This window comes from Desmodus rotundus, chromosome 5, assembly GCF_022682495.2.
Source record: "Desmodus rotundus isolate HL8 chromosome 5, HLdesRot8A.1, whole genome shotgun sequence".
Classification (NCBI taxonomy): Eukaryota; Metazoa; Chordata; class Mammalia; order Chiroptera; family Phyllostomidae; genus Desmodus; species Desmodus rotundus.
The window spans coordinates 157,200,444-157,324,219 of record NC_071391.1 but is presented as its reverse complement, the minus strand read 5'-3'; the positions used below and the strand labels follow the sequence as shown (position 1 = coordinate 157,324,219).

At 38.8% G+C, this 123,776-nt stretch overlaps 1 protein-coding gene, 1 non-coding gene and 1 pseudogene across 7 annotated transcripts; 2 read left to right on the top strand and 1 right to left on the bottom strand.

Moving 5' to 3' along the window:
* Window positions 1-11,607: 11,607 nt before the first annotated feature.
* Window positions 11,608-100,663, bottom strand: PUM2 (pumilio RNA binding family member 2). 6 transcript variants are annotated; one of them, XM_045189617.3, is made up of 22 exons: window positions 100,418-100,551; window positions 77,854-77,922; window positions 76,840-76,964; window positions 71,506-71,614; window positions 66,626-66,813; window positions 65,890-66,059; window positions 62,749-63,019; window positions 62,403-62,496; window positions 58,282-58,407; window positions 55,232-55,374; window positions 53,264-53,393; window positions 43,116-43,259; window positions 42,709-43,002; window positions 37,968-38,204; window positions 24,059-24,326; window positions 22,534-22,663; window positions 20,403-20,537; window positions 17,176-17,313; window positions 16,450-16,575; window positions 16,143-16,264; window positions 15,195-15,387; window positions 11,608-14,611 (listed from the first exon to the last, which is right to left on the bottom strand). In XM_045189617.3, exons 5-22 carry the CDS (start codon window positions 66,803-66,805, stop codon window positions 14,480-14,482), a joined length of 3,033 nt encoding a protein of 1,010 aa, XP_045045552.1. In that variant the 5' UTR covers window positions 66,806-66,813; window positions 71,506-71,614; window positions 76,840-76,964; window positions 77,854-77,922; window positions 100,418-100,551; the 3' UTR covers window positions 11,608-14,479. The 6 variants fall into 6 exon arrangements, with proteins under 6 accessions (XP_045045552.1, XP_071077679.1, XP_024408260.1 ...); XM_071221578.1 differs by lacking the exon at window positions 37,968-38,204 and having other exon boundaries at window positions 20,409-20,537; window positions 100,418-100,663; XM_024552492.3 differs by lacking the exon at window positions 76,840-76,964 and having other exon boundaries at window positions 20,409-20,537; window positions 100,418-100,663.
* On the top strand, window positions 45,194-48,778 carry LOC128781133 (charged multivesicular body protein 2b pseudogene; annotated as a pseudogene).
* Window positions 70,515-70,646, top strand: LOC112298183 (small nucleolar RNA SNORA51). Its single transcript, XR_002974104.1, has one exon. It is a non-coding gene; the product is annotated as a small nucleolar RNA SNORA51 (small nucleolar RNA).
* Window positions 100,664-123,776: the final 23,113 nt, after the last annotated feature.

The following is a 123,776-nucleotide window of genomic DNA, read 5'->3' as shown; positions in this document are numbered from 1 at the left end:
TTGGCTTTAGGCAGCTCTCCCTTTCTGCATCTCCGTTCCCCCTCTGTGTCCATAGTGGATACTAGATCCTCACCGGGGTTCTTGAGGCCTGAGGGAAGTCCCTGCCTGTCTCTGTTTCTCGAATCATCCACGGCAGGGCAGCAGCAGGCAGGGCCCCTCTGGAGCTCAGGGAGTCCTGCTGGGTTATACCGTTCTATCCTCAGAAAGCCATGGGTGTGTCTCCGAGGGCTGGCTGCACTGTCTTAAGTTAGCTCTCTGGTCTTTTTAACCCAATATGGAGGAAAAATAGGTCAGTTTGGAATCATCTTTCTCTACTGCACAAAATAAAGAACACTGGCGTCAGGGAGGGTTTGATGGAGTGTTTTCATATTATAAAAGATTACCAGTTCTTTCCAACAGAATACCCTATATTTGCCCCAGATCAATGTGTGTTTCTTTGGGCAGATTAGGAAGAGGTGGGGCCCCAAGGATGACACTGTACAGAGAAGGGAAGTAGAGGGTCAGGGCTTGCCGTGACCGAGCTGACCCCTGGGCTGCTTCCTTCTCCTCCCAACCCAAATTCTGCAAGAAAAGCTCTTCCTTCTATAAGCAGTTTTCTCAGGGGCTCACCCCTCAGGTCTCTAGAGCCCTTTGGAATGCCATGGTGACACAGCCCATATGCACTGGCAAGGCCAGTCCTTTCTGTGCCCATCAGCCCTTTCCTGGGGAACCCCTGACCTTTGTAAGTCTAACTAAAGGGTTGGTGTCTGGCCGAGCAGGTGCCTTCCAGCCACCCATCAGGGCACTAAGGCGGGTCCTCCATCCTGATTTGTATTCCTAACACAGGTAATTAAATATCTTCAGTATTATCCCCAGTGAATTACTAACTGCCTTGAATGTTGCTGTCTTTTCCTGGAAGGAAAGAGGAAGGCAGGGCCAGCATCGCATCATTTCTCTCATTCTTCCCATGGATGCACAGGGCTTCATTCTGGGAGAAAGCCATGACTTTGCCCCTGGGGTGGTGCTGGAGGGAAGCAGCTGTGTCCTGCGGGGGGCGGGGGGGGGGGGCCTGGGTGCAGGTCACCCTTTGATGCATTAGGCACCTAAACCTCACGGACAAGCTCTGGGCAAGTCGCCACCTATCAAAACTTAAAGTGCACTTACGCTTTAGCTCAGGGATTCTGCTGCTGTAAACTTACTCTCCAGAAGTATTTTCACGAGTGTCCAAAGAGGCATGTTTAAACGTCCATCCGTAAAGGAAAGGTGCAGTCGACATGAGTATGCCCACACTGTGGAATGCTATACGGTGTTTTAAATGAAGTAGATGTTTAAGTCCTGACAAGAAACGTTTTTCGAATCCTATTTTTCGGTAAAAAAGAGTAAGTTAAAGAGTGATCTATATATAGTATGGCCAAAATTTTCTTTAAAACATGTGGGATGTACATAGACTGACTATATGTACGTACTAGGAAAAGGTCTGGAGGGGAAAAATGGGATGGGGATGATGAGGGACAATGTTTAAGTTTACTATGTATTCTTAAGTGTTTATATTGAGAATACATAACTCATTTACCTTTCTTAATTGGAAGTTACTTTCTGAATCAGTGAAGATGCTTTCAACCTCCAGTAACAGCCTCCCTTCAAACTGCTGGAGAAATAGGATAATTAGTGCATGTACCTGGACCTGCACTACCCACAGCACAACCCAAACCTCCGCAACACCGGAACCGAAGACCCTCCCACTCTCAGCTCTGCCGCCCCGGTGCCGTTCCTCCTCAGGATGGTGGCCACATGGCACTGTGCCCAGCCATCACAGCTAACAGAGCAGTGTCCAGAAACAAGGCCACCTCCTCCTAGTGTCTTTCTTAGGGGTAAGGAAATAGTCCCCAAAGACCCCCTTACACACACACACACACACACACACACACTTCTTTTCTCATCTCGCTGCTCTGAAGTGGGCGCTGTGCCTGCATGAAGTCATCCCCCGTCAGCGATCTTGAGGCCCCGTGTGGGTGTAAATTACCCGTCTAGGAGCTTGCATGTGGAGGAGCCGAGGCCATGTCCACTAAATGTTTTGACTTCTTAAAAAGTGTAACATGCACATAAGGACGTTCTGTTCAAGATCATCCCAAACACACCTTTTTTCATCCAACTTCTTCCCATCGTAAGGCATTTTCAAAGACAGCTCATTGTTTTACCGTGAACCACTTCGCACGTACAATAAAGAATAACGTTCCTCAAAAAATTAAAAATAGAATTATCATATGCTCTAGCAATTCCACCTCTGGGTATATACCCCAAAGCAAGGAAAACAGGAACTTACACAGATATTTGCACACCATGTTCGAAGCAGCACTATGCACGACAGCCAGAACGTGGAAACGCCCCAAGCGTCCACTGGCGGCCGAGCGGATGAACGTGATGCGGCCTGTACCACGACGGGCATCCTTGAGTCCTGAAGGCAGGAAATCCTGTCCCATGCTGCAGCCCTGATGGACCTGGAAGACTTGGAGCTAAGTGAAATGAGCCAATCACGAAAGGACAAACGCCACCTGATTCCCCTTACATGAGATTTTTAGAGTAGTCAGACTCAGAGGCAGAAAGTAGAAAGGTGGTTGCTAGGGGCTGGGAGGAGAGGGGCACCCGGCGTTACTGTTCCGTGGAGATGGAGTTTTATGTTGGGAAGAGGAGAAAAGTTCTGGAAGTGATGGTGGTGGCTGTTGCACAGCCGTGTGAATGTACTTAATGTTATTGAGCTGTGTGCTTAAATGGTTAAAACGGTACATTCTATGTTATGTATACTTTTTAAAAAATGCAAAAAATCTTAATTGCTAAAAAAATGAAATAATGAACAACTGTGCAACTACTACCCAGTTTATCAAATCTTAACATGATGTCTCTTTTAAATTGTTTTATTTTATGTTATTTTATTTATTTTTAGAGAGAGGGGAAAAGGGAGAGAAAGGGAGAGAAATATCCATGTGTGGTTGCCTCTCTCATGCCCCCTTCTGGGAACCTGGCGGGCAACCCAAGCATGTGTCCTGACTGGGAATCAAACCGGCGACCCTTTGGTGCCACACCAGCCAGGGCTAAATTGTTTTTTTATGAAATGAACCATTACAGATTCAACTGAGTCTCTCAATTTATGTTTTGAGATGTATCCATGCTACTCACGTGGCTCTGGCCATTTATCTTAATTGCTGTATTATAACTCATTACATGCATATACCATGATGTATTCATCCCTGGACATTTGGCTGGTCCCAGTTTTTCAATATTACATACAGTGCTGAAGTCAATCCTGTACCTTTGTCCTTGCGTGCATGCGAGACTCCTCCAGAAGTGGCTAGAGCTCCTGGGTTTCAGGTACAAATACCTTCATCTGTCTTAGGCATTACTCTGAGCAAATTCTCTAAACACATCGCTCTCCAAAGGGCTTATAGCAATTTACGTTCCCAGCAAAAGCAGTGAGTGAGAGTTCCCATTTTCCTACACCCTCTGTATGACTTGGCATTTATCTGACCTTTCATATTTTGCCACTCTGACGCAGGTAAAGTGACATCTCATTGCCACTTGATTTTGAATGGCTGTCCCTTTATGAAGGGACATGTTGCTGAAGACTTTTGTTGCTGACTGCTTGGGCAGGCACTACTGGTTTCCTTCCCACACCTGTTTTCCTCCCCCTTTTCAATAAAAGAACCCCTAAATTTCAGCTGGGCCCATGACCACTCGAAGTAAAGACTACCTTCCGAGCTTTTCTTACAATCACGGGCAGCCAATCAAGGATCAGGGTTTTGTCAATGGCACGAGAGCGGAAGTGATGTATGTACCTTCGAGGAAGTGTCGAAGGAAGGAGCCCTGCCCCTCTCCTTCCCTCTTGTCTCTCCTCCTGGCTGGAATGCAGATATGATGGTCGCAGCTGGAGCAGTCATGTTTGGACCACGACGTGAACTTGGGAATAGAGGCCATGCACGCATGGCGGAGGAACAGGTTAGAAGGAGCGTGAGTCCTTGGCCCACGAAGCACCACACCAGCCCTGCCCACCCAGACATGTGCATGATGGAGACGTAGACTTCGGGTTCACTTCGGACACTGTCCCCCTGGATTTTCTGCCCCTTGCCAGCGAACCCAATCCTAGCAGTTCACTGTGAACTTGGTCTTCCACACGTGACTAACAAACAGATTTGCCTGGGGAGGAGGGCACAGGCCATCAATAAATGCCTGTGGGAGCTGACCTAGCCAGTTTCCTAGGCCTGGACTGGGTGTCACGTCTGGATTTGACTCAAGGTGCCTAATGACCTCTGTCCCCAAAAGACGTGTAGACCAGAAGGACCTCCTCTGAGAGAGGAGGTGTTTTCAGAGTCTGCAGCCCATGAGGGCCCTCTGTTCTTCTCCTGCTCCTCGACGCTCTGGTGTGCAGGCAGCATGGCCCCCACCCACCTCCGTGGGCTCTCTCTCCCATGCCTGCTGTGCTGCTGTGCTTGTATCCACTGTGAGACACGAAGAACTAAGGGCCGTGGGAAATTGTATTTTTTAAGAAACTGGTGTGTTTGTTCTTACAGATGGGTGTCGTTTCCATTTGCACGCCCAGGTAGCTCCGAAACCACAGACGGTGCAGTTACTGTGAGTGTCCTGAACTTCACGTCCTGCTTCTTGGTTCCCATCCTCGTACCCTCCCTGCCTCCTGCCCCTGCGTCTGTCCGCTTTTCGTGGAGAGTTTCCCGCCCCTTCTCAGTTGCCTCTGATGTTGCTAGAATGTCAGCAGAAGAGAAAGTATAAATACACCCCTTGTAAATATTGGCATTTACACATCCAAATCGGAGAATTTACCTCCCCAAAGTGGTCCCCCCAGGAGACGGATGCTGCCCATGTCATCACCCTAGGGTAGATTTATTTACACACAGTGGGAGATAGAACCCCATCAGCAGCAGTCCCAGTGCCTTCCAGGTTCGTCGTGATCCTCGGAATTGGTGCTCTAGGAATTCACCTCTGGCGGCACCCAGCCTGAATGGTGCCCCTGGAATGCGGCGAAGCAGCAGAGGGACAGCTGCTGCAGGATGTGCTGGGACCAGTCCCCAGCTGGATGCTGAAGATAGTGAGTGAAAACAAGATGCTCACATTGGAGGAGGCTACTCTCTTTGGAGAGGAGCAGATACAAACCATCATTGTAAAACAAAGAAGTGCCTGTCACACCAGTCTGGATACCAGCAGACAACTGATTTGCAATGCAAAGGTTCCAAAAGATTTCAGGGATGAGGGCAGGGCCCGAGGTGGGGAGAAGCCATTGGAACCTGTCCTTGGATGAGGAAAGATGATTTTGGCAGTGTGTTAGTTTCCCGTGGCTGCTGTGACAAATTACTTATTAAAAATGTGGTGGTTTAAAATGAGGACTAAAAGGGGCCACATGCCCTGGCAGTGTAGCTCAGTTGGTTGGAGCACTGTCCTGATACACCAAGGTTGCGGGTTCAATCACCGGTCAGGGCACATACAAGAATCAACCAATGAATGAATGCATCAATAAACGGAACAAGAAACCAATGTTTCCCTCTCTCCCTCCCTCCCTGTCTCCCCCTTCCTCTCTGTAGAATTAATACATAAAAAGAAGAAAAAGAACAGGGGCCACATACTAAAGCTGACAAGCTCAGGCCCCCTGTACGGTGGCCTTACAAACTCAGAGAACACAAGTAGCCAAATAGGATGGACTGAACATTAAAATTACTGTACTTAACTAAAGGCGAGTCACGGTCTAGGCCAGTAGCTCTATACTCTTTTTGCATCGAGGATAACAGACCTCAGTTATCTCCCTCTCCAGACCCCTCAGGGCACACCCACGGCACCAGAGCAGGGGACCACGAACCCTTCATTGTTATCTTGTTCCCCGAATACCATCTGCACACGCTGTAAATGGTAATGATTAACCATCCTGTGCCCGCCAGTGTGAAAGAAGTGTGTGCTTCCTCGTTTTAGCTTTTATCCAATCCCAGAGATTTCCCCACTTCGCTTTCTCCCACCCCCTTGACCTACTACCACCAATGGACGTAACTCCTCACGTCTCCTCCTTTGATGCTGACCTATAAGATAAGCTGCCAAACTTCCATTTCCCAGAGCATTTTCTCAGTTCCTTGAGATTTTGCTTCCTGGCAGTTGTCCGTTCGGTTCAAATAAACTTGTAAAAATTCTCTACAGGTTTGGACATTTCTTACATAACAAAAATAACACAAATTTATTCTCTTACTGTTCTGGAAGCCAGAATCCCAAATCAGTTTCACTGAGCCAAAATCAAGGCGGCCTCTACTCCCTCCAGAGGCTCTAAGGGAGGATCTGTTCCTTACCTCTTCCAGCTTCTGGTGGCTGCCAGCATTCCGTGGCTTGTGGCAGCATCACACCTACCTTCAGTGCAAACATCTTCAAATCTCTTTCTGCGTCATCTTCACAGTGCCTTCTCTTCTGTGTGATACAATGTCCCTCAGCCTCCCTTTTATAAATACAGGGGATTGCATTTATGATCCACCAGGATGATCCAGGAAAATCTCCTCATCTAAAATGCTTAACTAAATTACATCTGCGAATCTGCAAAGACTCCTGTCCCCCAATTTATTTTTTATTTTTATTAAAAAAAATTTTTTTGCCATGGAAGGAAACATCCACAAGTTCCAGTGACTGGGACCTGGCTAATTTGGAAACCATTATTTGGGCAACCACAGGCAGACAGAGTAGAGAGAGGCCATTCCAGGTGGGACACCCAGCAAAGGAGAGGCAAGGAAGCAAGAAAAAGGTTCAGAATTTCCGGAACCGGAGGGAGTCTGAGTGGCCTGGACAGGTCAGAGCACAGGCCCTTTGGCTAGAGGCAGGGTAGCTTTGGGTGCCACTGATGGGTGGGCCTAGGCAAGAGGGGTGACTGACCTTCCAGAGCAGAGGAGGGACTCATCAGTTCTGCCTGTTAGGAAGATCCTGTCACTGCAGGAAGACTGCAGGTGGGGACGTGGGGAAAGCCAGCAGAGAGAAGGACCAAGCCTGCCTTGAGGGGGTGGCAGGGAAGATGGGGGATGGGGGAGGGGCACGATTGAAAACTACAGAAGGGGTAGAATGCGGTAAGGCAGGGGGATGGATGAGGGAGGAAGTGTGAGATTTTGAAAATCAGTGGGTTATCTCCCCATCTGGTGTACGTTAATAGAGGCCAAAAGGATGGTGCAGTGGCTGCGGGGACTAGGGCAGGTCCGGCACGGAAGTCTCTGGGTGAAGTCCCCACTGTGGCCTGTGACTCAGTTCTGCGTTGTCTACCCAGCAGCCTTTGTTGGAGGCTTGGACTGGAGGCTCTCCTGCAGGCAGGTGTGCCAGTGCCAGCCACTCCCTCCCAGGTGTAATCAGGTGATTCACCCTGAGACACTTCCTAGGGTGGGGCTGCTTCCCCACCCTGGCTCCTTGCCTGGTGTTTGAGGACTCAGCCCCCTGGTGGAAGGGGGCCTGATTCACTGATTTGCTGCCCTTAGGGCAGGTTCACCCTCTCAGCTAACAACTGTGTGCAATTTTCTCTCGCAAATTCTTAGTGCTACTTTCGCTGTGTGACCTTGAGCCAGTAACTGCCTCTCTGCCCTTTACTGGGTCCCTCTGTGAATGGGAAACCCTCGTCCCCACCCAGAGAGTTGTCGTGAAGACTGAATGAGCCCTGTGATGGGCTGGCACAGCGCCTGGCACACAGGTGAGTGCTGCCTGCATGTCACTGAGGTTGGACATGTGACCCCAGGACCGAGAGAGGCAGGGACTTGGGCTTGAACCTCAGCTCCACAGCCCTCTCCCCCAGCGACCTGGGGCAAGTTCCTTAAGCGTTCTGAACTCAGACTGCGGAGATTCAGTGAAATAATGCAACAACATTTGGCACTTTACCTGGCATCTGACTAGGTGGATAGGACTAATCCTGAGAGAAGTCAGGCACTCTCAAGCCCCCCAGGGGAGACTCTGGAGTGGGCTCTGAAGGGATTCCTGAGCTCACAGCAGCCAGCAGGCACCTGTGTGTGGCATATGTGTGCACATGCACACACGCCCACACACACCCACACCCACACACACACACCTGTGAGCCTCACATCCAGCCCCAGGGTACGCCTGCAAATTGACTCCACAGCCAGAAGCTGACTCTGCATTCCATGACCTCGACTGGGTATACTAGGCAGAGTTGCAAAGCGATAGCCCCAAGGGTGCACTTGGCCTGTAGACATGGCCCTCACAGTGTTTAACAAAGGAGGTTTCCATAGGGCAGCTGTACGAAAGGATCCAGGTTTCTAATTTTCTAGCAGAATCACAGGCGCTAGTAACGCTGGACCCATATCCCTTCGTGGGAAGGACCCGCTGAAGCCACAAGTTGTCAAGTGTATGCATTTCCAGCTCATCCACCACCTCTTGGGCCCTGCGGGAGTCTGAGTCCCGGAGACTGCACAGCCTTAAGTGTTTGCTGAGAGCCCACCGTGAACCTGGCCCTGTGTAGAGAGCAGCTTTCTTTCCCTCGCTCCTTTTCTCCCTGATGCCTTTCCCCCTAATTAATATTTTTTTAGAGCACTTTGGGTTTACAGAAAAATTGAAGAGAAAGTGCCATCCATTTCCCTCTATGATTAATATCTTGCATTGGGATGGTATCTTGCATCCGTCCCAACTCATGAACCTTATTGAGACATTACCTGAAGTTCGGAATTTACATTCAGGTCCGTGTTTTGTGTTGTACAGTTCTATGGGTTTTGACGCATGTATGTCATGTAAGCACCCTCAGAGTACCGTACAGAATAGCTTCACTGCCCTAAAAATGGGGGTGTAACGCACAGCTTGGTGACTGTACTGTAATAACTGAAAGTTGAGAGTATATCTTCAAAGTACTTATCATAAAGAAATTTTTTGTAACTGCGATCATAGGTAAGTAGACATATTGCAGTGGTCATTTTGCAATCCAGGGATGGGCAAAAGTAGGTTTATAATCCGAGTATGCAAAAGTTTATTCTTGTAATACTATTTATTGCAAACGTACTTTTGCCCACCCCTGGACACATAGCAAATCATTTTTTATAGCTGAAATGTGTTAAATGTCAGTTATATCTTAATGAAAACATTTCTTCAAATCCCTGGTTCCACTTGTTACCATTGTTTCCATGGGCTCTCTGTAGTCATGACCTAGGTTCTGGACACACAGTCCAGACTTGCTCCGGAACTGGGAGAAAGCCTCCTACTCAACCCACTGCACGGGCACCAACAATGCCCCTAGAACGCCTCAAGCTGCCCTTCACTGGCTGGGAAGTAGGAGACGGCCACGCCCAGGAGCCACGGGGCACCGTTTTGTATCTTCTTCAGACTCTGTGGCATCTTGCAGTACAGGCAGGCAGATGCTGAGGACACGGTGCAGGCCAGCAGGCAGACTTCTCTCAACACTGTTCCTTGCTCTAAGCCAAACTGGCAGAAAGTACTGAAGAATGCTAACGGCAGCTCCCTTCACGTGAACCCCACACTGTGCATCAGTGGCTTTTGCCCACTTGGCTATCACTACGGCTCAACTCTCAAAGCAGACACTGGCCAACGATCCAAGGGGGCTCTTTAAACGAGCACTCGGCCAAACATTGGTCTGTTGGGGGGCCCCTCCTTTCACCAAAACATAACCACAGACAAAAGGGCTCTCCAGCTGCTCAGTAAAGATGAGGCAAGGGCTGGGTGTGAGGAAGGGCAGAAATCAACGATGGTCCTGAACCAGAGTCTGTCACAACACTTCAACAGCTTCCGAGTCTCACCGGCTATTCTAGGGCCGCGTGCGGGGGGCCGCACCACGCTGCCTTCCGTTTCCTCGCTGTCTCCTGGCGGCCACACACCTCAACGCCAAGCCCGTTACTTATTTAGTACCAAGAAAAAGTATTAACGTGTGGTAAAGTTAGTAATATCTTCAACAGCTTTCCTACTGATTCAGTGCCTTATCTGCAACTTGAATCAGGAGCTCATCTGCAGAAACATAAACGAGCTCTAAAATACGTTTTGGGGCTATGTAGGCAGGTTAAAAAAAATTTAGTTAACATACTATAGGAGTCACTGAGTACTCACTGTCCCCCCATGTCACATAAATTCTCATGTAATACTGTTTTAGGAGGTGGGTACCATTTCCCTCACCTACACCATGAGGAAACTAAAGCTTCACAGATAAAACTGTCTAACAACGTAAGAGCTGAAGACCTTGGAACCTGGGCAGCCTAATTCGAGAGAGCAAACCAATCCACTACACCGATGTCCAAGAAAATTTGAACTCATGTTAATCTACGCAATTTCTTAAACTAGTAGAATACAGGGCAACTTCATTTAGTTGAAGACCCTGGTAAAAAATCAGGAAGTTTTGTATGACTGGAACATCAAAGCGAGTTGTTTACAGAATTTGGAGGTGACAACATTCAACAAAAACCTTACGTTTGTGTACCTACGCTGTAGTTGTTAGGTGCATAGCGTCAAGCAGCTCTCAGACCCAACGTTCTGTGGGCAGCGAGGATGTTATTCCTACATTACAGGAAGGTAACTTTGAGGCCTAGAGGGTTCACTTTGCCCAGGATCGCATGCCCCACCTTCCTCAGAGCCCAACCTCCTCCCTTGCTGGGGCAGTGCTCAAGGCCCACTCAGCCTCTCAGAAGCGAGCCTGGCTTGCCACAGAACCCCCTTCCCTCTCGCCGGCCTTCTTAGATGAATTCACTGAGAGTCGCGGGCATGGGAACCCTGAGATGCTGTGGAAGTCCAGTCCTTTCAGTTAGGTAGGTCAGGCAGGCGGTGGAATGCTGCTCTGTCGAGGTTTCTCTGCATTCCCCCACCTGCTCTGCCTACACCTCCCTGAGAAACTAGTCGAGGGGTCACACAGAACACCCAGGTCACTTGGCCTTAGGATGCAAAGGGAGTGGAAGATGTCACATACACTCCCTTGGAGTCTTTTCACCACAAAGTTGGTGAGTCAACAATTCCAGTTGTTGATTTCAGCTCGCAATAGAAACCAACCAAAATAAAATTAAAATTGAAGGTGAACAATGTGCACAATGAAAATTCTTTTTCCTGTTTTTATATAATCTCCATTTTGGATGTTATCAAATTATGTGTGGCTTTTATTCTACATGGTTATAGAAGGGACAGGAAAATGTTAACAGTGTTAACAGTTGTGAATTAGGTTCTAGGTATCTTTACATATTCCCAGTTCTTAAAATTCTTAGCATCATTGAGGATTTAAAAATAGCATTACCCCATGGTAAAGCAGACAGCCCTTAACTTAGATCTCTTAACACACCCAAATTTACAAGGTTTGTAAATAAGGAGGTAAAACTAAACCCATGCCTCAACTACTTTTCTTTAAACCTGTCTCCTGAAGTGCAGGTGGAACTGAAGCAAACACCAACCAGCAAAGGGATTTGATTCAACACTCAAAAAACCCCTTGCAATCATGTTCTCAATAAGAAACAGCCCTAGCTTCATAGAAGTGTGTAATCACTCTATATAATTAGACAGAAATCCTTAATCAAAAGCTAGAATTAATACTGTCAGAGTAATCTATGGCCCCAGACTAGTGTCCATGTGAGAAAAATATTTGTTTTCCGGAAGTCAGAGTGAACTTGAATGGGCAACCTGAATTATAACTGAGGTACCAAGGGGTATTTGTCTAGAGAAAAACACAAGACCAGGTTTATTTCATACAATGTTATTCACACGGTTTTCATTGTCTAATTTATACATAATATACAAAGAAATGAATGTAACATTATTTCATATGAACTAATAAGAGCCAGGACTTAGACAAACTGGTCCAGAAACAATCCATGTCAAAAGGAGACACTCAGGAGCAGAGCCTAAGTGGTCCTGCCCAATCATGTTCCTTTCTTCTGAAATGCCATTTCCAGGTTGTTACCAAAACCCCACGCCAACTGGTTAAAAGGTGAAATCAGAGGTGGACACTGAAAGTGGCGGGCCATGGAAGTTCTACAGTAACACATCTTTTTCTACGATAGGCCCTGCAATACTGGGATGACTGGGTTGTCAACATCAGGGCACATGGGGGCATCAGGACCCCAGAAGAGGACTTATTTTCCCAATGTGCTATCCTCTTGGACTTGCAAACTTGCAGAGATTACTGCCGGTGCCAACAGAGGCTAAGAATTAAAGGAAAATCAGGAATTCAGCTGTGCAAATCCAGGGAAGTCCCCACCAATCTTACGCAAGGACAACTTTGATCCTGAAGCCAGGAGCTGACTGATGCTGGGAACAGAAGTTCCACACGGGGCAAAGACACTCTGAGGTTGGCAAAACAAGGCAGAGGAGGGTGGAAGTGAGAAGCTTGAGTTGGGGAAAGCACTGCTTCTGAGACTGGGATGTGCTGAGGAACCAGTGTGACTATGAGAAGTGACAGTGACAAGTGGCTGGATTTAATGGCCTCATCATGGAATGTTGGGTTAAAAAACAAGAGTAACTCAACATCAAATAGGAAGAAGTATGCCTGGCACCCCAAACTTTAGGCCATTAGTTTTAGGGTTGTGATATGAGCAGCTACGTGACAGAATCTTTATATTCAATATTGTGCTCAGAAGATCGCTTCTCTTCTGCAGATTTCTAACAAATCCCTTCCATGTTCAATCTAAAGAGATAACATGGTTCATTAGTTTTCAGCACTAAACGTAAGTGGGTCAACATAAATGTTTTATACAAAATACTGACTTCAACAAAATACAAAGCACTTTCTTTATCTTTCAGAAACTGAATATACAAAGCAAGATTTTTTCCAAAATATTTTCATAGGCAAAGGATTAAAAACGATTTTAATTATACATATATGGTCACAATTTTGCCTTAAAAAGATTGTTGGGAAATGTACATAAGGCCGCTTGTAAATGTACATCATGTTACTGTTATGTCTTATGTCCAGAGAAAAAAATGTTATCATACAGATTTGCTCTTACTTGGGAGTAGGCTATCCAAAAATACAGTACTCTTCTGTACAAAGAAAAAAGTCACATCACATTTAATAAGATGGAAAAAGCATTGGCCTCCATGGTAACCAAGTATCTCAGTCCAATACTTTCTATTATGCATAGTACCCTGACTTCTTGAGAGTGATCCAAACCCTAGCATGTCTGTATTAAGAGAGTCAATTACGTTATAAAACAAAATGTTTCTCACAATGAGAAGAAAGGTGGGTCATACTTCTGAAACCATATAAAGATAAAAAACTTTTAAAAAATCACTCTTGATTTGGAGAAATAAATTTACATTATACAACATATATGCCAGGTCAGAGAGGGCAGGGACATAAATGTACACTAAAATGCAAAGGTATCCCAAAGAGATAAAACAAATTCCATTTACAGCATGAAGGTTTACAAATGTACACCTGTACAACCAAGGAAAGCATCACTACTAAATCAGCAAGGTTTTTATAATAAACACTGAAACGAGATTTGCTTTCAAAGTGTAAACTTACCATCTATTACTACACACACAATGCATATATTTATAGGAAGCAAAAAAAGCTATCTGAATATGTAGTCATGCTTAAATGCTGAGCTATCAAATTCACTGTTCAGTGGCCCCTTTTCACCTCTATCTGGTTCCTACTTTCTGAATCTACTATGAAAAAGCAAAATAAAGCTCAACACTTCCTCATCATGTCCTTGTAATTCTATAAGCAAAACAATATACAAATCTCCACGTGCTCATCTCACGCCAGACAGAAAAGCTAAAGTGGGCGTTAACTTTCCGTCAGCGCCCTTCGCTGGATGAAGCGCCACCATGATTGTTCCCCACCTCTTTACGACGACGACACCTGTGAGTATATACAATGCTTCTGTACATGCCAGACACATTTCAGGGCAGTATTTGTATTAAAATCTCATCCACTGCAAATGATGTAAGTTCTTTTCATTGCAAATCATTTAATTCTTGTCTTACTTGCTCAGTTTTATTTGCATGATAGTTTGTGAATTACCAAAATACAACTTAACTTTCTTTTTAAAATATTAATAATATTTATGTAGTTGATTGTTAATCTGTTATAAAAAGCTCCACACAAAGGACAAAAAAAGACTCTATTCCTATATACATCTCTATAAACCTGGTGTGCTATGGGGTCTGTAGACCTACCAGACTGCAAGCCAGTTTATTAAAAGAATACTGTACTTTTTCCTTTAAAAACTATTTTTGTGACTTTACAAGGTAAAAATTTACAAAATATGTGACAGCTTTTTTCTCATACAGTTACATCATATACAGGCATTCTGTGCTTTGCCAGCAATCCAATCTGATAGGTCTCCACTCAGGGCGAAATATAATTTATAATTCACCACTCCCACCCCCCAAATATACACAAGAACCTTAAAAAATTTACAAATGGATGAGTAAAGTCAATAAATAGTTTTGCTTAAAAAAAATTTTTGAAGATTCATAGTTGAGTTGTGTTTTGATAATTCACAAAATAAACGTTCTTTTCACACGGTCACATTATCTTCTGTCCCTTTCTCCTTTACAGCATTCCATTTGGTGGTCCTCCAATGGGCCCTAGGTCTGGGCTATTTTTCAAATAATATTTTTCCAACTTGGCCAGTATATGCTTCCCGTAGGTGTACTTGCGCAAAGTAGTAATGTGAGGTCGAATCTGAAAAACAAATAATCTGTTTAGGAAATCTAAGTTATCTTGGTTTCTGATTTCTTAAAAAAGTGCCCCAAACCCGAGGAATTTAGAATAGTAATTGGAAATTTCAAATTCGAATCCAAAGAAAGCTGTTATGAAAGCAGCTCTGTTCCATGCAATCTGCCCAAACTTCTTCTCCCATAATTGCTCAGAGACCAAACGAACCACGATTCATGACCTGTTAACGGGCAAACAGCAGCAGAGGGGCTGTCAGCGCCGGAGGGAACTCTAACTAGCTTGTGCTTTAAAATCAACGTTAGACCCATGTGATATGGGAAATTGAGTATGCTACATATGGTGGAGAAGGGAAAAAAATGTTAAAGGTAGATAAACACATGAGAAATGAATGTGATTTTATTGAGCAGATTACCCTGAGAATTGAATAAAAGGGTACACCATACCTACATATGCCAAAGTTATCCATTCATTTCACATTTGTTCCCCAGTTTTAACATATATGAAAAAATTAAAGCCTAAGGAAATGAGATGTGTGGCCTAAAGTCACACAAATTGAATCAACTGTTTCAAGTGCTATAAAATGTATCACCTTGTGCATGATTATCTTCCTCTGAGCAGGTTCAGCCATATCAATCATTTTCTGAATCACATAATTGGCATACTGGTCCTTCATCATGGTGTATAAGGCACTGTGAGGACCATCATTCTGGCAGCAAACTTCATCAATCAGTAAAGCTCTCTCAGCACGGGAGGCATGAGTAACACACTTTTCTACTACATTGCTGAAAATTAAAGTACAAACACAAAAAACTATACTGTAACCTTTTTCTTTACAGCAAAATTTCTTTGGCTTTTGAAAGAACTTGCTCAACACAACAGAAGACAAAGGAATCAAGATGGGTCTCTCATAATTCTCTACAGTTACTTTTTGTTAAAAATTTTTATTTATTGATTTTGAAAAAAAGAGAGAGAGAGAGAAACACAGATTTGCTGTTCCACTTATCGATGCATTCACTGGCTGATTCTATGTGCCCCGACTGGGGATTGAACCCACAACCTTGACGCATTGGGACGTTGTTCTAACCAACTGAGCTACCCACATCCCCTGTCAGGGCTCATCTCTACAAGTTACTTTTAAAACAGAAACAAGTATCATAGGAAAACTCATACTGGACTTCCACAAGTTTAATTATAGGCCTCTTAAAATTATAATTAAACTGTAATAAAAACTGTAGTTTTTAAAAGCAGAAACTAGGTCATTAATAAGGTCTGAGACTTTCACAAACGTGCACTAAATTAAATTTGCATTTACTCACAGGTCTTGGGGACAAATAATTTTCTAACTACAGACTTCAAAAATAGAACATGTGGGCAAACCAATTTGTTATGTAGATTCTTTAAGAATAAAAGCAATGTTCTATATGTGTGTTTTGACTCTACTAAAGATTATATGCCAATGTTACATTCTTTACGCATAGTTTGCTTACTAATAAAAGCCAAAGAGTTTAGAGAATAGAATTAGAAAATACCGCGATACCTGGCAAATTTGTGTTGACTCAGGGCTAAGACCTTTCCTCTGATTTCAGAAACAATTTTGCTCTTGTCTTCAGGTCGACCATGCTCCAGTACATGTTGAATAACATAATTGCCATACTGATCCTAAGTACAGATATTTAAAAATTATTTTTCTTAAGTTGTTCCTTATGAGTAATGATTTTTCTTTAAAAAGATGCAGGGTTTTGTCTGTGTCTCTACAGTGTATTAATATTTTTAAATTTCCCAAGAAAATCAGAAACATTTCCCAAAAAACATATAAACATTTCACATTCGGAGGGAGTCTGTACCTGCACCAGCTGCTCTGTGTGTTGGTGGAGCTCCTCTAAGACCGGTAGGGTCTGTTCTGCAGTGCAGTGCTCTAGGATGCGCTGGATTACTCTGCAGCCGTAGGGATGAGTCGAAAGTACAAATACCTTAAAGCAAAGGGAAGAATCAAATTTCCATTCTCTACCATTTGGGGGAAGATCTGTGACACAGACAGGTTTCTGATGACATGCTGAATTAATCCGAGCTAGCGGGGTGGGAATTCACATCTAATATGGCCACCACCACAGGGTGCTCAGCTTAGGAGTTAACAGGTATTTTGATTAAAAGGAACCTAAGATGGAGGGCATGTAATAATCAGAAGAAACGTATTGTGGGGTGGAGATAGTGAATACTATAATTAGGAACTATTAATTACTATGTATTAGTGACTAATTAATATTTACCATGTCTTTTATACATGTCTTTTATTATACAGTTTTAAGTCTTCCTCCCTCTTCTTTCAAAAAATTTGGAAAATGCTGGGTTTATAATGCTAACAAAGGTTATCTTACTTCTTAAAGTAATATAATTAAATTCATGTATCTACTTCTCAGCTTCAAAAAAAATAAAGCTGTAGACTCACTCTAAAAAGAGGCAGAAATGAACGCACATTCACTATTTTGTCTCTTTTTGTATGAAAAATGTGTTAACACTCAAAATCTAAAATAATGCCTTGATAACTAGATAGAAGCCCCCCCAAATCTTACTTGTCCTTTGAAAGCATCAATGATGAATTGTAGGGACTGTGGCTGAACACATTCAATACATTTTTGTACGACATGGTTCCCATTCTGATCTTTCACACATTTGAGTACATGACCATCTAACTCCTTCACCATTTCACTCTGCAGAAGAGGAGATGACAGTTAAATAACTGCCTAATCAAACAATGTAACAGGATTAAAAATACTGCAGTGAGAACAACAATATATTCAAAATTTGCGATTTTTTTTTTACATACTGAAGTTTAAAATCCTGCCCCCAAAGTATAATCAGCGAAAAGCCAATGAAGGTGAAAATTACTAAAACATATTTCAAGATTATAATGTAAATTATACTTGCTGAACTCTACCTAGTGAGGAATTGGATATTTAAACTACTATCCTTCCTCACTGTGTACATCTTCCTTACCCTCATTTCTCTCAGCTTACATAACTGCTTCAGAACTTTTTCTGTACTTGGCACCACCCTCCCCCCAAATAATTTTTAACTTTCAAGATTTACTTTTGGAGAGAGGAGAAAGGAGGGAGGAGAGGGAAACAGCAATGTGTGAGAGAGATACACCAATTGGTATGCTGCCTCTCACACGCCCCCAACTAGGGTCCTAGCCCACAACGCGTGTACTGATTGCCCAGACTGGGAAGCAAACCAGCGACTTTTCGGTTAGCAGGTCAGCACTCAAGCCACTGAGCCACACCAGGCAGGACGCAAATAATTCTTCTAAATGACTGTGTGAGTCCAAATGCGTAGAAAAGGATAAAAAACTGAGCTCTTATGGGGTATGTGACTTTCACATATTATCTCAATTATAGAAAGAAATTGTTGGACTTTTTTATTCTTCCTACAATTTGCTTCAATATAGCTTTTATTTATTACATTTAATACCTTCTTCAGAAGCAGATTCTTGGGAGATTTATTTTTTATAATCTTGGGTTTTTTTTTAATCCCCACCCAAGGACATGTTTTCCCCACTGCTTTTAGAGAGAGGAAGGGAGAGAAACAATGATGCGAGATAGAAACATCAACTGGTTGGTTTCCTTCCTGTACACAAAGCAACCTAGGACTGTGCCCTGAACAGGAACTGAACCTGTGACCTTCAGGTTATGGACAGTGCTGCAACCAACTGAGCAGGTGTGGACCTGCCAGGGCAATTCTTGGGAGATTTTAGATTTTTACTAATTTAATGGACAAAAGTGGCCCCTTTCAACTGATTACTAATAAGATTAAACATATTTTCCGTAAGTTTATTTACTAACTCCATACTTTTTAAAGCTAACGCTCTTAATATTTTTTCTTATAAATTTATAAGACTTTGTTAAAGACACATCTTATTCCTTTGGGATAAATATAGGTAGCCACACAATAATCTATGTGCCTTATCAGTGCAATAGTGTAAAGAAATGGAGTACACAACAGTGTAAAGGTGTTCACATTTAAAATCTCTCTCACCTAAAGAATTCAACTACATTCTCACATAATTACATAGGAATCCTGTTGAGATACAGCAGATGTTTGCTTATACACTAAATTACAAAATAAAATGTACTTAAGGATCCAAACAGACAATATAATACCATCATTCATTAACTGGTTCATCTAACACTTACTCCTAAGTGCTTTATATTTTCAAATATTAAAGAAATTTAAGAGATCGTTAAATTATCTATACCAGTCTGAGACAGCAGAAAAGGTCTAAGCTTGACTACATAATCAAAATTCATTGATTTTTCTCTATTGTGATATAACTTCAATTACTCTAAAACTCAGGATTTCCTCCAGAGAATTATTATTTTCTCACAGATTTTCAATGCTGTGACTAATGCATACACACCCCCCATCTATATATTCTTACTGCTTTTTAAAAAGATTGTATTTATTTTAGAGAGAGGAGAAGAGCGAGAAAGAGAAGAGGAGGAACATCAATGTGAGAGCCATAACATGGATCAGATGCCTCTGTTGCCTCCCGCATGCCCGTAACTGGGGACCTGGCCTGTAACTCAGGCATGTGCCCCAGCTGGCATTTGAACCAGCAAGCTTTTGGTTCACAGGCCAGCACTCAATCCACTGAGCCACATCAGCCAGGACTATTTTTATTGTTTTTAACTCTGAAATATACTTCATTGTATGTATGTGGGTTAGGAGTCAAAGCTGTTCTCTTTCTAAACTTACTAATTAAGAATATACTTTAAAAAAAATTATTTACTTATTTTTTAGATAGATGGGAAGGGAGGGAGAAAGAGAGGGAAACATCTATTGATTGCCTCTCGCGTGCCCCCAACAGGGGACACCTGGCCTGCAACCCAGGCAAGTGCCCTGTCCGGGAATTGAACCGGTGGACCATCAAGTTCGTTGGCCGGTGCTCAATACACTAAGCCACACCAGCAGGGGCAAGAATATCTTTTAATAAAATACTTACTTTCTTATCCGTATTATGTTTCATTGTATTACTTAACCCAGACATATACAAAACAGTACCTGGGGTTATTAATATCATATTAATAATCTGTTCATCTCAAATGAGAACCACGTAATTAGTGATGCTTCAGTTAAAAAATTTAGCACATGAGCATTTATTCTCATCCTTCTCTCCTTTAATGTTCTTGTCTGTTTTAAAAACTTAAAACATTATTCTCATCAGTTAAAAGAAAAATTCCCAAATATGTGATTCACACTGCATTAATCCCTTAACTTAAAATATTTAAACTTTCCCAAGAACATAGTATATTTCCCATTGAATTATATGTATTTTCTTTTCTCTCAAAGAACTATAAATCTTGTTAGAAGAATTCTTAGGTTACTTTTCCTGTTGAGGGAAATTTTTAAAAACTTTATATATATAAATATGTAATTGATTTTCAAAATTTCATCCTTATAAAAGAAATGTAAGTATAATCCAAATAAACACTGAAAACAGTAAAATGTATTTCCAATATGATGGGAAGTTGAAAAAGCAAAGAGCAAAAACACCCATCATCTAGCATTCTGCTTGCCACATCGTACGAACTCAAATGCCTTCACTCAGAGATGAAGAGATGAAGAGAATGAATAGAAGACTGAACAAAGATCTGTTCTATAACTTCTAATTAATAATTTACTGTTTGAGAGACATTTAAAAAATCTTTTTGTCTAACTGTGGAAACATTTAATATTTCACTCCAAGATTATTGAGAGATAAGAAAGAATAGAGTAATACAAAAATTTTGTCTTAACTTACAATTACCTGCTGGTCAGATGAAATAGACTCCAATGCTTTCTGAATAACACGGCAGCCATACATCTGCAAGGCTAAGGGTAGAACATGACCACGAATACGAGTAGCCAGGGCTAATTTTTGATCCAAACTCCCAAACTGACAGAGGAGAAAATAATATTACTAAAAAGTGAGCATGTTACTTTGTTAAACTTGAATAACCCCCCGTTTGCAGCCTATTCAATCAAATTTTAAAATATCACATTTGGGAATTATGCAGGAAGGAGGCACTTAGGTAAAAGCTAATTAAGGCAAATCCACAGATGCTTAAAATGATCACTGTATTACTACCTTTTTGGGGTTCAGTCACACCATCAAAAACTTCCCTGTTACTAACACATCCTCACTTTTCATTTCGAACAAACAACCTCATCTTTATCATAATGAATCTGAACCATACATTCAGACTAGATAATTCTCAACCACATTTTGGCATAAACACAACACAGATGCTTACTTATAAATTATTAGGTCAATTGCAAAAAAAAAAAAAAAAAAAAAAAAAAAAAAAAAAAAAAAAAGGGGGACACCCACAAAATCCAAATAAAGACCATTGCTTCACCTAAGACTTACTCAATGCTGTATATATTTTCAGATATTAATCAGTATTAGTATTAACCTTCCCTTTTAACATATGCCCATGTTTTTAAAAGCATTTTTGTGATTCATAAGGTACATAAATGCTGAATCACTGGTGTGTTGTACATCTGAAACTAGTATTTAGCCAATACTTGCACGCCAATACTTCAATAAAAAACTTTCTGTGATAAAATGTAGGGTCTGGCAGAAATAATGCCACTGAGTATGGTTGGTACGGCATGTGAATGTGTCGCACGAGGTGGACAGCAATTTGAACATTTCACCTAAAATGTCACATGGTGTGCTTAAGTTTGATATTGTTGTTACAGAATTACATGCTTACGATTTTGTAACTTTTATATAATAAAAAAGGGACATTATTTGTGCTGGACCCTGTATATAACGTCATTTTAACCATTTCTAAGTGTGTAATTCAGTGGCATTAATTATATTCACACTGTCGTGCAACCACCAGCCACAATCTGCTTCTAAATGTTTTCACTGCTCCCAACAGAAATGCTGTATGCATTAAGCAGTGATGCTGTGCCCCACCCCCCACCCCAGGCAAACCCCGATCTACTCTGTCTCCATGAATTTGCCTACTCTAGATTATTCCATATAGGTGGAACCCTACAATGTCCTTATGTATCTGGCTTATTTCACTTAAGCTTCATGTATGTTGTAGCATGTATCAGAACCCCATTCCTTTTTATGGCTGAATAATATTCTATTGTATACATATACCATATGTTGTTTATTCACTTATCTGTTGGGACATCTGGGTTGTTTCTACCTTTTGGTTACCCTGCATAATGCTGAAATGAACACTTGGCATTTGAGTCCCTGCTTTTAATTCTTTTGGGTATATATAGGGTGGGACAAAAGTAGGCTTATAGTTGTTCATATGGAAAGTAATACCATAAAGAATAATATAAGAATAAACTGTGTTTTGTATACTCACAACAGTGAACCTACTTTGCCCTGTCCTGTCCATACCTAGGGGTGAAACTGCTACGATGTACAGTAATTTTGTGTTTAGTTTTTAAGGAACCGCCAAACTCTCTACAGCAGCCGACCCATTTTACGTTCCCCATCAGCAAAGTACGAAGGTTCCAACTTCTTCACATCTCCAATGCCATTTATTTCACATTTTATTTGTATTGCAGTCATCCTAACAGATGTAAAGTGAAATCTCACTGTGGTTTTGACTTGCATTTCCCTAATACCAATGGATGTTGAGCTTCTTTTCATGTGCTTATTGGCCATTTGTATATCTTTTATGGAAAAATATCTATTCAAGTCCTTTGTCCACCTTTTAACTGGGTTGTCTTTTTGAGTTTTGGTTGTTCTTTAAAAACTGTGGATATAATACCTTTATTTAATATGATTTCCAAAGATTTCCGCCAAAGCTCATATATTTTTATGTAAAAATGACTCTTACCCAAGTTCCAGAGCTTTTCTAAGATTAAGCATACACTTGGATAGATGGGGAATACAAACATGTATTGGTGCTTACCTCAAAAAACTTTTGTATAACATAGTTGCCAAAAACATCTGTCATTAACTGGTAAGCTGCTTGTAGAATTTCATTAAATACCATCTGTCGCTCAGCTGGAGTAGCTCTCTCTAGCTTTTGCTGTATGAACCTACGTGGGAAAAATTTTCAATTTTATGACAGCAACTGGAAACAGGCTTCTGCAAAATCTCTCTGACCTGAGTGTTGTACACCTCCAACCCACACAAATACAACTATTTCCAGAAAGAGCATTCGCACATTCTTTACTGTGGATGGCCAATGTAAAATAAAAAGAACGGAAGTTATGAAGCATTTCTTTTGTAATACCTTAACTTAAAAACTACTATTTAGAATGGCAAAAAATATGGATATAAAGATGTTTAATCTTTCTTAAGTTAGTTCCAACTGCATTATAATCAATGAAAAAGAAAATTACAAACATTTTTACTGGTTAGTCATATATTTTTCATAATATACATACAATATTACTATATCTTTTTACAACATAATTTAAAAAACCCTGAGAAATAAAGTTCATCAACACAACTGCATTCCTTGTAAGCTAGCCCTTTTTCTTTCTTTCTTTTTTTCATGCTTTTTAGACTAGCCCTTTTGAGTGATACAAGGTTCATTTGCTACTCTTAAGGAACTTTTAACTATAGGGAGATAAAATGTGTATGTGGCTATCAATCAATAACTATTAAAAAAAAATGTCAGGTTTACCTTAAAAATACAAAAAAAGAGAAAACATCTCAAATTTGATAAATGTTAGAACTCTATTTTTCTTCCTGTGCTGTATCTTGAAAACACTAATTCAAGCATTACAGTACATGTATTTAATGTACAAAGGCACCAAATATTTCTGTAGCAAATGTTAAGTCACACTGAATACAAATCTATAAAAGAACACAGAAGCATTCAACTGATTTTTAACATTTTTTTTTTTAGACAATGTATACATCAGGGATGCTTAAATCCACAAACGCAATTCAGAGTATTTTAAGACGTTAAATGTATTCAGAGTTAATGTAATAAAAATAATCCAATAAAAAGGCACTGTTATATTTTAATGATAAAAAATTATCACCAGGTCTGGCTGGTGTGGCTCAGTGGAATGAGAATGAACATGGGCCTGCAGACACAAAGGTTGCTGGTTCAAGTCCCAGTTAGGGCACATGCCTGGGTTGAGGGCCAGGTCCCTGGGTTGGGGGCATGTAAGACACAATAGATCGATGTTTCTCTCACACATCGATATTTTTCTCCCTCTCCCCTCTCTCTAAAAAAAAAAAAAAATTTAAATTCTCATTAGAGAAAACTGGGAAATGTTAATAAATTTAAGCCTGTATTTTTGTCATTTATCCTAATATAAAAGACAATATCTAATCCATAATAGGAATTTATTTTTTAAAAGCTTCCAACTTTTATGCAGATTAAATGATTCTAGTCAAGGAAATTTAGGTTTTTACAAGGTAGCAATTTTCAAAACAAAAACACAGTGGAAAGTATCAAAAAGCACTACACTTACCTAGAACCATGCTGGTCTTGAGAAAACTCAACTATGTGTCCAATCAAGTCTCTAAGTTGAAGGTTTGGGAAGCGGTTATTTCTGAAATCTTCCAATAATCTGCTTCGGCCGGAAGGCATAATATCAGACCTATTATACCGAAGCCGAGAAGGAGGAAAGAGCTGGCTGCTGGAGCTAAACAGACTGGAAGTGCCCGAAGCACTTCGATATTTTGCTTCTGCTCCAGGTGCTGCGGAGATATAGCGACCACTACCATTTGTCAGTCCTCCTACAACAAAGCATTTGTGGTCAGCAAATGGTTTTGACAAAGTCATTTCTCAAATCAAAGTTACTTAAACTAATAAAAATTCAGTCAGTAAAGAAATATCCACCCCACTAATTCTTATATATTGTAACAGGAAATTAAAATTGAAGGGGAAATCTCACATTCACTTAATGTGTGCGGCTATGATATTACGGGGGGGGGGGGGGGAGAGACTAGAACACATGAGAAAAGTCTGTTTGTTCTTGGCAGTTTAGTTTACAGCATACTTGTAACATCTGAAATCATACACAGAACCTGTACTTATTCTTGGAAGCTTGGTTTAAAACCTGATCATAACAACTAATGCCATACATACTAGTATCAATGCCAGAACACTGAAACCACCAACCAAACTTTAGTTACATTAACAAGCAAGTTACAAATAACTAGCCAACTCAGGTTTTAAGCCACTGAAATAGTTTGATGAAAATTTACTCGCAGTGTTAATGGAACACTGAAGGTTAATCTGTACTTTTTGAAATATATTTAAAAATGCATTAAGTTGTATATACTTGTATATTAAAAAAAATAATTTCTTAGTTAACACACTGATTAGTTTTTGAAGTGAACCGCCCCCATGATACTACACAGTAAGTTCAAATGACACACTATTTTAAAATATTTTATTTATTTAAAAATACTCTCCATAAAATACTACTTACAGGTAAGAAATCACAGTAATAAATAGAATTTATTATTCCTAGAGCTCTAATAGCAATCATTTAAGACAATGACTAAAAATCCTCTTTAACTTACATCCCATTCCAAAGAATAATAAAGGCCAGTCAATAGAAACAAAAATAAATATAAGCAGAAAACTGTTCTTATTACAAATAACCATTTAAAAGTACTTGACAGTGTCCTTTTAAAGAAGAAAATGTATAGAAAATTGCAAAATGCAGATTTAGTAGTTCAGATAAACAAAGCCTACTATCAGCTGTACGCTGTTGCATTCCATGTCTTTCCAGAACAGTGCTATACATACAATCCAGGCCACAGGGTTAAGATGATGCCAAGGACACATTGTCGGTGCAAATTTATAGAGAGGCGCTAAAGGCCAAAAAGAGTTAAAAGGACAAGGAGCAGTAAAACTGTTACAACCCTGGAGTGAACTCGGTTAGAACATCCCGCTTTCACTTTCAGTCCTCACTGCCCTAGCTTTATTCTTCTTCACTCAATTTCCCATTGTCCTTTATATATATATTCATATACATACATATTATTTACTTGATCCTCGGCCCTGTACAACGTAAGTGCCATAAAATTAGATTCACCTACATGCTAGAAACCTCGTCCCTAACACATGTCTGACAGACGGTTAGGTACACAACAAATATTCAAGAATGTTTTATGTAACATCAGCTGCCTAAGGGCCAGTTCTGTATCTTTCCTTAAAAGTGTATAATTTAACAAGTCATTTTATACACCAAAACCACAAACATCAAGTTCTCATGTTTATTCCAGTTCTACATGACTCACATATGAAACATCTAAAAAGTGAAAGAATTCAGTGTCTTAACGTTTGTCTCAATTTGCTCACTATTAACCCATCTAGTCCACTATTCTTATTTCTGTTTATATAGTTTCATTAACTGGTTGCAACAACTGATTACTAGCCCATTCCAGTCTCTAACAATTCTCTAACCTTTCAGCAGGAAAGGGTGCTATAATTACCCTTCCTATCTTTTTTATAATTATATTTTCCCTAAGGGCCACTTGATGTCACTTTACACTAAAAACCTACAGCATCCTGCTGGAGTACCTCCTCTACATTCTTCAGCTTAGTTTTCATGTCATTATCCCAAACCTGTTTCTTATACAACGTTCCTAGTGCTAGTACTACGTAGTACTACACACCTTAATTGTCTACTTCGCCCTCTCTTTTGATGATCTCTCCATTGTTGCTTATCATTACCTCAAACATAAAGCCTTATTTTCTCTTTATCCTTGACACACTAAAGATTTTTAGCACCAAACTCAAAATACATACCTCAGAAAATGATATTGTTAAGCTGCCTTGAGTTTCAAAAAAAAATCTCAAAATATCACTTCTAGAAGACTAAACTTTCACTTATAAAACTAAAAAAAAAAAAAAAAATCACTGAGGGCTGGATATCTTCCTGTGATTACAAAATAAGAAACACTTAAAACCCAATTTGTAATATACACTAGACAATTTTAAATTTGGTTTTCTAAACAATGAAAGCATGTCATTCAAAATCTCTTTGAAATTGAGGGACATTCTGCAAAATAAATGGTCTGTAATCTTCAACAATATTGAGGTCACTTGATAGTATTATATTATCGTTAATTTCCTCAGCGCCCTTTGATAATTGTGGCTATATTTGTAAAAACGTCCTTATTTTTAGGAATATACACTGATGTATTTATAAGGGATATTATGTCTGCAACTTCCTTTCATAAATATAAGGGGAGAGGGAGATACAGAGGGGAAGAGAGAAAAAATGATAAAGCAAATGTGATAAAATAACATTTGGAGTACATTGGTGGAGAATATGCTGAGGGTTTTTTGTATTATTGTTACAACTTTCCCGTAAATCTGAAATCAGTCCAAAGTTTGTTAAAAACACACAAACAGGTAGTCTATAGTCACACCACTGCTGCTGGTACTGTAAAAGACTTGCTCTGTACCAAATGTGTTAAAAGGATTAACACAATCCCTTCAATTGTCACGGACATTCCTGTCCCTTACCATTTCTTAATCACTATCTGAGAAGAGTGTACAGGACATAAAGATCTGTACTATACTTTCATGGATGAAGTCATTAGGGTCCAAAGTGATGTGATGTGACTTGTAGCTAGTTAGCCAGGACTGTAAGATAAAAAGATAAAATTTTTCAAAGGACAACACTGGACAGACCTTTGTCCTGAGTCCTCGGCATCTCCTTTTAAGACAGGGTTTATGTATTCAACATAACCAGTTAACAAAACCCATTTAATTAATATTTGATACTATATGCTAGACCCTGAGGATCCATGGCATGCATTATTTTGTTGAAAAACAAAAAGCAGTCCTAGCTGGTGTGGCTCAGTGGGTTGAACGCTGGCCTATGAGCTGAAAAGCCACTGGTTCGATTCCTGGTCAGGGCACATGCCTGGTTGTGGGCCAGGTCCCCTGATGGTGGAATGTGGGGAATGGCCAATCACTGTTTCCCTCCTCTTTCTCCTTCCCTTCTTCTCTCTCTAAAAATGAATAAATGAATCTTAAACAAAAACCAAAAGCAAACGACCTAATCTGTGAGCCTAATTCAACCTAAGTGTCTGCACACTAATATGGTCTTGTTATCCTCCTGCACACAGTTATTTTCTTAAAAGGCAGCTACACCATTTATCAAGCATTCTTTATTTGGCACAGAGTGGACTGCATGAAACGCTGTACCGTGCTGAAGTGTGTCCCCTTCAAAGTCTTTGTTTGAAGCCGCGTGGCTGTGGTAATTTGTCACAGCAGCCCTGGGAAACTAATACAGATTTGGTACTAAGAATGGAGTGCTACTGTAGAAGTATCTCTGGAATTGGGTAATGAGTAGAGATTAGAAGAATCCTGAAGCAAGTAACAGAAAAGGCCAGACTGCCTTTGGAAGAGATGTTTGGTAGAAATATGGGTAGTAAAGGCGATTCTGGTGAGGGCTCACACAGGTATGAGGAACACGATAAAGAAAGTTTCTATTGTCACAGAGAATATATACATCATCATAAACAATGTTGGTAGAAGCATGAATGAATGCTAAAAATTCTCCAAGTAAGATCTCAGAAGGAAACAAGAACATGTTAAAGAAAACAGGAGGAAAGGTGATCCTTGTTATAAAGTGGCAGAAATTTTGCTGAAATGTGTTATGCTGGGTTTATTAGCAGAACTTGTACAGGGTGAACTTGGACATTCAGCTGAGATTTCCAAGATTTTGGAAAAAGTGTTAAAAGTGTGGCCTGGTTTCTTTCTCCTAGTTACTTATGTTAAACTCAGAGAAAAGAATTTGAAGAAAGAATTGTTTACTGGGGGGTGAAAAACCCAGCACTTGAAAATGTGAGAAAGTCTTAGATTATTCAGAGAGAGCACTGAGGAAGTAGAGCCCATGAGTTTGACCAGAACCTCCCCCCCCAACATGAATGAAAGACCAACAGTATTTTTGAGAATTTCATAGCAGCAGCAGCAGCACTGCCATCCTGAACTGAAAGGGACAGAGAGGAGACAAAATAAAGAATGACTCTGAGGGCAGAGTTGCACATACAGAGGCCAGAGGATCTACCCACAGGTGATTGTTCTCAAGCCCTAAAACTAAATGGAATTTGCTCTGCTGGCTTTCAGACTTGCTAGGGGCTAGTGACCCCTTTATTGCTTCCATTGTCTCCCTTTTGGAATGGGAATGTCCATCCTATGCCTGTCCCACTACTCAATTTTGGAAGCAGATGACTAATTTTCTAGGCTTCATAGATCCACAGGTACAGAGGAATTTGGACCCATGCCAAACCACATACAGAGTCTCACCTGATTTAGAAGATGAGATTTGGGACTCCAAGTTGATGATAGAATAGGCTGATTCTTGGGGATGCTCAGATGAGGGGGTAAATGTATTTTGCATATGGGCCAGAATACAAATTTTGGGGGCCAGAGGGAAATGGTACTGAGCTGAACTGTGTCTCCACAAAAGATATGTGTATATCTTAACTCTTGGTACCTGTGAGTTTGGCTTTATTTGGAAACAGGGTCTTTGCAGATGTAATCAAGTTAAAGTGAGGTCATACTGGATTAGGCTGGGCTGTCACCCAAAGACTGGTGTCCTAGTAAGAGGAGGAAAATCGGGACAGCCACACACAGGAAGAACCTCACATACTAGTGGAGGCAGAGACTGGAGTGATGTTGTCTACAAGCCAAGGAATGCCAAGGATTGCCAGCAACCACCAGAAGCTGGGAAGAGGCAAGGGGGAACTGTCCTCCACAGCCTTCAAAGGGAAAAGGGCCCAGGCTTGGTAAGACTTCTAGCCCTCAGAACTGTGAGACAATAAATTTGTTATTTCAAACCACCTAGTTGTAATACTTCGTTAAATAAAGCAGCACTGGAAAACTAATACGTATGTCTATTCCCTTAATGACCCTATGTGACACAAAGAGCTCCATTTTACTCATGCCCCAATACACTTAGAGAAACTAAAATACTTTATTCAAGGACGCAGAGCTAACAATTAGGCTAAGGGCTTTTTCTTTTTACTATTATGTCTGAATAATTTGCTTAAAGCTTCCAGTTATACTCTATCACAAAGAACATTTTTAATGACATATGCTTTTTTAAAATCTGGGATATGGCCCTGGCAGGCTGCAAACCAAAGGGTCGGCAGTTCAATTTCCAGTCAGGGCACATGCCTGGGCTGTGGGGCCAGGTTCCCAGTACAGGGCGTGCAAGAGGCAACTGCACTTTGATGTTTCTCTCCCTCTCTTTCTCCTTCTCTTCCCCACTCTCTAAAAATGAATAAATAAAATCTTAAAAAAAAAAGTATGGGATATGCTTGAGCTTCCATGGGGAACAAACTACATTAAACAGTTCTAATTATAATTAACTACATACGTGCTATATAGAGACACAAAAACTTTATTGGGAAAAGAATGAGGCTCCAATGAGTTTAAAAATCAACGTGACTTTAGTTAAAATTATAATCTTCCAAATGATTTTAATGGAAGACTAATATAAAAAGCAAAAAGCATAAACATGTCAAATGTGCTACTTTGAATTTGTACATTTTACGACAATATGTAAGCAAACAACGTTAGATGCAAACTACAACCAAAGTTTCCACTTCTATTGCTTGTTAAGTAATCTTACCTTTTAGCTTCTAGTGCCTGAACTTTTAAAAAATATAAAGGGAAGGGGGAGACCATCTGCACAGAAGATATTTAATACTCTTCCCTCATTCATCAAAGAGCATTTCAACAGACTGAAGTTTTAACATATGAACTACAGTCTTCAGACTAGTACAGTATCATTTCTATGACCATACCAATTTCTATAATTCATCAAAAAAGGCTAGTTTTTGTATGGTTTAAAAAACCACCTGAATCCTTTATCTTTAGTGAAAATTAAGTACCTCTGCAACTGCTGAACATGAGGACAACTTTAAAAACTAACCCCCAAAAGAACAAGCAGTGGGCTGAACTTTACAGGCTATCCAGACACATGAACAAATGAGCAGAAGTACTTCCTTGCATATATCAAACCATCCTCTCGGATTTGACCTGAATTCCTTTCTTTGGTTAATGTTTTTGGTGACAGTGAATAAATAATGCTAACATGTGCTTTTCCTTTTTAATTTTCCTGTTGAGATTTCACAGCCAGTAGCCTTTCCTGATTGGGGTGAAGGAAAATTGCAGGGCTAGGATTTTCCTCTAAAATCACGATTACTAAGGCTTTGTGCAATCATAAGACTTGCTTAACAAATTATGAACATGGGGGAGAATAATTCTGGTCCTAGGCAAACATTATAGGCACATTCATTTTCTCTCTTGATGGGTTTGCTATGATAGTGGGAAGAGGGCTGAGGTGGGAAGGTAATGTGAAAGAAGCATTTACCCAGAAAAACATACTTCATTCCCAAATCCCAAAACAAACCACGCATATGCAAAACCAGAACTCCACAGGTGGTCGTCATAAAACTGTTCAAAGTGTAGTATTCTAAAGGGCATGACCATAACACAGTGGTCAAGAACATTATCATTGGGGACAGTCAAATAATGCTTTGATGTAGAAATCTATGTAGGGTGTCAAACAATTTTTTAAACAAGAATGTAGGCATCATCATCATAACCAAATCATCAAAAATACAAAGAAAAACACCACTTAAATTCATTTATATAAACACTTGTTGAGATTTGAATACTCTTAACAGCTGTGAAGAAAGTTCTGGGCTTCCATTGCTTTTTAGTCTCCCCCCCCCCCCAAACTCACTTTTTTTCACCGACACTTAATAGGCTAAATCTATTTTACCACAATTTTATTAAATATTCACAAAAACTCTAAATGCAGGGAACAGGAAAAGATTCTTTATATATCCAGACAACTGTTACATAAAAATAAAACATTCTTTGAGAAGTAAAGTTGGTATCAATGAATAGCCAGATAGACCCGACCTCAAAATGTTTACTCCTTACTAACTTCATGATTATAAAAGCAAGTTACTTAATTTCGTTGAGAATGAAAACTGTGTTTGTGTGTATGTATTATAAAAGAGGAGTCAAAAGTTCATTTCTCCCATTTGGATGTTCAATTGCTGCAAACTTGCTTTGTAGTAAGTTTTGATATCTGGCAAAGTTATTAATTTCTCTATGTTCTTCAAGAATGTCTTACTAGAATTATTGGGGGTGAGGGGTATTACTTTGTAAATTATGATTGCCTAATTGCTATCTTGTACACCTGAAACTAATGTTAATATTAAATGTCAATTGTAATTGAAAAATAAGATTGGCCTATTCTTGGCTATTTTCCCATTTACACTGTATAAATCAGGTTGTCAATTTCTTTAAAAAGCCTTAAAAAAAAACCTCTTAAGATTATGCTAAATCTATACATCAACTAGAAGAAAGTCGGTGTCTTTACAATAAAGTCTTTCAACCCACAAACATGGTATGTCCTTCCATTTTTGTCTCCTTTAAGTTGTCAGTGTTTTATAGTGTCAAGACCTTGCCCATTCTCCACTGGACTTATTCCTGGGTACATTCTCACATTATGTTGAAAATATTAACATATAAGCTACAAAGCAATTTTAATGTCACCCCATGAAACACATGCTGCTTTCATTTTTAAGGGTTATTTGGCTAAGGCTGCAGATATCGCATAAAGCACATCTGCTTATATTTTAAGAGCCACTGTTTAATTCTAATTCTACATTTACTTAATGTATATAGGGTATAAACAGTGCAATAATGTAAATTCTAGGTGAATCACTGGTAGATCAAGCATTTTCTAGTGATTAAGTGAATTAACTGGTGAAAACACTGTCATTAGAACAACAAAATCACAGATAATGTTATTAAAGGATACTGAGTAAAATGTAAGGATATGTAATGAAAATGAATCATTGTGACCCCAAATTGGAACTAAGATCAATAAATTTGTATACAGAAACAAAACATAAATATGTTCCTTTATACAAGTAATAATTTTAAAATTTCTTCACATAATGTGTCACTCATCAACAAATAAATTATTTTTAGACACCCCAAAGGACTGAAGCGGTGCTTAGGAGAACCTGTAAATAACGTTTTGCTGAGGGCTGGGTATGCTGTCCTGCAGCCAGTCCCTGGGGCACCTGCCAGATCAAACATTCTTACTTCATGAAGTCGGTAACATACCTGAACTTTAAATTCTAGACAAGAACTCTTCTATAAATCTCAATAGTAACCAAAATGAGAAAGGTTTCTAGAAGTCTAATAATCTTATACACGACTTATGAAAACATACCCATTCCACTATGAGATTACAGTTTCTGAGAGGCTGGTAAGAATATTGTTATTTATACACTTTGTGAAGTTGTTCAGTTCATCATGGAACAGCATAACAGAAAAAGCGAGAAGAGCAACAGGAGTCAGAACTGTGTTCTAGCCTCAGTTCTGTTATTTACTGCCTCTTGGGCTCATATGACTCATAATTTTCTCATCTTCAATGGGCATATCACCCAGCTGGTCTATGTTAACAAATAGGATGAAATGAAATAATGAACATGAAGGTGCTTTACAAAACTAACAAATGCTATTCAGTTACAGGAAACTGACTACTTAACTGATAACAGCACTTCCAATGAAAGCTTAAAAAAAAAAGTTTTCTGCTTTAAAGACCATATATAAAACTCAGCCTTGCAACCAATTCAACCATATTTGTTTTCATCCTTTTTTTTTTTTGTTTGTTTTAATTCTTAAACATTTTATTTTAGAGAAGCAGCTGGCTCTACCTGCCAAAGGTCAGCAATTTTAACACATGCAACTACTACTTAACAAAAAATAATGATCCTAAAAGTTAATCCTGCCTACACTTAATATAAAATTTGTTATGATTAGGAGAGATGTTATACAATTTTCTAACCCACATCAAGCTGAAGTACTATTTGATTACTAAATACATGATGTTAATGAATCTTCAGAACTGACAGCCATCTTTTGATAATAAATTTCACTAAATACGAAGCTTGAGTTACACTTTTTAGTGTCCTTAAGAAATAAACAAGCCAGTTCAAAAATTAAAAAGGTGCAAGGGAAAAGCCAGTTAGTTTGTCATGCCCTAAATTAGATAAAAATACAGAATACTGCTTTATACCCACAAATTTCTGTATCAATCTAATTACTACAAGCAAAAAGATCACATTAAATAAGAAATCACTAACATAACTGGAAATATTTAATGTTCTATCACAGGGAGTGAAGTATCTTAAAATAAGATACTGACTTCTATCAGAGAGAATGATTAAAGAAACAACTGCAGGTAGAAGAATTCCCATCTCTGCACATCAAAAATAATTCACTCACTAGTTAATAACACTGAACCTGATACCCAGAATGTTACACTGCTCTTGCATTTCAAGATAAAAATCATTAACCTTAAAGTTCTCTTTCCTTGTTATTTCCACACTTGTTTCTTTGACCTTCCAGTCATTTAAATGCTGCTTTTAAAGAGCTGAGGTCAACATGAGCCAATCTGAAGGCGCTCCAAATGGCCAAGAATGGTAAAATTTTAGGATTAAAAAAAAATGTAAAATTGATGTCTCAGACTGCAGTGAACCGAAACATATCAACCATCATCCATCAATTTACAGGTATAATGATGACTATAAAAAACATGAGTCACCTTTAGAAGCTGCTAGGACACCAATTCATTCTCAAGTTAGAAAATAAAAAAAAAAAAAGAAATCAGCATTATCCTGATTCATATGTAAACTATGTATTTCAAGGTATTCACAATTGATGAGGAAGAGTTCCCTTTTATAGAAAAGTTCCAGCTAACAAATGCAGAAGGAATGACAGAACTAAGAATATCACCATCTTGTAACCGCTGAGAAGTACACAGCAATGATCAGACTGACGACCTCACAATGGAGGTGCCACACAGGCGTCTCCTGATACGGCACAACAGAAAGAACACCAGACCACCTCTTGCTCAAAGTAACAAACCAAACGACAAACAATCAGACCAAGCCTCTAGCTTTAATTCCTTTTTATAGAAAATACAGAGAAATATGTTAATATAGAGGAACATATTAAAACACTACCATGGGGAAGGAATAAGCAAAGTCAAGAATATGGGAAAGCAGAATATGGGAGTCAACAAGACAAAGTTTCATCAACAAATACATGGAAAGGGAAAAAAAAAAAAACAAAGGAGAAATGGTTCCCTATGTAAAAGACTTGTCAAACCAACGCAACGTGTAAACCTCATCTGGACTCCGATTTGAACAACTGCAAAAAGACATTTAGATATAATAGTAACATTTAATAAATGCGAGTAATGAGAAACACTTTTATTAATTTAAAAGTGTTTGAATAGCCCTGGGTGGTGTGGTTCAGTGGACTGAGTTCCGGCCTATGGACTGAAAGGTTGCTGGTTCCAGTCCCTAGTGGGGGTATGTGTGTGTGTGTGTGTGTGTGTGTGAGAGGCAACCATCAATGAATCTCTCGCACACAGATGTATCTCTGCCTCTTTCTCCCTCCTATCCCCCCTCTCTAAAAATAAGTAAAAATCTTTTAAAAAATGGTTAAAATGGTAAAAACTTTTTTAAAAGGGTAGGAATAATATTGTTTATTAGAAAGGAGTCTCTTAGAAATTTTATACAAGAAAATGGAATAAAATTTTTTCATGTTCCTGATTTCAATATACTAAAAAAATAACAAGATTGAAAATCCTAACACATTTTAGTTTACAAAAAATGAACAATCAAAACCTATCAAGCCCTGGGCTTGGTGGCTCAGGTGGTTGGAGCGTTGTCCGCTGCACCCGAAGGTTGCAGGTTCAATCCCTGGTTGGGATGTGTATAGGAGGCAACCACCAGATGTTTTTCTCCCTCTCCCTTCCTCTTTCTCTAAATCAGTAAACATATCCTCGGGTGAGGATTAAAAACAAAAACCAAAAACAAAAACTATCAAATGAAATACTTGTACTTTAATTAAAAAGTGGTTATTAGTCATACTACTAAAATTTCTGGTGTTAATCAAATAACAATTATTTTTAACGTGAAACATCTGTTTTGGAAAGCCAGAAGCACCTAATGTTGCCATTAGGTGTTTCTATGAATTAAATAACTAGCACAAAGGGGAGCTGAAAAGAAAAAGTTAACTAATGTTTTAATCCAATACTGCATGAATGTAGACATTAAGGCCTACCATTAACTATAATGATCATACGTCTTAAAATCTCACAAGAAAATAACTAAGAACGAATTCCAACGAATACTAACGATGCCGAGAAGTTATGTTCATCTCATGATATACTCTTAATGTGTGAACTCAGTAAATTTGAATATGCAAATCCATTTCCATAGGTATTTTATAAATCATCGGCCTTGATAACTTGATTCATAAAGAAACACGCCTCAAGGATATACAATTTGAAGTATGTTTGAGACTGAAGAGCATGTAAGTCTTGCATTACGATTTAATCACAGGAAAGCAAAGGATTGATTATTTCCACCAACAGCATATTTATGAAATTTACTAAGTTATTTTCAACCTGGCAGAGTTTACTCCTTGTTAACAATATTGCCTGTCATACTACAACTACAACTAAAAAAAAAAGGAGATTACAAAAGAATATTATCTACAGATAATTTTAATTAGAGGTGCATCGAAGTATCAAGATTTCAAACTGAAGCTAAACTAAGGAGCTGAACCATGGGTACCAAGTATCAGGATAATGTAGAATTGCTGGCCCAACTTAGGATTGTTTCTCGTAACTGACTAGAATTTCTTTCTTAGGCATCTACAGTGGCTAGATTCTTTACAGTCTAAAGACAACAATCTAGACTGCTGTTTAATCACAGACATCTAAAAAATAATTTATAACCCAATTTCTAAGCAGTCTATGTAGAATAATGAATGTTATTTATGCAGGCTCTGAAGTACAACATATGCAGTAACAGTCGACAGGAATCTGACCTGAAACTTACCTATAAAAAAATGACAGGACATGACAAATATAATCTTCACAGATAAAACAAATTATGAAAGGTCTATACTTAGGATTCTTTATGTTCCAAATTTTGTGTCCATTTCAAATTTTCAAAGGCATATCTTATATAAAGGTGGTGGAAGTAGGTCTGAACATAAATAAATAATAGAAATCAGGAACCGAGTGGCTCCTGTGACTATGATAAATAAAGGAAGGTGTCAAGACTAAAAACGGATACGTTTACACAAATAGTGCTGCAAAGCAGATTACAGGACCCCACCTGGTAAATTCATTGTGTGTGTGTGTGTGTGTGTGTATTTATTTATTTATTTTCACTATTCCCAAAAGAGCAAAAGCCCAGAATTTGGGGTAAAGGACCAGTGTTTAAAAAAGGAATCTGGCCCACTTTGCAATGACATAATTCTAAATGATGATTACTACAAAAGATACTTTTGTTACACGGACACTTACTGTGTTAACAGGCTTCAGGAAAAAATAGCTATATGCTTGTGTGTGTGTGGGGGGGGGGGTCAAACATATCTGCTTACAATGACAACATTACTTTTTAAATTGGAAGATAATTCAAATCTTTCCAAGACCTTAAAAATCAGCAACAGAATCTCCCACTTTCAGTTGAGGTAACTAGGATTACAAAAATCCAAAATCTAATTTTAATGAAATACTTTTTAGAGAATACAAGGATTCACACAAAGCCCCTGATATCCAAAAACCCTTCAAAATATACTGTTAACTCCATTAATAAATACTTCCCAGAGAGGGAAAAATGTAAACCACTAATTCAGTAACCTTAGGGTAGGGGCAATTTTAATACACAGATACAAACAAAAGTTCTAAACTCTCCAACATCAAGGATACAACAAGCCTAAACCATTTTTTGCTTAAGCTAACAACATATTTAAAAGTAAAAGAAATATATGGACCATACCCTTAAGATTCTTTAACTTACAAACATATTAATTTCTTATACCCTGATATAATCCCTTGGTAAAATGGCCAGGCATTCAAAGGCCAAAGCAAAAACCATCTTACTAAATAAACTATTTAAAGTGAGAACTATGTGACTCATGTTTTTATTTTAGTGTGCAAATATTTTGATAGTGAAAATTCTTTTTCACTATCATGTATAAATAGTTGACTTTTCAGATGATTTAAAACACACACAAATCAAAAGCACAGACAAGAAAAAACACACCACTGTATTTCATAAAAGAAACAAGATACAATAGGGGTCTTTACCTTACTGTACATTAGACCCTCACTTCAGATTTTCATGACAAAAGAACTTTTTCAAAAGGCTAGTATCTAAAAGCAAAAGCATTTTGGCATGTTTTATCCAACATTAAATATTTTACATATATTATAAACACACACACAAACACACTTACATGTATACATACAAATAAAAAGGGTTTTGGGTTTTTTTTTTTACCTAAATGCAAACTGGATGAGGATCCATGTGATGAAAGTGATGGCGGTGGCGTAAGTGAATGTCCTGGAGTTTGGCTTGGCAGAGGCATGCCTATTGGACTTGGAGAGGAGGAAAATCCCAGACTATTGTAAAATGGTTGCCCTATGGGTGCTAGGCTGCTACTAGATCTTTTGTACAAGTCAGAGCTAGTAGATAGAGACTCTCTCCTTGTGGCACTACTACTTGCAGAACTGCCAACTGAAGAAGAAATAAAAAAAACCCTAATTACATACAGTGTTAACTGAATAAAACCTATCCCCAACTCTTGCTGGGAAATAACAGAAGTGATCACAATAATTATTTTTAGAAACATTATGGAAAAGATAATTACTGTGATAACTATATATACTAACTTGTTAATCATAAAAGGGTATAAATGCACCCCAATAAAGGAACCAAATATTTAACATAGCAGTCATTATTTCACACATATTTACCACTGACACATGATTACTGTGCTTTAATACCCTGGTATGATTTCTAAACGCTGGAATCTTAAGTTGTCTGCTTTATGATATGCTAGAGAGTACATTTCATTAAGGTTAAACTTTGGTAGTGTTCTAATCTCTGGAGCCAGTTCTTAGACTTCAACTCAATGCCAAGAAAAGATTATATTGACAAACAGAATATTAATATTTTCCCTCACCATTCACATTTAATTTGGCTTCTATGCTGTGTTCAAACCATAGTACTTTAAGTCCATATTGGCCCGAATATTAGTCAGTTGTGAAATACAGATGACAGCTTATTCCTCAGTACTTTTACACTACACATTCTCCGTATCCTTTGACAACTGAATTACAAAATACTTATGAAAAAACTACACTTTCTTTTAGAAAATACTCTCATTACTGTTAGCACACCAAAAATATACTTCCACTTACCCCTCAGAATCTTCCACTCCTAAGACTTTATTACTGGCCTGGTTAGCCCCTTACTCAGATGAAGACTGATCGGCCTTTCCCCCCTTAGGCAACGCACACTGTGCTGTGACTGCTGCACTCCTGTGTAGAGTGTGCACCCACATTTTTGGCTGAAACTTTCAGGGAAAAAAAATCTTTCGTTTTACTTCCATTACTTATTTATTTATATTTAGAAACAAACCAATTGTTGTATTCCAGGGTATTAGTTTGCATACAGATATTACCACTTTCTAGAGTTAACACTTTTAATGAGTAAACTTAAATACAAGAATTAAAAACATTTATATAGATATGGAATTAGCAGCACTCATGTATAATGTGTATCCTTATTTTTCCCTAAAAAATTTGGGCAAAAAAGTATGCATTATACATGGTAAAACATGGTAATTATTTTATACTACGTCCCTTACTGTTTAACATACAGAATTCTTTTTACTTAATTCCAAATTTGACTATTAGCCTTCTAGTCCTTTTTTCCTTTTTTGCTCAGCAAAATCATAAACAAAGAGAATCACATTCCCATGTAGCTATGCATGCAATGCTCAGAAACAACCCAAGATTTGGCTGTTAACATATATCTGGATAATCAGATTCTTTATCAAGTGTTTGAAGGGGCTGTCCAAAACACCTAATTCTTGTCTCACTTACTGATATTTTCAAGTATGCTTTCTTATTTCTAAATACCATTCTTTTTAAACCAAATGCCTTTTTCATCTAAGGGAAATTCATACTGCTTTTATTAACCTGTCAAGTTTTTTAAGGACACGCTCTATATTCGGACCAATATGGTAATTTGTTTCAAGAGAATTTTAAAGTTTCTATTCAAACTTGGTTTTCTAACCTCAAGTCAATTATAAGTAGGTCATAAGGGTATAGATTAAAGAGAAAAATTAAGCAGAGCACAAGATAGGAAGACCAAGTTAGGCTTACAATACAGGTAAGAAACTTTAAATTACACTGGTTCTTGCCCAATTCAGAATTCTATAAAGGAAAAACACCAGGCTCCCACTGCTATATTAGGCAAAATATTGTAAGAATATTCCACCTTTTATATCTGCCAGTGTAGTTTCTGAAAGACTGATAATGTGTTTTATTGAAAATTTCACATCTTAAGATAGCATTATAATAGGGAAATACTAGCAAACTATATGCATTTTAATAGCAAAAAACAAACATAACAACTAATGTAGTAAATAGTTCTTCATGAATTAGTTTTGGCAAAACTGTCAATGTATGCTACATTAACTATGCTAATTTAAAAGGACACTGTCAAAGTGATTTTTGTAAGACATAGCTACATTTTAAAGTCCTATTTATCTCAAACAATTTAACTGACAAAGACAACAGCTCTCTAATGAGGGCAGTAGTACTATCATTCCCCTGGCAAATAATCAAATAAACCATGGTTTTGACACATGTGATTATTATTTTCCTCCAAAAAGGAAAAGCCAAACCAAACATTTAAAAGTAATTCAGAAATAGCTTTAAACATAAACAAATAGGCTCCCTAAGTTTTACTATATGCCTAAATTATCTGCAACAGCATGACTATGAAATATGAAACAAAGACTATCTAAAATATCTCAAGCTGGACAGACAATGGAGTCACTAGTCATTTATCAACTATGTATAAAATGTTAACTTACAAACTTGAATTGTAATAGCACTTTCTAAATAATGGGTATCATAGGATGATTTAATCACTGTATTACAATGGTTAAGCTTCCTAGCCAACTATTCTTATAAATGAGGGTATTTAACACTGTTAAGCATTAATAATTTCATCATACAGGGAAGAGAATGACTGTGTATACGTTACTGTGTGTGTAAATGTGCACGTAACCGCAGCAATATACTTAGTTTTCATACAGGCATGGAACTGCCATAATATTAAACAGCAATGGTTGGTTTGTTCTCTGAGTACATATCATAGCACTTGAATGAATTCTTACAAAATGCCCAAGAAGAGGGAGAAGTAATAAGACCATTTACTGGCATTTGGGGTGGCAATCATTAATACCCTCTGAAGCAAGATGAAACAGAGGTACCCCAGACTGACAATCAGAACTGAATAAGCAATGCCTATAAAAGAGGCATGACGAAGGTAAGTTTTTGGGAAAGAGGAATCTATAGGGGACATTTGTATGGAACAGAGTGTTCATGCCAACCAATACCTGAATGCAGGAGAAAAGCTCTTCAAAACTAAGAGATAAATGGGAGTTTGGAAGAATAGGGTAAGGGGACCTACAAATCTATGCCAGATCATCAATAACATATTTTATTAGAAAAGGGTACATGAGGTTTATCAAAGCTCATCTATCTCTATTTTCCCTGGATTATTTAGAGTCTATAATCTACAGTTTAGAAACTAGTTATTGCTGTAAAGTGTTTTGTTTTTGTTTAAAGTCAGATGTTCTTTGATTTTCTTCAGCATATTTAGGATTATTTGGGGAAAATACTTGTCAATTGTTAAAAGCAAAAAAAAAAAAACAAAAAAACCCCCCCAAAAAACCAAAAAAAAACACCCTTTAATATTATTAGAGGGCTTGAACTGGAGATAAAAATACTAAACTCCAAAAAGAATGAAAAAACTCAAGTAGAACAATTAGAACAGTGAATGGTCTTCATGTTCACTAGATTTTACCTAAGTTGTGCTCGCTCTTTAGGTAGTGTTGTTAGGCAAGTATGATAATTCCCTACTGAATTTCATTGTAACAAAACAGGCATTTTGCATCTGAAAGTTTATAGCTCTTCAAGACCACTTCTCTTATAAATATCAAAAATTTAGAATACATTTACTTAGAAAACTGGTAAGCACATTAATAATGACTGACGCATGTTAGTTTTGCAATTTTCCACACACGAGAAGACTATTACTTAATGTGGTGGAAAAATAGGTGAGAAGCATTACTAGAGATTTTAGAATATGAGAGGAACAGAAAATCTCAGGAGGTCCAAATACGTAGCCCTGCCCCTCATGAAGAAAAAACTGCCAACTGCACCACAGAAGGAGGATAAGCCCTTTCCCCTGCTGCTCCCTGGACATCCTGGAAACCTGAGAGGATGACAGCAGGCATCTTCTCATTTCATGTAGTTCTTCCTTAGTGACAACATCAATTTGTGGGGGTGAACTATTTATTTTATGAAGCTATTTAACATTTGGATTTGTCAAGTATTATATATAAAAGTAGGACATGGGAAAAGCATCATTTTAAAATAAATTGTTAATGATAAAGGCTAAATTATTTAATCTAAGAAAAAGATAAGCATACTGGTAGTTTCTTAGGGGTTTCTGTTTAGAACATTTCATTATATTTTTATGTATTATACAAAATAAAGAAAATCATAAGAATTGGTAGCATTTCGTGAGAATAAATCATCTGGTAAGCACACAAAGACAGTTACTATTTTAAAACACCAGAAATTTAAGATGGCAAGAGTATTTACTTCCTCAAACATTATGTACAGAATAAGAAAGTAATTAGCATAAAATAATTGCTCCAAACAAACCTTATTAAAACAAAAATGACAATAATATAATTCTTATAGTCAGGGGAAAAATGTATTATACTTGAGAAAAGGATGGGCTGCTTGAAATGAGTTAAACATTCATAGATGTTTGCAGGAAGTAGTTTTTCTTCTATAAAAACCAATAAACCAGCATTTTAATCCTGTCCTTTCTACACTACAAGCTATTTATTATTGCTTACTTTAATATTAAAAACATACATATACCTCATATCCATTTAAGAGTACGCTCATCTTAAAAAGAAACTTACCTGATGAACCAAATCCACTGAGGGCTGAGCCTATAGCAGCACCCAAAGAGCTACTGCTTCCAAAGCCAAGAGATGTACTTCCAGGTTGGCCAGGTCCATGGGAAAATAAAGAACTGCTCTGGGAGCTATTAGTCAAAGAAGTGCTCCCGTAAAATGAATTAGACTGTAGATTAGTGCTTGGCTGCTGCTGCTGTTGCTGCTGCTGCTGTGGTGGCTGAGTGCCAATTGGCCGAAACAGACCATTTGTGCTGCCTGAAAGACTATTTGCAGTTCCTCCTGCTGCCGCTGCCGCTGCTGCAAAACAAATTTCAGGTACTTCTTAAAACTACCCAGAAAAATGATTGTTTTTAAAATATCTCAAACAGCACCAGAAAAATAATATCCCTGAAAATAATAGTTACACTTACCAGCTTGTGCTGCAGCTGAACTAATTAAAACGGGTGTTGGAGCCATTAATCGAACTGGAGCTCCAAGGCCAGTTCTTGCTCCAGGGCCAACCACTAAGGCACCAGTCTGATCATAATAGGCAGTTGGAGCTAGTACTTGATAGCCTAGGTAATATAAAAATAAATGTTTACTAATGAAAACATGCATTGTAGAAAACATGCATGTTTATTTATCCCTGCATTTGTGTTTTTACCAACCAGAAAACACAGCATTGTATCCTATTAATATAAAACCCTTAGTTGCCATATGAAAAGCAAACACATTTGAGAAGATATTACTAAATTTATAAAAACATTACAGAGCATAGGTAAATTTTATCAAAGATGCCTTTCACATATGGACTGCAAAATGACAAGGTATTTTCCTTGACATAGAAATTACAGGCTATTTAGGGCTGATAAAAACATCCCTATTCAGTCAGTTTTGAGAGGGGGATGGATAAAAAGACTAAGGGAAGTGAGGTAGAACACTATAAAGGAATGTTTATTACACAATTTAGTTAAGTTCTAAACCAAGTGCCTCATTACCGGTATTCCCTTAGAGTTTCATTTGTAAGCATCCCTTTAAAAACTTAATCATGACATAAACAGATACCTTAAAATCATAATATAACAATCTATTTGTAAAGGATCTCGAGTTAGAATTCAAATAAAAATCATGCAAGCATCAGTATTTTTGGTATTTTTTAAAAAATGTATTAGAGAGAGGAGAAGGGAGGAAAAAGAAGGAGAGAAACATGGATCAGTTGCTTCTCACAGGCTCCCAACCAGGGACCTGGCCTGCAACCTGGACGTGTGCCGATTGGGAATCACACTGAAAACCCTCCGGTTTGCAGGCCGGCATGCAATCCACTGAGCCACACTGGCCAGGGTGGGCATTAATATTTTCATAACCCTTAACACAAGGCAGGTGATAATGTGCATTATTCTGAGCTAGAGGAGAGTGATGTTTACCTCTTAGCAGCCTTTCTCAATGGGGATTCCTCATCTGAACCACAGAACAGAAAATGACTATTTTGCCAATTTTCCCAAGGATGATACATAACCAGTACCACTGTAGATGCACAGGAGAGAAGTTAACTACATACAGTGGATTCTTCAGGTCAACAGGGCTTAGTTCTCTCCCAGAACTCAGAGAAAGGTTGCCTATATAGTAAGAAGAACTCAGGCTCAATAGACTGACAAACACATGAGAAAAGGCACTGCCAACCTCTGACACTTTCAAATTTAAAACTAAAACCACTAAGACTTTCATACGCAAAGGTTGTTTGTAATTAAATACAGTAATTGACTGTTTTACAATTATAGTTATAATCATTGTAATAAATATAAATTAGGAGGACCAGCCAAAAAGAAGAGGTGCACAAGGCAAAAATCTAGGAGGGAATGCAGAGCGTCCAAGGCCTTTCCTCAACGAATGAACCCCTTATGGAGTGATAAATCTGAGATTATTAGCCAAATGGAGAGGTCAAGTAGGAAATACAACTCTCAAGTGTAGGAGAGAGGTATAGGCTGGAGTTATAAATCTGGATGTGTCAACATAAAGGTAATATTTAAAGCTGTAAGTCAAGATGAAATCACCAAGAAAATAAAAAAGGGGTGTATGAATTGAGGGTACTCTTAATAGAGGTTGGAGATAGGAGGAACCAGGGAAGAGACTTGGGAAGAATAGCCAATAAGAAAAAAATTTAAACAGTGTGGTCAAATAAAAAAGAATTTCAAGGAAGACTGAGTGACCAACAATGTCAAATGCTGCTAAAAGCCATTAAGAGTTGAAAATTGAGCAATGGAGTTAGCAACCTGGAAGTCATTTTGGTGAGAGACTGAAGCCAACCTGTCAAGTTTAGTAAAGAAGGGAATGGAAGAACCACAAAAAAGTATAGACAATGCTTTTGAGGAGTTTGCTATAAAAAGGAACAGAGGGGAGCTAGAAAAAAAGGGGGGTATTGAGAATAATTGTTTTCTTAAGCAGAAAATGTACTTTATTAGCAGAACACAATACTTTTAGAAATTTGTTATTGTGAAATAAAAGTCAAAAAGTACAGTACTGACTGTAACACAAAATGTGTAATCACCATTCAAGTCAAGAAACAGAAATTGCCCAGTAACCCACCATTCCTATGTCCCAGGCTCTACCACAATCTTCTCTTTCCCATAGAGCAACATACTATTTTACTTTCTGTAATTATCACTTGGTTTACATTATTTAAACATTTTTGTATGATTCATCCAAGTGGTTACGAAGGTTTCCATTTCCATTATTGTATAGCACTTCACTGGATGGACACCAAAGTGCATCAATTCATTCAGCGTTTACACTGCTGCCCGCTGTCAACAGTACTACTACGTTTCTGTACGCGTATCCTGGAGCGTTATGTGTACTTACTTCTCTAATCTAACATACATATCTACAGCAGTTGGCATTATGAGTCGCAGAGCACACATATATTCTTTAACTTTGGTAAATAATGCCAAGCTACTTCCAAAGTGGTTGTGCAAATTTACACTCTTACTGCCTTGGTATTAAGAGTTCCCACTGCTCCAAGATTTTACTTACCCAGCCCAAACACCCTAAGGGCCTATCCTTCCTATTCGTGCACTGGACTGGGCCGCCTGGGCATGTCCCTGACCAATGTGTCCCTCTTTAAGAAGAAAACCGTGAATGACGTAATAAAGGAACAGAATCAAGAATTATGAGCGAGGTACACAGAGGGCTGTAAGCAGAGATGAATCAGCCTTAGAGGAACAAGACAAACAGCTGGAATTAGAAATTAAGAAAATTGGCTACAGTTGGTAGTAAGCTTGCAGAGTTCTAGACAAATGGCTTATACAACTATGGAAAAAGAAAAAGAAGAACTTTTGCTCTAAGTTCAAAAGTCACTACAATGTCCACACAAACAAACGTGATGAATTCCCAGACAAAGATGACTGGCACAATGTCTACTACAGTAAAGACAACGCGGGCAGTTAACAAGATGAATTCACAAAAGACATTACAAACAATGCAGAACTTCCAGAAGGAAAGCATGAGAATGGAAATGACTGAGGAAATGACCGATGACGTACTTAATGACATCTTTGATAGCTCTGATGATGAAGAAAGCCAAGATACTGTGAATCAAGTTCTTGATGAAACTGGTACTGAAATCTCTGGAAATATGGCCAAAGCTCAGTCAGCTGCTCGAAGCTTACCACCTGACTCTACTTCAAAGACTACAATCTCCAATAAACCAACTGACCTACAACTCAAAGCTTTAGGAACAGATTAGTGGAAAAAGCCTTAATACTTTGCATATTATAATTATTTAGTTTTAATTATAAGACAGGCATATTGCCAATTCCTTTTACAAAACACATTTTTTCGCAAAAAAATGAAGATCATGAGTGAACAGGTGTTTCCTAACCCATGGCTATTTTGAATCTCTTGCCAAAGAATAAAAACGATGCAAATGGGATCAGTTTGGATTTTTATAGGAGACTGTTCTGCGTGGTGTGGGCCCAGCTCCCACTCAGAAAGGCCAGTGGAAAGTGAGGTCCAGCACACAGGACCCATGCCCACAGATAGGTTCTCCCATGGCGAATCAGGCCTGCATTATACCTAGGCTGCTTTGAGACTTGCTTTTTGCTAAAACTCCCTCACCCTGGATTTAGGCAGCAAATGTTTACTGCATATCTTTAAAGTAACTTCCTAAAATCTAAGCTAAACCTGCCAAAGACCAGTTCAACCACTTTTCCCTTTACATTTGCAAATATCCTTCTTTTTTGATGTATTTAGTGAAATCCTCTCCCTTGTTTTCTGTAAAAGGTAACCACCTAAAGCGAACCTGTGCATAGCAGATGAGGACCATCCTAAATGTAATGTGCCTAGAAAAGAAATGGGTCGGGGTGCTCTCCCCTTGAGAGAGTGGCTGTGCTGTCCCTTTTCCTCCACAGGACTCGGTTGTCCATGTGAATTTGTCTCATCTCAGCCACAACAACACAGACACTGCAGGCCAGTGTCTGCATCAGATTTTAATGAGAACTATTTAGAAGTAGATGATGTGTAAAAAAGTTGATGACATTTTTGCATGGCCCAGAGTAATTACTCATTACTTAGTGTAGTTTATGTTCTAAATCCTTTCACACCAAATACAAAAATCTTATTATAAACACCACTAGGCACCAACCTAAAGAGTCTTGTAAAAACATTAAAAGTAGATCATTAATTCTGGACCTGTAGCTTTTCCTTTGTAAGGAATATGTATTATGACCATAGGTGATTTTGTTGCCAATTATTTTTAGATGATCAAAATGAAGAGTGCTATTTAAACATGTCTTAAACAAGACTGTCATGAGCTTTTCTTTGCTCCCCCCCAACTCGACAGAACACTGTAGTTGGTAAGTTTATTACCTTTCAAAACGTGCTTGGCAGCTGTCTTAAACAGCACAAACATACCGTGCACATTTTTTTTCTTTGAGAGAGAGATGGAAACATCGATTTGTTGTTCGACTTATTTATGCATTCATTGGTTGCTCCTTTTAAGTGCCCTGATGAGGAATCAACCCTGAACCTTGGTATCTCAGGATGATGCTCTAACCAACTCAGCTACCTAGCCAGGGCTTTACTGTACACATCTTTAAATTATTTTAACTGAAAGAAAAAAAATTACATTTTAAATTAAAATTGAGGTCTCTTCTGGTAAGCTTTTAAATGTGAATTGAATATATTAGCAAAAACAGACAATGAATTAATTACATTTTATAGTACTAAAATGATATATATTTTGGTCTTTCTTCCAAGAAATGAAGAAATAAGATTTGTCCCATGTGAATTATAATTTCTGTTTAATTTTGAAGTATATTAATATGAATACTGAATCCTCTAAATTGAAACCATCATTCTCAATTAAGAACACTACTATGACAATACTCTAGCTAAATGTTAAATAAATTATTAGCGCCTTTTTTCTTGGTAAATAAACTACAACTTTGTCAGAAATCACTGCCTAAATGTGTGTTAATGTCTCAGCAGTATTTATTTTTAAAGGTAAAATCACTTTGGTATTTAATATAAGTATAAAAAGTAAAAAAAATGGCCCTGGCTGGTGTGGCTCAGTGGCTTGAGTGCCAGCCTGAGAACCAAGGGGTCCCTGGTTTGATTCCCAGTCAGGGCACATGCCAGGGTTGCAGGCCAGGTCCCACACTGGGGGGCATGCACATTGATACAGTTGCCTCCCTCTCTTTCTCCCTCCTTTCTTCTCTCTCTAAAAATAAATAAATAAAATCTTTTTAAAAAAGTTAAAAAAATGAAATAGCAGGTTATAGAGAGAGAATTTAGAATTAGGTTAATTTTGAAAAAATGATGCTGTAATATAAAAACCCTAGAGGAGGTGACATAGGTGTAACCTGGTTAATTTGGGATGATGGATATTTTGGACAAACACTGACAATATAAATATACCTTAGAACTAGTATACATATGGCATATGGCTTGGTAGTTTATAATCTTTAATCCATTTTATAATGTTCAAAGATAAAGTTCCATTATTAGTAGTATTAAATACAGTTACCCTGAACATTGATGGATCAAAAGGTTTTACTGGATTTTGGATTGCTAATCCAGAACTTGTGTTGATTCTTGGATGTACACAGTAATGCCAACTAACTTTATTTACTTTCTTGTTTATATGTGGGGGCTTCTGTTTTTAAAATTTGTTTAAAAAATTCCAATAAAGATTTATAGCTCTTATGCTTTTATTTTTAAAAAACTGCCCAACCTGGAATACATGCAGAACTGTGGTTTTGATTTTCTTTCCCTTTAATAAGGAGGCCAAGCATCTGTTCATATGCTACTTAAGCATTTTGATTTTCTCAGGAAAGGCCTATTCAACTCACCCATTTTCCTATTGGGCTAACTTTGCTTATCAATTTATAATTCTTTAAAAAAAAATTTTAAATTCATTTTTAGAAAAAGTGGAAGGGATGGAAACAAGAGGGATAGAAACATCCATCGGTTGCCTCCCCTATACCCCAGGCACATGCCCTGACCTGGAATTGAACCTGAGACCTTTCAGTTTGTGGGACAGGGCCAACCCACTGGACCATACCAGTCAGGACCAATTTATAACTCTTTATGTATAAGGTGACCAAGTCTTTCACTGTTCCTTTTTTCTTAAATTTATTATGCTATGACAGTCATTCCCACTTTCTCTCCTCTTCCCCATTTCCACCCAGTCCCACCCTCTGTCCTCCCTAAATCAATCCCCATATGACTGTCTGGTCCATGGGTCATACATAAATGTTCTTTGGTTCATTCCTTCACCATCTTTCATCCAGTCCCCCCACCCTGAACTGTATTGCAAGTATTTTGCTCTATTCTTAGCCTTAACTTCAATTCCCTTTACAGGGACTTCTGAGGTAATAGGGTCAAATTTATTATTTCCTTTAACAAAATTTCCTATATTATCTTTCAATATCTCGAAGAGGCCATTCTTCACTTTAGACATATAGGTCTAAAATCCAAATGGCACTGATTATTGAACACAAGTTAGAGCAGGGGTTCAATTTCATTCTTTTTACCTACCAACCAACCAACCAACCAGTAAGTGGGTGGGAATCCGTGTGTGCTGGAGGGCTCACCTCAGGTACACACGAATTTCTGACTGGGAAGGTGGTCAGGCCTCTAAACTCTGAATTGTGGAGTCAACTGTGTTTCATCTTATTGATAAAACCAATAGTACTATTGTACTTATTGTACTATTTTCTTTGTTGTTAATTATAATGGTATCTATCCATTTCTTTTGGGATTTCTCTTTTGGGGGCTTTATTTTGTTGCATTGGCCTGTCTGTGTCTCCATGTAATAATTTAACTGCAGTTTTAGAGTAAATCTTACTCTAAAGTAAATCAGAACAGAGCAAGTCCTACTTATTTTTTCTTTAAGAGTGTGTTGGCTAATTTCAACGCTTTGCATTTTTATTAAATTTTAGTATGAGCTGTCAAAATACTAGCTGCCAGAAGTTTTGACTGGGAATGCACTGAAAATACAAGTTAATATGGAGAGAACTGACATGTTCAAAATACTGAGTTGTCCAATGGTATCAGTTCATTTAGGTGTCCTGTAATGTCCAGACAAAGCTGGTTCCCACAGAAATTGTGCACACTTTGTTATTTATTCCTAGGTATTTGCTACTGCTGTAAGTAACTATCTTTAAAATCTTTCATTTTTAAACATTATGCTGTTGGTTAACCAAAGATTTTTAAATCGATTTTTTATATCTAATAACCTTACCAAAAACGTATTAATTCTAACATTTACCTGGAGATTCACTGGTAAAAAGCAATGAGACAGGTGGGTAAGGCAGGAGAGTAAAATATCATACAAGTGACAGCAGAGATGAGTTGCAGAGTTTGACATAGTCATTATGGTAAAATACAGCAAAGAATTGAGAAAAATAAGGATAGAAGAGAGTTCATACTTTGCGATCATCACTGAGTTACCACAGTGTACAAGAATCATGGAGGCAAGGCTTAAAAGAAGTGTGGGGTAGAATGTAAATTTTGATGACTTGTGGTCCAAGAGGGGACCACAACAGAAACAGAGAAAGCTTTTTAGCATGAACAGGCAGATTAATTAGCACAGTGGTTGTAGGGAAGGAGATGGCAGAAGGAAAAAGAACAACAGATGGCACACAGGATCATGCAGAAGGATTAAAAGTCTATAATCAATATAGTACAAGGGCCAGGGATCTAGTAGATGAGAGCTAAAGAAGGATAAAAAGTATAAAAGTTAACTGAAACCAAAAAAAAAAGCCCTTAATTTTCTCAAGATAGCTCTTTTTATTAGCACATTAAGTTTTATGTCCATATTACAATTTGAATAAGAAAGTGAGAATTATTTCATCATAGTCCTGGGCAGAGTAAAGACGACGCTAGAGAAAAGTTTTAGAGTGAGGGAATCATGTGAAGAGTCAACAAGTAACTTGGGCACTTGGAAATACTAACCCCAGTAAGGCTCCTTTAATGAGAATAAATTTTATATTTATACTTGTAAAGGGACTAAATATTATGGTTCAGAAGGTTAAGTAAAATAACATTTTTTCCCCTAAAATTGTACCTGTTTTTAATTTTATCACCACTCTAAAGATATAGTCAATTCTTTTTAGACAAATATAGTATAAAAGGTGGCTTTCTTTTAGGGTTGCCAACATAGAGTTTGCTGTTGAACAAAACAAAACAAAAAAGCAATAAAGAGCCCTCTCATAGAAGTAGATATAAAAATAAATTTTGAGAAGAACAAAGTTGATAAAACAGCAAAAAAACCTTGATGTTTTTAGTAAATAAAAAAATGCGGCCCTAGCTGGTGTGGCTCAGTGGACTGAGTGCCAGCCTGTGAACTGAAGGGTTGCCGGGTTTGGTTCCCAGTCAGGGCACTGGGCTGCCTGGGTTGCGTGCCAGGTCCCCAGTAGGGGGCATGCAAGAGGCAGCCACACACTGATGTTTCTTTCCACTTCTTTCTCCTTCTCACCCCCTCTCCAAAATAAAAATAAAAAATACATAGGTATATAGAAAAAAGAAAGTGCTCTGAATATGAAGAAATGGAGCAAGGGTATTTATAAGAAATGAATCCAGCACCAAGAGCCTAAAAAGCTTAGCAATAGTTACAGGCAGTAGAAAATACACACAGGCTAGAAGCACTCTCTTCAGTCAAGGTCCTACTTAGAATCAATTAAGCAGGACTGTTGTACGCCATAACTCTTCTCTCCTTTCTACCTATAGCAAAACCCCAAGAGAAACCCAGGTAGTCTTAGCAGTGGCTTTCATAAACTCCTAGCTCAGTTCTTTTTAACTCTGTCTCCATGTCTCTCCATGTGCCTGCAACTTCAGTTTACAGTCTATTTCTCAAAGGGCTGATTTTACCAAGGTATCTAATCCACAATAGTTCCAGGATAGTAGCTTCTGTGAAACAAGTGTATGTACCTAAAAAAAGAAAAGAAAGAGAACGCCCCCATTCTATTATCATTTGTACTGTGGGGAAAGCAGTATTAACACCTTCTCTCTGTCCAGTGACCTAGACAAGAGGATAAAGCCAGACCTTAGAATTTCAGAGAGAACAGAGTGAATGCAATTGTCATAGAAATCCTCAAAACAACACAGAGGTACTGAGCAGCACTTTACATGTAAAAGAAACCCTCAATCATGTGAGTCAGGGTTTTTCCCAATACATTAAGCACATTTCCTAAATGACCCAAATACAAAATTTACATTACACTTAAATGGAAACTGAAACTTACCTTTCATTAATAGGTAATCTATATAGTTGTAGGAGTACTACTCATACACTAAAAGTAAAAAAATAGGATACTTAAAAGAAAATGAGTCTTCAGGAGGGGAGTGAATGAAGAAGTAGAATAGAAAGTGATGTATTTACTTACAGATATTCAAATGTAGTCTTTAAATCTCACTTTAAAAACATAACAAGTGCTGCTTTAGTGGCTCAAAAACACCTTCCTCCTTCCATTATTATTCAGGTAGTAATTTTGTATCTAGAGCTATAAAAACCTCCTTAACAAAAAAGTGTATTTTCAGTGGCACTTTCTAAAGTTGTATAGTGGGCAGAAATTTAAGTATTTTTCTCTACATCACGCTTTCATTAGAAATTGCTGCTATTAGGTTATAAATATCAATAGTTTAAAATATTATAAATGTGCTAAACAAGACTGAAAATGTTAAATGCAAACTTCTCAATATTAACTAACTAAATAGCCAGTCTTATAAAGCAGAAATGGCATATGTTTTTATCTCACATGCCAACTCTAACCAGTTGGTCTTTGAAGAACTTCATTGAAAATTCTGGGCTACGTTCATCTGGGAAGATGCTATAGTTTATGCCATAAAGAGAGAAAAAATGGCTGTTGAAAACTCTAATACATATTTTCTATCCTTGTCATTAAGTCTCATAAACAGTATTAATTTCAACTCTTGCTATCTGAATTCTAAATAATTTACCGCAAGGTAGGCAAGATTTTAAGAAAATTTTTCTTGAGTTTTTTCATTTTTCACTCTGCAGTGTGGCAGTCTACATTTAATATTTTAAATCTACTCAAATTTCCACAATTAACCAACTGTATACCTGGCATGCCAGTAGCAAGACCCTGACCAAAAGCCAAAGTTGGATTTGCTGCTGCAAGTGACTCTGCTTGTTGCCCTTGCTGGCCCTGACTGGGAGTAAGAGGGCGCTGACCGGTTCCAGCACGAAGAACCTATAAAGGACAAATGATTTCCTTAAAATGAAATTATAAAATAACAGATAAATTTATCTCAGACAACTATGTATATATCACAAATAGCCTTTGAATACTCTTTGAACATAAATTTAACATGCAATGAAATGTTGATTTAGCATGAAATAATACAAAATAACATCAAAACACAATCGATGAGTCTTGACAACTAGAACAAACTATTAAGCAACATGGAAGTTTTAGGTCTTTCAGAAAAATCATTTCTAGTATTTATGCTCTTTAACTTACAAAAAAAAGAAAGATTTAATGGGAGTGGGTGAGTATATGGCAAAGTTTTAGATGAAGACAAAAATTTTGCTTAGGTTTTATTATTCTTTAAGGCTGAAAACTGAAACACAGGAAGCTTAAGGAAATAAAGTATCATTATTCGGTTAGTCTGTTATGAGACTATAGTAGAGTGAAAACTTCAAATTGAACCAAGTTTCCAGAATTCAGAAGCTTTAATAAAGGTGAGCAAAAGTTGCTTTACAGAGTAAAACCTTGGGGTGAATAAAAGAACAAAAGATTACACCACCACGAGGTGAAAACTTTTAAGGCTGGTCAAGTTTAACTACTTCGTGATACATAGTTGTTTCAGTGGTTATACACAAGTATATACATTAAGTTCACAAAGATAAGTATTTAAGTAATTCAGAGTAAGGGGATTCATTGTAAGAGCATCACATGCAGGTGTATTATTCAGGAGTGTGGTATCTTTACGTATGCCTAAAGACGACAAAAAATTAATATATTAAAAGATAATTTATTAAAGGATGTTGTATCAACAAGGACTGAACCAAAAAACAGCATCAACAGAACATCAATATAGTATTAAACTGCAGGGTCCAGCAGAAGTAAGGCCTGCTTGAGTGTGGTTAGTGGGGTAGTAATACGGGTGTAATAATTTATAGTTTTAACTTGAACACACCACCTTAAATGTCATATGGTGTGCCTGAGTGTGATATTGTTATGTTACAGAATTACATATGATTTCATAATAAAAGATTTTGTAATAAAAAATGGGCATTATTTGTGCTGCACCCTCTATACTCAAGGAAATTTAGAATAAAATTTAACTGCTAACTAAGTAACACTATACTTGTCATTAACTTGCTTCTTTGGTATAAACATACTGAATTTCACAGCCAGAAATCTGGTATTTATCAGTAGTTTTTACATCTACCAAAATAGTTCTAGGAAAGTGGTTAAAAATTTTTTAAAATCTTTGTGATAAACGTTTTGTTTGAAGAAATTAAATCTAACCTATAAAGTACCCAGTAATCTTCTTTTTCTGGTCAGAAATATATAAAGTTAATATTTAAAATAGTAATTTAAATATCTGGAAGAAAACTAAAAAAAAAAAATTGAAGTGACAATTACTTTGACAGGAACATTATTAGCACATTTTAGGAACTGTAAAGAAAATTTAAAAATTGCTAGAGATTTCAAAAGAAATGTAGAAATTTCTGGAATTTTCTACAACCCAAATGGAACACAACCTAATCTTTAAATTCATGTAATACAAATTAGAAAAAGAAAACAATCATATAATCAAGACTTGTGCACCAACTACACAGGAGTTTGCAAAAGTAGGTTCACAGTTGTTCGTAACTGGAAAAAGGTTATGATTATTATAATAGCTTTATTAACTTAAAAGAATGTCATAATGGCACAGTAAACCTACTTTTGCCCACCCTGTTTATGCTATATATCACATATGGAAGAAAATAAAGAGAAAGACACAGATCTTGACCACAAGGAGCTCAAAGAATATCAAAGAGGCTTCAGGCGTTAACTGAATGAAGGCAGGCCTATACCTGTTGCTGTCCAGGCTGAGCTTGAGATGCAGCTTGCTGATTTGCTGTGTTGTTTGCCGCAGCTGCAGCTTGTTGCTGAAATAAATTGGCTGGATACACCCCCCACGGAACACCGTAATACTGAGGTGGAACCACTGCTGGACCTAAACCCCACACCCCATGTGGGGGAAAAAAAAAAAAAAGACAGTGCATAAGACTCAGAGCAGAGGTCCTTACAATAGTCTATCCACTCATGCCTGCTATACCCATTTGCTTTTCCTAGTCTATTAGGGAGAAAAATCTCATTAAGGCACTGATTATTGAAAGAGAGTAAAGACTGAGGCAGTGGCCTTAACATAGAGATGTAAAGCTAAACTTAAGAGGAACAATGAATTGACAGGACTCTTAACTATCCAACATTTGCTGAATGCCAGTTAATGGGTTTGATCCTGGCAAACACATTATCTATTCAGAAGACATTAGACACCACAGAACAGTAAGATTCTCCACAATCAATTCACTTAATAAATATTTTCTGATTATTGAAAATATTTACAAGAAGAAAATTAAACACTCTTATCTTTTGATTTGCAACCTATAATATAAAACCAGGGAACATTCTGGTACCAAGCTTGACACAACTATACTTGAATTTTAAAATATTCTTCATATTTGAAATAGACTTAGTAACAATTCTCACAAGGCAACTGAAAATAACATGAAAACAGATGAAACATTAGGGTTTATGTGGTTAGGAAAATGAACCAGTGAGTTAAGACAGGAAGTAACTAGTTAATATAAGCACAGAAGAACATAGACATAAGAAAGCAAACTAGGAAAAATAGAATTGTTCTTGCTCTATTTTGCTTAATTCAAGGCAATGTTTGATTCCTGAAGAGTAAATAGCATTATGTATAAGCCCACCATTAAACTAATAAACAAGATGTCATGATTCCTGACACAGCAAACATGTCCTAAAATTCCACTGATATGGAATTTAGTATAGTTAGTTTGTAGATTTTTAAAAGTCAAATTCTTGGTTTCATTTTTGTTTTGGAAGAAAATAAAGCCCCGTATAAATTCACTGAATCATACAAATGAAATGCTTTAAAAAGTTTAAAAATAAAATATATTTCTAACGATAGTTTAAGCACAGTCTACAACAAGGACTGTTAGAACAGTAAACAGGATTTATGAAGGAAGGCTACAATGTCAAACAAGAGTCAGAAATACGGTAGCCAGAAGGCATTAATAGCTATTAACAGCTTGTGGCTACTTAATAAAGTTGGATAGCCTGCACTGAGATGTGCTGAGTAAAAAAGTAAAAATATCCATTAATAATTTTAAAATATGGATAATATATTGAAATAATATTTTAGATGTTGGGCTTAATCAAACATCATTGAATTTCTTTTTTTTTTTTTTACACTTCTATAATGTGGCTAAAAGAAAATTTTTAATTACATTATCTGGCTTACATTGTATTTCTGCTAGATAGCACTGGTCTTAGTAGGCTGAAGTCCAGAATCACTAGCATGCTCATCTCAAAACTAAGGACCTCTTAAAGTTGCTTCTTTCAGTTGAATAGGTTAATAATTTCCTGTATGAATGATATACCAGCACTTTACACACTAACACCCAGTTAAATGGTACACAAAAAAAAGCTTACATGCTTATGGAATCACATGCAGATATGAATCAAAAACTACCAAATGTGACAGATTAGTTTCAGCCTGCAAACTAAGATATTAAACAAGAATATGAAATTAACACTTGTTACTTCTTAAACCCGAGTATTAAAAAAAAGCCCTCAAACTCCCAGACAAAAGACTATTCTACAGTTATGATAGTAAGTAACTACTAGAAGTCTTAAAACTGTCTAACTGGTCAGTGACAATCCACTTCAGTGAACAAAAAAAAAAAAAAAAAAAAAAAAAAAAAAAAAAATTAGTGACAACCTGGAATTAAGAAAGTCAGCCAATCGTCAGACACACTCCAGAGAACACACTTCCTGTGGCTGATAGTCACCCTGTTCCTGTTTTGGTAACCAATACAAACCATGCCTAACACGATCTAATTTCTGTCTTTGCAACTAACCAAAAATAAAACACCTCCACTCAAAAACCCTATAGAATATCAGCAAATTGCTTTGCTCAGTAAGACTGTGCCTAACCGGCACACAACTCTCCAATAATACAGCTTCAGTTTAGAAAAATTTTTTACTCAGCTTTACTGCAATACAATTGACACATCACACTATATAGTTTCGGTGTGTTATTTCAGTTTTTGAGTGGTGGTTTCAGGGTTTGACAGTTTTTATTAAGTTCTTTCTAACTCCACCCCATCTTTTGACCCCCAGCTTGCTTGTACATTTTAACATTGCTAAATAAACTTTACTTTTACATACTCATACTCTCAAGATTGCAGAAGCATTTTACCTTATACTCTCCCTGACCTGGGTATTTATAACACCCCAGTTTTTTGGTTTTGTTTTTTAATCCTCACCCGAAGACATGTTTATCAATTTCAGAGAGAGGGGAAGGGAAGGAGGGAGGGAGAGGGAAACAAACATTGATATAAGGGAGAAACACTGATCATGTGCCTCCCATGGGTGCCTTAACCTGGGACCAAACCTGCAATCCAGGCATGTGCCCTGTCTGGCAATTGAACCCGTGACCTTTTGGTTTACGGGATGACACTCCAACCACCTGAGCAACACCAGCCAGGGCACCTCAGTTTATTTTTTGAGAAATTACTTTACTTTGCATTGTCTCTGTGGGTAATGGATTGGCCACAAGAATGAAGATTTGTGTGGCAATGTAAGATTTCTGAAACTATAAAACTAAAATGTAAACCAATGATTACACGTACAAGAGAAAAGTTATCAGACTTACATTTCTCCTGTAGCATTACCCTGAAAAATAAACTCACTCTCTGGAAACTTCAGCTCATTCTGTATAAATGTTTCAGTTGTTCCCAGAACTTCAAACTGCCCAAATAGACCAAAATAAAGCATATACCAAGATTAAAACTAAATCCATAATAAGCAACAAGGATGAACAATAGGTTACCTGCTAATGTGGCTGCTGCAGCCAATCCTGCTGCAGTATACGGATCGGTCCCTGGAGGAGCAGCACTAATAATATATGGATTTGGCACAAATGCAGCTGGAGCAAGGCCTGCTGAGAATACACCAGCTATATTTAAAAAGGGGAGAAACAATGAATGAAAATGTAAAGTATGATTTTCTTCATTAGATAAAAACATTTCTACTCTGAATTTGAGGTGGAGGAGGAGAATGTATATAATGGTTTAAATTCTTAGTGATCTTGGACATGTAGCAACCTGAATATAAGGTTCTTCTTTTATAAAATAGGTATACTTTATAGAATACCGAGTACAAAATGACTGTATAGTACCGGCACACAATAAATGTTTAGAACTAGAACTAGTATTGTTCAATAGCAGTTTTTCATCCAATATTTATTAAGCCATACTATGAGCTACGGATTAATGGCAAGGAAAACAGATATCATCTGCCCTGACAAATCCATCTAGTGAGAAAAACAAACAAGAAAGTGGCAATTAGAATATAGTATAAATGGTATGGGCAAAGAAAGGAGGGGCATCTAACAAGCTTTGGAAGGGATACATAGGATGGAGTGAGGCTGTAGTGTAAAAAGTAAAACTGGAGTTATAAAAAGAACAAGGACCAATAAAAACTTCCTGGATTTTATCCTGAAAGCAACAGGAAAACTACTAAGCTTTAAGCAGAAAAGTAAATTGAAGCCCAGTTCTGAGAATATATAGCCAGTCAGGATTCAGTAAAGGCTAAGAAAGACTTGTAAAATATTCATTTGCAGTACTTATTACAGAGAAGAAATTACTGGTATTTAGTAATCACTCTGTATACCTTTTATCATAAGCTACTAAATTATTACTTTGAAAATGTGCTGCTAGAGTTGCTTCTTCTGGAAAATAACTCAGAGAGGTAGAAGGTAAAGAAATAATGAAAAAGAATGTGTTTAAAGTTAAGGAACTACAAAAAGTTCAAGTTTAAAAGATACTTAAGGGAAGCGGCTATGGGTAGAAAAGCAGATGAACATGAAGTAACTTTTTAAAAAGCATTCAAAATAAGCATGTACCTTGAAGATTCAGAAACTTAATTCTAACTCTATTATGATGTGGTTTTCAAATATTTTGAGTGACCCTAATATGAAATAATATTCATATTGACCTAATGTCCATATACACATATACACCACAATAATCTTAAAAAAATATTTATCCTTATAAAGTTCCAATGCACTCCATTTTCTATTTATTTTTGTCTTTATTAATGTCTGGAATCTATTTAATTTTATAAAATACTGGACACAACCCACAACACTAATTTCATGCCCAGACACAACATGGCCATTTCAAAAATCTGCTTTTAATGAAGGAAGTATAAGACTTAAACAGAGGGTACAATAAAAACCCTTTTATTATTTAAAATACCATTGCTAGTTACATTCTTAAACTATGCCCTAAATCAAAGGTTTCAAGATTTTCCTCTGGTTTCTGTCTCATGAATTATCTTATCACAAGAATGGCAAATGGTGTATTCGTATTTTAATGTTCTACTCATACCACTGCAAAACCTAAAAGCCATTAACATAATTTTTTAATAATCAATATTTTTATGATTAAAAAAGATTTTTTGAAAAAACGCAATACAATTGGAGCATATAAAGTGGAAAGCCAAAGTCCTTATGTAACTTTTACTGACAGTTGGTAATAAACTTCTATTTTTTTTTTTAAATTTTAGAAATGATTTTAATATAGCTCTCTCCATACTTACATTATAAAGCAGATATGAAGTAAGGTTTCAAATATGTGAAAAACAAGGAATTAGTTTGACCTAATGGCTATATATTGAAACTTCTGCCAAAAAATGGAGAAACACGTATTTTAAGCTCACAGATCCACTTAGAAATATTTACCACGTATTAGACACCAATAACATGCTTGTGTGTATACACATATACAGATACATATCGTATGTTTGCACACATATATAATGTGTTTGCACTTGTGCTTACATATGCATGCATGTATAGATAAATATCCTAACATTTTAAAAGCATACACACACACACTCTTTCACACATTTTATATTCTAGGCTATCATGGCACTTTAACGACAATTTTTTTCACTTGGCAACTGACCACAGTTCCCTATGTCAAAAGATACTATCTAGTTCATTCTTTTTAATAGCTGCAGAGTAACCAGTCTAGTATAGGCATATCTATTTGGATGGCTCACAGTCTTTTGCCAAAAAAGATGCTGCTATTATTCTTTTAGTATATAGGTCTCCTGCATTATCATCACATCCTTATGAAAATTCACTTAAATGGGCAAATATATGTAAATTCTTGATTCACATTTCCAGATTATCATCCAGAAAAGTTGTACCAATTTATACTGCTGTCTAGAGTATGAGAATCTACTCACACTCTCGCTTTTAAACAGCTGTCAGTCAAGAGAGGTAAAGTGAAGTTTTATACAAGAATAATTCAATTAGAAAATATCATTCATAAAATTAAATATATACTAATTCAGAAGTTTCACAGATACCTATTTGAAGATACAATAAGAAATAGAAGGCCGTTTAAAATGAGAGCAAAAGATAAAATACGTAGGAACTTATCAATAATGCAAACCTACATGAGAAAAATTTTAAAGCACTCATCAATAACACAAAAGCAGACCTGGACAAATGTAAATGTATACATGTCCTAGATAAGAATATTTAATGTCATAAAGATGTTGATTTTGCCCTAAGTTAATTTACAATTTTACCCTGAGCCCTGAATTGTGTGGCTCAGTGGATTGGGCATTGTCCTGCAAACCAAAAGATCTCTGGTTCAATTCTCAGACAGGGCACCTGCCTAGGTTGTGGGTCATGTCCACAGTTGGGGACATGTGAAAAGCAACCTATGTTTCTCTCACTCATGGATATTTCTCTCCCTCTCTTCCTCCCTCCCTCCCTCGAAGACAAATAAAATCTTAAAAAAATAAAATATAATTTTAACCTGATCTTCTGGAAGTAAAATAAGTGAATTTTAAGCTCATAAGTAAGGACAGAAAACTTAAAACTCAAAGAATAAGAGCAGTAATGACTGTACTAGCCTGCCACATATTAAAACATACCACAAAGCCTCCAGAACTAGAAAGTATGCTGACCCATGAACAGACAAAAAGTCAATACATTTCTAAGAAAGAGAGGGAAGGGCTAAGTACAGGGATAAGGGAGGCTGGGGGGAAAGAGAAAAGAAGCAGGCCCAGCATACATGCTGCTATTAGAAGTCATCTAGAAACACGTGGTTATCTTAGATTAAAACCAAAAATAAAATCTGGGTCCTAGGAAGCCTCTTGGAGAACAATACAAAGTCAAGGGAAAAAAACCAACATAGCATATCCCCCGCCTTCCAGAGATCTGATGTTGGAGTACCACAACTTTTCGAACTAGGAAATAAAGCAAGGTTAGCCAAAATCAGATGGGCATAAAAATGGTTACATGAATCTACACATGTGATAAAATGACATAAAACTATACAAGAATATTTATCAATGTCATATTGCTGGTTTGGCTACAGTACAACAATTATGTAAGGTAGAGCTGCGGAACCTTTGTACTCTCTTTGCAACTTAAAAACCCCAACACAGACAACACATACTTGACCTCTAGCAGCTCACAAATGTGTCACTGTAGTAACTCACATTAAAGACTAAAGGTCAAACACCTTAATGAAGAAAAAAATATTTTTAAACATTTTCTTGGGATTTCTATTTTTAAACCATTTCAAAAACCAACATTCTGGTTTGATAATGGACACAAATAATTACATTTGAATTTCCAAGGGTTTGACTCTCTCAACTTCACATTGTGGAAAAAAAAACTTATGTGCTGACAGCTTCCACTGAGTCAGATTTTTATTTAACCAAGGATACAAATAATAATCAGAAATAGTTCTTCCCTCCTAAATCTTTACTCCTGCCATATAATCTATTAATCTTTGATCTCAATGAGATGTTTCAACAAGTAATGAAATAACACCATTCCATAAAAGAAAAATAAAACATCTAAACACTTTAACACAGAATTTTCTATCAGGGTAATCAAAATGCAAACTTGTAAAGACTCACCTATGTGTGGCTGCTGAGCTGCGGCTAATGCATATTGCTGCTGTTGAGCTGCAGTTAGCTGTTGAACTGTTAGTGCATTAGTCCTTTGAAAGAGCTATCAGGGAAAATATTTAATACAAAGATTAGTGTCGAAGCATTACAAAAATATTCTATTTTAGAAATATTTAGAAAACTGGAAATAGAATTATTTTAAAACTAATTTGAATCACCTTCTCAACTACAAGAACATCTTACTCAATAAAACATTAAGTGTTCAAAAACACTGCTATCGATGCCTCATAGCACTCTAGGCTACACCACTACAGTTAAGAGGAGCTTCTTTAAAGGAGAGGCATGCTTTATTTACCTGCTGCTGGGAATTGTAGTCAAAAAGGCCTACTGTAGCTCCGGAAGAGTCCATTGGTACCTGATTACCAGGATAGTCAAACTGTAAGGAATCCAGACCAACTTGTTCCATGGCATCCAGATTCTGAGTTTCAGGATTTGAAAATTCTTCAACAAGTGGTTTATTAACTGTAGGATTAGGAAGAGGCCCCAGTCCTTCTGGGGGATTATTACTGGGGCCCAGGCGTTCAACTACTTCAGTTGGAGAGGCTTGACGACTTCCTGGAGTACGACTGTATAAAGAAAACAGAAAGGTATTATAAGTAAAATAACAAGTCAAAAGTTGAAAGGAGAAAGTAGAAAAACCAGAAAAAATAAATGGCTGTAAAACAGAGAGCAAATTAGGCATAACCACTTCACTTCATAGTATTTTTTTTTCTAATCTAAATTCTTCTCAAGAACTGACATGGTTTCATTTTTAAAAATTATTAATGAATATTTTCCCCAATTTGAAGAGCATAAAGATGTAACTTAATTTTATAGATAAGAAAATTAGCCAACACCACAACTTAGAGCTTAGACTACCTAAAAACTTTTTTTCTCAAATCATAAGACAAAATGAATAGTAGGTACAAACAGCAAAAAGTGACAAACATGGGAAAGCCCAACACTGAAGCTGACCCCCATACTCCTGTCCTGCCTGCCAGCAGCACATAATTTTGCCACGATAGCCTGTCAGTAACATTTCAGAAACAAACTGGCCACGAAAGAGCCTATGGCCTTCATGACTTAAGGGTGTAAGATGTAGAATACAATAGAAAAAAGGGAGTTGAACTAAGACAAAAGGGTGACTCCTAACTCTTGAGTATGATTTTGAGCAAATCATTTCATCATCCAGGCTTCAGTTTCCTTACTGAGGAGACTAAAGAGATGATATCGTGGTTCCAACTAACAGGGACAGCAACAACAAAAAACCTGTGTGTGAAAACCCCGTATGACATTATCATCTTTATAATATCAAAGTGTTCCAGTTTAATCAAATCAGAAAGAAATGAAAATTGTCATATTTATAAAAAATACTTTTCTGACTAGCCTTCTTAACTTTCCAAAAAAAAAAAAAAAAAGAAGAAGAAGAATTACCATTGGACTAAATATTAAGCAATGACTCTTTAAAAAAAAAAAAATCCCTCGTGGTCTACACTTTATTTTTACTTTATTTCTAGACATAATCAATCCTCATTTATACTCTGTTTTCTTCTACAGAAATATTTTATATAAGATCCTTCCCTCAGAAGAAGTTAGTTTTATTTTGAGGAACCATGCGTTCACAGTATGTACGTATGCAAGTGCATTAAATAAATAGCAATAGCTGCTTTCTCTGGCTTTCAATGCCACTTGTAACACCTACTTAACTCTGCCCGCACCTCAGGTACTTTACAGTGGGATAAATTGTCTAACACAGAACTTTTTGCAACACAATTATGGAATTATAAGAGTTACTTCCAAGATATTTACGTGAACTTACACATTGTATTTAAAAATCAACCACTGTACATACATTAGAATAAATTTCAAACTCCTTTCCCCTTTAACCATGCCTAATTTTTCATGGAAATACTCCAGAGGTTTTTCACTCAGCATACACTGGGGAAAGTAAAATGGAAAGAATGCTATTTAAAACAGCCAATTAAAAAAAAAAAAGACAGCCTGCTATAGTTGAAACTTATTCCTTTCAGTTCTTTCTACTCCTGTAATGTATATATTGATGATTGATCAGTTAATGTACACTACACGTTAACAATATGCAGCATAGTGACCGCATGGCCATGGTTATTAGTTTAAAATGTTTTTACACTGTCAAATACAATACTGTATCAAAAGTAATTCATAAACAATTTAAATACACTCCAAACTTTAGAAATAAAATTAAAATGCCAATCATGTAAAGCTATACTAATATGGACAAGTATAGCCTTTTGTACAAAACAACTCTAATGCAGCAGAAAGTACAGGATACAACAGAAGAAAGTCACTGTGCTGCCAGTGGTGCTCTTTTCTTGCTATAGTTAATGGTGGATTAACACTTCAATTATAAATGGATGCTGTCAAGGGTCTATAATCAGCTCAGTTTTAAATGTATGCCCTTGACCAAAACTTAGATTAGGTAACAGCAGAAGGACAAAATCAAGATAAGGTTCTAAAACAAACTGACCAGCATTAATTTTATTTCTTGTCAAAAGAGGTTTACTGATTTTGGATGCTTTTTTGCACTTAGAAAAATATAAATGACGCTTTTTAAGAGCCACTGTTGTTCTGCTTTTGGTAATTCAAGGCAATGAATATAAAAGCCTATCACCCATATGTACCTATATTCAGTTAACTGAGATTCCATGGTTCACAAAATCTCAAAGAAATGGCTCATTTTCAGGTACAGGCCCCAAAGCATCAGACTACTGAACTATAAAGTATAGGAAATCAAGTATGAAGAAACAACTCCATAATATTTAGACAGAGGTGCTTTGCTTAATCTAAGACCAAAGGCTAGAAGAAAATACCATAAAGACAACTAAAAAGTTACAACTTACAGAATTCTGAGGTTAAATCTAACTCTTTGAAGTCTCTAATATGTTCCCCACCTCCCAATTTCAGGAATGTTAAGTATTAGCACAAACTCATATAAAGGCCACAAATCCTAAGAGCTAATTAATTGTTTCCTCATTCCCAAGATTAAGAGTTAAATGGGGGGTAGGAGATATAATACAGGGGTAAAAAGAGGAAATTCCACAGAAAGCTGCTCAAGAGCAACCCTAAGAAGTTGTCCAGGAAAAACCACTCTAAAAGTTCACTAGATTTTAGCAGGGCAGAAAAAGTTAAAATTGAGAGTACCATATTAAGCAGGAAGGTAACAACAGCTTCTAACATTACTCCTTCAATGGAATGCATTATTTGAGAGAATGTTTTGAAGAATTATTTTTTTTAAAACAATGGCTCATAATCATTAACTAATATTTCATATAAAAATTAATCTTTCTCCAAATTAACACAAGGTACAAAGGGAAATAAAATAAACCAAAACTGAAAAAATGTCTACATCAGTCACATCAGCTAATAGTAACATCCCTAAAGAGATATGCTTTTCTTCTTGAGAAAGTTAAACTCTTACTTAAAATCTTTGCAATCGGCATCCATTCCATTTGGCAAACCTCTGCCATTTATTTTAGAATCATCATCATCTCCTTGTTTAAGATCTCTGTTTTGGTCCTCCTCAAATGGAGAAGCCTTGCCTTTTTGATCTCCTTTCTCAGGTCCATCTGTTTCAGCATCTCTAGTGCCCTAAGGAAAAAGAATCTGTTTGATTCTGAATACTGAACAGAACACACAAAAAAGGGCACCATAAGGTGACCTAACACTGCACTACGGTGCATGTAAACAATAAACACATTGAATCTTACTTTAATTTTGTAGCCAACTAATTTATCAAAGGCCAAAATTTGAGTACAAACCAATGATTTATAACAGAAGGGCTAAGGCAACCTTAACTATAGCGGTGCCAGAAAAGCAGTAACACCACAAGTGAGATTAAAATGCTATTTAATGCATATATGGTTTTGTTTAGTTACTTTCAGATTAAGCACCACCACAAATAAGCAATTTTAATCATGCAAATTATGTACCATAATTACTATAGTTTGATTTTTGTAACATGGTTAAGAATATGCATATTCCCAGTGGTTCTACTGTTCCATGTATTTCAAGAAGTGGCCAAGAGAAGGCAGTAAGAGCACTATTAGCTACACAATTTCCTTTAGCTCAAGAAGGGCCAGAAAAATAAACTGATTTAAAGATCACCAAATAACCACTGAGCAATTACTAAATATTTCTTTATTCAAAATACTTACAAAAGTTCCCTTCCTAAATCGAGAATCCAATTTATCAGCAGGAGAAGAACTTAGCACATATTCTACCATGCTCACGCCAAGGCCTCCACTTTCTGACCTCGGAGACAGTATTGCATTTACTTCACTGTTTCCATGAAAACCCTGTCCAGATCTTCTCTGTACCATAATAGGCTGGGACATTGAATGGTCTGTTTGGAAGAAAGAATGTCATTACATATTTGTACTTTTAACCAAATGTCACTTACACAAATTAATACACCAAAGTAAGAAAAATAAGTATACTGTTTTATTTTTAATGTTATTATAATCTTTATAAAAAGCTCTTTATTCTGTTGAGATTCACTGGCCTGGGCACATGTCTTGATAATCCATATATAAAGAGCCATTTGGTAAAGAACAGGTAAAAGCCTGTTTAAAAAAAAAAAAAAAAAAAAAAAGGTCAACCAAAAAGGTCAATGAAGAAACATTAATTTGAAAGCTCAGTTGCCCATAAATATCTTATTAAAAAATACAGGTTCTTCAGCCCTGGTTGGGTGGCTTGGATGATCGGAGCTTCCTCCTGTATACCAAAAGGTTGCGGGCTCGATGCCTGGGGTCAGAGCACATACCTAAGTTGCGGGTTAGATCCCAGGTCGGGGTGCGTACAGGAGGCAACCGATCGATGTTTCTCTCTCACACAGATGTTTCTCTCTCTCCCTCCCTTCCTCTCTCTCTAAAGATCAATAAACATGTCTTCAAGTGAGGATTAAAAAAAAATTAAGGTTCTTCAAATTGATGGTTGCCAGATGGGAGGGAGGGATGGGAAAATGGGTGGAAAGGGTATAAAGATTAAGATGTACAAATTGCCAGTTGTAAAAGTAGTCATGGGGATGTAAAGTACAGCATACGGAATATAGTCAATAACAACATAGTAAGTATATATGGTGTCGGTGGGTAATAGGTTCATTGGAGCGATCACTTTGTAAGTTATATAAATGTCTAATCATTATGTTGTATACGTGAAACTAATATTACACTGTATGTCAACTATAACTGAAAAGTAAGTTCTTTTAGTGATTCTAATACTTCAAAACAAAACCCTTCAGAGATCAATTCTAGAATAAAGGTAACTCCTCCTAAATTGGCACAGGCACTTCTCAGGCTCACAGCTATGTCCTGACAGATGCAGAACACATGCTACTGCTATGAACACAAACATTAAGTTTGAAAAAACTAGTTATAACACAGAATTTCCTATTCTTGGTGTAGAAGTGAGTATAACCTTAAGAATATTTTAAAATACCCCTTCTATTTTAGCTTAGGTCTTCCATTTATTTTTATTTAACAAAAAATTATTCATCTAGTACAAGTACCTTTTCTATATATTTCTGTGACAGAAGAAAAGGCAGTATTTAAGATCTGAGAGTAAATGGAATATAAATATAATAAAACATTTGAGGCAACATTCACAGAGATTTGCCAACAGAAAGTTTTTTTCTACTGAACCAAGAGGCTGTCAACTACCTCTGACGTTTTTGTGAACATGTTCAACACTCAGTATTAGGTCTAGTCCTCAAAGGGCTGAACTATATCACACAGGTACTATCATCATTTTATTAACTATAATAATTTAAAAATGATTGCTACTTTCATTAAATCATAGTAAAACATTCCTATTTTAGTACCTTTATCCATGAGAAATCAGTCACTATTTTTTATTTGCTCATTCACCCACTTATTCGCCCAGTTCAAATACTGATTTACTGTCTCTCATATGCAAGAATATCAAAACAGCCCCTGGCCTCAAAGATTATAGGTTTAATAGAAGGGAGTCATAATAGAGTAAAAGTGCTTCAATAAAAACAGTCTAGTGTATTGTAAGAATAAAACAGCCCTGGCTGGTGTGGCTCAGCTAGCTGGAGCTCCCATAAACCGTAAGGTCATGAGTTGGATTCCCAGGCAGGACACATGCCTCGGTTGCCAGTTTGACTGGTTAGGGGGCATACCAGAAGTAACTGATCCATGTTTCTCTCCCTGTCTCTAAAACCAATAAGCATGTCCTTGAATGAAGATTATTAAAAAAAAAAAAAAAAAAAAAAAGAGAGAATAGAAGGGGTATTAATCCCTCCCACTTTTAAGAGTGAATCCCAAAGGACAGGAGTTAAGTGGGAGGAAAAAGACCCCCAAAATTGGTGAAGTTGAGGGTGGAAAGAGCATTTCGGTTAAGAGAGACAAGCATGTTCAAAGGTCTGGAGGTGCCAGAACAAAATGAAATTAACAATCATAAGTAGTTCAGTTGGCTGAGAAGAAAGTATGCATATGATTAGTTTCCTGTAGTAATGGAAAGAAATCTTTCTTAGAACAACAATTCCTTTAAAATAGGAATGTGTTACTCATATTTGTACATGCTTGGCAATCAATGTTCAGTAAATAAAGTAATTCATTTCTCATGTGTCCTAGTAAAAACTAATATTCATCTTCTAAATTTTATCCATACAACAAAAAAAGTTAAGTTAGAGAGAGTGGTATAAGGGAATTAAGTAAAATTATAAATTTGATGTTAAAAAGAATCACAGGGAATGTATGTTGTGCTCAAGGTGTTCTGCTTTAGAATGATTTAAAAAATACTTGATTCTAGTAAGTGAAGTAATTAATCATCCAACCCCCAAAACAAAAATCAAAACATGTCTATCAACCAAGTTTTCAAGCACGTGACTTATAGCAAAACAAGTGCCTTTTGTAGGAAAAATGTATCTCGGTCCAAATAACTGAAAATTCTAAATTAAAAGTTTAATCTAATACATGATGATTAAAATCCAGGAAAAAAAATTCCTTGAGGGCAAGGATCATAATCTCATCTATTTCTGTTTCAGAATACATCACCATATTGGTTGAACTCAAAGAAAATTACCATTATTTTAAGGAAATTTTAGTCTACATTAGTGGTTACCAAAGCTTTCAATCTTTTTCAGTTTTAAATGTAAAGAGTACTAATTGCCTGAGAACATAGTGATGGTTGCCAGGGAGGAGGGGGTTGAGGAGCTGGGTGAAAAAGGTGAAGGGACAAAGAACTATGAACAGGCAGTCACAAAACGGTCCTGGGATTAGAGTACAGGACAGGGAAAACAGTCAACAATACTGTAATAATGACGTACAGTGCCAGTTGCGTTCTTGAAATATTGGGGGCACCACTTTGTAAAGTATATGATTGTCTAGCCACAACACTATACACCTGAAACTAAAGTTCAAACCACTATCACGAAAGAGCCCCAGGTTGGTGTGGCTCTTCTGGGTGGAGTGTTGTCCTGTAAACTGAAAGGCCACAGTTTGATTCCTAGTCAGGGCACATACCTAGGTTGTGAGCTCATCCAGACTGGGACTTGTATCACAGACAACTACCATATTTTGTCTTGTGTAACGTCCACTTTTTTGGCCCAAATTTTTGAGAGAAAAATAAGGATGTGCATTATATATGGGTAGTACCTGAAATACCTTGTATCTATCTGTTCTTGTGTTTTGTAATTATGTTATATAAAATTTCTTGTACCATAATATGTTCAAAAATAATTGCTAAGATTCCTTTAGAATACAAGAAAACAAGTATCTAAATACAAATAAATAAATAAAAAACTTAATTGAAAAAATAAAACGAAACTTTTTTCCCCTAAAAGTGTGGGCCAAAAACATGGGAACACATTATACACAGCAAAATACAGTAATTCATGTTTCTCTCTTGCATCAATGTTTCTTCCCTTCTCTTCCCCTCTCAAATCAATAAGCACGTCCTTGCGTGAGGATTAACAAAAAAGAGTAAGAAAAAAAAAATAGAGCATTAATGGCTAAAATTTTCTAGCATTTCCTAACTTTTGTGTTATTATTTTAGTTTCATTTAAAAGTACAAAGGACATTAGGCCTCCCAGTGCTTACCACAGGCTGCGTTCTTACACTACCTGTACAGAAAGAGGAGGCAGAATAAACCCACCCCATATACACCTCAGCCCAGGCCCTTTGCCTGGTCTGTATTGTGAATGGGGGGACATGGAAGAGGGGGGAAAAAAAAGTACAAAGGACATTAAAATCTTTTAATGTATCTTAATGATTTAGAGAATAAGGAACCACCTCGTCATTTATACTCACAATGTATGGTTGATTTGATAATTATCAACCACAAATTTGTTTTTATGTTACTTTAGTCATTTTCTATAGCTTTAGCAAGCTGCATTAAAAACTCAGTTATAAAAAGAGAAAAGTTATCAGTAAAATACATGTTGATAGTTTCATGTGTACATCTCTCAAATTTCACTGATCAGAAACATTTAAAAGTATAATCAGTATTATTTTAAGAATATAACTACGCTCTTTAACTTACCAATAAATATTTTCACTCCTGTGAATTATACTCCTTACACACCAGTTCCTTTTCTCTTAAAAGTTTCTTTCTTTTACCTACATCTCTTTCCACTACTTACCGATATCAAAGTATTCAAAGTCTGCTCCCTTTTCTGGGAATTCTACCATAGTAAGGACATTTACATTCTTTCTGGGTGTGGCTCATGTGTAATGAATGTAGACTGAACTACAACTAGATAAATCAGTCACTGTCCTGTAATACAATTTAAAATTCATACAGTTAATGTATTCTCTATTTTAATGGAAATTCAGAATTTTATAATCAGTTTTCACTTCAAATAAAAACTTAATAAAATCTTATTGTGACAAGTACTTCTAATCAATAAGTGGACCATTAAATAAGGGTCAATTTACATATGAAAATGTGCATTATAATGATTAATGAAATAAATCATCAACACAAACATCACAATTTTTTTTCCAACTAGTGTCTGGGAGTAGGCAGGGGTTTTAATAAATTCACAATTCTCACACATACACCAAAAACTTACGAGAAGTTCCCCAAGCAGTCTCTCTCCATTCATCATCCCCAAGAAATATGCCTTTTTGTCCATCTTTTGTTGAATCATCAGGTTCCCAAAACTTTTTGGTAGGCAAAAGCTATTTGGAAGGAGAAAAATATTACATTTAAACTTTATTCTAATTACAAAGAACTAATAAATAGAGGAAAGCAAACTTACCACCAATATGTACAAGTTAGTTTTAATGCTAATAAAAATTCAGAGTGACCTATTACCTAATTTGTCTCAATAAGAAAATAACTTCCTACTTACTGGCTCTAATAATTCTAGATCTAAACATAAATCAAATTCAACATCAAATTTTTCCCAATATTCAACATTTCTCAAAATACTTATTGGTTGAGTGCCACTGATTTTCTTTATAAAATTTTCAAAAGATTTACTAAATTTCTAACTCGTATTAATACAAGTACAATGGAAATATTTATATAATGATAAAAGTTTTCCTTTACTTCCAAATACTGCTCTTGGATCACCTATCCCACAGCTTCCCTGATGGAAAATATATTTTCATTCTTATTTCACTTAATCAATGGAAGTGAACCTCACTACTCTTCCTAGGTCCTGAATACTAATAACCTATCAATTCCAAATCAGGTAGCTATAGATAGTAGAAAAGACATAAAGAAAAGATCCTCAAATACTCTTGAGATAACAATCTCAAAGCTCTGTGCTCTATCTATCCTATATTGCACATACACACATTAACATAAAAGTTGTGTTGATACAACCATTCACTGATTACTCAAAATGTACATTTGGCCAATTCCTAATGATACTTCTAATATTCATCCAGGTCTTTCCTCTTTACCTTCCTGACAATCCGGAAGTGCCCTGGGGATATGTTTATTTGAAAAGAACAGACTGGTTTTCTGAGATGTGCATTTGACATTTTAAATAAGCATTTGCCACACTACCATCCCTCCCAGCCCAGTCTTTCAGTGCTCTTGACTAAACCTGTATATACTTCTATGACCACACACTAAATTATCTGTGTTTCCCTCCTTACAGGCAGGGAGACCTTATCTTTAAAGAATGCAGAAACATAGTAAACAGTAAAAGCTGAATTTGGTCTGCGAGAGAAGACTGCGTGTGTTGGAGGTTCAAAGTGTGAGTGGAAGGTGAGGAAGACAAAGTAAATCATAAACCAATGCACAACTTGAGAAAATGAATAGTGTGTGTGGAACAGGGTGTAAGATAGAGGAATAGATGCAGGAAGGTCAAAGTTGATGCTGGTGGAGCTATCTAGGTCAGATTATTAGGAACCTTGAAGACATGCCAAAGAAATTGCACATTACATTGAAGCCTAAGAGAATTAAGAGAGGTTGGCAAGAGTGACAATGTGTTCTAGAAAACAACTCAAGATGTAAGTTTTAAGAATAATGGAAATACTAGAGGCAAGATCATCAGTTCAGAAGATACAATATAACAGGGCAAATATGACAAGAACTGAAATGGTACTGTCAAAAAGAACCAAGAAAATAAAATGGACTTGAGAAACATTCAGAAGTCTATAAAATATGAATGCAATCAGGGCGAGGGGTGTGATAAAAAGGATAAAACTTTAAAATTTTAGTAACAAGGTGAATAGTGGTACTACTAACTAAAAAACAACAAAATAGAAGAAGTTGCTTTGAAGAAAGTGGGAAAAGTTCAATTTGGGCATGTTTCTAATCTACAGATCTTTTTAAATTTTCATTTTTAAAGGTAACTAACTTCTACTATTTAAAAAAAGATAAGTTTTTCCATGTTCAGAGCTGCCTGGGTTACAAATAATATGTATTTAAAGTTTAGAGATTTTTAAACAATAATCTCCTCTAACAAGGATCCCAGTAAAATGTCTCTATCCTTCAGTTTTTAAAACTCTCACAATAAAAGTTTCATGCAAATATGGAAACAAAAAACAAAGCCAGTAATACTAAAACACTGTACTTAAATATATTTTAATGATTGAACATTTATTCATAGTAAAGCCTAAGTTAATCCCTTAAAAATACTGTGTAAATGAGCTATTTCAGGAAGAAAATGGCAAATAGACAATGAAGAAATGCTTTTATCCCATACTTCATGAAGAAAAATGTTACAGTATCAGTAAGAAAATAAGGAATCAAAAATAAAGTAGTAACAATTTCACAGAAGCATTTATCACAGACATAGCAGTGGCTAAAACAAACTAATCTTCTGAGGTATTAGGTATTGTAAAATCTCTTTAAGGAGACTATCAAAGCTTTTTGGGATAAGGTTCCATGTAGTGCCTTAGTCACAGATCACTGCTTTAAAATGCGAACTGCCCAACTATGGGGAAAAATCTACGTCAAGCACCAATCCAGTGTGCCCACTTACTGCCAAACACTGTGCGTGCTATGAACAGCTCTTAGTTTTGCAAACATTTCTAAGTTATCATGCACAGGAAAATAATTTAGTAGTTAATAAAATTAATACTTCTAGCAAAGGCATTACCATTATTCTAGAAACAGCTTTCTATGACAGTTTAGCCACTGATTCAAATACTTTTAGAGAAACTACTAGCTGATGACCAAGAATAAGTTAAAAGGACTAAATATAGAGAAAGGCAACAATTAAGAATACAACAGTTTAAAAAGATTAAGTGGTACACTGGTTGAACTGCAATAAAAACAGGTATTTGCCCCTGGAGACTTTTTTACTGTAGTAGAAATGGGGAACTACATTACAGAAAACAAGGAGTAAGAGATCTTGAAGATCTATAAAATACATTATCCCATACTACTTCGTATTAGTTCCCTAATTCACAAAAGCTCTAAACCAAGGTCAGGCGACTCATTATTTTTTGTTAACCTGCTCCTCTGTGCTTCCAACTCAGGAATGATAGGGTGGCATACAAATTCATCGCCTGTGATCCGCCATTTTATCAGCTCTTTTCTTCAAGAAGCATTTACAGCTTGCCCTCTCCATCTCCAAAGAATCAGTCGAAACCCCAGTATACTGTTTCAAAATAAATACATTCCTGCTAGAGTCTATACTATTAGGTACACTTAAATGTCAGATTTTTCTACTACAATTTGTTATATAAAATGAACAAACCAACCAAATTAACATAATTATAAGTATTTAAACGCTGTATGTCTTCATTATGGTGTTTTAAATGAAGGTGTTCATAAAATATCCAATCTAGACAGTTTTGAGAAAGGTGGTTTAAAAAAAAAAATCCTCACTCGAGTACGTGCTTATTGACTTTAGAGAGAGGTGAAGGGAGGGAGAGAGTGGGAAACATCAATTAGTTGCCTCTCACACATGCCCCAACTGCGGAATGAACCCCAACCTAGGCATGTGCCCGTGACCTTTCAGTTTATTGACCAATGCTCCAATGGACTGAGCCATACAGGCCAGGGCAAAAGGGAGGTGGTGTTAATTATGCCATGTAAAAAAGACATTTATCACCCTGGCTGGTGTGGCTCAGTGGACTGAGTGTCGGCTTATGAACCGGAAGGTCACAGGTTTTATTCCTGGTCAGGGCACATGTCTGGGTGGCAGGCCAGGTCCCCAGTTGGGGGTGTGTGAGAGGCAACCAATTGATGTTTCTGTCACACCTTTCTCTTTCTCTTCACCTCTCTCTAAAAATAAATATTTAAAATCTTTAGAAAATGTTTTCTTTAACTGTTGTTTCAGAAAACAAAGGAGCAGCATTATTTATAATACTAAGCTATAAAAATACTCCCACAATAAAATACATTAACTCAGTGATTTAAATTCTGGGTTCCCTAAAGAATTTCAAGTAGAGGCCTCTTCCCCCTTATTTAAAAAATAAACAGGAACTCAGTGTTTATATATAAAGTATGTGTGTGTGTACGTATATGAAAATAATAAGTATGTGCCTCTGCAGTATAGTTTAAACACACTATATAGATTAGCTTTGCTCTTTTTAAGCCACATGACATAATGCAAATAGGTAGGTTTTTTGATGAAAGTGTGTCATGGAAAAAAATGGAAAGAATGAGTTTATGAATGGATGAATACAAATCTGTTTCCATTTCTGAATGAACTAGAAGAGATTGCCCTTGTGATGATGGGCATGATCTACATAAACCAGTACATATGAAAATAGGTATATACGTAATGCAGTGCTTTGTACATTAGAGATTTACAGCAACTTAAGACATAATAAGGACAACCTTATTTGTTAAAGAAAAGTTCAAGAATAGGCCAACCTATTAAAAAAGGATGTTACATTAAAAAAATAAGCAATTTCAGAAAACGCAAAAACCAGAAACTCAAGGCTGCTTTAATTTATTAAAATGAATGAATTCTGGGATAAAACAAAAACAAAAAAACCTCACCTGTCGGGAAAGGAGGAGAAGACTGGTGAGAGAGAGACAGGCAAAGAAGGAAATCCCAGAAGGTTCCCTGCTGCCTGTGAGATGAGGAAAGATAGAAAGGCTTGTGGGAGAGAGAACCCAGATGCAGAAACCTGAGCAGGTTCCTTAGCTATCTCTTAGAGGTAAAAGAATTAGTTGTTAAACTGTTAAGAAAAAAACTTAATTAGTGAGTAACAGCTTATTTAAAAATACATTTTTACTACATGATGGTCACAGAAGCACGGACCTGCTGCTATCCGCCAAAAAAACAGACAGGCTAAACCTAGCCACCTCACCTCTGCATTTGACATTCCCATTGAGAAAGCCTAGATTTAAACTTAGATCATTTAACACAGTATTACATGCTATTCATCCCCAGCTTGTCTCTTTTCCCAAAACCTCAAATATCCCTCCTTCATCCCCAAACAACTAACTAAATTCCTTCAACTACTATTCCTTTAACTACTATTCTGCTGACTTCTTTTTTAAACTGTAAAGATGTCTTTTGATTTACAAATACTACTTAGAAAAGGAGGAGGAGAAAAGCCAATCTGTAAATATATATACAATACAGACATGGGAAGTGAAGTGATGGGGGGGTGGAGGAGCCTAAATAGAATTGCAGTAAGGGTGTGACTTTACTTGCTCTTAAAAAAATCATTATGTTCAAGTTTTCACAGACTAAGCTGAAATATTATTCAAATCTGTTTTTAAAATGTTATTCCGCTTTCTAAAGACCAAAGAAAACAAGCAGAAGGGAAACAACCAAAAGCCCTTTTTGACTGTTTCTTTTTATTCACCCACAGGGTAAATAATGCCTAAGCAGCCTCCACTGCATTGTGGTGAGCCTGTAGTTTTAACTAAAAAATTATTCCCTCTCTCAGATTTTCGTAGGGCCCAGAATTTTACGTTATGCACTGAACTAACAAGCTTACTTTGGCAATACTTATGCTTAAGCACCTTAACTCACCCTTAAATCAGTCCTCTGAAAATGACAAACTCTTTGGAAAACGCTGTTCTGGAGAAGGGGAGGGTTAGCTAGCTGCAGGGTGCCCTCTTGTGGTCCAGAGGAGTGACTAGACTCTTTTTCTGCATCTGAAGAGCACAGCATTGGATGGAGTGAGTCTCAGGAAGGTCTCTAATCTACCAAAGTAAAATAATCTCCAGGAGCAAGCAATTAATTACACATCTTAGGTCTGTTCACCATTATTTTCTATTATCAAAGTCCACACTATGTTAGTACTATAGAACATGACAAAATAAAGATGTGACCACAAGGGTTTTCATCATCAATTAAAATTTTCTAAACATCCACTAGGTATATGGAAAACTAAGTATTTTTGATGTCTTACATTACTTAATGATAAAGTTAAATGGGATGCCCCCATGAGTCATAGATTCACAGGACTGATAAAAAGCATTTAGAGTGTCCACTGTGCGCTAGTCATTTGAAGCTATCAAGCTACTAAGGAAACTAATAGAAAACAATAAACTTTAACCAGTCACACAATAAAGTATATATAAAGATCTGTAAGAAGTCAGATGAGGAAGTATAATTCCATTGCAGATAGCAATGGGACAATAGATAAGCATCTTTTTCAGTAGTCTTATAGAGGCTTAGAAGTTTTTTAAGCAAACAGCCAACAAGGAAAAATTTTTGGAAGAGAGAATAGTAAACAGTAAGTATGGCTAAAGCAAACGGCATACATACATAAAACAGAAGGACAAGAATCAAGAAGGCTCTCTTCTGAGCAAAGTATTTATGATTCATTACCAAAATACAATACATTATTTAAGCAAGTCAATCAAATCAACTAGACAAATCTCACAAAAAAAGTTGAGAATCACATTACATAATTATATAATCTGAGCTTTAAAAAACCTGCACCATTAACCACTCTTTTCAAGATTTATGGTTTAAAAAGTCTCAATGGCTCAAATAATCAAAGTGAGGTATACATTCTTAGCATTCATAAATATTTACCTCTCCCATTCCCCGAGATTCTAATGCAAGAGCTTGAAAATCATGATTCATTTCATCCACAGATCAAACCTGTTGAATAACAAAATCAAAAATTAGTAGAAAGAAAAATTTAAATAATAAACTGTGTCACCTATTTTTATATTACATTAAAGCTACTACTGATCATTAGCAAGAGCTAAATGGGCAAGAATAGATTTCTCTATGGAGACAGGTTTTCCTAAATAGAGTACATGACAGCAATCTACACTGAAATTTGTAGGAAAACCTGGAGAAGGGTTCTTGGGTTACTCTGCAAAAGAAACCCTACTAGTTTCTTGAGCAAAACAAGAGATGGTTTCAATTGTGTTCGCAGCTGCCAGTGCTCACTGAGCTCCAGCGGAAGGAGCGGGGGGGGGGGGGGGGGGGGGGGGTGGTGATAAGTATAGAGGTCGTCATACCATGGCTCATACAAAGGAGACTGCTGGCAAAACGCAAATCGACTGGTGGTAAAGTACTAAGGAAGCAACCGGGGACCAGAGCCGCTTGCAAGTGTGCGTCCTCTATCAGAGGGGTGAAGAAACCTCATCATAGAGGCCTGGTACTATGGTGCTTTGTGAAATTAGACATTATCAGAAGTCCGCACAACTTCTGATTCGCAAACTTCCCTTCCAGAGTCTGGTGTGAGAAACTGCTCTGGGCTTCAGACAGATCTGCACCTCCAGAGTGCAGCAACTGGTGCTTTGCAGGAAACAAGTGAGGCCTATCTGGTTAGCCTTTTTTAACACAACCTGTGCGCTATCCATGCCAAACGTGTTAACAATTACGCCAAAAGATATCCAGCTAGCACATCACGTATGTGGAGAACGTGCTTGAGAATCCACTACACAATAGGAAACATTCCATTCTTTAAAAAAAAAAAAAAAAGTTCTCTTCTTCCTGTTCTTGGTAGTTCTGAACATCAGGTATATTTTTCCCCATGGGGTAAAAGGGTACGTAAGTATCTCATTGCAAGTTGGAAAAAAAATAAGGAACAGAAATCGGGCAGTTTTTCCATTTTCACTTGTGTGTAAAATTTTTAAATATATACGCAGAGACATAAAGCATTAATGCAGATCAAAATGTTTCAATGAACAACTTTCAGCAGTTCAACTTTATCACAACATAAATAAACCTGTTAAATTTTTCTGGACAATGCCAATATTTGGATTTTTTTTAAAAAAACAAGTGAACTTCTTATTGATGGCAACTACAAAATGGTGTTTCTGGCACTTTTATCATATAGTAGATTCCATCCACTCACTATACTTTTCTGAGTCGTACGACATGTAAGTATACATTTTTAATGTTGCCTGTCTTCTGTGCTGTTCCTGAATATTTGCTATTAAAATACATTAAACTAAAAAAAAAAAAGGAAAGTAAAGAACAGAGGAAGCAAGCTCAAGTACTAAAATGTAGTTATCTTGTTTTTATGTTGCAGTTCCTGTTACAAAATTATTTGCCAAAATTTCTCAGCATTTCATTATTTGTAGATCATATACCAATAACAAAATTTTTTCACTGAAATTATTTAAGTGATGCTTCACCTCTACCTCCAAGCAAAATATATATTAATCAGTTGTAATTATAATAGGTTTCCTGAAGAATAGTTCCTTTCCCTTCTCAAACAAAAACTAAGGCATATATTTCTATTTTTCCATGTCTAAACAACTGTTTAAATTGCTTTTTATCTTTCATGTGACAATGTGTTCTTGAATCAGAGGCCCTTTGCCTGCTAGTGTTTAATATTGCCAGAAAAAATCACTTAGGTCTGAAACAAATTCACAGCCTCAAAAGTTTTGGGCCTTGCAATATAATTCTGTTATGTCCCCCAGTCAGCTCCCTCTCTCTAAACCTCCAGGCAGTCTGACGTTACAAAGCACACCTCCCTCCTGTAATGCTGCTCTGTTGTTCTGTCCCTTCTGATAATTCTTTTTTACTTTATGGGTCTAATTGCTTCTCCTCAGGCTTCTTCACAGGCTCCTATTTGTCACCTCAACTCTCAAATACAGGATAGTGTTCCATTAGTATCCTATCCAGAAACTCTCCTCTCTAACCTTTGTCCTGAGCAGTCTCATTCACTCTAACTGCTTTAGGGCCCTTCACCCCCATATTTGGATTTATAAACCAAATCTTTCCCCTCTTCAAAATTTCCAACTACCTTCTTCCTCCTCCCATCCCTGGAGACACCACAGAAAGTTCCAACTGTATTCTTCTTTCTTCCCCACTTCTAACTTAATTTTTTCTTTTCTTTAAAAAAATGTATTTTATTTATTTTTTAGAGAGAAGGGAAAGGAAGGAGAAAAAGAGGGAGAGAAACATCAATGTGTGGTTGCTGCTCCCACGCCCCCAGCTGGGGACCTGGCTCCCAATCCAGGCATGTGCCCCAACTGGGAATCGAACCAGCAAACCCCTTGGTTTGCAGGCCAGCGCCCAATCCACTGAGCCACACCAGACCTTAATTCTTTCTTACACCAATATCCAATCACTAACATCAACCTCTTACTTTACCTAAATCTATCCATTTTCCAGCTGTCTGGTTGTTCAGACCACCATCATCTTTGCTTAAAATATGGCAACCCTCTCCTGTCTTCCCATCCTACAATCTAATCTCCAAAAATGTAGTCATTTTTCTGAACTCCAGTCTGATCGTGTGACTCCCACTTTTAATCTTTGACTTAAAGATAAAGTTCAAACTCCTAAATGTGACTTACAAGGGAAGTGTAACTGTTTCAAATTATGGTTCTAGCAGCTAGTACTTCTATGATTCTGGACAAGTAAGCTAAACTGTTTGTTTCTCAATTTCCTCAAGGGAACATAACTGAAGAAGCTGCTATATGGATTGTTGTGAAAACTGAATTAGACACAACAGTATCAAATACAAAAGCATTCAAAAGTCAGATATTAAGAAAAGCTCTTCAATTTTTTTTATCAAATGGTACTTCAACAACTGGATGTCCATACAGGATGGGACAAAGTATGTTTACAGTGGTTTGTATGGAAAATAATACAATAATTAATAACAAGAATAAAATGTTTTGTGTATTCACAACTGTAAATCTTTTGCCCCACCTATATATAAAAAAATACCTCATAACTTAATATAAAAATTAACTCACAAAAGATACACATACCTAAATGTAACATCTAACATTATAAAACTTACAGGAAAAAAACAGACAAAAGCTGTGTGAACTTGTTTTCTAGACCACATAAAAAGCAGAGTCCATAAAAGAAAACCTGTATCTACAAATTTGACTTATGTAAACATGCTCTACAAAAAAATCACAGACCATGAGAAAAATATTCACAAATCATATATGCAATACAGGACTTGTATCCAGAATATATTAAAAACTTTTTAAAAAATAAGAACAGACAGCCCAATTACAAAATGGGTAAGAGATCAGAACAGATACTACTACCTCAAAGTTCTGTGGCAGCAAATAAGCTATTCTTTTATCTTGTTAGAAAAGCAGGTACATTAACAGTTTTCACAAAATTCACATTTCATTCATCCTTCCATTGATTCAGTAAGCTTTAACCGGGCATCTTTAGTGTGTAAGATTTTGTAATGAAAAATTAAAAATTAAGATATGATTACTGTTCTCAAAGAGTTTAAATGAATCTGATGTTTCCTGGTAATTGGAGGCGTAGCTTCTACCAGACCAAACCTCCCTAACAGGTAACAATAAACTCTGGACAAAATAAGCAAAAATAAAAATACAATTTATAACAAATAAAACAACTTAAATTCCTATAAAAAACAAAGTCTTAAAGGCTTGAAGATCCAAAGGACAGAGTTGGGGACAAGCAAAGCAGCTGGAAACTGAGAAGTCTTCAAAGGAGCCAATCAAATTCTGCTTGGATTTTTAGACAATCCCTGAACTACACAGGTGGGATAGATTTCAAGCAGCCCAATTAAGGCTAAAAGAATTAAGCAAAATGTTTGCTGATGACCACCTTCAAGTCAGAGAGCTTAAGTCCCATGAAAACAAAAACAAAGACAGCCAATAGAATCTAGAACATCTTCAATGTCGACATGTAACTGGAACACAACCCAAAATTATTAAACATAAAAGACAACAAAATTATTAGACATATGTACAAACAGGAAAAACTCAATAAAGACCAACCCCAAGATGATCCAGAGGTTAGAATTAGCAAAGATCTTCAGGCAACTGTGCAACTGTGTGCAAAGATGAATGAAAGAAAAAATCATGTTAAAAAAAAAATACAAAATTTCAGCAAAGCAAAACTGTAAAAAGAACCAAAAGGAAATCCTAAAACTGAAAAATATCTTAAAAAAAATTCCACTGGATGCACTTAACATCACATTGGAGATAAAGGGTCAGTGAATTTGAAGATAGATCAATGGAGATTTCCAAGCTGAAGAAAAAGAGGAGAGAATGAGATGGAAAAATTATTTGAAGAAAAGGCCACAAACTTCCCCAAAATTTCATGAAAGCAAAATTTACAGATTCAAGACACTCAATGAACCCCAGGCAAGATAAATAGGAAAAAAAACCCCAACCACTCATACCCACACACATCATAATAAAAATGCTGAAAACGAAAGATAAAAAGATCCTGACAGCAGCTAGAGGGGGGAAAACTACATACAGGGAGAAAATGATACAAATGACCACTGAGTTTGCGCTAGAAACAGTGGGGACCAGAATATAAAGTGCTGAAAGAAGGAAAAAATGCTAAACCAGAATTTTATCTGCTGCAAGAATAAAGGCTACTCTGGCCGGGTGGCTCAGTTGGTTGGAGCATCGTCCCATACCACAAGGTTGTGAGTTCGATTTCTGATTAGGTTGCAAGTTTGCTGATCCCTAGTCAGGGTGCATGCAGGAGGCAAGCATTTGATGTGTGTGTGTGCCCCCCCGCCCCTTTCTTCCTCCCTCTCTAAAAGGAACGAATATATCCGAAGGTGAAAATTAAAAAATAATTATTAAAAGCTAAAACAAAGACATTTTAAATAAAAAGAAAGTTTATTACAACAGACTTCTACCTCAAAAAATGCTTTTTAAAAAATTCTTCAGGCTAAAGGGAAATGATAACAGATGTTAACCGTGGACAATCAGGAAGGAATGAAGAACACCAAAAACATTAAGTATGTGCGTAAGTACAAAGGACTATTTTTTCCTCATAATTTCTTCAAAATACACACACCCTTTAAAGCAAAATTTCAACACTGTACTAGGGATTTTACAACTTTTGTAGATAACTTACATGCACATTCAATATCCACTATAGTAACTATCTTTAGCCATACCATCATGCCACTGGATTTTAAAGCAAAACCCAGTTTGAGATCAAAATATTCACTTATCACACAACACTCATATGCACACACATATAGATAGAAAATTTTCTATACATATATATTACAGATACCTATAAATAACCACCAAATATCAAGATAAGTAAAGAAATCTTGGTCCAACTGTGTCCCAACTTCAGTCACACAACCTAAGTTCTCCATTTTAATATGGCACACTAATGTCTTAGTACAGTTTGCTTTAACCATCTTTGATTTCTAAATTTTTAAAATTCCCTAAATTTGGACAAAGATACATTCATTATTCTGTACGTACTTCATAGGATTTCATATTGTTCTTGACTCTATGCCCTTTGTACTTTTTTTTTAGATTTACATTTGTGATCTCAATTTCTCTTAAAACTTGTATTTATAGCTCCTGTATTGTCTACATCTCTCATTACAGCCTCAACTTCTTCCAAGCATTAACTGCTTCCTAAAACTAATGGCAAATCATATGAAGCTTCAGGATACTGCTAACATGTTATCAGGAATCGCCTAATATTTATACAGCTTTTTAATTTCTTAAGAATTTAAGACATCAAATTTATAAATTTAAATCCTATTTTCTTGACAATGCATTCACACAATTCTGACTTCATAATTTAATTTATAAACATACATTAAATGACATTAACCCCTGAAGTCTGTGCTTGATCTATAAAGATCATAGCAATTAATCATTTTTAAAAAATCTTTCATGTAACATCTTATTTATCTGTATTCTGAGAACAGACTGTCTTTATTAAGGTAATTGTTCTATTATTTAGGGTGGAAATGGCTCAAAAGTAGGTTATCATCTATTATAAATTCATGGTTTGACTTTTGCAAGTTGTTAAACCTGTAAATCTTAATTCACTTATCTGTTGCAAAGATCAAATGAGATAATACATTCAGAAGTGCTTTGTGAGCTATTAATAAAAAGTGCTCACCGAATACTATGTATGTATCATTAAGAACATCATTACAGACTACTCTAGAAAGAACTGATACTTTCTGAGGCTCTTCAGGTGCTCAGTGTTTGTCTCTCTTCAGTCACCTTTTGTTAGTACGTCAGCCTCCTGCCTTGCTGTCAGGTTAACTTGAAAGTAACGGTACCACTTCTAACATTTCTAATTAGGTTACTTTTAATTTGCAATAATCTGTAGCCACAGATATCCAACCATGGTAGACTTGGAAGATTAAACAGGTTCTAGGAAGGGATCTACCTCTAAACACACACACACAAACCACATTTTAAAGTTACAATGCTTTCTTAGGAAAACAATTTGGCATCATATATATAAACATGTATTCTATCTCTTGAACCAGTTTCCCCAACTCTGGGAATCAACCCTAAGGATAAAACCGAAATACAAATAAGCTTTATGTACAAAGATGTTTGTAGTAATGCTGCTTGCAATCCTGAAATTATAAACTGCATAACTGTCCCGCAATAAGTAATATAGTACTATAAAATGGAGTATCATGTAGCTATTATAAACATTTGAGCTTAGAATTAAGAAAATGATTGTACAGTAATGTTAAGAAATAGTGAAAGAAGAGACTTCTGGTCAAGATGGAGGCATAGGTATACACTTTGCCACCTTGTGCAACCACAGAAAGAATTACAACTAGATCTCAAAGAAATAACACCCAGAACTGTCAGAAAAATTGAGTTGTATGAAGTGTGACAGCCAAGGATTTAAAGAAGCCACACATATCTAGACAGGTAGGAGAGCTGGAGTCCTGGAGATATGGAGAGATGCAGAGAGGCACAGAGACACAGTGTGGCGAAGAGAGGTGGCAGTGGCGGAAGGGATGGCCTCAAATTCACAAATGGTGGACAAAAATTGGGAGAGATACCTTGGGAGCGAGGGATCCCAACCCCAGTCCAGATAAATCCCCCAAATTTCTGACTGTTAAAACTAGTGGGGGTTGGGGCGGTAGAAGAAAGTGCCAGATTTTCAGGAGACCCCATTTAAAAGACCTGCAGGGACTCAGAACATATGCAAACCCACCCACTCTGGGATTCACCACCAGGGCAAAAGCTGGAAGGGCACCAGTCACATATGGGAAGTGGGTGAAGTGACTGGAAATGGGGTGAGTGCCCGGCAAACTTCAGAAGCCAGAAATCTGCATTGTCCCCTCTCGGAACCCTCCCCCCACATTGAGCCACAAAGCAGTGAAACTGGTTGCCCCGCCCTGATGATAACCTAAGGCTTTGCCCCACACAATTTACAGGTGCATTTTCCACAATAGGCCACACTACTAAGGCAGGGAGTCAGAGCAGCTCTACCTAACACACAGAAACAAACACAGAGAGGTTGCCAAATTGAGGAGACAGATATACAGCCCAAAAGAAAGAAGAGAAAACCCCAGAAAAAGAACTAAATGAAACAGAGATAACCAACCTATCAGATGCAGAGTTCAAAACACTGGCGATAAGGATGCTCAAAGAACTCACTGGCTATGACAACACAAAGAAAGAAATGAAGGTTACACTAATAAAGAAAAACCTACAGGGAACCATCAGCAGAGGTAAAGAAGCTGGGATTCAAATTAACAATTTGGAACATAAGGAAGAAATAAGCATTCAACCAGAACAGCAAGAAAAAAAAAAAATTCGAAACAACTAGGATAGTGTAAGGACCCTCTGGGACACCTCCAAGTGTACCAACATCCAAATCATAGGGGTGCCAGAAGAAGAGGAACAGCAAGAAATTAAAAACTTACTTGAAAAAACAATGAAAGCAAACTTCCCTAATTTGGTGAAGGAAATAGACATACAAACCCAGGAAGCACAAGGCATCCCAAAGAGGGCCACACCAAGACACAACATAATTAAAATGCCAAAGGTTAAACATAGAGAGAATCTTAAATGCAGCAAGAGAAAAGCAGAGTTACCTACAAAGGTGTTCCCATAAGATGATCAGCTGACTTCTCAAAAGAAACTTTGCAGGCAAGAAGGGACTGGCAAGAAGTATTCAAAGTAATGAAAATCAGGGACCTACAACCAAGATTACTCTATCCAGCAAAGCTATCATTTAGAATGGAAGGGCAGATAAAGTGCTTCCCAGATAAGGTTAAGCTAAAGGAGCTCATCACCACCAAGCCATTATTACATGAAATGTTAAAGGGACTTATTTAAGAAAAAGATCAAAACCATGAACATTAAAATGGCAAGAAATTCACAACTGTCAACAACTAAATTTAAAAAAACAAATTAAGCAAACAACTAGTATAGGAACAGAATCACAGGTTTGGAGATCATTTGGAGGGTTATCAGCTGGGTGGAAGGAAGGGGAAGAATGGGGGGAAAGATGTGGGGATTAGGAAGCATAATTGGTAGGTACAAAATAGGAAGATGTTAAGAATAGTACAGTAAATGGAGAAGCCAAAGACCTTATATGTCTGATCCATGGACATGAACTAAGGGGGGGAGGGGTGAATGGTTGGAGGGAAGGGGATAGCAGGTGGAGGAAGGCAAAGGGGAAAATACTGGCACAACTGTAAGAACACAATATTTTTTTAAAAAATAATGAAATGAAGTAAGATCCGTAACAGTCCTTACATGATCAGAGTACACCAATTTTTTTCATCTATTTATCTGAATTTTATCACCTTTCTACACTAAACCTGTGTGATGAATGAGAGGGAGGTTTTTATTAAGAAAAAATAAAGTACGTACAGTAGTAGACTTTAGAAATGTTCCCAATAGTAAAGCATTGAAACTTTATTGAAGCTATTTTTTGCTTATTCCAGGTTTTCATCCGTGGTCCAAACAGATGGGGTCATAAGCTAAAGAATCTTTGAATATATGTGAGAGGTCTCTTACCACTATGGATCAATTCTTTCGTCTGCCCAGTGCAGGGGTCAACAAACTTTTTCTGTAAAGAACTACACAGTAAACATTTTAGGCTTTGTGGAAAAACAGCCATAAATAATAAAAAAATTAATAAGCATGGATGTTCCTAATGAAACATTATTTATCAACAGTGAAACTTGATTTTCATATATTTTAGTTGTCACAAAATTATTCTTTTGATTTTTCCCAAATACTTAAAAAAAGATTTTATTCATTTATTTTTGAGAGAAAGGGATAGGGAGGAAGAGAAACATCGACGTGAGAGAGAAACATGGATTGGTTGCACACCCCCGGACCAGGCACTGAATGTGCAATGAAGGGATGTACCCTGACTGGGAATCGAACCAGCAAGCTTTCAATTTGCAGGACAATGCCTAACCAACTGAGCCACATGGGTCAGGGCTGAATTAAAGTTAGTTTTTTAGGTATGATTCTGCTTTTCTAGCAAAAGAACTGTGTTTTATTAAATTCTAAAACCTGCCTTGGCCAGTGTAGATCCATTGGTTGGAGCATTATCCTGTAACCAAAAGGCTGCAGGTTTGATTCCAATCAGGACATATACCTAGGCTGCAGGCTGGGTTCAATCCCTGGTCGAGGTGCACATGATCCCTGATGTCAGAAGGCAACCAATCAACACTTTTTTCTCACATTGATGTTTCTCTCTCTCCCTTCCTCTCTAAAAGCAGGAAAAATGTCCTCTGGTGAGGGTATAGACACACACTGTATATATATATATAATCCAACATTATAGCCATCTACCATTTTATTGCACTTCACAGATTTTTTTTTTAAACAATTTGAAAGCAAGAGCCCTATCAACAAAAACAAAAAATATTACCATTTGCCTAATTGTGATGCTTGCTTTATTGTGGTGGCCTGGAACCAAACTAAAATATCTCCAAAGTATGCTAGAAGCTAATTTTTCTGTAAGCAGATTACTAATTATATAGGAAAAAACCCAAAAAACTAGATATAGCACATCAAATAATTTGGTTAAGTTCTGTTCATTTTCATATACATTAATGTATAATCCAAAAGGTTAATAAATGGTTTGTGCAAAGAACCAGTATGCATTAAGTACATTTCTATCATTAAGAGTACTAATTTTTCTCATACAGCATCTGATTCAACTCCCCATCATATGCCTATCATAAAAAATAAGGGGGAAGACTCATTTAAGCTACACTAAATAGTATTAAAGTACTTTCTACCATCATGTGATACAAGTCACATTTTCATACCATCATTGGTTTTATTTTAGGACAACTATCCTTCAAAGATTTAACATTAGAACTTTTTACTAATCACCACTATCTAGTAATCTGTTATTTTTCTGGGGGCATGAATTGAATCATACACTTTTCTAATGGCATTGGATAAGCCGCTTAGCTAGTGGTTGAGTCAAGATCCACATCAACATTTTTAAGTATTTGCTACTTGTTTGTCCATGTACTTCATAGAGGAATTACATATACTTGTAAATTTTACTAGCAAAAAGAACAGTATTACTGACTCAACTATATTGGAAAAAAATTAAGTTTTATGTTTTGAACGAAATCTGGCAAAAATGTATTACCAACATACAGACTCACAGAAAACCAGAAATCTTCAGACCCTAAGTCAAATTTTCCCAGATTACAAGTTAGATTATTCTGGCATCAGCATTTAGACATTAAATGAAATTTTACCAAATATTTCTGCATAAGAATGCTTTAGCTCTTTGAGGATAATCTCGCAGAGATATTCTCAAGGAAACAAAATAGGATAAATATGCACATACAAGTACTTACATATATGCAAATATAAGGCCAAGATATTTTCCCTTAAAATTCTGTTAAAGGAGAATCACCATATATTTGAGTCCTTACAACATCTCTTATTATTACAAGTCATTCTCTCAATTTATTTTGAGAAAATACTGCTTAGGAGAGTTCCTTTATTTTGAAAAACAAAATACTGCTTCTACATACTAAACAACCTCAATCAATGCCAGTTTTTGATGCTTTTAGATATTACCCGAGAGAAGCAGGTCAAAGAGCTAAGATAGTAATAAAGTTGACATGAAGTGGCTCTAAAGAGTCAAGGATACAGGTGAAATATTAAAGGTATTATGAAATGAGCCTTCCCAAAATGGTATTTCTAAATTAACATTTTGTTATTTACTATGCCATTATCATAAAAGTGGAGGAAGCAGACACTATATGCCTAATAATGTAATATAGTATGAAACAGCACCACCGCCTATGAAGTACTGCCTCAAAAAAACCAACAACAAAACCATTAAACTTCAATCTATCTAGTGAAGCTGCTGGATCGCAATAGTACTGGTTTATCAGAAATAGGACAGAGAGAACAAATCAATAGATGACACAGGAAAGTAATTACTCAATCTAGAATATGGAAAAAAGGGGGGGTGATCACCTGGTTTCACCAATATATCTATGACTTGAAATTTAAAGGGAGAGGAGGAGAACCAATAAAGAGGCTTAAATACCAAATATACTGTGTATCCCTGGCTTGTGTGGCTCAGTGGGCTGGGCGCCAGCCAATGAACTAAAAGGTCGTTGGTTCAATTCCTGGTCAGGGAACATGCCTGGGTTGCGGGCCAGGTCCTCAACTGGGGGTGTGAGAGTGGTGGCCAATTGATGTTTCTCTCCCTCTCTTCCCTTCTCTCTAAAAATAAATAAATACAATCTTAAAAAAACAAAACAAAACTGTGTAAACCTAGTTGAATCCCGGTCTGACAAATCAACTATAAAAAAAAAAAGATTTTTTGAAAAAATCAGGGAAATCGAAATACAAAATGGGTATTAGGAAGTTTTTTATTTGTAATAATAGCAAGAGGATTGTATTTTTTAGTAAGTCCTCATCAGTAAGAGAACAAAACATGTATAAATTGTTGCTTGTTAAAGGGATTAATCTCTACAAGGTTAACTCAGAGTCCAATCTTTTGTATAAATTTAATGTCATTTATTACTTCCTCAATCATTAGTTTTGACAAATAACATATGAATTTTTCAAGTGAGCACAAACATGTTTGGACCAATTTTATGCTAGAGATGATAACTAGGCATGTTCGCTAATTCTCGCTACAATCCAGCAAAGTAGGTATTGTGTTCCTGTTTCACAAACAAGGCAACTGTAGCCAGTTGTCCACCCCTAACTGCCAAAGCTCCTGAAATGGCAGAGAATTCGATACTACCACCTTGCAAAAACCATTACCCCATTGATCTGTTAATAAGACAACTCTAAAAGCTCACTCCCCAGCCGGCCTTTTACTCACCCTACTGCAGTCCCTGGAGAGCTCTTGCCATTTACCTCTCCATGGGCCAATCCTACAAATCCTTCAACGTATAGCTCAAATGCCACTTTCTTCACTGAAACCAACCCCCAAGCAATCTTTTTAATTCCCATGGCATTTAGTTGGTATTTCTCAATATATTAATAACATCATCTGTGACACGACCATTAGACTTTAAAACTTCTCTAAATCAGAAATAGGATAGAAAAAACCATGTAATGCAATTTTGCAAACTTCTGGTTATGCCACCGTTCAATGAAATGTTAACAGTTGTGAGGAAGGAGACCAAAAAAAAAAAGATCCTTAGATACTGTAATAGAGAGGGAAACTGATAGTTATCAACTATACACCCATTAAGAAGCACAAGATGGATGTATTTATGCATATATGGGAAAAAAAAATCCAGGATACTAAGTAAAACAGAAAGGTGAAAAACAGTCTTCCTATCATCCCACTTTTGTAAAAACTGGATACAAATATGGATACAAACGGGATATAAACATGCTTATACATATTTATGCATACCTTGAAAACAATAATAAAAAATGACACTTAAGGGTTAATAGTAGTCACATATGGGAAAAGAACACATATGCTTTTAGATTTACATTTTATAGTTTTCTTACTCCCAAATATTTCATTACTTGTATTTTTGAAAGTATTTAAAATACATGTGTTAAATGAATGGATAAAAAAGTTGTATGTATGCACAAACACAAAATGGGATACTATTCAGAAATAAAAAGAATGAAATCTGTTGTACAGCCTACGGTTGTACCACCCTGAACAGGCTGATCTCCTCTGAAATCTGTTGTACAGCTAAAGCTAATATAATATTGTATGGAACTGTAATTGAAAAAAATGGAAACTTGCCATTTGCAACATGGATAGACCAAGAGAGTATTACGCTAAATGAAATAAGTCAGACAGAGAAAGACAAATACTGTATAATCTCACTTATATGTGGAATCTAAAATACCAAAATAAATGAATAAACAAAACAGGAAAAACAGACCCAAAAATACAGAGAACAAGCCCATGGCTGCCAAGGGTGGGGGGGGGGGGAGAACAAGGGATAGGAAAAATAAAACGTATGTGTTAGAAATCACTAAACATATTTCTATAGTCCTTATTACAGTCCAGTTAGTTTGGAAATCAATGGCCTCTATATGATAGAATGCAAATATTTCATAAATACACCTATGCATAGAAGCTATGTATTATGACATAACATAGGCCATCACTTAACAGGAATCTTATTAGTCTTATTTGTAAACATCTGAGGGTTTTTAAGGCACTAACAAAGGAATTTACATGTATACCCAATAACTACGATAGTAAAAATCTCTGGCGACACCTTCATGACACTTTGGGTTTTAAAAAGTACAATCCAGTTTGTAGATGTAAACATGCTCTCACCACCCGGTTTAAAGGAATTTCACTCACGCCATCAGCACTTAGTTTTCTAACCATTTCATCTAGGTTAGTTCTGCACTACTCTCTGATATACTTGTCAAAGTGTAAAAATAAAATGGAGTCAATGGAATCACACATTTAAAACTCCTCAATGTGTTTGACAGTATGTTGTGATAAAACATGATTCACATATTTCTAGCTTTCAGTGTATTTCGTAGAATTGTTCTTTGTAAGTATTGTCAACAGGTTAGGAAAGAGATGAACTGGGTTAAAAAATGTTTGCCATTCATTACTCCTACCACTCGAGACCATCACTGTTCTGAATTCAGAAAATCCCAGTGGGAACCACAATACTCCAGTTCTATGCTGTATCACTCCTAACAGGAATGTGAGTAAAAAAGGTTGATTACTAAAGGAAGTTAACTCTAAGTTTGGTGCCTTGAAGGTTTAACCACCCAGAGTAAAACATACATTAAGATTTGGGATGGATCAAAGGTATGCCTTTCTTATTACACATAATGAGGACCTGTTAATTGATTCCCAGAAAACAAAATGGGCCCCTTAAGGGTATGACCACACCAATTTTAAGGTCACTGGTTCTCAAACCCTCATAGTGCATTGGAATCTAGGTAGAACATTTAAAAACTACAAATAGTCAGATCCCACCTATCCAAAACTTACTTGAATTGGTCTGGGCAGGGAAATAGGCAACTTTTTATTAGTATTTTTTAAACTTTCCAGGTGATACTTCCCTGTGCAGATTGAATTGAGAACCTTATATGTCACCATAGCACCTATAGCTAAGGAACATATCCTCAAACACCCTAATGGTTTTCTAACTAAAAAGTTTTGTATCTTTCATCTCGGAGAAACAGAAACCAGAATCAAAAATGTAGACTACAGTTTCATGTTTGTCTCTAGCTGAATGAACTCAGACCACTTGAACTCTCTGGTCCTGCCTCTCCATTTGCACCTGAGAATAACCACTGTTATTTCTTCATATGGTAATTGTGAAGACTAAATGAGATAATGTATGAAACCGAAACATTTGTGCTTTCCAGGGTATTAATTACCCACCATAATGAGCAAACATATATTTTTGCTTAAAAATCAATATAAAGTCCTTTGACCCAGTAATTTCTTTCCTGGGAACTTACCTTAAATAAACAACAGCACCAACATAATTGAATGACCTGAGTAATTTTTTTTTTTCTGCAGGACTGCTTATAGTGGTTAAAAAAATAAAAACTGAACCCAAGTTCAACAACAGAAAAATGATTTAGTGAAATAAAAAGCTACACACTAAACACTGCAAGTTAGTAAAGTTGTATTACTAATATAATAAAGTGTTCATGATAGTAAATAATAATACCAAGTTGCCTAAGGTATATCATTATGATCCCATTTTTGTTCTTAAAAAGTATAAAAAAATAAACACCTAACTTTAGTAGGAGAGGAGGTACTGCTGGCTTTCTCTTTGCATTTCTCTATGTTGTAAGGCTTGTTGAAGTTAGCAAAATAAAGTTTTCTTAAAAAGAATCCTATATAAATATAGTTTAAGTGCATTACCATTTAGAGGTTTTATCACAGAATACAGTACAAGCAATCTTTTGCAATTTTCAGTTCATAAAAGCACTAGATTGAATGCCCAACAATTTGAAGACTTGTGTCAATGGCTATATGGTAATTTTTTAAAAGATTTTATTTATTTATTATTATTGCTCAATTACAGTTATCCCCATTCCCCCTCCATTACTCTCCCCTGCCCTACTATCGCCCCCCCCCCCCCCCCCCCCCCCCCGTCTTTGTCCACGGGTCCTTTTTACTCATTTTTAGAGAGGGGGGGAGGAAGAGAGGGAGAAAGAGAAGGAAAGAGACATCAAACTCTCCTATTTACCCTGACAGGGACCATGCCCGCAACCCTGGCAGCCCAGACTAGGGAATTCAACCTGCAACCTTTTGTCTTGTGGGACAACGCCCAACCAACCAGCCACAACAGTCAGGGCTCTATCTGGTAACTTTTAATTGTTACACGTTATCAATTAACATCACTACAGCACCAAGGAGAAATAACTTAAAAAGTGTTAATTAGGTTGTAAGAGAACTAAAGAAAGTCATTTGAATGCATGGTCTGAAACAACCTGGGGAAAAAAAATTAAAAACCATTAAGCAGCAGATGTTAAAGCAGTTTTAAAAGAATTTTTTTCCTTTATAATTTTCCAAAGTGTGTTCCTTACTTACCACCTCACAGTGTTCTAAGAAATAAGAGGTTCCTTGTTCAATACGTTTACGATATGCTGATCCCCAGCATCCACTTGTTCTTTTGCAAGGTGAGCACTTCATTGTTCTGGATTCATTCTCTAGTCATTAGCATAGTAAAGGCTCTGACAAGTCCTACAGTATAACTGCTTACCTTTAACCCTTACTATCATAACTTTCGTCTGTAAATGTTAACACAAAGACATTTTGAAGAAGCAGTATTTTGAATTATTTCCAAGAAAATAAAGAAAAATGAATACATGAGTTATATAACATGCTCGTATTTCAGCTTTAACTTTTGCTAAGAAAAGCTGTAACTTATGACAATTAAATTTTAAAATGTTTAGTTTATTATCACTATTATGAATAGCCTAATAAAAATATGTGAGCTGTACAAATCTTTGAAGTAAGCAAGAGGAATCTTTTAGGTGATAACTATGAACTGTGATTTTTAAAGTTCCTCAAATATTCAAGAATATTCCTCGAGCAGGTGATCACTTGTTTCCCAACAACTTCAAGTGAGATGACCAAACCAATTTACTGAAGACATTAAAGTTAAAAAAAATTCTAAATCGTTTAAAAAACAAACCCCTCCAAACATGTGAACTGCAGTATCTGAAAAGAGAAACTAAATCTATGTTAGTTTCAAGGAGTATTAAAGATGCACCCCCCAAAAAGGGTCAGTGGGAGAAATACTGAGTACAATTTAAGTAAAATTTACTCCATATTCATTTAAATAAAAATTTTGAAGGTACACTAAGTTCTCACAGAAAATACGCACAACAAAAACTAATCTTTGAAAATAATGAAGCAAATATTGAATAACAAAAGTGAGTGAGCTCTAAGTTCCAATTTCTGAAGACAAAAATAAAAGGTATACAGCAAATTACGAGCAATTCACATTATCCATAGAAAGGAATCATGCCAGTTCTTCGGAGGCCACCTTATTTCTAGTACTAAACTTTAAAATAAATTTCTTTTAATGGGTTATTACAAAGAACACAGAGTTGTAACAGAAAATATTTTCAACAATATTCTCGTACCAGATGGCAAATTTCACAATCTGATTTTTTTAATAGTCCCTTAAGGAAAGTCATGTACCTAAGTCCTAACACAATCCCGAGAGAACAAGGACAAAGTAATTCTGTAAGGATTCCAGGACAATATAGTCTAAATCTTCTCAAGTTATAACCTTGGATTTCCAAAGTTTTTCAGAATTGTCCAAATTAGATAAAGTCCTTAAATCTGGTGGACCCCTACCTCTCTCTCCAATCGTATCTTTTCAATTCTCCTCTTTACCTCCACTTTAAGCTCTGCCATCTTCCTATCATGATCACTACACATCCTAATCATTCTGGCTGAATGCCATTTCACACAATTCATCTAAATTAACTTAAGTCTTTTTAGACTCAACTTTACCTTTTGTGAAAAGCTTTTCCAGATCCCTGCAGCGTCTACCTATGTAAATCAACAGCACTTTGGTGCACTGCACTATACTCACGAGTTTAATCATCTTCCTCTCCACTTCACTATAAACTCCCTAAAAAAAGGGCCATTTAGCACCAACACCCAATGACAGTGTAGCACACAACTGGCATGCCCAAATTTCTGGTAGTCCGGCAGTATGAAAGGATACAATGTAGGATATTCACAGTAACAAATGGACTGATTCACAGTAACAAACTAGACTTATGATAAATAGTAGCAAACGATTTTATCTTTGGCAAGATCCTCCAGTACTACTTATTGCTAGTGTAGGAGCCACGTATTTTAGAGATTAAATGAAGGCACCAAGACTTCCCTTTGAATAAGAGGCAATCAATTACATTTCAACTGTAAGGTGGCTTAAGGAAGTAAGTATCTGCAGGCAAAACTTAAGAGTTGTCATCCTCTCTAAACTTCAAATCTTAATTCTGTCTGTGTTGAATTGGTTTTAAAGATTTAGGTTTTACCATTAACACTAAAAGTGCTGATACAGCTCTGGCTGGTGTGGCTCAGTGGGTTGAGTGCGGACCTGCAAACTAAACGGTTGCTGGTTCAATTCCCAGTCTAAGACCCATGCCTGGGTTGCGGGGCTGGTCCCCAGTAGGGGGTGTGCAAGACGCAAGCACACACTTACGTTTCTCACCCTTTCTTTCTTCCTCCCTTCCCCTCTCAGAAAATAAATTTTTTAAAAAGTGCTGATACAATACAATGTAGATATTAAGTGACCTGGCCACCAAAATGGAGATACAAGTAGCTCTTTATCAGTATATAATTCTTGGTAGGTATTTAACAAGATCATACAATACTTTCCATATTTTTCTCTACCCACAATTTGCCTCATTTGACTGCCTAGCAAAGACCTATACTACTTAGGGTCAGCTTGCCCCTACCACTCATTTATTTTCTTTAATGTTTGAATAAATAAAACCAGCACTATATCTTTATTCAGGATTATATCCCACTGATCACTAAAAAGTTTTTCAGAAACAGTACTTAAAAATCAGAGCTCACCACTTTGAGAGCTAGAACTTCCTACTTTTGAGATGTCCACCACAATAGAAATCACAAAGATCTACTGTCAAACTAGCTTTCCCACACACTTATTGGTGTTTTTTTCTGGCACATGCACACGCACACTCTCACACACACACAGAAGGCCCCCCCCCCATTTTGTATGTACTTTGGTAGTCAATTGCAGGTTTTACTGTCCTAGGCAGGTGTTGATTTAGCCATTTTGTAGTGTCAGTTTATAGTCAATTTTACCAAATCCTTCCTAGAAAGCAGATTTTGGGAGGATTTTATAGTCCAAATGTACACTGATATACATTTTACCCTAGACAGGTGATAATAATTGCCCTTTTCCCCCCCGTCCCTCTTGCAAAGTATCTAACACTCCAACTACCTCTTCTCCCTTGTCCTTTGACACTTCGTCCCTTTATCTACTTGGCAGCCACAGGAAATCCTGGGATATGCACAGGTGTCCACATCGGGACGTTCTCCAGTACTCTAAAATTTTTTCTCTCTCCATGAAGGAACAGTAAATCAGAATTTAAGTGAAAAATCTGTGATATGTGAACTGAAAATGGATGGGATTGCAACGGCTAAGTTTGCGGAAGTGAAATATACTAAAGGAACTACTATCCATTTGCCAACATGCTTGAATATCCAATCCTTTTTAATTCCCTAAAGCACTTCAGTAAAATATAAAAAGAAGCCAGGCAAGGGCCAAAAAAAAAAAAAAAAAAAAAAAAAAAAAGGTGTCCTCGTGGGCACTCAGTTGGTCCGAGTGTCATCCGGATGCGCCGAGGCTGTGGGTTTGATCTCCAGTGAGGGCACATACAAGAATCAACCACTGAATGCATGCGTAAGTGGAACAAATCAATGTTTCTCTCTCGCTCTCTCTCTCCCTCAAAAAAAAAAAAATCAATCAATCAATAATTTTCTTAAAAAAAAAGAGAGATGCTGTGTAAAAAAAAAAGTCACCAAAAAGACAAAATTTTCCACACAATTAAAAGGACTCTGTGGAAGGTGACACATGTTTGTTTAGTTAAGCAAGTCTTCCAATTTTTCACTTGGAGTTATTAGAAGAAAAAGTCACTATAGAAAAAATACAGTATTAATTTTATGTCTCTAACCATACTGCTAGCTGAACCTCTAAGAAAAAGCGTTTATCATGTACCAACCTATGTAATAATGCTATCCTGTGTTTCACTGGAAAAGCTTGAAAATATTTCTAAATTCACCTTTTCCACTACGAAAATAGTAAATTTTAAACAAAAAATGTCTTCTAACCATATTGCTAAACATAAAAATCACTTAAAATACTAGCATCTAAGAAGTTTTGAGGAAGCCCTTCCCAACCACATTAGAATTCAGGAGACAGAGGAGTCAGACTGATGGCAATGCAAACAGCCCCTTTACTACTGACAAAGCTACACTGGTAAGCCTGATTTAGACCTAGGCCACCTGAGTTTCCTAACGCTGCACCCCGTAATTATCCTAACCCAGTCACAGGTGACAGGGGACAACCACAGTCGTCCTCCAGAAGGGGCAGCGTCTGTCTCTGGTGGCCTCCTGAAGAAGCAGAACAAAACGCTTTCTGCAGAGGGCAGACTCCCAAAGAGAGAGAGAAGAAAGGGGCTGAGCTGTAATTGATCAGTTCCTCTCACAAATTCATCAAAGGAAAGAGTGGGGAGGTGGGACAGTAGGAGCAAGTAAGACTATTTTTATGTCTTCTTAAAAACAGGAAGAAATCTAGTATGTCACAAACCAATTTACCCAGTTATAAATACAATTTCTATCTCAATCTCTTGTCAGTAAAATGGCCTCAAACTGTGAATGTAAGCCAAAGTCGTGAGCTACAAACATTCAAGTATTTAAAATATCCATACTGTAAGTCTTAAGAAAATTAAAAAATGCAGAATACTTTCCTATCTTAGAAAACTAGCAAGTCTGAAGGTCACTGAATAAAAAAGCATGTAGAACTTGAGCTGAAGAGACAGGAACCAACCTCCACTTAAAATTATGAAGATTCTGTCAGTGTCTATAAAAAGGAAACAGTTTGGTCACTGAGAAGATCGGTTTTGCGTTCATACCTGGCCCGAGTCTCTGATCGTAATTATAATTACTCCTGCCAGCGAGGATAAGTACCCACACAGGAAGACAGATTCTCTCTCACTACCAGAAAGATTGATAAACAAGTACTGAAAGGTTTAAGAGAAACAAAATCCTAGTATTAATATATGTGTTAAGACTGTAGTACTCTATTTGGTTTATACACTTTTAACGCCTAAGAAAAACTGGCCTACTAAAGTGACTTTTAAGTCCAATTTAAATATAGCAGTAATTTAGACTTTTTTTAAAAGTTGAAATCTTATTAAATACTGGAACATCTAAGAGAACTTTGGACTCCAAGTTTAAAAAGCTATGTATTAAAATTAAACAGTTTATATTGTTTGAGGATGTTTAGGTTTGTTAACAGCAAAGCTAACTCGAAGATGAAGTAGCTAAGCCTGTGCAAGAAAACTGAACTTAAAAAAAACAGTATTGAGATATATAACTTTATTTTTAAAAATCTAAGTAAACCCCTTCTGGTACAAAAACCGTCCCCAAGGACACCTAAAAATTCTGAACAACTTAGTTTTACAAAAAGTAGGACTTTTAAAGACATTCCTGCAAAAGGGAAATGCCAAGAACTACTTATGATGGCTGTGCAGATAAAACTAATAATTTTTTTAAAGTGGGATATTAAATACTGAGAACGGAAGCTTGGCCAATTAACAATATTTATCTTTATTTTAACAGGATTCCCAGCCAGAATTCCTTAACCCTCGACCACTCCAGGGTCCCAGGGTGTAGTCCTCTATTAAACACAAATCTCAGCAGTAAACACGCTTTTTAAGCGGTAGACAAGCTTTTCAAATCCTTAGGTAACCCCTTTATTAAAACTTTTGATACACAATACCTTTCAGGTATTATATTTCTCTTAAGCGCTTAAAACCATTTTTCTAATAAAGCTTTCCCTGAAAACCTTTACTGAAAATGCCTGTCACCAGTCTTCAGCTAAAAACCTCACAAAGTACCAGGTCCGAATCTTACCTGTCTCAGTACACCCATTCTGTCCGCGATTCGGCCCCACCAAAACCCGTTTCCGCGTGAGAATGAAAAATCATGAAAAGTGGGGTTTTCCTCGCTATGCTCGCAGAAGCAGCACTAACTTTTACAAGTGTGTTTGGGCATAAAACCTCCCACAATTTGTTTTCACTAAATCTGGCCCAATTCAGATGGAAAACTACCGCTGTAAGGTTTGAAGCCGCTAATCTTTCCTTTGATCTTAATTCACATGTTTCTGAGCGTCCAAATCTGCTTCTAGGAAGCACAACATTCCTAAGGGCACCGAACACGTCGAGCCCGCGTCGCTGTTTCTTTCACGCCCGCACCTGTCCACCCCAGGCTTTTCCTGGACACACTCAGGCCCTCGAGAGTTCCCACGCTTGTTTTCCTACACCCACTCCTTCCTCTTCGCCCACTGCCAACACGCTCGCTCCTCCAGAACCACCCGCCCTCCCCCCTTTCCGAACCCAACGGCTGGGCGCACCGACAGCTCGGTCTCTAACCCGACGCGCGCCGGAACCCCGGCGCCGAGGGTGGGGGGGGCGCGGCGGGGCTTCGGAGCTGGGCAGGAAGGGAAGCGGGAAAGCCTAGTGACCCCTCTGCCAGGCGCACACCCCCTTCCGGCACCCCTCCCCCTGTATTGTGCGAGCGGGCCCCAGGCCGCAGCCAGCCCGAGAGCCCCGCAGGCCCCGTCCGCCCTCCCACCGGCGGGCCGCTCCCGCCCAGGCCGCCACACAAAGCCCGGGGAGCAGCCCCAGCGGCGCCAGAGCACAGGGAGAGGGAGCAAGCGCAACTGACTTACGGGGCTGCTGCGGCCGCGCTGCCTCAGCCGGAGATACCGACCGTTGGGCACACGGCGGCGTCGCTCTTAGACGTCCTCACCTCCTCCGCCTTCGGTGGCGGCAATATCTTCTTTCTCCACCTACCTCCCTCCCCCCCACCCCACCTCCTACTCCTCCCCCTCCTCCTCCTCCGAACCACCGAAGTACCGAGGGTGAGACACAGAGACTCACAACAACATGGCTGCCGCCACCGCCTCCCCTCCCCTCCCCCCGCCCACCGGGCGCACGCAATGCACTCCGGGAGAAAAGGGAGGAGGGAAGTACTCAGAGAGGTGCGGCTCCGCTCAGGGGCTTCCGACGATTCTCCCGCGCTCTCGGCGCCGGCCGGCGGGAGCTCTGCGCGTGCGCACGCTCTTTGCGCTCGCACGTTTCGTCCGTCCGTCTGGAGTGCGCTCCCCGCCCTTACCTTGCGGGTTCGCCGCTGGTTCTGGGCTCCCCGGAGGCCCCTGGCTGGAGTGAGCGTCGGGCTTCGCCGGCGCGGGCGTGGTGTTTCCGAACGCTGCGTTGGGCTGTCTTCCCGCGTGGGGCCTCGACTTCAGAATTCGCTTACCCTCCGCTTCCTCCCCTGTAGCTCGGTTTCCCCCAACTGCGAAATCCCTACTGCTCGCACTCTGCTTCCGGGGTGTTGGCACCCACAGGAGCCGGACAGTAGCCGACTCCAAGCCTTTAAGTTTTACCCTTACCCTTTGCCTGCGGCAAGACTATGGAGACTCATTTTGGGTGGAAAAGTGGATCTTTTAAGTGGGTTGTTAATCTCCTAGTCGTTGCCTCGTGGGCAAGTGGAGCCAGCTCAGCAAATTGCTGGCCTACAATGTTTGGAATAAACAAAGGAAACTCTGGCCGGTCTCCTGCTGGGCCAGTGATTGTCACCCATGGCTAATTTTCATCACCTGCAGTCCGCTGTTGTCAAGCACACTCCCCTCCGCGGTTGGAGACTGTCTCCGTGTCTTTGGTAAGCGCCAGTCCTCTCCCTGACACACAGCCGTAATGTGGTAGGGCGCTGGCACCTTGTCGATTTGTTTGCCTTGTCTGCACAAGTCCTAGCTCTCCTGACATTCTGAACTTGGAAAACGTACTTTGCTAATCTGCCTAGGCGATTGTAAGCTCCACAAGGGCCTACGGAGACCATTTATGTGTTTCCCAGTGTATGGGCCGTAGTACGGTTTAATCATCAAACGGTGAATGCATGAGCTCTTTGGTTTTCCATTATTACCAAAAAAACTATGACATTGAAATCTATCAAAAGCCTTTACCTGTTGCCTAAATTTCAGGCTTCTAGGTATTTCCACCTAATGTCCTTCCTGGCACCAAATGTTAAAAACCACCCCCACCCCCAACTCTTGCACATTTCAACAGTTGGTAGTGCCACCACCTATTCAGTTCCCCCCCCAAAAGAATCATCCTTGTCTCTTCCTCATAATCCTTTCCCCATATAGGCAGTTTGCCAAGCCTTGCATTATTTTTACTTCTGAAGAGTTTCTGGAGATAGTCTTTCCCCCTGCTTCTCGGGTCTGGAATTCCGTAGCAGGCTCTTAACTAGCCTTCCTGTGTTCGGTCTCACTCTCCAGTCATTCCGATCACTGCCATCTAAAATGAAAATCTGGCCCTGGCTGATATGGCTCAGTGGATTGAGCACTGGCTTAGGAACCCAAGGGTTGCCGGTTGGATCCCCACTCAGGGCACATGCCTGGGTTGCAGGCCAAGTCCCCAGTAGGGGGTGCGCGAGAGGCAACCACACATTGATGTTTCTCCCTCCCTCCCTACCCCTCTTTCTAAAAATAAATAAAATCTAAAAAATAAATAAAATGAAAATCTGATTCCTGGCACTCATGTCTTTCTCTCAACCATTTCATTGCTTCCTGTTATCCACACTACATTTCCCGTATGTTCTGCTCAGTGTTAATAGATGTTACTTTAAGAAATGTCCCATGATGTGCCTTGCAGCTCAATGGATTGGTCCTTGTTCTATAAACCAGAAGGTTGCTGGTTCAACTCCCCATCAGGGCACATGCCTAGGTTATTGGCTAGGTCCCCATTGGGGGTGTGTGAGAGACAACAGATGGATGTTTCTCTCCCTCTCTTTCTCCTTCCCTTCCCCTCTCTCTAAAAATGTGTATAACAGTTATTATTTACTTAGTGCTTATTTTTCGATGCAAGCACTAAATAAATGTCCACCTTCACTATCTAATATTTACGGTAGCTGAGGAATGCATTCTTGCCTTGTAGGTAAAACTACAAGAGAAGCCAATTATAATCAGAAGGTACTTAATGAGCAAGGCCACATTGCAAAGCATATGTGAAGGCTCAGAGGCAAGAAATTGCTCACTTGCCTAGGAAATCAGGAGCTAGAGACAGGTGGAGTCAGATAAGCAAAGAGCTGGGCTCTTAAAAAAAAAATTTCTTACCTGAGGTCATTTTTTGTTGTTGTTGCTTTTAGAGAGAAAGGAAGGGAGAGAGATAGTAAGAAACATTAATCGGCCACCTTCTTGTATATACACTCTAACTGGGGATTGACCTGCAACCCGGGTATATGCCATGACTGGGAATCAAACCTGTGAACTTTTGGTTTATGGGATGGATGATGCTGTAACCAACTGAGCCATACTGTCCAGGGCTAAGGGGTTTGGGAATCTGTGTTCTGTAGAGCACAAAACCTCTAAGAGATTTTTTTCCATGAAAAAAAAGCTTCTAGAGTCAAGTTGGTTTGGGAAATATTGCATACCATGTACCTCATTTGGATATTTACAATACATAGTGCTAAGAAGTATGGTAGTAAAAAAAGCCTTTTTTCAAATACAGTTAATATTTCATAAATAGAACAAGCTATATGACTTGTAGAGGCCAGAGTAAAATGAAAATGAGGGGCCTCTTTTCCAAAAACTATTAAGACTTCCTAGATGGTGACAACAGAGCATTAAACCAATTATGGATCCCTTCTAAAGCTTGAGACCTTGAGTGACTGCACAGGTCACATGCCCATTAAACTGCCCTGTTCATGGGGGTATTGGAGGCACTAAATGGGACAGTATGTGGGAAGTACTTTAGTGATTGCAAGTTCGATTCCCAGTCAGGACATATACCCAAGTTGCAGGTCGATCCCCAGTTAGGGTGTACACAAGAAGGTGGCCAATTAATGTTTCTTACTATCTCTCTCCCTTCCTTTCTCTCTAAAAGCAACAACAACAAAAAATGACCTCAGGTGAGAATTTTTTTTTTTTTAAGAGCCCAGCCCTTTGCTTATCTGACTCCACCTGTCTCTAGCTCCTGATTTCCTAGGCACGTGAGCAGTTTCTTGCTTCTGAGCCTTAACACATGCTTTGCAATCTGGCCTTGCTCATTAAGTACCTTCTGACTATAATTGGCTTCTCTTGTAGTTTTACCTACGAGGCAAGAATGCACTCCTCAGCTACCGTATATATTAGATAGTTAAGGTGGACATTGTGAATGATGCCTGACAGCTATTCTAACCACCTGGGAGCTTGTTTGACACGGAATATCTTGGCCCTACTCCAGACCTACTGATTCAGAATCTTCATTTTAACAAGATTCCTGGGCAATTCCTCCAGATGAAAAAGTTTAAGAAGCATTGGTAAACCAATCACAGTAATTTCATTCGGCTTGATAGGAACTGGCTCTGTAATGGGTATGTCATCCATTCTGAGCCAGTGAGACACAGAGGTGCAACTCAGAGCATCTTGGGTAAAAAGCCAGTCTCCTTCCTCCTGGATGTAAACAAGAAAGCATGTTGCCCCAGTTCCTGCTGGTAGACCTCATATGACTACAAGGAACCCAGAATATGGCCACAGCCGCTAGTAGCCTACCCACAGTAGCCATCCTCCTCCTCTTCTTAGTAACAGGTCCTGTGGGCTGGAGGAGGCATAGGATGGAATGAATGTCCTGACCTGCTGGCATCACAAATTGCATCTCAGGAATGTGTCTCCATGGCCTGTTGAGACAAGTGGTTCTGAGCCAGAGTTGCATATCAGAATCACCTGGGGAACATTTAAAATCTATCAACTCCCAGGCCCCACCTCAGAGATTCTGATTTCATCGTGTAAACTGAAGCCTAGATATTGATATTTTTAGAAAGCTCCTCAGTGGTTTATAAAATGGAGCCATTGAGAACCACCCATTTAGACAGTTTGCATCTTAGAGCATAATGCCATTTTAATATTCCCTATGCAAAGGTCCCCTTTCCACAGAGACTACTTATGGCACTTCTATTAAAATGGAATTTGTCTTTTATTTAAAAGCAGACTTTATATATATATATATATTTGAAATTTTTATTTATTTATTTTTAGAGACAGGGGAAGTGAGAGAGAGAGAGGGAGAGAAACATTGCTATGTCAGAGAAACAGCGATCTGTTGCCTCTCAGAAGCCCTCAACCAGGGACCTGGCCTGCAACCCAGGCATGTGCCCTGACTGGGACTTGAACCAGTGACCTTTAGGTTCACAGGCCAGTACTCAATCCACTGAGCCACACCAGCTAGGGTGAGACTTCTTATAAACTCTTTTTATAACTATTTTATAACAAGAAATACAGAAGTTCAAATCATTCCAATTTTAATATCACTGGAATGCTAATACCCACGTTTAGTCAACACCATTATGACCTGCGTAGATACAGGTAGAGGATGGATGGAGCGCTACATAGACAGAGTGACAGGAACAGGAATAGGCTCAAGCTGTATGTGCTATTTTGAAAATGTGCTGAATTTGGCCTTACTTGAATTTAACAAAAAAAAATACCTGAAGCAACTGCTTAGATGCATTTTTCTTCATTGCAAGAGATTGATTTATTAAAGGTTTCTCAAAGGTTAAACAAAATTATAAATATCTTTAATAAGACAGAGTAGCTTTATCAAACTATATGCTTCAATAATAGTCAATATTGAGTTTTTCTTTTCTTGTGGAAAAGTTTAAAAAGTATAAGAGGCCTGCGAACCAAAAGGTCACTGGTTCAATTCCCAGTCAGGCCACATGGCTGGGTTGTGGGCCAGGTCCCCAGTTGAGAGTGTGCGAGAGGCAACCAACCAATATATCTCTTGCACATCGATATTTCTCTCCCTCTCTTTCTCCCTCTCTTCCCATCTCTCTAAAAATAAATAAATGAAATCTAAAAAATAGTATAAGAGATTAGCAAGCACATTTTTACTTCCTTTTGCTTCTTCCCTGTTCTTCCTAATTTTTTGCTTATATTGCTTTTCACTTTGCCAGGGTTTGTAATATTTACATCCTATTTTTATCCATCACTTACCTGTTGATTTGTAGACATTTCAGTATTTATTCTGTCTTTTGTGTGATGTGCTCCTTCCCCCCGCCCTTTGAAGTCTGTTTGCCTAATGGAAAGGCAACTTTTTCTTCTTGCCACTCAAGGTTACCTTAGAGAGACCTGGCACACTTTCTTTTTGCTTTGAGCTATTGGGAACGAAATCTTTGACAGCTTTCTCACTCATCTAGGACCAATGTGTCTTGCCTTCAGAGTTACAGTTTGAGTATTGGATATAGTTTTAAGCCACTTTCTGTGGCCTGAGCAAACCACAGTGGGGGAGGAAAAGATCCTGGCACTAACTTGCTGAAGGGCCTAGATTCTCTTCACTCAGTAGACAGTCTCTTCAACATTCTTTGCCAACGCCCAAGCCATCCAGTCAAGGGGCTATCTGTTCCCATGGGTTTCATCTTATTCTGTCAACTAAGAGTGTCCTGGAAGATGGCAAATTTTGGTGACATCCACTCTGCTTCCTGGCTTGTCCTGTGGTAGCAGCTTGGTCTATTAGAACCCTCTCTCAGTGCTCAAGCGAAGCAGGAGCCCTGACCTTCTTGTGCATAGCTGCCAGAAGCCTCCTGCCCCTTCAGGAATGAACCCAATTTCTTAGGAATTGTATGTTGTGGTGGCTTGGTTTATATCAATTTCCCATTGACGAAATGATGAGGAGATTTTCCTTAGATGTTCTTAGGCTAGTGACTTTGCATAACACAGAATAGTCCCTTGCTCTCCGAGTGAAATGTCCAGTATCAAGTAGAGCATTTCTCCAAAGCTGCTCTTTTCAACCTCGAAGTCCTTCCCACAATTTCCTTCTGTCATTCCGGTGGCATTCTAAAGAGCAGTATGGCTTGTGCAGGCTTGAAATCTACCCCCTTGCCCTAAAGCCTTTGCAAAATAAAGCCCCTACTGTTAGTAAAGCCTTTGACTCTCTATTGTTCTCCTGTGACAAGCAATAGAACAATGGTGATCTGGACTGTGGTATGTTTGGGGTTCTGGGAACAGTTGTGCTAGCTTGGATAAGCTGTGGTGGCTGAGGGTTTGCTTGCTGTATTCTCCGCATGCTTGTGTGTGAGGCCAGTGCCGTACTCATCTTAAACATTTTACTGACCCCTGAAGGAGAGGCTAACTGAATATTAGAGGGAGAGCCAGAGGAATTTCCCTGAATATGAACATACCTAGATTGGGTGGGGTTCTCCCTTCTTGTTACGGTTTCTCAGGGGGGACATTCTGGCCAGTCCTCCAATTTGGGCGTGGTGGAGAGTAGGGCTTTTCTTGGCTTAAAATAAGAAAGTTTACATCCTAGACACAGGGAGATCTATGACTGTCCAATGTCTCTAAGGCAAGGACAACTCTGGACCAGGGGACTGCACCATCTCATACTTGCCATACTTCAACAATTCCCAGAGGATGACTTGCATACCATTGCGGTGACCCTGAGGCTGTGAGAAGGTGAGTCACAGAGTCCAATTATGCTCATAAATTCAAAAGTAAATCACCATTTGTCCATGATGTCAAGAATAATCTACTGGCATCTTGTACTTTACAGACTGCCAGGAATGGAGATTTTGAAAGTAGATTATGATTTCTCATTTGGTCATCAGAGGTGCACTAGAGGTGCACTCCCACAGGAAACATGTATACGAAATATTATAGAAAATTTCCCTGTAGTGCAGCAGGCTCACTGTGATATTGTGATTTATAATGTGGATGAAGAAGGGGTGCTGTAGTAAGTCTAACCCAAAGTAGCCTCACAGGGCGATATGATCATAAATTCCTAACTGGGCAGGTCATGGTGGGTAGTCATTCCTCGGACATGTAACTTCTTTGTAAAAGGTTGAAACAAGCTCTGTTTGTTGTTCTTGTGCATCTAGGTTAACACACCTTTCAAATGCCCACCTCCATGTAATCTTTCTTATCGTTCCTCCTTAATTCTAAATGTACAAAAGAAACTGCAAAATCGTCATTCTCCAGAGTGTTTAAGATCTTGCTTCCTGGCATTGTCATTAATTTGGCTCAAATAAAGTCCCATAAAAAATCTCTACAGGTTTGGATGTTTCTTAATGCTAGCAATAATAAGAAATACGTATTTGGTCTTCATCACCATTCCTGGCAGACAGCTCCCCAAACCCTTGGAATTTCCTTCGTGTAAGAAATAAAGGTGTCTTTTATTTATAACACATCTTTCTGAAACTAGACTTGAGTTTATGTTAATATGGTGACTCTGGAAAGCCCCTAAGAGTAGGGGCTCGTTGCCGCAGGAACAAACCAGGTAATGAGAGACTTGGAACTTTCAGCCCCATCCCCCACCTCTGGAGAGGGTTGGAGGTTAAATTAATCACTAATTACCAATGATTCAATCAACCATGCCTACCTAATGAAGCCTCTATAAAAACTCTAAACAATAGAGCTCAGAGAGCTTCTGGATTGGTCAGCATGCCCCTCCATACCCCTTCCCCCATACCTTGCCCTATGCATCTCTTCCATCTGGCTATTTTGAATTGTATCATTTTATTTTTTTTTTTTTCAAATTGTAAGTGCAAGTTTATTTAGAAAGTTACAGAGGTAGTGAGCCAGCTGGGCTGCATGGGCTCAGGAAACAAGTTACAGAGGCAAAAGAACGGTCCTGGGAGCTTAGGAAAAAGAGAGGCAGAGGTAAGAGCCTGGGGGGAAGAACAAGGGAAAGAAGGGAAGACAACGCAGCTGTGCTTCAGAGAGGGTGCGCACGGGAGTTGTACCCTTTTATAATAAACCCATAATCTAGTAACTGTTTTCCTGAGTTCTGTGAACCTCTCCAGCAAATTATCAAAGCTGACTCATAGCCAATGGGTGAGAATCTGGGCCTGTGGTGGCCTCTGAAGTGTGTGTGGGGGGAGGGTGGTAGGGAAGAAGTCTTGTGGGATCAGCCCTTACCCTGTGAGGTCTGCAATAACCCCCGGGAGATAGCGTCAGGACTGAACTGAAGCGAATTGTAGGACACCAGCTGATGGCCACAGGGAACTGGAGGGTTGCTTGATGTAGGTGGTCACTACATTTGGTGACCAGAAGTGAAGTATTGAGCGTAACAGCGGGACAAACAGCATTTTTTCCCCTTTCGTTTGTAGAGAAGGGGAAACGAAGAGTTTTTCTGTCTCACTCACCCTTGGTGTGAGGTCCCCGTGTGCTGTACATGTAAAAGGGCTACACCATGTCTCTGCCATCACCAAAGCTCACGGAGGAGGATGTTCTCTGAGAGAAAACACAGCATGGCCTGGGAAAGAGAGCTGCCCGCCATGCAACCTTCTCAGGTTGACAAGTGGAGCCAACATCCGGCATTTTATAGAGTATATTAGAGAGAAGCAAATCTTCCTTTGGAAAGCAGACATAAAGCAAACTCTATGAATCCTTGGCCATGCATAGTAACTAACTGTTTGCATTGAGAAGTAAAGATCCCAGAGCAAATTACACCACGTGGGGCAATGTCAGCATGGTTCCCAAAAAGCAGGATGTGGAAGAATCCATGGACTGAGGAAAGCTGAGGGGAAGAGACTGTTCTCTTGGCTGCACTAATGAATGCATTTTCACCAGCTGCTAAGTGGGGAGAAACTGAAGGCTGAGATCAGGACCTTCTGCACAGCATTTATAGTTTATTTATGAGAATTTAGAGCAAACTGATTGCAGTTCTCATTCCAGGGTAATGTGCTTCTTGTTCTCAACTAATCCTTCTGATGTTTACACAAAGTCCAAAATATAGGTGTTGCTGGAGATGATATTAGAGCTGGTTGAATCTTATAGGACCATTCAAGTCAAAGGTCTAGTGCGTACATGGGTCAAAACGAGGGGAGTCAGCCGCCCTTCCAGGCTGCTACTGTTACAACATTCTGTCTGGATGTAGCTCGTACCTTATGATACACGCACACCCCAGTGCACACTGTAGTGTCGCGCTGCATCCACATAGGCCACGGGCTCACCTGCATTTGTACCCACACGCCCACCGTCACTGTCATGTCCTCATTGAGCCCCTTGCGTGCTTAAGTGCACGTCAGCACACACATTTGCGGGCTCACCCCCTTCGGTATGATTACTGTGTCCAGGTTCTGGGCAGGTCCCTCTTTTGATTCCTGATTTTCATTCTCTTCAGAGAAATACAAGATCCCAGGATTGAAAGCGTGTTCTTTTTTTCTTTCTTTCTTTCTCTTCTTTTCTTTTCTTTCCTTTTTTTTTTTTTTTTTGTGGTAGCTTCATTCTTCCTGTTTGTTCAGATCAACATTTGGAGTCATCCTGGGATCACCTGTGATTTTTATCTTTCTCCAGTACTGCACATGCAATCCATCAGAAAATCCTGTTGGCTCTGTCTTTGCAGTATATCCAGATTCCATTCATTGCCTACTATTTCCATCACAGCCTCTCTCAGCTAGATTACTGCAAAGCCTTGTCTCCCTGCCCCCACCCGCGCCCAGATCTAGTCTATTCTGCACCCAGCAGCCAGAGTGTTCCTTTTATAACTCAAGTCAGATCATGTCTCCCCTCCGCTCAGAACCCTTTAATGCCTTCTCATGTCACTCGGATTAAACCTAGAATCTTTGCCATGACATTTGCAATCTGGGTCCCTGCTGCCTATCAGATTCACCCTTCTCCCCCTCACTCAAGCCACTCTGGACACTGGGCTGTTCCTCAGACACACCGGACACTCCTGCTTCAGGGGCTTTGTGTTTTTCATTCCTCTGCCTGAAACCACTTTCCTCCAGATTCACACACAACTCACTTCTTCCATGTCTTTGCTCAAATTCAGTTTATTGGGAAGACCTCTGAAGACCCTTCCTCGGGGAGCACATACACAATGTCCTTCCCTGCTGTTCTGCATCCCCTTACTCTGGCTGATTTTTCTTCTTGGCACTCAGCACCTCCCCAAGCACTATTTGCTTGTTTATTGCGTCCTCCCGCACTAGAATGGAAGCTCCGTGAACGCAGCGACTTTGTTTGTGCTTACTGCTGTACCCCAGCTCCTGGACCAGTGCCTGGCACGGGGAGAGCACGTAAGAAATACGTGTGGCATGAGTGGATAAACTCCCCACGGGAAAGTGGCTGCTCATACGTGCCTGAGTGTTTCTGGGAGAAAGCTTTACTAGGGCTTACCTGCAGACCCTCTGAGGAGACACGGTCAAGGGGGGTGCTGCCCAGCTGTGCATCTGTCCTCACCAGAATGGGCAGCTGCCTTGGGAAGTACAGTTGAGCTGTGGGAGAGATGTTTATGTTTTTTGAAGTGCAGGCCCGTGAATTGGAGTCATCCAAACCAGTCCGACAAGAGTGAGGGCAGGATTCTGGATTCTGCCCAAACTAGTAAAAACAAGTCACAGGGGCCTCCCCAGCCTCGCTTCTGGCCATGCCCAGTGAGACTATGGACACTGTGGCAGCCCCACAGAGTTCTTGCTGAAGGACAGGGACTGAGACAGTGAGGGCAATGGGGTGCTGTTCCAGTGCACAAAGGGTATAGAAGCTGCACCCTGGTTTGCCACCAAACCAGCAGCTATGGGTAAGCAGGCCTTACCTTCAGCATCATCCATTCGCTCAGTGAATTTTTACTGCCGTTGTGCCAAGCACGGTTTTAGGCCTGAGAGGACTGTTCCAGAAGCTGAAGACTCCTGGTAAATGGACCACAGGGCCATAGGGAGGGACCAAGCTTGGCTCAAGAGAGGGCCCAGACCCCCTCCAGTTCAGGCCCTCCCTTTTTCTCCACGCAGGAGGCAGCGGAAGGGTGGCCAGGCTACTCTCCACTTTGCAGCAGGGATCAACACTGCCTGGGTCACCAAGGCTGCTGGGGACTCAAGGAGGCACAGGGCAGCCTCTGGAGGCTCCCATCACTGCTCCTCCCCATACAGACCCCTCAGCCCCCCTCCTAACTGCTGCTAACCCCCTCAGGGAGGAAGGGATGTCTCCACCACCTGCTGCCCTGTGCTCTGGACCCAGAGCTCCACCTGCTGATGGACTCTCTTTTCACCACCCTGCAGCTGCCTTGGGCACTGTGGCTCTGAGGCTTGCTGAGGGGTTGGGGGCAGGGAATGGGAGGGAGGACGGGGTGGGTGAGGGGAGGCAAGAAGGATATCTGTGCATAGTGGGGGAGCAGAAAATGAAGGTGTTTTTTCAGGGCAGGGTATTTGGGTGAGGAAATCTCCAGTAGAGACAGGAGGGGGACAAATTATAAGCCAGTTGGGTTGGGAGTTTAGAACGGAGCCCAGGGCCAGTCTGACCCTGGCAGACACCCCTGGGTGTTAAGCCCTGGAAGGCAACGGCAGATCCACAGAATCTTCAGCAGGGCATGATCACCCTGAGGTCTTACAGGTTGGCCTCACCCATGTGCCCTGAGCCACAGGGGCCCTGGGCTCAGCACAGACTTCCTATAGGACCTTGGGAGTAGCAGGACTTCTGTGACGGCTATCTTCTGTCTGGTGGCTGGAGGGGTGGAGTCACCTGTGAACACTGGGGTGTATATCTGAAAGAGCTGGGTGAGGCTAAGAACAGGCACAGGCTGACGTGCCTGGCCTGTGCAACCCATCCTGAGTTCCAGGAATGACCAGCCCTGGGGGCTGGGGCTGTCTGCACAAGTAGAACTATGGCATAACTTTCCGCTGTCTCTGGGATGCTTCCAGCACTGCTGTTCTCTGACTCCAGGGAGGAGAGGTGTGTATCATGGGCTTGTGGACATTTCAGTTTCTGTATGAGAACACTCTGAGCCCTGAGTGCGGCACTTTGTTGCTGCCGGGGCACATTCGTACATGGAACTCCCGTGAGAACACAGGCCCTCTTCGGGGCTGACCAGAGGTCAGCGTCATCAGCAGAGTCTGGGCACCAGGGATGTCCCTAAACACCAGTTCTCCAGGCAGGGGAAACTGCCTGGGGACGAGGAAGAGCACAGCACAGCCAGCACAAGCATTCCTGGGGGCCTCAAAATACCCAAAGTAAGCTGCTGTCAACGGCACTTCCACCTCAGAAAGATGGAGGTCAGAGGTAGAGGAGGATCTCATTATTATTAAACATTAGGTCAAATTAAAAAAAAAAAAAGACCTTATTTGGCAGCCACAGGTTGCTGAGTTCCGGGAATTTGGGTGAGATACCAAGAACAAACACACAGAGAGCAACCGGTCATCACTGAGCTCCAATCTTGTTTATCTGGAAGTGGTTTCTGATTTGCTTTGCCTACTCTGGACACTGCCAGCTGGACCACAATTAGAAGCTGAGTTCTCTTAACTTGCCTATATACACCTTCAGAGCCCTGCAAATTTGACTTTCATGAGTGAAGAAGGGTTCTTTAGGAATTTATCTATACAAGAAACAATTTTTTGGTTATCTGAGACCATTGAAAACTACCAAAATAACTCACACAGTATACCAGCGGTCGGTTATGTAATGACCCTGAATTCTACAGAGCTGCACTATCCAGTACGGTAGCCGCTAGCCAGAGGTGCCTATTTGGATATTGTAATTAATGCCAATGAAGTAAAATGAAAAATGCAGTTCCTCAGTTACACTAGCCAGACTTCAAGTGCTCAGCAGCCACCTACAGCTAGTGCTACAGTATCAGCCAGCACAGGCAGAGAGCACACCCTCCAATGCGGGAAGTTTTACTGTAGCTCTGTTCTAGGGTGTCATTCGGGCCTTAAACTCACTCTCCCCACACTATGGGATTGCTGAAACCCTTATTGAGGCGTGACTGATGAAAACATCTCTGTCTTGGCTCTGGTCGTATCTACCTCGTCCTTAATTCTGAGGCTTTCTTATCTGTGTCCCTCGTCCCAAACTGTCTGACCTGGAAGGAGTGCCTCTTGATAACTTTGTTGATGTGCTTCTGGCCTCATATCACCGCCTTTCCATCTATAATTGCTTGGAGTGTACATTTTAACTGCAGAATCCTTTTCAGCTAGTTCCATACCAACTGCCACGGAGGGAAAGTACCAGGAGTTTGCATGAAAACCTCTCCTTCTTGGAACTGGGGGGAGGTGTCCAGCATTTACACAGGTCTGAGTCTGTGAGGTGCCAGACTCAGGGGGCCAGAAACAAGGTCCTCAGAATAGCCTGCTTGTCCTTTGGTTCAAACCCCCCTGGGCTGCTGTAATCATTAACTTTTGCAGAAGGCTCAGATTACCTACGCCTGATAGACTACAGGTAGTTTCTACTGAAGTTCTGAGATGCGGAGAAGTAAAGAGAAAACACTAAAAAAGTGGGAGGCTGGCGGTAAGAGCCTGGTGGTGGGACACGGGAGGGAGGGAGATTGACCAACAATGCCCCATGGCCCCGATCGCGTCTCTGCGGCTGTACTGGTCCCTGTTGACAGCCCCAGGGCCAGCCTCATGGTCTGGGCAGCCTGTGGCCTCCTGGGCATACTGGGCACTGTGTGCTCTGCTGAGGTGGGCACACTGGTTCCCAAGTGTGGGGTTGGGGTGGTGTCCTTCATTTACATCTTGCCTCTCCGTGGTTCCTTCTCTGCCTTTCTTGTCACCCACACAGGGTCCTGACGACCTGCTCTCTTTGAGCTTTGTTAAGTGTGCCCTGCCCCTCTACCCTGGCTGCTCCCCATGGCCCCAGGTTGTGGCCAGGCTGCAACGATTCGGATTCTTGCTGGACACCTCCCTTCCTGCACTCTGGAGTTTTCATGTTGCCTGGGGCTCTGACGCCCTGGGCTGAGCTGTTCCACCACGCAGAAGCCCTCCTCACCCATCAGGATTTAACAGACATTTTCCTCCCCCTACTCGGGCCGTGACACCCCCCGCTTCAGCCAGCTGGTTTCCCATGTGGCCCCCTCCCTGCCTACTTAGGCCCCAATGTCCCAGAGCGTTGTCTTAGTCGGTCCTGGCTGCCGTAACAAAGTAGCACAGACTGGATGACTGATAAACAACAGAAATTTATTTCTCACTGCTCTAGAGACTGGAAGGCTGAGATCAGGGTGCCAGCATGGCTGGGTGCTGGCGAGAATCCTCTTCTGGGCTGCAAACGGCCGACTTCTCACCACATCCTCACATGGTGGGAAGAGAGCTGGGGAGCTCTCTGTGGTCCCTTTAATAAGGACACTAATCTCATTCATGAAGCCTTCACTTTCGTAAGCTAATCACCTCCCAAAGCCCCCATATTCTATATCCATCACATTGGGGGTGAGGATTTCAAAATAATAATTTTGGGGGGGGCACGCCAGCATCCATTCCATTACACTCTTCTACCCAGACGTCCCCCTTACTCGGCTCAGGCTTCAACACTCCTTTTTGGGGGACGGCAGCAGCCCCTGTCCCTCCTTCCCTACATGCATGTCTATTTTGCCCTGGTGCCACCAAGTGACTTTTGGGCTGAATTGATTAGAAGGGAAAGGGGAAAAAAAAGAGGAAGAGAAAGAGGAAGAAAGGTTTTTATTTTTAACTCCTACTGAGTCCGGGCAGTGACCATTTTGTGTCAGTTGCTCCTTGTGCTGTTCTGCAAGCTGCCCTTCGTTCAGGAACGTTCTCTTGCAGTGTTCGTTCTGCTCCCCTGTCTAGTTTTTCTTCTTTGGAGATTCCATTCTTGTTGCATCTCCACTGTCTGTCTTCTCCATGTATCAATTTTTTAATGAGATACTTAAAAGCTGTATTCTTTTTTATTTTCTACATTTGTTTCATTTCTACTCTCAAGCTCTTTTTTAAATTTTATTTTTAAAATAAATTTTTAAAACTGATTTGAGAAAGAGAGAGAAACATCGATCCATTCCATGTATTTATGCATTCCCTGGTTGATTCTTATATGCGTCCTAACCGGGGGTTGAACTTGCAACCTTGGCGTATCAGGATGACCCCTCTAAACTGAGCCACCCGGCCAGGGCTCAAGCTCTTTTTAACTCCTGTTCATTCTACTGCTACTCACAACAAATGTGAGGGTTTTCCACACCAAGCAATTCTTCAGTTTTCAGGGGGCACCAACTGGGTGTCCTGCAATGTAACTCAATTCTGACACTAACTGCCGGGAGCTAGTGAAAACCCCACAGTTTAAGAGCTCACTCCCACCAGACTGTCCACATTTCAGATGCTAATCGCAAGTCCCAGGTTGGCTATAAGTTGGGGGTTCCCATGACCCCCCCACCCTGCCCCGCCTCATGATTGATAATTTGCTAGAATAGCTCACCAAATGCAGGGAAACACTTACACAAAATGCAGGGCAACACGTTTACCGGTTTGTAACAAAGGCTACAGGAAAGGATACAGATGAACAGCCAGACAAAGATGTATTGGGTTGGCAATAAAGTTCGTTTGTTTTTTTCCATACGATGGCTCTAGGAGCGCTTAGTTGTCTTTAACTTCATTCGCAGCACCGCTGTTAGATTGTATTGTGACAGCTGTCATACCAGCGTGCATTAAAAAGAAACTTATCAAAATTGGTGAATTTTTGTGTAGCCATTTTAATACTGAAGATGGAAGAAAATAAGCAACATTTTCAGCATATTAGCTTTATTATTTCAAGAAAGGTAAAAACACAACTGAAGCGCAAAAATAAAGGTTTGTGCAGTGTATGGAGAAGGTGCTGAGACTGACTGAACGTGTCAAAGGTGGTTTGCGAAGTTCCGTGGTGGAGATGTCTCGCTGGACGATGCTCCACAGTTGGGTAGACCAGTTGAAGTTGAGAGCGATCAAATAGAGTCATTAATTGAGAACAGCCAATGTTAAATCACACGGGAGATAGCCGATATACTCAAAATATCCAAATCAATAAATGTATTGGTGAAAATGTAACATGTGTCTTTTATTTTATGGAAAAATTAAACAGACTTTTTGGCCAACCCTGTTCATAGTGCAAGATCCCCACAGTGAAGGGTCCCCAGTGCTGGAGTTCCTGTCCGCGGGAGTTGGGGTGTGCCACCCTGCACCAACCCAGAAGCTCCCTGAAGCCCCTACTTTGGGAAATTTAATGGAGGCTTCATCACGTAGGCATATTAACTCAATCTCTATTCCCTATCCCCCTCCCCGGAGGGTGAGGGCTGGGGCTGAAAATTCTAAGCTTCTAATCCTGTTCCCCTTTGGGGCCTCATCCAGGAGCCCACAAAAGTCACTGCCTTAAAACAAAAGATAGTCTTATCATCCAGGAAGCCCCAAGGGATTTAGTTCTGCATCAGAGGTCATCCCATCCCTCAGGAAATTCCAAGAATTTTAGGAGCTCTGTGTCAGGAATGGGTCAAACACCAAAATTTAGAACAAAAGGTGCTCCGAGCACCTCTATCACTCAGAGGATTACAAGGGTCTTGGGAACTCTGTGTCAGGAACCAGGGTCAAAGATCAAAAATCAGCAGAGACTGGGGACAGAGACCAATATGCATAGTTCTTATTATTTCACATATACCGTTCTTCTTTTGCCTTTTCAGCAGTTTTATGCAGTTGACGATTCTTTATGTTAACTTTTTGCTATTAATTCAATTGCTGTGTGGTTTCTGTCACCGGGTTGGGCTCTGACAGATACATATCACCTGGCTTCTGGGTTTTGTAATATAAAAACAAAATTTTCTGTCTGTATTTTCTTGTAGTCCTTTTAGGATTTTTGTTCCTGCATTCAAATCCTTGATTCACTTGTTAAGAATGTTGACAAAAGGCAGGAAGTATGGCTGTATCATAATGTTTTCCCAGACAGCTACACAGTGAGATGTAGACAGTGTAGGTGTCTCCACCCTGTTTATTGAAGAACCCATCTTTCCTTCATTGATTTGAAATGTTACCTTATCATTAACCACATTTCCATCAACATGTGCGTCTGATTCTGGATTTTTAATTTTGTTCCATGGTTTATTCTTATACTTTTCATTATTGTAGCTTTATAGTATATTTTCATATCCCATAAGGCTAATCTTCCCTCATATTCTTTTATTTTTATAATTTTCCTGGCCTTTCTTATTTGTTTGATTGTTTTCCATAGGAACTTTAGAATCAGCATATCTATCTAATTAATTAAAAGTAATTAAATATTAACTCATCTCCTAACCTTGAGCATGGTTAGAATTTCCATTTGTTCCATTTTTTTTTCAGTTTCCATCAAGAAAGTTTAAAAACATTTAAAATGAACCTAGTTCATTAAAGTTTAATTTGCATTCCTATACTTGTTATTAAGGTAGAACATCTTTTTACGTTTTAATTATGCATTCATTCCCCCCTCCCCTTATTTTGTGGATGGCGTATTTATAACTTACTGCCAACGTTTTACTTGGGCTATTTCTTTTCTTATTCATTTATAAGTGTTGATTTATACATCTTACATAATCTGGATACTAATTTGTTGCCAGTTATATGAATTGGAAACACCTCCTCCCAGTCTGTTGCTTCTTCTCCATTGGTACCATTTGATTTTTAAAAGTTTAATTTAAAAATACACTACTATTTACCAATCTTTACTTTTATGGTTAATGCTTTTTGGGCAGGGTAAAACAGTGAAGGATCGGCTAGGTGGGATAGTTCTGGCAGCCTTCGGGCTGTCGGGGTGGTTTCCTGTTGCCTGGGCCCTGGGCCTGGATGGCCTAGGACTAGGGAAATCTGGGCTTGGTGTGCGAGAGCTGGGTAAAGGGGCTGGCTGGCTTGCCCAAGAGAAGTATGCTCCCAGGTAAGTTGTCACCTGTCTCTAGGAATTAGCTGTCCCTGACAGGAGCAGCCTCTCCCTGAGTGTGTAAGGCCCCCAAATATCAGAGCATCAAGAATGTGGAAAATAGAGTTAACGTAGATACCAGGTCTTAGGATGAACTGTGAGTTTCTGCTTGCCTTCTTGCGCTTTTACCTTGAAAACAACAGACCCCAGTGGTCTCAGGAGAATGAGGGACACAGATCAGAGCTGCCCAGCCCGACCTCAAGCCTGCAGTTTGAAGTACAGCCAGGCCAAGGGCAGGTCTGCTGAACTCCGACCACTGTTCGGTGTGCACGCAAAATAAGTGATCACTGTTTCAAGCTACCGAGTGGGAGATGTCACATAGTGTTACCGTGGCAATCCATTACTGATACAGTTAGTGTGTTTTATGAAATGACACTTTCAAATTTTTTAAAATTGAATTTATTGGGTGACATTGGTTCACAAAACCATACAGGTTTCAAGTGTTCAACCCAATAAAACATCTGCACACTGCATCGTGCGCCCGTTGCCCCAAGCCAAATAAATCCCTTTGTGCCCCCATTTCCGCCTTTTGCCCACCTCCACCTACTCCCGCTTTTCCTCTGGCCGTCACCCACATGTTGGATGGGGAAATGGCACAAAGACATTAAAGAGCTTACCCAAGATCACACAGCTCATAAGCCAGGGTTTAAACTCGGGCAGTTGGACTCCAGAGCTTTTCTGTTGTCCACCATGCTCTGTAGACCTGGTGATTGGGTACGTGTGTGTTGGGGAGGAGGAAGGACTAAAAAACTAGGTCCGAGGAATACGAAGGCAGAAACAACATTCCAGATGGTAACATACAAACTGTGGTGAAGGCAGTGGGAGGAGCCCGGGGCTGGCACTGCTCACCCCGCTGAGGCGAGCACCAGTCACTACCCCCAGAACTTCCGCCACTGCCAACATTCATTGACCGAAAGGGTTTCTGCTTCTTCCCATCACCGTTTTCTGATTCAAGATGTAAATGCATCTGATTGGCAGAACCGAGGCCATGTGCCCTCGTACCCAAGCTGGATGCGAGTCTGAGGAATAATTTTTAGCTCTTTTAGGGAGATACATGTTCTGCTTCATAAGGTGAGGGTCTCATATATAGAAAGACGTTCAAATGCTGGGCAGCCAAAAACAATGACAAATGTCAGTATACTCGACATTTTGCTTTTCTTTTTCTTTGTTCTGACAGGTGTTATCCTGTTGTGTCCGCCAGTATTGTTTACCAGGTGTTTTGTAGGTAATTAAGTTTCTCACTTACTACGATGATGATTTCTCATTGTAGGATGACAAACCATATCTTAAATTTTCAGACAAGAATGAAGGTCACTAAGAAATCTGGACTCAGAAGAATGTAGTGACTGAGTATAATCCTTGGTTGTTTCCCTTTGAGGAATATGTTAAATGTATCAAGTAGCTGTATAGCAAAATGTATCATTTTGCTGTATAACCAATTACCTTAACGTGTATGACTTAACATGGTAATAATATATGAGTTAATGATTCTGTCGGTCAACAATTTGGGCTGGTTCAGTTCTGTTGGTCTTGGCTGGGCTCACTCAAGCTTCTGTGGCCTTCTCCTGTTTTGGCCCAGTCCCCCCCCCCCTGCCCCCACATTTCCGGCTGTTGGCAGGGGCGAACAGGATGATTAGTTGTGTGTCTCTCACCATCCCTCCAGCTCATTCACCTAGCTCATTCCCGTGGTTGAAGTCAGGGTTCCAAGCAGAGCAAGCGAGGGGAAGCTTCAATGCACAAGCCCTTTCAAGTCTGCTTGCTTCAAGTTTGCTATCGTCATGTAAAATGACATGGCACCGAACCCTGGGTTAGTATGAGAGGGGACAATGGTATGAGAGCTCGGAGCCAATTCTTAGATTTCCAGGAACTTCACAAGCCAGTTGTTAAACCACTCATAACTTGAAATTGGCTGTCATGGGATGTTTACCCACAGAAATTAGTATAAATGTTGTAATCCAGGGCTTCTCTCCCTCTCTCTCTCTCTCTCTCTCTCTCTCTCTCTCTCTCTCTCTCTCTTCAGAGAGTCAGTTTACCGCTATGTCGCTAGGGCTGTCTGAGGACATGGCCACACAGAAAGGAACTATTGCGGTTGTGTTTGAAACTACCATAGCGAATGTGGTCTCTTTTATGTTCGAGAGTCACAGTTTTCAAGTATAACCATCACTGGAGGGGCACGTATGCAAAGACAGGCTGTGTACGTGTTGGTCAGTCAAAGGTTCCCATTGTTGTGGTCACTGATGTTTTTTAAAAGCATCCTTTAGTGTTTCCTAGTAAGAGGCCCTGCTTGGGCCAAGTTCAGCCACTCTCAGGACACAGTGATTTAACCAAGGGACAAACCCATGAACCAAGCTAATTCAGTCAGAATTATTCCCTAGGGTTTTTTTTCAAACTGAAGCTGGGGGACGAAAATCCCTGTTACATATTGTGTTGAAATGAGCCAAGAGCTGCCAGCAGTCATAATCACACTTTTCAGGGGGACAGTCAGCCTGCCAGGGGAGAGCTAACATAGAGAGATTCGCATGAAAGAGAGGCAGCAACAGAGAGAAAAGAGACTGAGAGAAGAAAGTTGGTTGTGTCTAATACTATATATATATATATAATTGTCTAAAGTAGACTGAATTAACATTCTGTCACTTACGCCCGAAGAGTCCCAACCAACACACAAACATGCGTATCTTGTTGCAGAGGTGGAGAAACTAGGACGAGGGGCGGATAACATTGCCGCGCACAGACAGGATCTGGGTCAGGGCATCGACCTCGTCCCTGGGGGTTGAATTAAACAAAGGAGGGCATTGCTGATATCATAGGAAGAGCTCCCCTGAGATTTGTAATTCTCTCTTCCCCCCGCCCCTGTGTCTGTTCAAGGTACAGTTGAAGATAAGGGAGCCGACTCTGGACAATTGAAGCAGAACGAGACTTACTACAGGGAATTAGGTGATTACAAAGTTGTCGGGCAGGCAGGAGGCTGGGCTTCCAGGAATGGTTCCCCTGCCCAGAAAATCATTATCCCTGTGCCTCGCTGGAGGACCTGAACTACCACCTGAACTGTGATTCACATTAAAAAAAATGGTGCTCTGTCTCTTTGCAACCACAAAGCGAGCGTCTGCCACTGAGATTTCTGTTTCTGCGACCACAGAAAAAGCAAATCCTCCTCGACTGTGCCTGCTAGCAGAAATGCCAGCAGCCACAGCGACATGTACTCACTCCCCGATCTCATTCTTTAGAGGCAACAACATTTTCTTCTGTGTCCTTCCAGAAAATTTCCAGGCATACACAAACATACATGTGTATTGTACACATGTGTTTGCATACATTTGTGTATAAAACAAATGGGATCACGCTAAATATTGGTCTGGCTGCTGATTGACTTAAAGGACCTGTATTTGGATGCCCTTTCTTTCTTTCTCCCTTCCTTTCCTTCCTTCCTTCTTTCTTTCTCATTCCTTCCTTCCTTCCTTCCTTTCTGCCTTTTCTAAGTGAGAATGAAAGAATACAACTGGGTTTCTTGTTTTTTGTTTCTTTTTTTCTATGACTGGGTTTCTTAAACAGATCACTCTGATCCCTAATTTTAACATAGAATCAGAGCTCTTGGGAGTAAATCTAAAATATTTAGGAACAATATTAAAAATTAAATAAAGGAAGAGACACCTAACTTTTTGAAAATCACTTTAAAGTGTCTTTTTGAAAGGAAAGTTTGGATTTGTATAAACACATCTTTTTCATTTAAAAACAAAAGTCTTTATAATTCATGAAGATGGAAATGTATATTCATTAACTTTTAAAAGAGCAGAATTTTATAGTTCTGTCTAAATTCTATGTCAACATTTACAGAGCAAAGAGCAAATACATTGTCCTTTTAACAACACAGCAGAAAGGGCAAAATAAAAACAAATTTAAAAAACCCTCCAAATGCTAGAAACTAAAAGAAACTAAACTAAAAAATGTATAAAAAAGAAAGAAAAATTTTGAATCTAAGAGTAAGTAGCATTTGTGGGCTTGATTTCACATAAGGGATAATCAGATCAATATGTCACCTAGTCAGTGCCACTGAATCTGACTCTGTAGAGTCTAGTGACGTTTGACAAAGACAAATCTAAAAGAGAGCAAAGAAAAAGGAAGTCACTTGGCAGAGGGGAGCACCCGGCCTCACTCTCACTTCTCACTGGGCACAGGCGTGTCCCACAGGCCCCGGGGGCTGTGTGAGGGACAGAGGAGGCTGGGCAGCCCTGACTGGCTGCCTTTGTGTGGCGGCCCTGCTGCAGGAGCCCCTTCTCTGTCTGAGACTCATCGATCCTGGCGCCACTCACGACTGTTAATCATCACGGCCCAGGCAGAGGCCTCTCGAGTGTGAGCCTCAAACAGGGAAAGATTCCACCCCGTCTCTACGGGCAACCCGTTCATTCTAAAGTCAGTGTCACCCTGCTTCATGCTCCCACACTGGGGATGTCCCCCTTGCTGGCTGTTCTAGGGGTATGGTGGGGCCTGACTAGGTGGGCCAGGGAGGATGGGGGGCATCAAGTGAGGGCCACTGGGCTCAGATATTGGGATCCCCCCAGGAAGGACCTGAGGCTTGAGTCCAGCTGCAGCTTTGGAGAGGAGAGCTGTGCTCTGGAGGGTGGGTGTGGCTCTCTGTGCTGAAGGAACCGGGGGCTGAGGGCGGCTCTCCAGGGGACTGGGGAGGGAGGGGCAGGTCTGAGGGGCGTGGATGGATCTGAGACTCCCAGCAAGGGAGGGCTGGCCTGGTCTTCCTGGCTGTGGATGGGGAGGCCATGTCAGTCGTGGCTCTCAGGGGCTGTGTCCTGGTGACCAGGGGTTGCAGATGGCATTCCCTGGAAAAATGTCTCTGAGACAGAGATTCATACTGCAAAGATTGGTTAGGCAGTTCTCTTGGGATCCCTGTGGGAGGGAAGGGAAGGAAGCAGGTTTGGGAATATGGAGAAGTTGAGCCACAATGCAGCCTCATTGGAAAGCTCAGTGTGGGTACTGGGGCTGGCCTTCAAGTTCCCACAGGGACCCAGCGCCGAGGGGACCTTGCAGGGAAGGAGGGGTGTCAGTGGAAGTGGCTCCCTGCACCTGAGGAAACCCAGAGGGATGCTGACAGCCAGGGTCTCTGCCAGCACTCCCAGCAGTGGGAGGGATACGCCCATCGTTCCTGGCGGCCTGTCACAGTGTCTGACACAGTAAGGGAACACAGTAGGGCTCCTAGGAGGAGTGGGTTCGTGAAGGTGATGGGTTCTGTCTTGGAGACTCTGGGTTTGAGGTGTCTAAGGGATAGCAGGTGGGGCACCCAGTGGACTGTGCATGTATAGGCCTGAAGCCCTGGAGGAGGGACAAAGACAAACACAGATTTAGCAAAAACATAAAAGTGGAGTGGAAGTCAGAGGAACTGACGGGAAGGGAGTTGATTCATTTGGCAGCTGGTCCTCAGAGGGTCCTCGAA

Bases quoted from the DNA above. Each gene is read 5' to 3' on its own strand.
- PUM2 (XM_024552491.3), bottom strand. From the start codon at position 77,904: ATGAATCATGATTTTCAAGCTCTTGCATTAGAATCTCGGGGAATGGGA. The intron at 58,408-62,402 runs GTGAGTCTTTAC...TTTTAAATATAG, and splicing joins AGCTCAGCAGCCACACATAG to CTGGTGTATTCTCAGCAGGC. The intron at 22,664-24,058 runs GTAAGTGTAGTG...TTTCCCACGTAG, and splicing joins CAAGACCAGCATGGTTCTAG to GTTCATACAGCAAAAGCTAG.